Source organism: Protopterus annectens, chromosome 4.part0 (assembly GCF_019279795.1).
Source record: "Protopterus annectens isolate FY-2018-M chromosome 4.part0, PAN1.0, whole genome shotgun sequence".
Lineage (NCBI taxonomy): Eukaryota > Metazoa > Chordata > Ceratodontiformes > Protopteridae > Protopterus > Protopterus annectens.
The window spans coordinates 1580495020-1580639198 of NC_056733.1; positions in this window are offsets into that span (position 1 = coordinate 1580495020).

Sequence of the window (144179 nt, forward strand, 5' to 3'; positions counted from 1 at the left end):
CACTCGATTCACTAACTGTACCATCCCCCCTGTTGAGACATGACACTGCCCATGGCTCAACAAAGCTGCATATCTAAACAAATTAGACGGCAAAATCGGTTTTCCTTCTTTGGAGACGTACAGCCCTTTCTCAAGAATTGCTCCTCGTTTTATCCATTTCTGTTTTACTACTTTCATAGTAAGTGTCTGCATTGTTTTCAATATTTCTAAATCTAAAATCTCAGAAGGTTGTAATTCCTCACTCAAAAGAAATATTTCTGAAGCTGAAGCTGCCTGCTTTGCAGCTGTATCAGCTCTCGCATTACCTTTTGAAATCCTATCCTGTTGCTTGGTATGAGATACACATTTGCAAATAGCTACTTTCTGAGGTAACTGAATAGATTCTAACAAATCTGAAATAAACTGCGCATGATAAATCAGTTTACCAGTAGATGTTATCATTTCTCTATTCTTCCACAGTTGCGCAAAAACATGTACAGTAGAAAAAGCATACTGGCTGTCAGTAAAAATGTTTACACATTTACCCTTTGCCAAGGTACATGCCCTTGACAAGGCAATCAATTTTGCTGCTTGTGCAGATAAGTTGTGTGGTGAAGACTTTGCTTTTAAAATCTCAGTATCAGAAACTACTGCATACCCCACTATGTTCTGCCCTGTAGGACCCCTTTTGCATGAGCTGTCCACATAATATGCCACCTCGGCATCATCCAAGGGAACATCCGTTAGATCTTTTCTAGGCAGTGTCATTTGCTCGATCTCCTTCAGGCAGCTGTGTGGTGTGCCATCTGCAGGGGTCGGGAGCAAGGTAGATGGATTCAAAGTTGTACATCGTTCAATTGTCATATGAGGTTGGCTCAAGAGTATAGTCATACAGGAAAGATGTCTAGCAGGAGAAAGATATGCTACTTTTTCTTACAGTAAAATAATCACAACTGCATGAGGCACTCTCAATGTGAGAGGGTGAAATAACACTACTGAGGCCGAAGCCTGTACTGCCATTGCAGCTGCGATTACTGCTTGTACACAGTGGGGCAGGGATTGCGCCACTGGGTCCAGCTGTGATGAATAGTAAGCTATGGGGCGTTGCTTGTCCTCATATTGCTGTGTTAACACTGATGTCATATAACCCTGCTTACAATCTACAGTTTGGAAAAAACGTTTATGATAGTTTGGTAATCCTAAAACTAATGAGGATGCTATCAATTGTTTTAGTTTGCAGAAAGCTGATTCTGCTTCTGGTGTCCATTGTAATAAATCTTGTGCTGCCATAGGCTTCTTGTATATCAAGTTGGTCAGTGGAGCAGACTCCAAGGCATAGTTTGGAATCCAACTCCGACAGAAATTAGTCGTACCCAGGAAGGACATCATTTCCTTCTTGGTAGTCGGTTTGGGTGCTTGTAAAATTGCTATTTTCCTGTCTTCATCTAATGTTCTGCCTTCTTTGGATATTACATATCCCAGGTATTTAAACTGCTTTCTCCAAAGCTGCAACTTGTTTTTGTTTACTTTATGTCCTTGAGTGGCTAGAAATTGTAGTAATGCTATGGTAGCTTCTCTGCATTCTTGCTGGGTGAGGGCTGCCAGCAGGATGTCGTCTATATAAAGTAAAATCTGACTGCCTCTCAGTGGGCTAAATCCCGCCAAGTTGCTTGGCATCTCTTGTGCGAATATTATTGGGCTTTCACAATACCCCTGTGGTAGTTGCGTGTATGTATACCTTTTCCCCTGAAATGTGAATGCAAACCAATGTTGGCTGTCAGGGTGTATTGGTATCGAAAAAAAATGCATTGCTAATATCTACCACAGAAAAATACTTCTATTGAGGCTTCAAATCATTCAATAGGGTGTGTGGATCTGGCACCGTAGGTGATCTAGGTATTACTGCGTCATTTACAGCTTGTAAATCTTGGACCATATGCCATTCTCTGTTTGCTTTCCTGACAGGAAATAAGGGTATGTTACATGGTGAATCGGGAATTAAAGTTGCTGCTGGAGAATGAGAATAATCCTCTCCTAAAAGTTTTTTCTACAAATGTTGCTACAAATCTTGAATTACCTGAACAAATGGAATTGAGCCATGTGGAAGACTTTAATAAGAATTTGCTGTTGTTGGAGTGAAAAGTGGGTATATTTAAACGCTTGCAATGGCAGCGTTTTAGTTTTCTGGCTTATTTGGATAAAGGCATCATTCCTCGAGGGCTAAGAGTTCTGAAAATGCCCTCATATGGAAATACTTATCCAGAGCTGTTGAGAAAGTGGCAACAAATGAATATAAAACTCAGCTTGGACTACATGAACCTTATGAATGATTTTTTTCTGGATCATGAAAAACAGCTGAAGGAAGAAATCATTGTGTTAGAAGATAATATTCTTAACACTGTTTCACTTCATTAAATGGGTCTTACCAGCAGATGCTGGACCGAGTACAGTTGATGGAAGAACGAATACAAGCTACAAAAAAACGTAAGTTACTTCATGACTTGGGAGACTTTCAAAATAATAGCATCTTTTCTTGGCCAAGAGAACAGATTACATCAAGAAACTTTACTACTAGTTCTCAGAATAGACAGAAAGCCTCCTTAGACACATTGGATGATTTTCCTACTACACCTTTAAATGAAACTGCATCTTGCAGTTTACAAGCTGATAAAAGAGTAGAAATAACTAGTGACACGCCCACTTCAGCAAGCATTAGTGAAGTAGGTGCTTCAGTTGCAGTGAATGTTACTTGTGTCTCTCCCCTTTCAGATGGAATTACTAAACAGACTAATAAATTATCCAACAAAACAGTGGCAAGTATATTTCAAAAGCATTTTGTATTAGAGCAACCTGAAACAGTGAGGGGCCGGTCTACTTCGAGGTGAAGACAACCGACTAAGCAGTGGGTAAATGTGGGCAAACGCAAACATAATAGCCCACAGAAACAAGCAAAAATGTCACGCAAGTAGAGCACATTGATGCTCATGTTTTTTCTTTATCTAACTGTTTGGATTGTGTTAACACAGCAGATGCACATACTATAAGTAATGAAGTAAACTTGGCGTGTGTTCCAAGCTTGTTGGACAAAAATTGTACTGTGAAACAACTGGGAATTATACAAGGTACATTGAATTTAACTGACTTGTGCTTGGACAAAGCGCATTATTCCCTGTTACAAAAAGGATTTAGCTTCATTCCTTCTTCAAAGGACAATATTGTGGGAGCTTTGATTGAGCTGAAACAGTTTGTTAGGAATTTTAGCTTAAAACTTATGTTTAATAATGATTTTCATGATGTTGGTATCTGTAAAAGGCGTAGTACTTTTGTACCTGTGAACCTCCCAGTAGTAACTGCTTTTCATGATTTGTGTGAGAGGGACTTACGAATGCTGTATGAGAATAAAAATAATGCTGTTAGTAAAACATATAACTTAAGTTATGAGGAATACTCAGCCCTTATGAACCTGCAAAGTAATAATGATATTGTGATTAAACAGGCAGATAAGGGAGGGGCTATCGTAATTATGAACAGGGTAAATTATCAGAATGCAGTTTTGAAATTATTAGATGATGCTGATGTTTTTAAAACTATTGTGCACGCTGATGTGAAAAAATGTATAAGTATGGTCAACATGACAATTTATGACTTAAAACTTTCTAATGATATAACACTTGACTTATTTCATTTTTTTACTGTTCCTTGTCCAGTCGTCCCACAATTATATGGTTTACCCAAGATCCACAAGTCACTATCCCAACCACCGATGAGACCTATTGTTTCTGGGAAGGGGTGGTTGACTGAACCAATTTCGGTATATCTGCATAGAAGGCTGCAGCCTTTATTAGAGACATGTGATACCATCTTGAAAGATACACCAGATTTTATCAAAAAACTAAGAGTATGGTATAATAATATGGGCAAGGATGTAGTACAGAACAATTGGCTTTTATTGGTAACTTTAGATATAACGTCCTTGTTTACAGTTATACCTAATGAGTTTGGGATAGAATCAATTTGTGAGTTTTTAAATAACTCTTCTATGTTTGCAACAAGGGACATTGAAACGTTATGTTTATTATTAAACCTAGTTTTGAATAATAATATCTTTTTATTTGATAGTCAGTTTTATATGCAAAATACTGGCGTAGCTATGGGTACGCCCGTAGCTAATACGTATGCAAACTTGGTACTTTTCATATGGGAAAAGAAGTTTGTCATAAATGACACTAGTCCATATGTCAATAATATATTATTTTATCAGCGTTTTGTGGATGATTGCTTCCTCATATGGAAAGGTGATGTGGATGGTCTGTTACAGTTTGTAGACTTCTTGAATGAATCCACCACTTTCCTAAAGTTTAAAATCGAATTTTCTGATGTGTTCATTAATTTTTTAGACCTTAAAATAGGGATACAGGACAATGTAATGTATACTACAGTACATAAAAAAGTGGTAAATGCATGCAGGTGCGTCCATTATACTAGCATGCATGCATCACATGTATTTAATGGTATAGTTAAATCACAACTTAATAGAATATGTAGACTTAACACGAATGATAGTCTTTTCATGTTGCAGCTGGATGAAACCATTAAAGAGTTCAGAAATAGTGGATATCCAGACAGCATATTAGAAACAGCTAAAATGGATACTATCCCCGGGATTCATGAAGCTCGGCGCAAGGCCGGCGTAAGGGCTGCGCCGGCGGTGCAGTGAATAGCCGGCGTAGTAGCGCCATATGCATATTAATGAGAGTGCACCGCAACCACAGACACGTGCGTAGTGTACGTGAGCGAGCCCAAGTAGGATGCGTCCGGAGGCGTGGCCAAGCCGGCATGCGGTGAGCAACCTAATGTGCTGACTGCCACGGTCCGCCCATAATAGTAATGGCAGCAGCCAGGGCCCATGCAGAATGAAAGGCACGTAGAGTATGCAACATAGTACCCGTCCCAACTAAACGGAGAAGCAAATACAACCCACGAAGGCTTAAGTGTACCCGTCCAAGGAGCAAAGGATACGCATGAGACCGCATTCGGTCCGCAATGCACCGTCAGTGGTTATACGCAGAGAAGGTGTACAGCAGCATGTCAGCGCGCCGCACCGACATAGGAGTAGCGACTAAGGTCACCACCTGTCCCACTTTGGGGGCAGTCCTCTATGGGCAGTTGTGTCCCGAAAAAATATTAAAATGGCAAATGTGCTAAGATAGTAGGACATAATGATATCCCGTATTTAATGTAATGGTAGCATGAATTGGTTATTTCTGTAACTGAAGTACCTAAATGACACAAGAAACAGAATAAGCAACCAAACTGCCACAACAATAAGCTTTTATTTAGGCAAACAAGTGAAGTCCTATGCTATATAGTGACCGTGTGTATGTGTCGGTCTGTAAACTCAGATGTGAGTCCCGGAAATATCCCACCTTGGCAACTGGAAAAGGTGGCAACCCCAATACCGACATGGGCATGGTCTCCAGGCTTACCAGCTGTCGCATTGTCCCTTGGACAGTCCTCATTGGACAGTTGTGCCCCTGCAAAAATGGAAAAAATGGAAAATGACCTGAGATTCCTGCCAAAAATATTCCCGCAATATACATGTAATAGTAGCATAAAACATATAATTTGTATATGAAACACATACATGGCATAAGAAACTGAATAAGGAACCCAAATGCTAACAGAATAAGCATATATTATGGCAAACAAGTAAAGTCCTGTCAACTCCACTTACCGTGGGTATGTGTTGTCCTGCAAAATCCGATGTTCCCACAAAACATGTCCCACTATGGTCATTGGAAAAGGTGCCAACCATAATGGTCACAAGCAGTAGTGACAGTACATAGCCGGGTAGCTGTGTTGACATAACAACAGGAAGGAACCAAGATACCTTAAACACAGGCAAACATGTGCATAGCAGCATATCCCACACCCAGCAACGTCTCTGTCGCATACACTGGATGGCGTATGTTGAAGTGTAATATCCAGAAGCAGAACCCATGCATTCAGATGTAATACACAATAGCCTCATTGTAGCATGTAAGTCCCACCCATGTACACCTGTGCACCCAAACCTGCTAGCATCCGTGTGCAGCCCCCGTATACCCATCACGCATTCCCAAACGGACATATGGCACACAATTGCAGATGCATGACACAAACCCCAGGATGGGTGTCCTGAAGAGGAACATGCCAACCACACCTCCCACAGATGTAGCAATAAAAACACATGGCAAACACACAGAAACACTACCGCCCAACACACGACTGCAACGGAGCCTGGTCAGACACCATGAAGCATGCACAAAAGATCATCTCTACTTGACTCCAAGTAGACTTTCTATCTGTTAAACCTAGCACTTGTCCTACAGTAATTACCTTGATAGGCACACAGATAGCACCCAAAAGGCAAACATTTGCAACCCATGTAATCTCAGTTGTTTGTCTAGTCCTTCTAGCATGTCGAGGGATGTTGCTAGTGTCCTCTCCTGCTCAGCTGGTGAACTCCGAATATTGAGGCAACAGCACCTGTGTACAGGACAATCCTCCTCCCACAAACACAAATATTAGAGATGCAACTATGGCCAAACTGGAGGCTGAGCTCTCAATATAGGACTGGCAAGACCAGTCAGAGGAGAAGGTTCAATAATAACTATAGACCCAGTCTCATAGTACCATCACACAACCTCAAACATACACATAAACACACAAAGACATGTGTGCTCATCAAAAAATCTACCAAAACAGCAGTAGACACAAAGCAGACAAAACAACCAAAGAACACAACACTGCACACATATCTCACAGTGAGGTCACAGTCACAGCCCTTGGCCACACAATGAGCATGCTGGTGATATGTCAGGACACATGAGTACCTGAGACTGAGTAAGGATATACCCTAAGTCCTGTGGGTGCAGAATGCCACAGCAGGAAGCATCAGTTTCACAGCAGGACAGACAATGTATTGTACGCATGTAAAAGGCATGAACCATCCTGGACCAAGGGACAAAACATCTGTTGAAGTATCAAAATGAATATGAGGCCCTTCTCAGTATGGAGAACATCGATGTCTGTGCAGGAACAGAAACCCTGGTTCAAGGCTCCTAAAGGCACCCCAGCACTATTGTAGGTTTTTACCTCTTATCATGTGTCCGGGCCCAAAATCTGGACACACAATACAAGGAAAGGCAGGGTATCCATATTCATCAAGGACACGCACACCTCAGACTATGGTAGCCACGCACTTACGATGCACATTGGAGACCATCCAGGTCTTGCAATTAACTATAGAATAGCAAGACTGCTCTGCAAATTGTAGCATGTTAGGCCACCCTCACAAACTCAGGAGACCTCATGGCCTTCCTGAAAACACTAGAGGATAAATGTATCGCCAAACACCATCATACTAAGTGACTTCATTATTACCTAATATAGACTGGGAACACTACTCAAGCCCACAAACACTTAGCCCTAAAAGTTCCTGGAATTTAGTAAACTCAAATGCTATGGAACAACTAGTCACCATCCCCACAAGAGGAGAAAACATACTTGATCTCATCATCACGCACATGGGCACAATGTTCAACACCGGAAGTATACCCCTCACTGGTGAGATCAGATCTACCAAAACTAATCTAAGCTTGGCTGAGGTCCTCATCCCACCCACACCTGAAATAAAAAAGACCACAGTAAAGAACCTCAAGAAAGCAGACTTCACACTTTAAAGACTAGTGGTCACCTTTTAAGGCCCTGAGCTGGCGGAAAACAGTACTCAAGCCGCTGAATCACTTTACAAAATGCCTTCTACTACACCTGCAGGACTGCATGGATAAGGCAACTCCCAAGCAAAACAAAGACTCTTTGTACCAAAGGCAAGCCGTCCAGTCTGGGTGGACCCCAGCCATAAAACAAACTCTACAACAAAAGGAGGAAGCTACTACAAGATAGAGCAAAATCCTTAAAAGGTAAGAGACACCCTTGCTCACTATAAGTAAAAACTAAGAGCTCTCATAAAATCATCCAAAGCAAATTCTGAGAGAAACATAGCTAAAGACCTTAAAAGACAAATCATAAGGCCTCTTAGCTATATTTAGTTAGAAACCTGGGAGGAAACTCCAGATATGCTCAGAACTAGTTCAAAATGATGTGAAGAGATTACTGATCCTACAGACATTGCCAACATACTGGCTGACAGGTTCAGTAAACTTCCTCCCTCCCCCAAAGGAGAGATATTCATACCAAGCGATTGCAGCCCCCAAACATCTCCAACGCCCAAGTGAGAACTGCTCTCTCCAAAGCAAAAACACAGAACATCCATGGGACCTGATGGTGTCCCTCATTGTGTGCTCCACCTAACTCAACGAGAATTAAACCCACAGCTAGGGACAGCTGTTTAATCATAGTCTTACCCTCTGATATGTACTCAGGGAGTGTTGCACTGCAACTGTGGTCCCACTTCACAAAGGCGGTGCCTCCACCACCCTGGAAATCACCGCCCATTAGCTTGACAAAGCCTTATCTGCAAAGCCATGGAGAGGATCAATGGACCCCTACAAAAAGACATAGGAATTTGCAGACTTTTGGATCCATCCCAGTTTGGCTTTGTCAAAGGCAGATCATGCCTTCTAAACTTGGTTGACTTTTTTCAAACAGTCACCAAAGCCATTGATGAGGAAGGCAATCCATACAGCTCTACCACCTCGGTTCATGGCCTTCGATACAACCACCCACTCGGGTATCATTGAAAAACTCATCAGCTTAAATGTTAACCCTTACATCACAAGATGGGTTGCAAACTGGTTGAGGACAGAACCCACAGGGTCAGAGTTGCTGGCGCCATGTCAGACTCAAAGCCTGTCACAAGTGGTGTACCACAGGGCTCAGTCCTGGGCTCACTCTTGTTTGGCATCTACTTTCCTCAAGTACAAGCAAACACAGGAGGGTTATGGCTGACTAAGTTCGCAGATGACTGCAAACTGGGCGCCATAGTAGAAAAACACATCTGACACACATATCCTTCAGAAGGGTCTCACAGAAATGGATAACTGGTGCCAGAGCCATGTCGTAAAGTTAAATGCCAAAAAATGCATAGTCATACTCCTTCGGAAAAACAAGGTTACCCCTAGCTACCAAATAGGTGGCAATCCACTGAGCACAGAAGAAGTTATCAGGGACCTGGGGAACCAGGTTGATAGTAGTCTGTCATTCGACACCCATGTAGCTAAAGTAGTTAGGAAGACCTTCATTGCCCACTTTATCATGAAGGGATTCTCATCTAGATCAAGGGAGGTCATAGTCTCCCATACTCATCACTCATCAGACCAATGATTGAGTACAATGCCCCATTCGGAATGTATCTGACCCGACACTTGCAGCAGCTGGAGAGGCCACAAAAGTTCCTCACCAAAAGGATAAAGGGTCTCAAACATCTGTCCTGAGGCGTCGACTGAAAGAACTCCAGCTCTATTCAGTCGCTTACCGCTTGCTCAGAGGTGACCTTTGCCTAACATACAAGGCCATGTCAAACCCAGATTTGATGAATATGCTTCACCTCAAATAATCTAGATCCGTCAGAGCCACAAGGCGGGAGACTTAAACCTCAACAGGGCTATTAATAGGACATGCTGGAGGGATAGATTCATCACCCAAAGACTCCCTATGCTGTGGAATAAAATCCCGGTATATGTGAGGCACCTCGCTGGCCTTGTTCAAGAGAAATCTTGACCAATGGATGGGAGATCGCAGATATACCCCAGGGATTACCTCAGTGTCACTGCTCGACAGAGGCACAGCAAAATAATGGGTATAGTTCCCATACTAAAGGCATGAAGCCACAAAAACTATGGGCTAGACTTGTAAATGCCTCGGGCAGATAGCCTAGTATGAACCTATGAACCTATGAACCTATGAACATACAGGGACTTGTGTAATGTTTGCCTTAACACCCCCCCATAGGCCAAAGAAGAATAGAATGGACAGATGCATGTAATGTTGTGAAGGATGTGTGGTAGTCCTCAGTATCACAGTGTTAGGGACACAGATACACTGTCATCAACTGTGACGTATGTGCACTGTACACAGCATACCTGCATGTAATACAGAGGACAATCATGTGCCACAGAAATATACACTGGAGAAAGTATAGGGATAGACAAGTGTAAATGTGACAAACTATGAATATAGGTTCATACATCCATAGGTACAGGGTAGGCCATCGTCCCAGGTTCAGCCATAACACTACACCATAGTTAAGATGACTTTGCCAACCTTCTGTGCTTCAGATAAAATACTCATGATATTGCTGTACCTCTGTCAAGCAGTGATAATGATGTAATCCCTGGCCTATACCTGCAATTCTCCATCCAATGGACAATATACCCGCGAACAAGGCTAGGAAGGATCTCTGTCTCACATGTACCGTGATGTAGATCCACAGCATTGTGAGTGTCTGGGTGATATATGTGTCACTCAAACACATCCCATTAATGACCATGACAAGGTTCATGTCACCTGCCCTAGTGGTTCTGAGGGATGCAGATACAGTAGGTGAAGCATACACTTGATATATGGGTTGACATGGCCTTTAGTATGTCAGGCACAGGTCAACACTAAACAGCAGGTATGTGACTTAATGGGGCAGGGTCCTACAAGTGGGCAGCATTACACAAAATGATGTCATCCTGCATCTGTACGACAATTAACCATGAGGGCTTCCCAGCTGCTGTAGGTGTATGGTCAGATACAGTCTGAATGGGGCAATGTAGTAAATCATAGGTTAGCAACACGTAATGGGTACAAGGAGACAATGACCTAGCCTGATGTAGATGTGAATCCCTTGCACAAACAGGTGGGCAATGTAGAAGTCCCACAGAACCACGATAGCAACGTGTGTGTTGAATGAATGGTGACCGACAAACTCTGTCCCTGATCCCTGGTAATCACCCCTGTGCTGGTGGACAGCCACCTATATGCCGGACAGGGTGACCTAGTACTTCTCGACAGGTATGATGTTGCATTACTTAGCATTTAGCTGTGGGACATGTCCCTGACAGCAGATATGCATATCTGGGAGGCCCCTTCAAGGATATCTGTGTCAGATGTCCGTCCCACTATGGCACCTGTTTTGCAGTCATCTACAAACAATGTTGCCCATAACACCCTGTGTGTGCCTGTACCGTGGAAATGTAGATGTATGACAGGAGTGGACCCACGGAAGGGCCCCATGGGACACCACTTGCAACAGGCAGTAGGTCTGACATGCTGCCAGCAACTATGACCGTGTGGGTTGTGTCACATAGACAGTTTACAACACATTCTGTGATGTACGTGTTCACATCCCAGCCAATGGGTTTATCAACGATACCTGAGGGGGGTAATGTGATGAAGGCCTTGCCCAGGGCCACGTAGGCTGTATGGACTGCAACACCCCCATCAATGGCCCTCGTGACTGTCCCGAAAATGTCAACCATGCTTTAAAGGCATGAACCACCCTGAACAAGACAAACCGTGGTTGGATGCAAAGTATGTATGTCCCTATGCATTCATGTACGAGCCGCAGTATGATCCCTCCCCATGTCTTTGCAGATAGGTCTCCTCATGGTAATGGGACAGTAATAACCAGGCTCAGTGGAGGCATTGGCCCTGTGATGTGGGACTACAGTTGCCATGCGACACAACCTGGGTACCTTACCTGAGGTGAGGCTACAAAGAAATATCTGTCCTAACTGTGGGTCTAATTCCTCAATGAGATAGTGGAGTACACAGTGGGGTCACCAGCTGGTCTCATGGATGCTATGTCCACTACCCTGGAGAGAGCATGTCCCACCTGTGTGTCACAGAAAATTTGGTGACCACAAACCGCTGGTACAGACATCTCCTCATGTGTGGAGGGTGTGGAGATGTCCTCACTGGACTTGTCAGCCTGTATGTTGGCAATGTGTATGTTGAGTAAACTCCACCTCTTTGTGAACCCAGTCAGAGCATATGTGGGAGTGACCTCCAGGTGTTGAGCATAGCAACTGAAGGTGGTATGATTGTCAGCCAGGTCCATGTAGGTATATCTGTGGAATGTGCCCTGGACCATGGCATGACAGTGTGTAACTCTACACATATGATGACCAAGGGTGTCATACCTCACAAGGTGTCTGCTCCACCTTGTAGTAGCCACCTCCTCGTGTTGGACATCCTGTGTATGGCTGGGGTACACCACACTGGATGCTTGGCATTGGTACAATGAACCACAGTTGGGTAAGTGAATGCCTGGTTCATGCAGTCCTGTAGGTACTGGTAGATGGCAAATGTGATTGATGCAGTGGCTGCAGTACTGTCGACCACAGGCTCAGGGTCCTCAGTAGTGTGCAGAATTGTATAGTCTGCCTCTGAGCAAGCAATGTGTATGGTAACTGGAAACACTCACAGCAACGGATGCCAATAGCATAAGCCAATGTCCAAATAACATAGATTAACTTCTGCATGACAATATGTCTTATCATACATGTATTGACACGTGTCTGCTAATTACAATTGCAAATGGCCGGTAAGACTGGCCTAAGGTTCCCGTGATTTACACAGTCTGGAGGTGTTGTTCCGATAATAAAGTGGCAATACCTCCCAATCGTGGCCTCTGGGTATTAAAGTGGTTGTTAACCTGCAACATTGGATGTACACCATTGGGTTCTGGTGTCGGAAAACATGGTTCCTGTACCACTACACAGTATGGGCAGTCAAGCAGACATCCGCGATTGTTGAACACACAGCATCAGTGAAACCCACTGCTCACAAGGACACAGTCCGACAAGCTCTACACCTTACATATGCACAGTGGTGTCCATTGTAGGACCCAAAAATTGTCTAAAGACAAGAATGATGCCTTATTTCAATGCGTACCTGAACTCATTGTCGTCACAGGTACACATATGCACTGCAAGCGTGTTTAATGTTGATGATAGCTGTCCATGAAATGCAGCACAGATGCACGGAAATACCCAGGTGCAGGGTCCATAGAACTGCGTCCACATCACAGTCCATACATGAAGGATGTGTAATGGGTACTGTCGATTGTTGCAGTCAAGGGATTCTGGGTATGTAGACTCTGGGCTCGGTGTTGTTTCATGAGGCAATCCTTTGTCCCGCCCGTGGGAGGATGTGCATAGCACCTGCCTTACTCGCTAATAATGCAAACCATCCACCGGAGAATGCTAAATGCAGGTGTGAAATGTGTACAGCCCCATACTAGTGTCCAGTAGGCAATTGTCATGGATGGACAACCGTATGGCCAGGATGGCACCCACAACTGTAAACCAGGTGGAACTACACAGCCGCGGTAAGGCATAACACAGCAAATATACATAGGGACTACGGTTGACATTCACCATACAAAGTTTGACCGCCATGCAAACACCGGCGTACACAGCACTCAATCTGCCAGCAACACAATGGGGGAGCACTCGCTACCATACTGTGGAACAGATGGGCGACCTGCGCAACACAAAGTAATGGCACACCAACAACGTCAACTGGGATATGTAAACTATGGCGTTCCCACCTATGAAGAAAACATGCTTCAATGAAGACATAGGGGATCTACATGTTCCGGTGGTGTTATGTTGAAATTACAGTGACGGATATGTCCTATTGGGACGTCTGAGTTTTATTTGAAGCAGTTGCTAACCTGCATCTTTGGATGTACACCATCTGTTCACAGCTGTAAATCACCTGGTTATGTAGCACCACGAAGAATGGGTAGTCAAACAGACATCCGTGAGTGGGGAACATACAGCAGCAGTCAAAGGCACTGGCCAGTTGGACACAGTCCAGCAACATCTAACTTTACATATGCACATTGGTGTCCATTGAAGGACCCTAAAATACCTTTTCACATAACTCACTCCTAGGCGCTTCACTTAACAACAGACGATGCTATAGCCATGGCTACGGCACAGTTAGACATATGCACCACCAGCATGTTTAAGGTTGATGATAAGTGTTCATGAAACGCAGGACATATGAACAGAAATACCCAGATCGACGTGTCCATACATTTGCGTCCACATCCCAGTCCCGCACGCATGAAGGATGTGTAATGGGTACTGTCGAGTGTTGCAGCCATGGGATCTTGGGTATGCAGAAATGGGGCTTTGTGTTGTCTGGCAGATAATCCGTTGTCCTGCCCCATGGGAGGGATGTGTGCATAGTACCTGCCTTACTCACCACTACTAATGCAATGCATCCACCGTAGACTGCTAAATGCTGGTGTGAAATGTGTACAGCCCTATACCAGTGTCCAGTAGGCAATTCACATGGATGGACAAGCCGTGATGACCAAGATGGCACCCATAACTGCAAACCCGGTGGAATTACACTGCCGCAGTAAGGCATTACACAGGTAATACACATAGGGACTACACTTGACATTCCCCATACAAAAAACACAGACAACCAGCTGAAGAAGTCCAATGCAAAGACGAGGTACTGTAGACACCGTCAGCGACCACTCAGAGCCCACCAGGAATTAAATGCAGTCACCATAGTTTATTGCTCTTTTCGTCTGCTTCATAAGCAGACTTATTCAGAATACATACAATGCAGTCCAACCTACTACATTTAAAACCCTTAATTGGTCATTAAATTAGATGTGCTAAGTATTAATTAAATGCCTTAAAGGCAAACAAGCAAACAAACTTTACTTGGGTTACAGATTCCACACAGTGAGTACATCTGACATTGCTTCGAAAGGTACATTCTTCATAGAAAAAAAGAAATATATGTATATATATGAAAGAAGAACCAACATAATGTTTTCAAAATGATTGACTGTTTAAGCTACATATATATGTTCTACGGATTGTGCCAATATATTAAAAGAACTACAGACACCTAGTAATATAAATGAACCATAATATATAGAGATAAACCGTATGATTATGACTAATGTCAAATAGACCAACGAAATGTAAAGATTCACAATGTGGTAAAGTAAATATTCATTTAGAAGGTTAGTTAAAGAAATCAATTCAGACATCCTTGTCAAAATACTAACAGAAGGCCAGCGGGTGGTTGGCCTCACATGTACTGGGATGTTGTACCACAGCATAGTGAGTGTCTGGGTGATGAATCTGTCCCACCAGCACGTTCTATTAATGACACTGTGAAGGTGTACGTCACCTGCCCTTGTGGTTCTGAGGGATCTAAATTCTTTAGGTGAAGCATAGTCATCAGATCTGGGTTCGACATGGCCTTGTATGCCAGGCACAGGTCACCTCTGGGCAAGTGGTATGCGACTGTATACAGCTGGAATTCTTTCAGTCGGTCAGCATAACACATATTCCTGAGACCCTGCATCTGTCTGTCGATGAACTGTTGGGGCCTGTCCAGCTGCTGCAGGTGTCGGGTCAGATACATTCTGAACGGGGCATTGTACCCAATCATAGGTCTAATGTGTGATGAGTACAAGGGGACAATGACCTCCCCTGATCTAGATGTGAATCCTTCATGATGATGTGGGCAATGTTGAAGGTCTACCTAACTACGTTAGCGTGTGTGTCGAATCTAACGGTTAACAACAACACGGGTCCCCAGATCCCTGGTAACTCCCTCTGTGCTCAGTGGATTGCCACCTATATGGTAGCTAGGGGTAACCTTGTTCTTCCCGAAGGGTATGACTATGCATTTCCTGGCATTTAGCTGTAGGCCATGTCTCTGGCACCACTTATCCACATCTGTGAGGCCCTCCTGAACGATATCTGTGTCAGATGTGTGTCCGACTATAGCACCCAGTTTGCAGTAATCTGCAAACATTGTCAGCCATAACCCCTGTGTTTGCTTGTACTTTGGAAATGTAGATGCTGAAAATAGTGGACCCAGGACTGAGCCCCATGGGACACCACCTGTGACTGGCTGTGAGTATGACATGGCGCCAGCAACTATGACCGTGTGGGTTCCGTGACTTAGCGGTTTGCAACCCATATGGTGATGTATGGATTCACGCTCAAGATGATGGGTTTATCAATGATACCCGAGGGGGGTATTGTGTCGAAGGCCGTTGCCAGGTTGAGGTAGGCTGTATGGACTGCTTGACCCTCAGCAATGGCCTTGGTGACTGATCCTACAAAGTCAAACACGTGTAAAAGGCATGATCTGACTTTGACCAAGCCAAACTGGGTTGGCTCCAAAGTATGCATGTCCCCTATGTCTTTATCTATGGGTTCCATTATGATCCTTCTCCATGGCTTTGCAGATAGGGCTTGTCAAGCTAATGGGATGGTAATAACCAGGGTCAGTGGAGGCACCATCCTTGTGAAGTGTGACTACAGTCACCCTGTGCTACTACTTGGGTACGTATCCTGAGGTGAGGCTAAGATTAAACAGCTGTCCTAAGTGTGGGTTTAATTCCCCATAGAGTTCATGGAGTACACAGGTGGGACACCATCTGGTCCCATGGATGCTGTATTTACTGCCGTGGAGACAGCATTTCCCACCTGTGCGTTACAGATGTTCCAGGATCTACAATTCTCTGGTATAGATATCTCTCCATGTTGGAGGGGGGAAACGTTAGCACTGAACCTGTCAGCCAGTATGTTGGCAATGTGTGTAGGTTCAGTCATCTTCACATCATTCTGAACCCAGTCTGAGCATATCTGGGAGTGTCCTCCCAGGTGTCCAACATAGCTAAAGAAGGCCTTATGATTGTCTGTTGAGTCCTTGTTAGTTTCTCTGTTGAATTTCCCCTGGATGATTTCATGACAGCTTGTAGTTCTTCACATATAATGAGCAAGGGTGTGTAACCTTACAGGTATTCCGCTTTAACTTGTAGTAGCTACCTCCTGTCGTCGTAGAAGCTTGTTCATGGCTGGGGTCCACCAGACTGGATGCTTGTCTTTGGTACAAAGAGTCACAGTTTTGTATGGAATTGCCTGATCCATGCAGTCCTGAGGTGGTGGTGGATGGCAGAAGAACGTGATTCAGCGGTTTGAGTAATGTTCACCACTGGCTCAGGGGCCTTAAAGGAGACCACAGTAGTGTTCAGAAGTGTGAAATCGGCTTTTGAGAAAGGCATATGTATGGTAGCGGCACCACTGTACACATGGAACATCATAGCAATGAACCACGGCGGATGTGGTAATCGCGGGATATACCCACGGCAGGCGTGTGCGTTTCCCGATCCGATGCCGAGGGACCACACACATAGCCGCCTTTAGGCATAGGCCAAGTAGGCGGCCGTCTAGGGTGTTGCTCTACTCGGGGCACCTTTCCAGACTTTATTTGGTGTAGGTAGACCAGGAGGGTAGCGGGTGATGTGGCGGTGGCAACATGGAGTCCTTCTGCCTAGGGCACCACTTTACCTAAGGCCACTCTTCCGTGGGTAATACAGTACCCACACCCAGGCGTGGGTCATTGCTAGTATGCCATATCATCTATGGCAAGAAACCATATATTCCCAGACATAATGGCACAGCATAATGCCTGTCCGCGGCCCAAGCGCAGACATACGGCACCCAGGGCGTGGAGGGCGTACTGTGTGAGATGTCCGTTACCAATGTCGACACTGTCTCGCTTTGTGAAACAAACTCAACATAGCGATTCAATACTAAACAGCGACGGAGAGCCCGATGTCCCCGTGGCTGAGCTGTTCAACCTGTTCCGCCATGTTAGATGTGTGTATCAGAGCGGAACTGGCACAAACCAAGCAACGGACATGTCTGTGGCTCAGTGAAAGCCGTCACGTAATGGTAAACCCATGTAATATTGCGACACAGGTCATACATACCGAGGGTTAGTAATGGAAATAGGTCCGTTCGACCAGACCGTGTGCAATTAGTATAACAAGATCTACAACGGGTACACGGCCAATAAAGACACGGCTATGAATAATTGGTGGGGTGACATGGTATCATAGACACGGACAAACCATGCCCATGTGACTCATCTAACATTCAGACACGGTCAGGCAGTTCCATTACACTGGGCGGACAAGACCAAACCCAAAGCACCACAGGAACACCCTGACAATCGCAGGCCTGTATGCGTGGGGATATACAACTGTGATCTGAACATCCCCGCGGTCACGACATATGCATCCTGGGCCATGAGCGAGGGAATAAGGAATGTTTAACATGCAGTACCGCACCTTTCCCAGCAGGAGAATGGATGCCTGTGACGCGTGAGTGCGGGGGATATGTAAATGTAGCTAAGTACCATGGGTATGCATATTAATGACAATCGAACAGCTAACGTGTAGTGGTCACAGTAACCGCAAGCGTGAATGCAGTCACGCTTGAATTACGACTATAGAACATATAGATGTGAACGTACATAATGCGTCCATGCTGCAAAGACTGTTACATGTATAAAGTTGTAAGTCGTTCTGCACACGTCCGTCAACCGGATCAGAGACATGTTACGGAATGGTCACAACTAACACACACCACGTAACCACACAGACCCAGTAAACATATATAAACAGAATACGGATATGCATGTGCGCCTGCGGCGTAACCCACAATCAGGAAATGCGAGTGGCGTGTGCATGTGTGATCCACTCAAGCAGGGAAGGTTAAGGATGTCCTCCACTCATTTACATTCATAATTGTAAAATATATGCTTAAATTGTACTTATTGATTCCATGCTTTGGAATCGTAATGCTACAATTATACACATTGATATAAAATATCCTGATCAACACACTACATTCTAAGGTTTACTCACAACAATTATCAACTATGTTTCAATATACTGATTGTATTGACCAATATTGTATTTATATTAACACATCGTTGTCGTATTATTGTTTCCATTAAGTAATGTATGCAACACTGATTTGTATATGTCAATGCTATCATCAAGACTTGGAGCACTGTCCACTTAACTATGAGCAGGTTTATTGATTAATTGACTTTAAACTGACTCTGAAGGAAGTGTATATGGGGCGACTATGTAATGTATTTCAGTACCGATGATGCCCCATGTTAGTAGGTGAAAGAGCTCAGTATCATTTGACTGTAGAGTGTATCGCTTTTGTCATTGTCTGTTTTACGATATATGTTCAATAATGTCTTTTTATGAAGTTGGGCAGGACGCAGGTTTGCTGTATTTCCACTTACTGGCACGTGGATATAGATAGGCCAAGTAATACATAATATGGGTAGTCAAGCAGACATCCGCGATTGGGGAACATACAGCTGCAGTCAAAACCACTGGCCAGATGGTGATAGTCCAACACGTTCTACACTTGACATATGCACATCGGTGTCCATTGTAGGACTCCAAAAATCGTTCCGTTTACACCGTCAACCAGCTGTGATCGACTCAGACAGAGTGACAGCCGTGACTACGGCACAGCTAGACATATGCACCACCAGTGTGTTTAAGGTTGATGATAACTGTCCATGAAATGCAGGACATATGAACAGAAATCCCCAGATTGTCGTCCATAGATGTGCGCCCACATCCCAGTCCGCACACATGAAGGATGTGTAATGGGTACCGTGGGGTTGCAGGCATGGGATCCTGGGTATGCAAAATGGGGCTTGGTGTTGTTTGGCAGATAATCTGTCCCGCGGTGGAGGGCTGTGGGTATAGCACGGCCTTAGTCCCCACTAAGGATGCAAAGCATCCACTGGGTAATGCTAAAAGCATGTGTGAAATGTGTTCAGCCCTATATCAGTGTCCAGTAGGCAATTCCCATGGATGGACAAGTGTACGACCAAGATGGCACCTATAACTGGAAACCTGGTGGAATTACACAGCTGCGGTAAGGCATAACACAGGAAATACAGATAGGGACTACAGTAGACACTCCCCATACAAAGTCAGACCGCCATGCGAATACCGGCATACACAGCACTCGATCTGCCAGCAACAACATGAGGATCACTCGCATCCATACTGGAACAAATGGGACCTGTGGAACACTTACTAATGGCACGCTAACAACCTCTACTTGGTTGGTCTCACGATGTTTCAACACTTGCTGCTCCCGCATATAACGAACATCCTGCAATGAATAAATAGGGTATGCATGTTTTGGCTGTTTTATATTGACATTACAGTGGCGTATATGTCCTACTGGGCCTTCTGAGGATTACTTAAAGCAGTTGCCAACCTGCAGCATTACATCAATACCATTTGGGTTAATCGAGTAGAACATGGGTTTCAGAGCACAACATAAGATGTGTAGGCAAACACACATCCGCGATTGGGGAACATACAGCAGGGGTCACAACCACTGGCCAGATGGACACAGTCCAACATGTTCTACATTTTACATATGCACATTTGTGTCCATTGTAGGACCCAAAAATTGTCCTATTGCAACGCCAACCGGTGCGGCGGAAGACCAAGATGAACTACAGCCATGACTACGGCACAGCTACATATATGCACCGCCAGCGTGTTCAAGGTTGATGACAACTGTCCATGAAATGCGGGACATATGCACAGAAATCCACAGATTGTCGAGTCCACAGATGTCGCCCACATCCCATTCCAGCACACATGGAGGATTTGCTATGGGTACTGTCGAGGGTTGCAGCCATGGGATTGTGGGTATGCAGAAATGGGTGTTGGAGATGATTGGCAGATGATCCATTGTCCCGCCCCGTGGGAGGGATGTGGGTACAGAACATGCCTTACCACCCACCAATACTGACAATCATCCACCGGAGAATGCTACATGCAGCTGTGAAATGGGTATAGCCCTACACCAGTGTCCAGTAGGCATTTCCCAAGGATGGACAAACGTACGGACAAGATGGCACCCATAATAGCAAACCTGGTGGAATCACACAGCCGTAGTAAGGCATAGCGCAGGAAATACAGATGGAAACAACAGTAGACACACCCCATAGACATCCATCCTGCCGTCTTAATCCCGCGATACAGCAGCCAAGGTGCTAGCAAGTATGTGGGGATCACCCGCATCCACTCCGCGGAACATACGGGCGACCTGTGGAACACATATTAATGGCACACCAACAACGTCAACTAGGAAGGTCATACTATGGTTAAGCTATGGCGTTCCCACACATAAATAACATCCTTTCATGAATAAATAGGTTCTACATGTACCAGCTGTGTTATAATGACAATACAGTGGCGGATAGTTTACAATGGTACCTCTGAGGATTACTTAAAGCAGTTGCCAACCTGCAGTACTACAGTAACACCATATGGGTTAATTCTGGAAGGACACGGGTTCCGTAGCACTACATAATATGGGTAGGCAAATAGACATCCGGGACTGGGGAGCATACGGTGGCAGTCAAACCCACTGGCCGAATGGATACAGTCCAACATGTTCTACACTTTACATATGCACATCGGTGTCCATTGCAGGACCCAAAAGTTTCTCCTTAAGTGTTGGCAACAGGCTGCGATTGTGTGACCCAGAAGAGGTGACAGCCGTGACTACGGCACAGATAGATATATGCACCAATAGCGTCTTCAAGGGTGATGACAACCGTCCATGAAATGCAGGACATATGAATAGGACTCCCCAGGTTGCTGCGTCCATACACGTGCATTCACATCCCATTTCCGCACACATGTAGGGTGTGCAATGGGTACTGTCGAGGGTTGCAGACATGGGATCGTGGGTATGCAAAAACGGGTCTCGGTGTGGATTGGCAGATGATTCGTCCCGCCTGTGCGGACGTGGCCATGGCATATGCGCATTCGCACTAATAATGCCGATCATCCACCGGAAATGCAGAATGCAGCTGTGAAATGTGTACAGCCCTATACTAGTGTCCAGTAGGCAGTTCCCATGGATGGACAAACGTATGGCCAAGATGGCACCCATAGCTGCAAACCTGGGGGAATCCCACAGGTGTTGCAAGGCATAACCCAGGAAATACAGATAGGGACTACAGTAGACACTCCCCATACAAAGCCAGACCGCTGGGCAGATACCGGCGTAGACAGCACTCAATCTGCCAGCACATAAATGGGGATCACACGCTTCCATACAGTGGAACAGATGGGTGAGCTGTGTAAACATACCAATGGCACAATATCAACGTCGGCTGGGAAAGACATACGATGGTCAAACCATGGCGTTCCCACCAATGAATGACATCCTTCAGTGAATTAATAGGAATGATGTCAATTGACCATGGCAAACACCCAATGAACAGGAAAGACTTGCTGGCACCCTATGGCCACAAACCATGTCACACATAGGTAGATGGAACAGTCAACTGAAACATTTCGCCCACGACAGGTCGCGATATGGTATCCAAAGGTTCTTCATAGACATGTATGCGCTATCACCCGAGGCTGTGGAGACTTACATAACATGGAAGCATCCAGGCTTTAAATATCCACCCTTACACTTCCATTTGTCACTTTCTATGCGAACAATGAACATGTAGCCACAGCATAGAAAACACAGACGCACTGCTAACGAAACACACACATGTCAACATCTCAGAAAGCATCCTATGAACACACGTATTACATGATATTGTACTATGAAAACAAACAAACCAGCAACTTGCGGCAAGAATAGTCCCGTAGTTCGACACAACACAAGTCTTCTTAACATTTAAACAGTTTATTAAAATATGCAACGTTTTCATTGTTTCCACACTTCTGCAAGTACAATGTTTCACAATCAACACTGTGAGTCTTAACGGGTTTCACATTGTTGATTAGAACAGTTTAAGAATTTGCTTTTCCGGGCGTTGTGTGAAAGCAAACGGAAAACACACACACACACGGAAGGGACGTGAGACGAACCTACGCCCTATCTACCTGATCTCACCACAGTATGAAGCATTTACAGAACGCGCTATCGAAGCGACGAGCAGAGGCCTCAGGAGGCATACTTGGTAGGCTGGTGACATCCCCGCAAGACAATAGCTGGCAATAGCAAGGTATGTGTTGTGGCGTCTAAAAGCATGTTCATTCGCAGAGGCAGCTGGAAACACACACACACACAAACACACACACGGAAGGGACGGGAGACGAACCTACGCCTATCTACATGAACTCACTACAGTATGAAGCATTTACAGAACGCCACCGAGTTTACTGAGCAGAGCTGTCAGAGGCATACTTGTAGGCTGGTGACATCACCCGCAAGACAATAGTTGGCAATAGCCAAGGTATGTGTTGGCGCCGCCTAAAAGCATGTTCATTCGCAGAGGCAGCTGGAAACACACACACACACACACACACACGGAAGGGACGGGAGACGAACCTATGCCTATCTACATGAACTCACTACAGTATGAAGCATTTACAGAATGCGCTACCGAGTTTACTGAGCAGAGCGCTGTCAGAGGCATACTTGTAGGCTGGTGACATCACCTGAAGACAATAGCTGGCAATAGCCAAGGTATGTGTTGCGAAGCGCCTAAAAGCATGTTCATTCGCAGAGGCAGCTGGAAACACACACACACACACACACACACACACACACACACACACACACACACACGGAAGGGACGGGAGACGAACCTACGCCTATCTACATGAACTCACTACAGTATGAAGCATTTACAGAACGCGGTACCGAGTTTACTGAGCAGAGCGCTGTCAGAGGCATACTTGTAGGCTGGTGACATCACCCACAAGACAATAGTTGGCAATAGCCAAGGTATGTGTCATGGAAGCGTCTAAAAGCATGTTCATTCACAGAGGCAGCTGGAAACACACACACACACACACACACACACACACACACACACGGAAGGGATGGGAGACGAACCTACGCCTATCTACATGAACACACTACAGTATGAAGCATTTACAGAATGCTTACCGAGTTTACTGAGCAGAGCGCTGTCAGAAGGCATACCCTCGTGGGTGGTATCATTTGCAGAGGCAATGCGCCCAGTCGGGAATAGCAACACATGTGCTGCAGTCTAAAGCAACTGTGCATCACTGCTTACTGGGCATGCTCAGACACAGACACTCACACACACACAGACATGCATACATGGTGCAACAGCATGGGTGGCAGAATGTGGACCGTCGTGTGTGTCCAGCCACACAACAGCAACCGGCCATGCCACAGACATGGCCGCTGCAGCGGGAATATCTAGGTGCAATTAACCATGTGTAGAACTGGCCTACAGTTTGTTGCATGCTACAGACAACCCTCCCAAACACAGGATACCTGCACAGACGTCCTGAGGACACTGGTGAGTGTGCATGCTCACAACAGCACCGCACTGGGTGACATGAACCACCCATACATAGACTGGGAACATTACCCATGGCACAACACACTACGCCCGTGGGTCCCAGGTGTTCTCACACCTGGCCACTGTTAAACAGCCATGCACCATACACACTAGGGGGGGATGTCTGACAGTTCTGCCCATCACACATGGTGAGGATATGTCCCACACAGGATGTACAGCCCTCAATGGTGATGCCAGACCATATAGTGGATCCACTGGTCATCCACATCCTGCACCCATACCGGCATGGGGACCTAAGTGATGACCTCCACAACAAACCACACACATCATACGACCGGTGTGGTACCCTACAAGTCCTCCATGCCAGTGTTGAACACAGGCCAGACTGCCAACCGCCTAACAAATGCCTTCTCTGAGCACCCACATGCATGTCTGCAACAGGCAAACATGATAAGATCAGGACCTTGTCCACCACAGGTAGGCACATGGTGTGGTGGACCCCAGCCACTGACAAGCTGTACATCAACAGTTGGAGCTAATACATGACAGAGCAATGTCAGTACCAGGGAAACCATCTCCCATTCATCCCAGCGTCACCATACGGCCACACATACAATCATCCACGGCTTGGGAGTGGTACTGCAGAGGGCACATGAGACAACCATAGGGCCTCCCCTACCTGTGGTAAGGACATGGTTGGGGCACACAGACTTGGCTGAAATGGTCCAGAATGGTACAATGGTCACTGCACCCACAGACATTGTCTGCAAACCAGCGGACATGTTCCAAGCATACATCCACCCCCCCCCAAGAGGGGACATATCCATCCCACCAGAGTGTAGCCTCAAACATCTCATATGGCCTGGAGTGATCCCATATCTCTATGGCGGTTGACACAGCACCAATGGGCACCGATGGTGTCCCTGGCTGTGTGCTACCCATCCTCATTGAGGCCCTCGGCCCACACATGTGGCCACTGTGTCATGTTAGCCTTACTATGGGCTATGTCCCGATGGATGGCATATGGCATCTGTGGTCCCACTATGCCAGGGTAGTGCTCTTATGGACTGTAGACAGCCACACCCTATCAGCTTGACAAGCCTTGTCTGCAAAGCTGTAGGGAGGTCCATACAGGAGCCCATGGATACAGACAGCGGTGTACAGCCAATACCGGAACATACCCACAACAACATAGTCAAGGGCGGATCCTGCCTCCCGAACCTGCTCGTCCTGTCTGGAGTGGTCACCAAGGTCATTGATGGGGATACGCGGGTTTGCACACAATACCATGACCTGGTGGGAGCGTTCAGAGCACACTCCACATGGGACTCATGGAAAGGCTCGCCAGCATACATGTGGGGACATATGTCACCCGATGCTTCTCAGAGAGGTTGGAGGTCACACCACACAGGGTTGGTGGTGCTGGTGCCTTGTCACACTCATACCTGGTCTCCAGTGGAGGCCCACAGGGCTCAGTCCTGGGCCCCCTGCCATACGACATTCGACCTTCCAATGTGCATGCAATCATAGGGGGATTGTGGCAGACAAGGTATGCAGATGACTACACACCGGCCACCATACCCAACACCCCATGTGACACGGACATCCACCTAGGGCATCATAGACATGGATAACTGGTGCCAGAGCCATGGCCTGCTACTACATGCCAGAGAAGGTGCAGACCTACCCAGTGTGATGGACATGTTCGGCCCAATGTCACATGTAGGTGGTGAGCCATTCAAGATGGTGGACATGTTCATGGAAATGGCTACCACACCTGTCGGTAACCTCTGTCAACACACACAATGGCAATGTGGGTGTGAAGACATTCCACTGTGGCCTCCTGGTCTGGAAGGGATCACATCCACATCAGGGGTGTTCATTGTACCCCTGTACACATCACACACCTGAGCAATGACTGCGTACAATGGCACATCTGGCCTGTAGCTAACCTGACGCCTGCAGCACTTGGAAGGACCACAAACATTACACAAGGCGGGGATGACGGTGCTAGGACATGTGTCACAAGCTGCACAACCAAGGGGACTCTGGCTGTGAACCTTCCCAGCACATCTGCTCTGTGGTGATCTGTGCCTGGCATACACGGCCATGTCTGACCTGGGTGACATGGGCATATTCCACATCCTAGGCTCCAGGCAAACACGGGCACAGAAGCGACTGTCAGACACATCACCACACAGATGAGTGGGACGTGCTGGGGGAACAGGGTCAACGGACGGAGACCCCCTACAACACGTAGAGGAGTGCCAGCCCATGTGAAGGAACGGCCCTGACTGCCTTCGTGCAGGAGTGATAATGACGTGTGGATGTGTGAATATAGTTATGCGCCAGGCATCATCTGTGTGTCAGTGCTGGATGAGGGACTGGGGACTGATGGATGTGGCATCCCCATCCTGAGGGGTGTTAGCAGCCACACACAGTCATGCTAGGTCCACACATGACGTACGGCACATACCCTGTTATGTACATGTGCGCCTATGTACCTATGTAGGGGTCCATGCCGGTTGCGGGTACCTGTGCTATGCTGATGTTGCCAGACATGCCTGTGGGTACCCCACACGTGGGGAACTAATTACAGTGCTCCCAGTAGGCACATGCAAGTACACCATCATTGTCATACGGGTTAACCGAACCAACATGGTGCTACACATGTAACCACCACGCATACTGTGTACACAGATCAATGAATGCTGCACCTGTCCTGCATGGTATGTCTGCTGCATGATGTCAGTGCACAACCCACATCACATACACACCTGTCACCAGCCATACACACACACCACAACATACACATCACATACTATGCGGACACAGGTATCACATACACCTCTCACTATCTTGTCCACCCTGTGCATCAGAATATGTTTGCATAACCGTGCACTGATGGTGTAGCTCACAGTTATGCGGCAGAGACCTCATCATATGCAATAGGGTGATATGTGCCACAGGCATGGGCTGTACCAATGGATGACATCATGTGTGTGTAAGGGCCTGTGCATTGACTGGGCATGACTGTGTAGATTGCATGTGGGTGTGGTGGAGCCCTACAGTCGTGTTTGCTGTGTGTGGGTTTGTGTACACAGTTCAGTCATCTGTGATGCCTGCACGGGGTATGCTTGGCAGCCCCAGACTGTACAGTGCAGGTGTTACGGCTCACTGTGTCCGCCTGCGGCGACGTGACCCGTGCCTGCCTGGGGTCGCACGGGCACAACCGGGTGGAGGTACGGACTGTCCACTCTCCGATGTCACATGTCCGCTGGAAACGTGCCCACGCCAGGGCCATCCAGGGCCACGTCCATGTGGCCTGCTCTGTCCTGGTGTGGTTGGTGTAGTAGCAGCTGCACTGCTGCTGCTACCAGCACTGTGTGGGTGGGCATGGGAGGTGGCACGCACACGCCGACCTGCAGCAGGTGGTGTTGCTGGCCCACGCCCACGTGCCCTATGCCTCACCCCTACTTTCTGTTCCTGCACGGACAGCCCACGCTCAAGGATGGCCATGCCTCGGTCGAGGATACCAGCCATCTCACCCAATCTCCTATCCAGAACATCGGCAAGATGCTGTTGGGCATTCGCCAATGCCTGGATGTTGTCATTCAAGGAATGGATTGCAGACCTCTGCAGCCTCTGCCCTTCCTGGTTCTGCCGTTCGGCACGTGCCTGCGCCGCCATTACAGTCTGGAACATGCGTCTGGTTATACCAGCTGCTGCACCCTGTACGCCAGGTGTATGTCTAGCGGTGCTCCCCCTACGAGCAGCACCTGCCACATGCCTGCGTGGCACTGCACCAGTCATAACACTGGCAACATGGTGTGTACCCACACCTTCTGCAGCCACCACACATTCCTGCTCGGTGCCAACAGACGCTGACTGACCGTCATCTATGGGCAACGGTGTTGGGGTATGTGTCGGCATCTGAACTGTGTGCAGGGATGAAGGGGGCGTACGTGTGATGTTCTCCAATGGCACAGTCTCTGCCTGTGACGACCCTGCCTGTGCCTCATGCACATGGTCATCACCACTAGTATCTGTGGGGATACTAGCATCAAATGGACCGCAGGAGGAGAACTCACCTACAGCACCTGTCAATACAAAGACATACCATCGGTTACAATACAGACACACACACACACACACACACACACACACACACACACACACACACACACACACACACACACACACACACACACACACACACACATCATGCATGTGATAATGCAGGTGGCATGCAGCATTCACACACCACGGACCAGTGAATGTAGACCAGACATTCATAGTGGCAGTATGCACACTGCCCTGGTGGGAACAGTACAACAGGCAGGTGTCTTTTAGTAGACATGCAGTACACACATTCATGGTAGTTTGCATGCATCACCGTGATACACCGTGTGGCCACGGGCGAGTTGACAGTACACATGGCCGCCAACACTATGTCATGTACACCGCAAACATGTGTGGTATCATGTGGACATGTGACAATGGTGTCCCATCACATGCACCACATCACAACGGCTGTCACAGTGCAGTGTTATGTGTACAGTCTACAGATACAATGTATGGGTAACAGGGATGTCGGTGCAGGTGCGGTTGGTGTGAGCTGTGTACATAGCTGTGCAGTGTGGAGTGCGGGCACTGTGCCACTGCACAGTAGCAAGACACAGTTATGTTTCTGTGCGATGCGTGACCTGGACGCATTACATTGCCATGTCTGTAAGTCAGTTCAGCTGCTCAGCAGCACGTATATGGTGGACATTGGAGGCACCTGTAGTAGCTGTGGAGAGGCATTCCATGTCACTGGTGTACTACATCAGATGTCCAGGGGGTCCGCTACAGTGATGAGCCCACTATGTGTGTACAGGGTGCAACGGTGACTACCCACTGTGGATGTACTGTGTGGCAACATGCCTGTAGGTATCGACCATGGCCTTGTCTGTCTGGGTCATTGACAATTGTGTGTGGTGGACAACGTGCACACGGCCCTGTGGTGGCCCATGTGACATACAACCATACTAGTGTAAGGTGTCACATTCCCTACAGATATGCAGACAGTGTGGATGTCTGCTATGTCGTGCATAGGTCATGTCATGGTGTGAAAACGTTGCAGCCAGACATTCACAACGTGTGCACCCGATGCAGGGGCATAGCTCACATTGGTAACACCTGTGCTCTGGCAAGATCACAGCTCACTATGTGGTACTGTGTGCATACTGCAGAGGCATACCGATGCATACTACACATGCAGCCATTGTGGAACACCTGCACCATTGTATGCATAGCTGAATGCACGTAACACACCAATAGGTCGTGTGGTGTCATGCCACTCTACGCTAACGGTTGTATCTACTGTACATGGGTGGTGTGTGTGTCGGGTGGTGCAACCTGTATACCGTGACTGGGGCATACACAGGTGTGCATGTCATGCCTGGACACATGTGGAATATCTATACACCATATCATGCCTTTGACTAGCAACAGACTTACCTGCAACAGACCCTTGTGTTTGCGACACACCAGACGTACCTGTAAAGGGATGACACAAAGGTATACACATTATCCATTACTATCGCCACGGTCAGCACTGTGCATGTCACATCATGCATCTGTGTGTTAGCATGTGCTATGCACATGTCTGCTAACACAACATAGCATACTGTAGTATGCATCTTGTGTGGCCATATACCTGGCATGTATTGCTATATTATGTGTTGTAGTATGACACCCACCCCCACGTCACTCATCATACAAACATGCAACACTGACTTACCATGCAGCTCCAGGCTCATAGTTCGGGAGACACCCACCTCCACGATGGACGCATGGGTTTCTGCGTGTTGTTCCGTGGGTGTCCCCAGACTGGCCAGGAGCTCCTCCGTGGCTGTGAGTGGGGGCTGGGTGTGGCCCACCACCTGTCCCACGTTGTTGTCTGGCGATTGCAGCGGCACGCTGTCTTGCATGCCGGATCAGGTCTGTGCAGTGCCTGCGGATCTGCTGATAAGTGCGGTTGTATCCGCCCAGGCTGTTCACCCTCCTGCACATCTCCTCCCACATCTCCTGTCGTTCCTGTGCCTGCTGTGGCACATGACTGAATAAGAGGTCATGATTAGTATGGAGGTATGGGATGATCACCTCCTCCTCCTGTCGACTGAAAGCGGGAAGCCGGGAACGTGGCATTATCTGTACGACATAATGATGGTGGCAGGTCACATTTACACTGCTGTGCTGGCATACTGTTGGAAATACATTGCTATGACAAGTACGACATCTGCACAGTAATCTGTGAAAGGCATTGTGGCAGTGACACAGCTGATGTGTTGGCTTCACACCATTGAGCAGTGGGTGTCACATCATATCTGTGTGCCACCCCATCACACTGTACACGCACCATGTAGATGTTAGCCTGCTGTGGACATGTGTACCTGGCTGCACCTGTGTCCATATCACTTGGCATAGGTCCCCATGTGACGTCGATGCTACTGTTCACCTGGACGCTGTGTATATGTCAGTACACATCATGTCTGTAGCCATTGTGAACGTCAGCAGTGGCACTGTACACATACACATGGACACCTGCACATGCATGTGTTGTGCCATGTACATCCACACAGCACTGTACGGGTGTTGGACAACTTGCCACAGCTCACCTGTGTTGAACATGTGATAGACATAGGGCAATGTGTAACCATGACACATTAGCAGGAAAGGCCATGCATAGCATGTACACACACACATTGTCCAGAGCATCACACAGCACCTGTAACACCACAGGGTGCATCACCGCCACATTACTGCTGTGTATGGTTGATAGTGAGAGTGCCTTTTGTCCATTGCACCATGTAGGACTGTGATAGCTCATGCAGCCTTGCTGGGCAGGTCTGCATGGTATGGCAGGGTATGCCACATACATGGCACTGGGTTGTGATCCACCTGAGGGTTGATGATATTGGCAGGGTGGCTGTCCATTCCATATGTCATTGCTATGTGTATATGGACATTCAACATGTCTATCACCATGGTGTGGACACTGGCCTCAAGCGAGGTATGCTGCACGCTGCTTGCTGAGGGTGTGTCTGGTGCATGCAGGTATCAGACATCCATGCATACACTGTAACCCTGGCAGGTGCTATGTGCTGGGATATTGATCAACACAGTGCTGTATGTGGACACACACCGCTATCCTGTGCACATGGATGGTTGCCTGCACTGATGTGGGTACCACATATGTGTACATCCAGTGCCTGCTGCCACCCCCATGTCTGCTGCTGCACTACACACCGCCATCCCTCCCTCTGTGAATGTGGTGTTGGGCACAGCATAGGTATCCATGTATGGGGACAGGGATGTTCACATAGCAGGGTCACTGATGGTATCGTCGATCTGACCATACATGTATGACGCACCCCTCACACATACAACCCATTCATATTGTTGTTCACAATGGTGACACAGCTATATTGCTATGCCGGAGACATTCACAGCCATACATACACAGATGCATGCACATCCATCTGTGGCATGGCCTGGACTATTGGTGTGGTTCAGCACATAACATGTTTGACTGCAGCTGGCGCAGACCTACTGTGCACATGTCTACATGGTAAGCCTGTTCTACAGTAGGCATCTGTGATGTGCTGTGCACATCTCATATCTGCACATTTGGTTGGTGTCCATCGGTCCACGGGCCAGTGGTGGGACACACAGGGATGTTGCTGAACATATATGCATGCAACCCTGTACAGCTGTAACACTAGCCTCTCAGATGCTCATGTGTCGTGGACGTGAACACCATACACACACATGTGGTTGTGGGCTGCCGTCCATACCCATCTCCTCCTGTGGGTAGCTATCATCCCACACACTCCTTGTATTGTATGTTCAGGCTATGCACCTATGTGGGGCTTGTGGGCATGCAATAAGATACTATATGCCTTTGCACCCATCACAGACAATGTCACACAGGTACACCGGCAGCCGTACACGTCACAGCTTGTTGTCAGCACATCACATGTGGTACACACATAACACATCTCCTGTGGGACATGGTCAATTGTACGGGCATGTCCAGTGGTCACATGCCACAGCTACCCCTACATGACGGCTATGCAGGACATGTGTCTGTACAGCTACTGTCACATGTACATGAGCAATGCCCCCCTACATCACATGGTACTACCTGTGGGTATGTGCGTCTGCATCCATGCTATGGCCATAGATGACAATTGTACATCAATATGTGCAACATACCTCATTGGGGGTTGTCATGTGCACATGTTCCACGTGTCAATGCATTGTTTGTGTCTGTTGGGCGGTCATTGTTGTGCATGGTTTACATGGCTGCCATAGCGTACTGTGTGATTCCAGGTACTTCATTGGGCTACCAGCATTGTACATTTCCACAGCACATTCGGCCATCATGTAGCCATCTTAGATGACAGTGGGAGGTGTTCCGCCATGTGCACATATGTCACACAGTACGAGGGTGACTGACACACATTGTCAGGACTGGGTTCTGACTGCTGTGGATGTGTGTAATGGTGTTGACAACCATGACTGCGCCAGATGGTGTCATCTGGATGTGTAACATTCACAACACACACCTACATTCACATAGCAGCACATCGTCCACGACAATGGACATTCCTGCATGGACACTGTGTGCGGTATGTCTGTATGACCACTGCATATATCAGTGGTAGCCACCAGCATGGCTGCCTACAACAGCGGTGTGTATCCTGTGCAAACATGGGTTACACCTGTCACAACACACCTGTGTCAGATGGCCCTGTAGTGGGTGACATTGCAGTTCCATACATCATGTAACAGTATACATCCCAGTATATTGCAGACATGTGAACGGCTGTGCTACTCGACATATGCACACATGACACATCACCTGGTACACCGTGTCTGCCTTGCCATCTGCTATTGTGACCACCCTGTGATGACATTGTACGGCCCACATGGACTGGGACATGTGATGGCTCAATGGTGAATTAACCCTCCGGGTGTGTGTCTAGCCAGGTGTCCAGTAGCCAGTGGTCTGCACGCAGGAATACTGTACATTGGCCTACTCTGTCACTGGGACTGTTGACTATGGTCATACTGTACTTATGCAGGCATGTGGTGTTTGTCCAGTCTGATAGTCGTGTTCATCCACACTACCGTGGCACACATGACCTGTGGACATCTGCCTAAGGTGTGCAGCCCACATGTACATCTTCACATGCTATGCTGCCTGTGCAGCAGTGTCACATATCTGTCTCCAGCAGGGCTGTCACAGGTAGGCACAGCATGCAGTGATGTGTGACAATGCTTACACCCTCCACTGTGCTGTACACAAGCACTGCACACACAGTACAGCACGCATGTCATTTATCTGCAGTGCCTGGGACCTGCCTCCATGCCCTACACGGCACACCTGCCAGTCCAGATTGTACACAGATCATACCTCCCAGGCACATACCTGGACTGCAACACACACGGGTGGGTGGTTCCCACACCACACAGTGATTTACACACATACTGTATATTCCCGAGACACATTGCATCATAGGTAATCCATGTTCAGATACCCATGTTCGTGACCGCTATGCACATTGTGACACACAACGGTGGATACACTGTACACCACAGGTTACATGCTGGCCGTGTTGGCATACTATACATTGCACCTAGGACAGTTGCTACTGCTATGTATTGACAGCAACACGCACTTCCCTAGTATGGACTCCCATGTACCCACACATGCTTGGCCATGCAGTAGGCATAGCTGGGTGAGACATTACACGACGCATACCATACCTACACTACCCTCGGCATGCACCAAACCTCCATGTGTCTGTGTGCTATGCCTACACACATCCCCCCTCTGTTTGCTGAACATCCATGCTTCTCAGCCTGCTTGCCACACCCTAGACACACGACCATCGCAGCATGCATGGTACATACGCTCTACAGCCGGTACTACCGACATCCACTGACAGAGGTAGTTGATGGCATGGCACCCCGTACGATGGACAGTCTACATGACTATGCCGACACATATCACAGTGCACTTCCGCTACATTTACGCACTGGTAGGGACCATGCTATTCCACACAGAGACATGGTGGTACTGGCCTTTTCACAGATGCCACAGTGGTATTCCTGTTCCATGCACACGTGCTGTATGGGCACATGTGCAGGCTGTTGCACGGTAGTTATGTTCACATGTGTGTGGTGTGTCACCTGACAGTCATGGTGTGTCCTCATGGTGCATCACATACTCCACAGCTAGCTACCTACACATGACTGCCATACATTGCAGTGTGGGCCCTCACGCAATGTGCTGGTATGTCTCTGCTGTTTGGCTACATCCACATTCAATGCAGCATACAACACTCATGCAGGCATTGCCGACACAGATGTTGCTGGCATCATGTCTGCCAATGGGGTACCTACCAACAATACACACTCTCACTCACTACAGGGTTCCAATCCATGGCTGGACATTGTATTAACCCTGTGGACACATACATAGTACTGCCATGCACACGTTATGTCCAAGAACACGGTCCCAATGTCACCTCCGTTCTCCGTAGTTGTTGTATCCCGCCAACCTGGCTGTTACATGTCTCTGCAGCAGCACACTGCATTGACTGCTAGCCCATTCATGTACGTTGTGTACCCTGACCACCACACTACCACATCTATCACACTACACATGGGTGGTACTGCATTGCACGTATGGGGCTGCATTTGTACACCCATGACTGGGCCATTCAGTATGGCACTGGGCCACATCCTCACATACATGCTTCACACACTCATTGACGACCCCATGCCTTTACTGGCACCCTTGTTGGGCTTCTGTGCACCGCAGCACACCACATCCACATGCTGGCCACCTGTCATACCATTGCATGGGTGGTTGGTGTGGTACAGAGGGTATCAACTCAGACATTATCCACTCTTTGCCCTTCAGCGCCATTCCACTTTATGGTATTGCCAATGTACACATCCAGCATCACATCGTACCCTATGTCTCAGGATGTTACGCCATGTGCCTCCTGTACAGGTCACACAGTGGTGCAGGCATATCATGCTAACTACAACGAGTCAGGTACGTGTGACATTGCACAGTCATCAGTCATGTGGCCCCTCATGCTCACTATTTGCTTACATACACTACATGCTGTCACAGAGTATTGTCCATGCCTACATATACCACATCTACATACCTGGCAGCATTCTAGCTCATCCTACTCATATTGCTAACAACCATACAGGTGTCAGTGTGGCAGATATATCATGTAGATATCATTGCATCAGTTACATCACACATAGTACATACACATCACCTTTGCATAGTGACAGTCATGCAGTGTGTATCACATGGATACTGTCCCTATACATGCATATCACATTGTACATGGTTGCTGTACACACACATGCCCCACATGGTGCTGTGGTTGCCATATACCACTATGGCGTGGGTACACATGTGCAGGGCCGGGCATTTCTGGACCGTATGTCTAGCTGATACATTGGGTGCCCTTGTACCTATGCCATACACACATGTACACGCAGGCAGTGTTACAATAACACATAGGTGGTGTACCTTACACAATGGATACAACTTTACATGTCTCAGTATAGTCATGCCGTGATGTCTACCCAGCTCAGACAGTTTACATATGCAAATGACAGTCATGAAACACATCTGTACTCACCTGCATACCACTAACACAGGGGTGTCATCTACTCTGCCATGGGCCATGTTCTCCGCATTACTGATGCATGTAGTACTCCTACATGGCATTTGCAGTGGGCAGGGTGGGAGGAGCACTCCTGCATGTGTGCACACATGCCACATTGCTCAGCCTGGGCGTCTGTGTGACCTCCACAGACTGGACACACACCGTGCTGTGGGACATAGGTCCTGTGCACATCCCACAGGGACACACTGTGTCACTAGTCATGTGATAGCTCCCTTGCTGGTAGGGTGACACAGACCCATGGTACCACCACAGCGGAAGTACTGTATAGACATACAGTTGACATCCACCTCTGCCGTTCAGTGGACACTACCATGGGGGGGGGTGACACTACTGTGTACATTGCACATGTGTTTACACACGGCCCTGCCGGACATCATTGTTGCACACATTGCACCTGCTATGGAACGTTTGGACATGGTTACTTGCTGTTCCCTCCATTTCGGGTACCTATTCTGCTACTACTCTGTCCCATATGTGCAGGCCATACATATCCTGTTTATGTACATTACATTAGGCCATCCCTCCATCATGCATGCTATGCCTGTGATACTGTCTATGATTTCTGAACATATCCATCATGACAGCTTTGCATTACACATAATTGACATAGTCACCCCTACTGCGAGGGATACGTGCATGTCGTGCGCACATTCCATATGACATCGACGGTATATGCCCATGCACATGTGTGCTGTGACACTATACATACATGTCCTATCCCCTGCTGTGGCACTTCATTGTTCGATATCCACTGACAGCATCAGCGTGGGTGGTGGCATTGTTCTGTGTTTGGAATCCCTATGGCGAACCTTGGGTTATCACAGCCATGTACATGTTGTCCCACTGCTGTGCACACGTTGTCCACAGTCGTTGGTATGCTCCGCGGCTTATCATTACATAACCACCTTTCACCACTTTCTGCCTGATGGACAGGTATCTTTACTTACACACATCGTTCACATACAGTGCAGATTAGTCATACGTATCATGCGTTACACACCAGTACATCTCGTGGGTTCGACTTACCTTTCCGGCCTTTGCTTCTGTATTCGTCAATATTCTCCTCTAACTCCTTGCTTTCAATGCAGTTTGTGTTCGGTATGAACATACGATTTGAATATCCAGGGAGTCTTCCTTTTATTCGTCGTCACCTGAGGCATGTGGGTTCATCACGCCAATAGCTGTTCCTCGGTGTGTAGTTATGCGCATATCACTGGTGATCCTCCTCCATTAAACGTTACCCGCGAAACTAGGCCATGGTTCATTCCTCGTGTGGCCGTTGGTTATTTGCACTACCTTCGTGGGGATGGTATGTATTGTATCATGTTTGTGTGACTGCATACGCTATGTGTGGTGTCAGGTACATTACGCTGTGGTGTTAGCCGTGGATTGTGTGTGTTCGGTATGGTATTCTGTTCGACATGTGGGTGTCCGTGTCCTGGCGGCGTCTGTCGATGGCGTTGTGCATTCAGATGTGTAACATAGCTGTTATATTCCTGTACACAACAGATGCAAGGATGCATCGGCTGCTGCTAGTGTTACCCACGTGGCTTGTTGCGGGTATGTCGCTGTCATTGACTGCCTGTATGATTCTGCTACGGTTTTGGCTGTTATCCCTTTGATATGTGCGATGGGGTATATCTGCGGATGTGGGTGACGGGTACGGGGTGTGGGTCTTGCATTTATACATACAAGATATGCTTGTGTGTGTGCTCCATCCCTGCTTGGGGAGCTGCAGGTTACCTGTCTGTTGTTCTGGGAATGTTTGTTTTGTTGATGTCGTGGTGTCGGTATCGCCTGCATGTGTGCTTCCTGCACGTATTCCTCCTTCACATCGGTTATATATCTGCGGATGTTTGTCCGTGCCTACTATCCATTGGCATTTTGTCACTGATAGTTACGGTGATTGTGGTCCTGTACTTGGGACGGCCTGTATGCTACCGGTAGCCTCCTATTCATGTGGCGCTTGCTTACTTAACGGTCGTGAAACACACAGCGGTATTTACGGGACCGTAAGTGTCCACGATCGGTGCCGGGATAGCACATTCGTATTTTCGCCGTACATGCCTGATGCTGTGTAACGCGTCGACCTATCGTGTTGAGTCTACCATATGGCCGCCATACATACGGTCATGGTTTGTACATGCGTCCTTTGCATCTCCTGTTGGCTATGGTCCTGTGGTACATTCTGGGACATTTCCGCTTTGCATCGTTTTACGTCGCCACGCCTAGCCACTGAGGAGATGTCAGTACTACTTTGTGGGTACTGCTGTACATACGCCTATGGTTCCCGTACTGTATGCCCACGCATGTTATTACACTCCGCCTGTGACATGTCACCTACATACACATTTTACAGTGGCACACACATTACACACACACAGCGGAACACACGACAACCTCACCTCACACATACACATATTGCCGCCAGAGCTCTCAACCTTCCATTTCCAAAATGAGGAACACACACATTCATAATGTGGAACAAATGGGCAAACTGTGGAACACATACCAATGGCTTACTAACAACTTCAGCTACGAAGGTCATAGGATGGTTAAAATATGCTAATTTACTTACAAAGAAGAACCTTTAATGAATTACTATGATTAATTTCTATTTACCAGGATTTCATTTAAATACATTCCTAACAATGAATGTGTGACTGACTATTTCAATGTGGAACTTTGAGGAACTGCGAGGAACATGAACTGTTTTAGACCCCAAATGAGGTATGTTCCTCATAATGACGTACACTTGACAGGTATGATTGCCGCTTTCGCACCGACGGTTGCACACAGTACCTACGTTGGCCGCATCGCCGGCGGCGGTGTGTACCTCCGCACTCATATCCTATAGATATGACACGCACATATCCCGTTACTGTACCGTGGCCTGGCGATCATCCCGACCCGCGGATATGTATTGATGCAGGTTGACATTTCCATGGCTGGCGTTCCCTGCTCTGCCCACCCTCCCAGATGATCGGGTTGTCGTTCACTATATTTACTATGTGGGGATTTCGCGTTTACTTATCTGTAAACTTGCATCCCTGGGTTCCATATAAACCTGTTGTACTTTATATCTGTGTATGTGTACATATATTTCTACGTGTGTACTGATATCTATTTCCGTATCTGTGTATGCACATAAGTACATATGTAGTCGACTTGCGGCGACAGTGGCAGCATACGGCTACGCCGTCTGCTGTAGGACCGGCGTGCGGTTGAGGTGTTGGCGTTCCATGCTCTGCTGGCTATTGAGTGTGCAGTGTTTGGGTGGTGCCTTTGTTGGAGTCACACATAGGTCCGCCCATATGGTACACATTACGGGCGGACATGTTTGTGTGGCGTCCATTTCACTGTGTGTGCAGGTAAGGAGGTGTCAGTCCATGGGGCCTACGCTGTCAAAGTATGTGCTATGCGTTCCCTCTTTGCCAGGGCGTAGGCATATTGGGTACGCCTACGTCTACCTACTGGGGCTGGCACAGTGTGTTCATGGCGCTGAATGCCCTGTGCCTGTGCTTGCCTTGGCAGTTGTGGCGGGCTTGGTGGCCCTAGACCATTATGTCCCTGCAGCAGCTGTTTCCGCAGAATCATATTGTGTAGCATACAACATACTATGAATATGTGGGCACATGTGCCTGGAGAGTACTGCAAGGCTCCACCGGATGTATCCAAGCACCGGAACCGTGATTTCAACATCCCAAACACACGCTCTATGATTATTCTGGTTTGTGCGTGTGCCTCATTATGGCATTCTTGCATGTGTGTGTGTGCATTTCTGATGGGTGTCATCATCCACGGCTCCAGTGCATAGCCAGCATCCCCACAAGGTGACCTTGTGTGATGTCCCCTGGCGAATACCTGATACAGCTGTGAGGCATGCCAGATATGGGAGTCGTGGTAGCTTCCAGGGCTGCCAGCACACACATCCATGATAATGCCCTGCGCATTGCACATGACCTGGCAATTGATTGAGGGTATCCCTTGCGGTTTATGTAGCGTCTACCCTGCTCCTGGGCGGTGACTTGATTTCTATGTACGTACAGTCTATCGCACCCAGTACCTCCGGTATTGTGCCACACGGTGGAAGTGGCGCATATTGCTAGCCAACTCCTCCTGAGATCTGGGGAAGTATATATACTCATGGGCATAAACGTAACATGGCATCCAGGAACTGGTGTAGTACCCTGGATGCTGATGCCTGTGAGATACCCATTATATCCCGGTTGGCCTTTGAAAGGTACCTGTAGCCAGTATTCGCAAGCTCACACATACCTTTGTGTCCACTGGGATGGGCTCCCTCTGTTGTCTCTTGTTCTCAGGCATGGCGGCACAGCTCCACTATTTGCTGTAATGTGTCCCTGTCCACCCTGTAGCGCTCTATCTCCAGGTCTTGCAGCCCCTGGTAGGTCACCCTTGGTCTGAACACTCTCCTTCTCCTATGAGGCCTACGGTAGTTGTCGGCACCCTCCTCCGCAACTCCGTCTGTCTCTGACACATACCTATGCATCACGGCCACGGCGGCACCCAACATATACATATTAAAAGTTCCCCGTGTGTTTACACCCTACGGTGCGGCGTTTGGAAATCGCGCTGTGTGTTGTGTGCATTCACACTTTATACTGTTGTGCTGTATACCCGGTGATGTCATTGGGTGTGTCTGTGCAGCCATATCTGTGGATTATCTTCGGTGTTTTACCGTTGCAACTGCAATGGTATTGCCTGTAGTGTTACATTACAGTTGCCTGCATTGGCTTAGCTTTGCATCTTACATTACTGTTTCTGCACATTGCACCTACTATTGCCTGCAGTGCATCCTGCAGGAACATGGCATATGATGCATTTTGTCTGCCGCCGCCATTATGCTACCTCTGTACTTGGCTGTGCTATTTCGGTTCTTTGCTCTTTGCATTTCTACTACATCCCCTACTATCTTTGCATTCCTATGCCTCCCCTTTCCCGTTATGCAGGAGTCTGCATGCAGAGTTGTCAGCTGCCGTTTGCCCTTCCTGGATTGATTGGTGTTGATTGCTCATTACGGCTCCAATTACACTGCTTCCGCATTTCCTCATATTCTCTGCATTACCTTCCTATATCCATGGTTGTTGACGGGGAGGCCGTCACATGACTGGGTTGGGGAACGTAGTCATCCTCGTGCACATGCATCTATGCGGGCATTATGTACTCTCAGCGCATCTATTTCCTCACACGCCAATCCTGCTGCTGTGATGTGCATTGTACAGCCCATGTTTGCTGGCCTCCAATGTGCTTCCTCCTACAGTGGCACACCCCTCTGCGATTGACATGTATCCCGTGTAGGCCACTCCTCGGTGTACTACCGCTGCACCGTTTGCTCCATCCTTACACTGGCGCCGGTTTTGCGATTCACTATTATCTGCCTCATTTGCATGGCATTGACTGCTAATACATGGTTACGGCGCCGAACACTGCCGCCACTCCTTGACAACCCTTGCGCTGGGGTTGAGGCTTTCCATACATACTATGGTGTGTGGTGGCTGTGCATCTGATGTGTATTATACTGCTCTTTTAGGACATTCTCATATTATTTAATTGTTTTGCACCTTCTGTGCATATATCCGGGGGTTCTGCTGTGGTTTCTGCGTACATAACATTTATGTCATTATTTACAGTTTGGGCATGTTTTCTTTGGACATTCTCGGTGCCTTTCGCCATTGGCATATTGCACCTGTATGATACCTGACGTTGACAGCCTTCCATTACTCCTTGGTCATGTTTGGCTAAATGTAAACCGTTTTTTTTGGTTTACATTGCTGTACCCTTACGCTACGCCTGCCCAGCTTCGTGGATCACTATTTGCCTTCATTTGCATGGTGCAATACCGCACACAGTGTGATTAGCATACCTACGCTGGGGGCGGCGCAGGTCCGGCGCACGCCGGTAGTGCACGTGGGATTGATTCATACCTGAATCGCTCGGTGGCCATATTTGGCTTTATAACGCCGACGCTATGCGGGCGCCTGGCGCAAGGTTCATGAATCCCGGGGTATAACTAATAGACATTTAGGTTTAAAACCTTTATTTCTTATGGATGAACACCAGAATGAAAATATTGTAGCACATGGAAATGGTGATATCCTAAGATTTGTTACAACTTTTAATTGTATGACTAAGTTTGTAAGAAATATCATAAAGAAAAATTGGGTTGTTTTATTGGCATCCAGTGAAATGAAATCCATTATTGGTGATAGACCATTTTTTCTCTTATAAGAACATGGCAAATTTTAAATGTAAGCTTGGTTACAAGGATTTTAAAAATTTAACTGAAGTGAATAATACTAATACATATGGAACTTTAAAATGTCTCAACTGTAGTTGCTGCCCTGATATAATAGATAAAGAAAATAGCTTAGACTTTAAGCATCCGGTAAGTGGGATTATTTATAAGTTTAACCTCATGGCGACATGCACTTCAACTAATGTGATATATTTCGCTACGTGCACGTCTTGCCATTGTTTTTATGTAGGTAAGACCACAAGAAGATTAAAGGACCATATTATTGAGCATAAGTCTGAGATACGGAGAAGGAATGATAGGAATGCCTTATATAGGCATATATCCTTATGTGGCAATCAACACAAATTTAGATTTCGTGTCATTGATAGAGTGTGTGTATCCATGAGGGGGGGGGTGACCTTAACAATTTATTAGATTTAAAAGTATTTGAATGGATTTTAAGACTTTCAGCTGACAAGATGCCTGGCTTGAATATTACTGTTACACTGAAGCCTATTTTGGTGAAATTACAACATTCAGCATTGAAATAATTGCATTTTAAAGTTTATGTACATATATATATATTTTTTTTTAAACACAAATTTTCATCACATGATCTTTGGCTGCTGGTCATGTGCTTTGTTGGCTTCTATTTAAATGTTTGATTTTATTTGTGACCTGTATGAGTATTGATAAAGGGTTTGTACCTGAAAGCTTTGCTATTAAACGGGTGTGTTTCAGCGTATTCTAGTGTTTGCTTATTTGAATCGTGAGATTCAACAAGTACTCCTTCCTTAAGTAAAGCTGCTATTATAGGTTTGATTCCTACTTCTGCATCTTTCCTTAAGGGATACTGTCTCTTTTGTGGTCTAAATGCTGATTTTGGTGTAATAGTAACTGGTCCCGCTGTACGAATTAGTCCTACATCTGATTTCCCTGTTGACCAGAGAGTTTCTGGTATGCTCCGTAAGGCATTTTTTTCCTCTACTAGTAAGAGTGCTAATCATCTGTCCTCGCTAGATTGCAAGTGTACAGCTGGGTGTGTCTGTGTTATCCAATTTAACTTCTGCTTCTGTACTCCCTGTTCTGACAATTCTAACTCCGTCTGTTTTTCCCACTTTGTGACTTTTTCTCCTAGGTCTGCCCATTTCACATTCTTGTCCTTAGTCAAACTAACATGGTAATTGATTAGATTTATAGAGTGCAAAGAATTCCTGGGGCAATGAACAGCTAACTACACTGTTCCCTTCTGTGTCCCAGTATATATTACGTAACACTAATCTGTTTGCATGGTTTTTAAACAGTTCTTGCTCATATTTCTTATCAGGTCCTGGTGTGCTACAATAATACAGAGTGCAGTGCAACAAATGCTGTTTATCAGTGTCAAGGGAGGGGGACATACTGATGGCTATGTTTATCAGCTCTTCAGTTACTGCCTCTGGACCAGTCGTAACCAAGTCCTGGCTGTACCAATAAAATGTTTTGCCCTCCGGTCGCACCACAAAAGTATCCATTTGTCGCTGTGCTTCCATACTCTGCATAGTCGGAACTACTGCTATGCCAAATATCTGCATAAGATCTCTGCCCAAAAGGTTTACTGGGCATTTTGCAGAAACAGCAATTTTGCTTTTCTGGGTCATCCCTGAAACAGGGTCAAGTTATTGCTATGTTATGGGAGAGTGGCTCCCGATACAGCTGTCCATTAGCTGCTTTCACTAATATGTAATCAAGTGATTCTGAATTTTCTGGTTGTTTGGAAGGATGTATCAGGGTCCGTGATGCCCCTGAGTCACACAGGAATTTTACCTCTCTCCTCTCTACCAGAAGTGGTAACTTCTGGTTTTGTGTCTGCTAAATAGAGCTCTAGGCTCAATAATGCTAAGTCTAAAATTTCACTTTCTTCACCATCTGCAATTTCTTCCACTTCCTCTATTTCTTTTATCACATTCTCTACTCCTTCTATCACATTTGCATTTGTCTTTTCTCGGTTACTCCCTTCTAGTGATTCTTGACTATCATATAGTCAGTCCTCACCCTCCTTATCTTCCATGGCTACCTTCTTGTTTTGCTTGCAATCCCTTGCTAAATGTCCCTTTTTTCCGCATTTAAAACATTCACCCCTTTTCTTTCTCTCTTCAAACTCCTCTGATCACTTATCAGATTGTTTGTTTCCTTGGGCAGTTTTCTTGCCCTTTTTCCCGGACTGTACTACATAAACTTCTGTTCCATCTTCTACAGAAAATACTTGGGCTTTCTTTTTACTGTTAAAATGCCTTTTGGCATGTCTAGCATATTCAAGTAGTGACTGTAATCTACTTGTATGATGGTCTACCATGTGCTTTGTAATAAAGCTGCTTATAGGCAAAATATTGCCTTTCAAAAATGCATTCTTTAGCTGCTGCTCATATGGGGAATCATGTGTTTGGTCTTCAGGTACCTGCATTCCACAATGGTTATTAAAATATTCTAATAATCTAGCATAATATCTGTCAACAGTTTCACCTTCTTGTTGGATGCATTGATTAATGCAAATCCAGTCTGCCCTAGGCTTCCACTTCTCAGAGATTTGGTATGTTAGACCTTTCACTCTGTTATCCAGTTCTGCATTGCTATGTGGGAGTGGCTTGTGTTTTGCGTCACGGGGATTCCAGTTGCCACTGATCATGTGCCAATCTGGACCTGCAATTTGTCTAACTACTTTTTTTACTTCTTCTCCATTTAAATGATAACTTAACCACATACCCTGTAAGTCTTCTAAGAATTTTCTAAAATTAGCTTTTGGATGGGGAATTCCCTCTGTGGCTTTCCGGATGTCTTCCGGTGTCCACGGTCTATATACTAGTAGAGTCGGGTCCTGCCCTTCCTGTCCTGCCTGAGGATTTGGTACTTTTATGAGTGGACATATTTCTTTTTCACTCATAGCTCGTGAATTTTTGTTCATTTGATATAACTCAGTATCCCCTCTTAAGTTACGTGTCTTGACGGGATTTCTGACAAATGGCCTTGGCATCGCGGAGACAGCTGGGTATAGCGGAGGTGGACCAGCTTGTCCACTCACTTCATATTCTGGTATGGGAAGCGCAGGGGGGGTGGAGGGGCTGATGCTATTACCAAATTATTATCTTCTTTATCTAGAAACATAGCTTTTGAATTATTACTTTTTTGTTCCCTACGGTTTGCTTCCTCAGTCCACCTGTGTGCCTGAGGAATGCCTAATTGACGTTGCTTTTTTACCTGACCTTTTGCATCAGTTTTAAGCTGTTTGACAAGTTTAATAAGCGAGGATTTTTCTAATTTGCCATCAAATTCATATCTATTAACCCATTTTGTATAGTACCTAACATTGTCGGCACGCTGTAATTGCATATATTTTGCATCTTCAGTTAACAGTGGATCTTGGGAACTTTTTGTGCACTTATTTCCCATATTGTTCTGACTGTTAAAAATGCTACATAACCCTTCTTATTTTCACATGGTACCACGATTTTTCTTTTTCACAGCTTATCTAGAATAACTGCCTTACCTATTCTGTTTCCCTGATCTATGACAAGACTGCAGTCTTCCTGTCCCTGACATGTACTAGACAAATCTTCTGATAGATGATACAAATCAAGTCCCTGATCTAAAACAGAAAAAAAGGTAAATCTCACCTTACCTGAGCCTCCGTGCTTGATCGCCTGGTTCGATGGAAAACTGTTAACTCGTCCTCCAGTCGCAGATCAGAAAAGTGGCTGGCCTCTTTTGAACGACAATTCAGTCGGAGGTCTTTCAGAGCAGAAGAACTGATGTGGTCTCTTCCCCGTATGGTTTCATGCCACCTGGCCCATCTGACCTGAGGCAAAGTGAGAGTTTCCGGTCCGAAGGACCAATCTGTCAAAGGAAAAACAACTTCAAAAAGATCAACACACGGCAGGTTCAGGTTAAGGCACTTTAATCTTGCAGCAAGGAGACAAAAACGTGTTAATACAAAGTTTGTCTAACTAGAATTAGGAAGTGAAGCCATTTTTATACATTTCTTACAAGACATTGCCTACTAAGCTGACGTAATAAATCACAAGTTCTTTCAATATTATTTCATAGCAGCTGTTTGTCCATGATTTTCTGCTGGCATATCAAGTTTACAAAAAAAAACTTCCTAAGAAAAACTACGTGGCCTTGATGACCACCGGTCAGATACAACTTTTCACTATGCAATGTTACCATTCAAGGTACTATGGCTAATTCGAGCACAAAGCAAGTACAGATTATAGTTCATTTCTTCAAGCAGTCTTTGTTCAACTGTATCTATCTTTTCTGCAGCTGTGCATGTTCTCATAACACGAACAGAGCTGATTGTTCAAGTTCAATAACATTATAGAAAACAGTATTGTTCTATTCATTATTTTCCTGACCTAGCAGATAATCACCTGCTTCTCAGTAAATTTCCAAAAGGCATAAACATGAATTTTGCTGTGCTAGCAAATACTAGGTCAGAGAGCATCTTGCAGTTTCAGAAAGCATATTGCAGTTTGAAAAACATCTTGTAGTTTCATACAAAACTAAGCTGTACATAAAATAGAATGAAATGTGTTAACCCTTTTAGCTTCTAATAAGCATTAAACATATACATTAATACATATTTTTCTAACAGAAACATACTGAAAGACAGGTAGGTTTGTGCAAAAAGGGTGTAGGAAAGGACCATAGCTTTTCATTTCTTGTACAGCAACAGCTGAGCAGGTTTTACAGGATTTGGAATTTGGAGCCTCACATCCCAGAGAGAGGGCTTAGAGCAACATAAATGTGTTGATTAAGTAATGTAATAATTAGTTGTGTCCAGTGGGCATGTGAACAAAATGTAGAGCTACGTATGGGGCAATTTTTTTTGTGGGACAGGTGTCCTTTTTTTTTTTTTTTTTTTTAAGGAGAGAGTGGAATGTTGGGGAGGGGATATAGGTATGTGTGGGAGGTAAGTTGGGTAGGAGAGGTAGCATTTGCAGACAGACAAGACAGCATACAGGGGCATTGTGTGACACATGAGGGGGCAAACAACTTGGATGGGGAGGGTGTTGTGAAATAAGAGGTGCATGTGCCTCCAGATGGCAGCACCATAACTGAGATCCCCACCCATGGGCAGTCAACACTGCTACCTCACTGCCCCGAAGGTGGCTGTGCTATAGGTTGGCATCGGGACCATCAAGCCACACCAGGTTGTCCAGTCTGCCCTCAATCCAGTGCAGGCATTGATCATAACTCCTATGGACAATCCTGCTCACCATGGCTGCTAGCTGATCCTGGGTGATAACCACACCTCCGCACCTGTTCCTAGGGGGGTCCCATCCCCTGAGATGGTTCCACCCAAAGGAGGTGCAGGGCCAGCAGAGGGGGCACCACTGGCATGGGTTCCAGATGAGCTGGTACCCAGTGCTATGGCCAGCTGAGGTAGGGTAGGTGGATCACCAGGAACTGGTCTATCCAAATGTGCTGTGCGTATGGAGGTAGAGCAATCAACATAGTTGAGTTATGAACAAAACCATTGTTACTAATAACAGCATACCAGAACATCGTACATAACCCCATTACAGTTAAATGGATATTATATGAAATACAACAATAAATAACAGAACAGTCAGTATATTAACAACATGCCAATCACAGTTACGACATAAGGCCAACAGAATAGGTAATGCAACAAGATATAAACCAAAAAACTTGGAGGCACTGCTTGAGACCAGCTAACCAAAATAACCACAGCATCGAAATTTAGCTCTTTCATTCCTTTTTATTTCACATCACAGAACTTTATCAGAAAACAGTATATTTTTCAGTCACTCTTTATTTATACTCATTCCTCTAATCTGTGCTGCCCAATAGCACAACATAATTAATTAATCAATAAACTTTGTCATTAAGTAAAAATGCCATTGAAGTGAGGCTAACTAACATCTTATCAATGTGTTCTATTGATGTCTCATTTAATGTGATGAAAATATCTTAATACACCGATATTTGTAATAAATATGTAAATATAATAAATATAAAATATTTATAAAGCACAATAGAACTACTCTACAAAGCATATAAAATGTACAGTATATAGAATATAAGATATAAAACACACATATTAGTGATTCAAAAGGATTCAGATACAAAACTCTAATGAAACTGCAGTTTTTATATAGCTCTTCAGTTAACATTCAGTACCGCACCCTCTTTTCTTTAGTGCAGGTCTTAAAGGTATAATTGATTAATGAGACAGAGTTGAAAGAAACTAAATGGATCATTGAGCTATCAGCATACAAAACCGAGGTTATACCTTTAAGACCTGCAGTTTCCTAGAAAAATTAATTTGTCTTATTTGATGAAAGAGATGGAAAGTATTAAGCATTTATTGGTTAAGCCTTCTAGTTTTAATTCTTTATTAAATCATACCTTGAAAACTTTTGAGTCCGCTTGTGAGTATGACTTTAGAAAAATTTTAGGTAGTGACAAATTATGCATGACCAAGGACAATCTAAGTGGTAAACTTAGACTTGCCATGATGGAATTATGTCATAATACTTCTATACTTATTATGAAAAGTGACAAAGGGGATTCAAGTAATAATGGATCAGAGAGATTATGTTTATAAAATGGAAAACATGCTTAGTAATGAACATGAGTATAAGAAAGCAAACAATGTTGAAATTAGTAAATGTTTTCGATTTTTTGTATGACAGCCTATTGGCAGGTGACATGAACATGCATGTTCATAATTTTTGCAATATTGAAAATCCTAAGGTGGGGGTGTTATTCGTCATTCTGAAGACACATAAGTATTTGAGAGAACCCCCCCCTTTTAGACCCATTATTTCTGCACCTCATTATGTTACTGAGGGCATTTCTTTACTGATTGATTCATTTTTACAACCTTATGTTCAAAGTATGGAATCATTTTTAAAGGATTCATGGAATTTTTTAGAAACTTTTAGAAGGTTCAATGAACAGACTATGTTTGATCCTGATGTACATACCATATTCACTTTAGATGTGACTTCCTTGTACAAGTGTATACCCCACGATGTTGGGGTTGAATATATAAGATCGTATTTGAACAAGTTTGCGAATAATGAAAATAATGTTATTAAGTATTATTGCAATTTACTTGACATCATTTTAAACAATCATTATTTTTGTTCAATGGCTGTTATTATAAACAGATGCAAGGTATAGCTATGGGGTCAGCAGTTGCTCCTGCTTTTGCTAACATTGTGATGGGGTGGTGGGAATATGAATTTTTAAAACCATGTTTTATTCAGTTTAAAGTAATATATTACAAGAGATTTATAGACAATTTGTTTTTTGTAATTGAGGGGACTATCAAGTCTGTACATGCTTTATTAACAACAATCAATTCCAGTTAATCTTTTCTTAAATTTGTGTTGGGAGACCACGGCACTTCCCTTAATTTTTTGGATGTTCACTTGGAATGGGATTATTCAACTAGTAAATGTAATAGCATTCATAGAAAAACTACTTTTACAAATAGTTACTTACACCTTTCCAGTCAACATCCTATTCATGTGAAAAAGAACATTCCGAAGGGACAGTTTATTCATGCCAGCAGAACGACCAGTGATGACAAATGTTTGCATAATGAATTTTTATATATTAAAAAGTTGTTTTTAGAATGTGGTTATGATGAGAAAATGTTGGATGACCAAAATTAAATATGTTTGGAATGGTAGAAAAGATTTGGCTAAAGCATTAGCAGTCATTCCAAGAAAGACATCATGTAATGATATGTATTTAAGTTACAATATACCTATAACTAGTGGGGCTTCAAGTATTAAAAAGATTTTAATTGACAATTGGAATATTGTTAGAGGTAATCGTGAATTATGCAATGATCTGGGTGAGAATCCTAGATTCTTTTATAAAAAAGATTTTAATTTAAAAAGCTTCTTGGAAAATAGGGAGGGACAAATGTGTGTTTGATACAAAGATTTTTAGTGTCAACAAAGGAATGCACAAATGTCTCACATGTAACATGTGTAGATATATTTTGGAAGGACCATTTATTAATTGAGAACACATACCACACATGTTAAAGAGTTAGAGCAGTTAAAATAAACAGACAGTAGTTACATTGGATTACATAGCAATTAACAATTTAACATAGCAACTAATTACAAACATATTTACAGATGAAGAACATAGTACATCAGTAGACAACTAGAATCTTTATCTGTGAAGTACATAACAGACATTAACAAATGTTACAATATTAAGATCCTGCTGTATAATAAGTACTAGGCTTATGAGTATCTGCTCTTGCTATAATCAAGGTAGTTATTGGGGTGGAAAGAAAGGTAGTGGTTGGATGGGGTGGGTGATATTAGAGTGGGATTTGCAAGGGCATAGCCAGCATGTTTTTAGGTGCGCTTTTAGTAAAGTTTTGAAGTGGGTGCATGATGGTACAGAGGTAATTGTGGGTGGGAGGGAGTTCCATAATTTGGCTATGGCACAAGAGAATAGTGCTTCACCAGCAGAGTTATTGGCTTTAGTGATCTGCAAGTGATTTTTGTTGCTGGATCTTAGTGGTCAGGTGGTGCAATAGGGTTGGAGTAGATCTTTCATTCCTTTTTATTTCACATCACAGAACTTTATCAGAAAACAGTATATTTTTCAGTCACTCTTTATTTATACTCATTCCTCTAATCTGTGCTGCCCAATAGCACAACATAATTAATTAATCAATAAACTTGGTCATTAAGTAAAAATGCCATTGAAGTGAGGCTAACTAACATCTTATCAATGTGTTCTATTGATGTCTCATTTAATGTGATGAAAATATCTTAATACACCGATATTTGTAATAAATATGTAAATATAATAAATATAAAATATTTATAAAGCACAATAGAACTACTCTACAAAGCATATAAAATGTACAGTATATAGAATATAAGATATAAAACACACATATTAGTGATTCAAAAGGATTCAGATACAAAACTCTAATGAAACTGCAGTTTTTATATAGCTCTTCAGTTAACATTCAGTACCGCACCCTCTTTTTCTTTAGTGCAGGTCTTAAAGGTATAATTGATTAATGAGACAGAGTTGAAAGAAACTAAATGGATCATTGAGCTATCAGCATACAAAACCCGAGGTTATACCTTTAAGACCTGCAGTTTCCTAGAAAAATTAATTTGTCTTATTTGATGAAAGAGATGGAAAGTATTAAGCATTTATTGGTTAAGCCTTCTAGTTTTAATTCTTTATTAAATCATACCTTGAAAACTTTTGAGTCCGCTTGTGAGTATGACTTTAGAAAAATTTTAGGTAGTGACAAATTATGCATGACCAAGGACAATCTAAGTGGTAAACTTAGACTTGCCATGATGGAATTATGTCATAATACTTCTATACTTATTATGAAAAGTGACAAAGGGGGATTCAAGTAATAATGGATCAGAGAGATTATGTTTATAAAATGGAAAACATGCTTAGTAATGAACATGAGTATAAGAAAGCAAACAATGTTGAAATTAGTAAATGTTTTCGATTTTTTGTATGACAGCCTATTGGCAGGTGACATGAACATGCATGTTCATAATTTTTGCAATATTGAAAATCCTAAGGTGGGGGTGTTATTCGTCATTCTGAAGACACATAAGTATTTGAGAGAACCCCCCCCTTTTAGACCCATTATTTCTGCACCTCATTATGTTACTGAGGGCATTTCTTTACTGGTTGATTCATTTTTACAACCTTATGTTCAAAGTATGGAATCATTTTTAAAGGATTCATGGAATTTTTTAGAAACTTTTAGAAGGTTCAATGAACAGACTATGTTTGATCCTGATGTACATACCATATTCACTTTAGATGTGACTTCCTTGTACAAGTGTCTACCCCACGATGTTGGGGTTGAATATATAAGATCGTATTTGAACAAGTTTGCGAATAATGAAAATAATGTTATTAAGTATTATTGCAATTTACTTGACATCATATACCCCAGGGATTACCTCAGTGTCACTGCTCAACAGAGGCACAGCAAAATAATGGGTATAGTTCCCCATACTAAAGGGGTGGCGTAAGCCACAAAACTATGGGCTAGGCTTGTAAATGCCCTCGGGCAGATAGCCTAGTATGAACCTATGAACCTATGAACCTAATCATTTTAAACAATCATTATTTTTGTTCAATGGCTGTTATTATAAACAGATGCAAGGTATAGCTATGGGGTCAGCAGTTGCTCCTGCTTTTGCTAACATTGTGATGGGGTGGTGGGAATATGAATTTTTAAAACCATGTTTTATTCAGTTTAAAGTAATATATTACAAGAGATTTATAGACAATTTGTTTTTTGTAATTGAGGGGACTATCAAGTCTGTACATGCTTTATTAACAACAATCAATTCCAGTTAATCTTTTCTTAAATTTGTGTTGGGAGACCACGGCACTTCCCTTAATTTTTTGGATGTTCACTTGGAATGGGATTATTCAACTAGTAAATGTAATAGCATTCATAGAAAAACTACTTTTACAAATAGTTACTTACACCTTTCCAGTCAACATCCTATTCATGTGAAAAAGAACATTCCGAAGGGACAGTTTATTCATGCCAGCAGAACGGCCAGTGATGACAAATGTTTGCATAATGAATTTTTATATATTAAAAAGTTGTTTTTAGAATGTGGTTATGATGAGAAAATGTTGGATGACCAAAATTAAATATGTTTGGAATGGTAGAAAAGATTTGGCTAAAGCATTAGCAGTCATTCCAAGAAAGACATCATGTAATGATATGTATTTAAGTTACAATATACCTATAACTAGTGGGGCTTCAAGTATTAAAAAGATTTTAATTGACAATTGGAATATTGTTAGAGGTAATCGTGAATTATGCAATGATCTGGGTGAGAATCCTAGATTCTTTTATAAAAAAGATTTTAATTTAAAAAGCTTCTTGGAAAATAGGGAGGGACAAATGTGTGTTTGATACAAAGATTTTTAGTGTCAACAAAGGAATGCACAAATGTCTCACATGTAACATGTGTAGATATATTTTGGAAGGACCATTTATTAATTGAGAACACATACCACACATGTTAAAGAGTTAGAGCAGTTAAAATAAACAGACAGTAGTTACATTGGATTACATAGCGATTAACAATTTAACATAGCAACTAATTACAAACATATTTACAGATGAAGAACATAGTACATCAGTAGACAACTAGAATCTTTATCTGTGAAGTACATAACAGACATTAACAAATGTTACAATATTAAGATCCTGCTGTATAATAAGTACTAGGCTTATGAGTATCTGCTCTTGCTATAATCAAGGTAGTTATTGGGGTGGAAAGAAAGGTAGTGGTTGGATGGGGTGGGTGATATTAGAGTGGGATTTGCAAGGGCATAGCCAGCATGTTTTTAGGTGCGCTTTTAGTAAAGTTTTGAAGTGGGTGCATGATGGTACAGAGGTAATTGTGGGTGGGAGGGAGTTCCATAATTTGGCTATGGCACAAGAGAATAGTGCTTCACCAGCAGAGTTATTGGCTTTAGTGATCTGCAAGTGATTTTTGTTGCTGGATCTTAGTGGTCAGGTGGTGCAATAGGGTTGGAGTAGATCTTGGAGGGATGGGACATTTAGTGGATGTTTTACTAGTTTGTGGGCGAGTGATAGTTGATACCATTGAAGGAGGTGAGGGAGTTCAAGCCAGCCCAGTTCAGCAAGTGAGAGACAGTGGTGACTATGGTAGGATGCCCCTGTGGCAAATTAGGTGATTTTGTTGTAGCAGGTCTCTAGCTTGTTTAGATTGCATTGCCTTAGGTTGGTATATATTGGAGAGGCATAAAGTAGGGTGGAGATAAGGTGGAAATTTGCTATTGAAATCTTTGCTGCTTTGTTGAGAAGTTGCTTATTTCTGTATAACACCCATAGTTTTTTGTGGACTTTTTTATGGTCATGTATATGTGAATATCAAATTTTAGTTTATTGTCTATTTCCACGCCTAGCAATTTGGTGTGTTCAGTTGGGTATATAGTGGTGTTGTCTTTTGCTGTGATGTTAAAGTGAGAGTTGTTTTGAATATGTTTGGTGGGTTGGAAGATGAGTAGTTTAGTTTTGTTTGGGTTGAGTATTAATTGGGCATTGGATAACCAAGTTTCAAAAGAGGAAAAGGCTTCCTGTGTGACTTTTTGCAGTTTGTGTAGGGAGTGGGCTGAGCAGATGATGGTTGAGTCATCTGCATATTGTATGAGTGTGCCATGTTTGGTGGCAGAGGCTACATTATTGGTGAAAACAGAGAAGAGTAGGGGTCCAAGGATGGATCCTTGGGGATCCCCTATGGAGACAGGTAGTTGGGGAGATATGTCATTCTGCCATACAAAGGATTGTTGGTGGTCAGACAGGTAACTCTGAAACCAGTTGGTGACTGATTGAGAGAAGGATAGGTTATTGAGGACAGAGATGAGATGTTTGTGTGGGACCATGTCAAATGCTTTAGATATGTCTAGGAAAGTAGCAGAGGAGAGATAGCCATTGTTTTTATGCTGAAGGATAGTGTTAATAAAGGAGAGTAAGGCTATGGTTTGGTCAGAAACCATGCTGAGTATTGGAAAGGAGGTTGTTAGTAAGGAGGTAGTCTGAGACCTGAGAATGTATGCATCTCTCTAGTATTTTGGAGAATGGAGGGAGAATAGCTATGGGATGGTAACTGGTTAGTTCTGTGAAGGGGCCACTTTTGTAGAGGCAATTATATGTGATACATTCCACAGTGTGGGAACATAACTTTATGACAGAGATTGCACAGCTTCTATTTAAAATTATGGCATCCAGGTCCAGGGATGCAATAATTCCACTGCATTTGGCTTTCATCAAGCCAAACCATTGAATAGAATGTCCCATTCAGAATATACCTGTCCAAACACTTGCCACAATTGGAGTAACCACAATGCGTTCTCACTAAAAATAATCAAGGACCTGAATCACAATAACTGTGCAGTTTTTTTCAAAGCTGTATCACATTTCTCAGTATTACACAGGCTACTAACAGGCAACCTCTGCCTCGTATGTAGATCCTTAGCAGACCCTCTCCTGTCAAACGTAGTATGCATTCACAAGTTCAATGATAACATGAAAACCTGCTCAAAGGATCTCAATCTCTTTTGCAACATAAATAGAATATGCCTGAGGGATAGGTATGTATCACACAGAATATCTCTTGTATGGAACTGTCTTCCACTCCACATAAAGCAAAGTACTAATCTTACTGTATTCAAATTTAATTTGGATGACTGGATGGGAAACCACAAATTCATTCTCGGTTTTGCATCCATGTCTCTGATGGATAGGAGCAAGAAGTAAATGAGCTTATTAAGATCCTTGCAGATCAATAGCCTAGTAAATGCCTATGAGCCTGATAAACCTTCCATCATAGCACAACAAACCCAGGATAACCTGAAGGTATTCTTGCTCAATGTCAGGATCCTAAACAAAAACAAAAATCACTATCTGCAAGCTCTCATTACTTCACCCTGGAGAATGCAGATGCCTGTTTAGTTATGGAGACATAGTTTAAAGTTGCAGAGAGCACCCTGCAGTAATAGCCTATAATGCCTTCCAAACATTTTGATCAACTACTGCACAGAAATGGACAAAAGGTGTATCTGTTTTAATATTAATCAAAAACAGACGCACATCAAGACTGGTCAAGCTGTAGGACTCTCTTGAGCTACTCTATGTCTATCCTACAATAAGCAAGAGCTACTCAATATCCATCCTACAATAAGCAAAGTCCCATACCATATCATTGCAAGTTAATGGTCCCCCTCCATGACCCATGACACTCATACTACATACCTAAATGTACTGGAGTCTCTCTGTACTGAACCCAAGAATATAGTCCTGGATGACTTCAATTAATCCACTGTAAACTGGGAAATATAAACAAATACCAAAACTCAGGCACAGACATTCCTGGAATTTGTCAATACAAATGCTTTGGACTAGCTAATCCATACACCCACTAGAGGTACCATCAGCCTTGATCTGATTCTCAACAACATGGGGCACTTTGCACCCACCCATGTGCAATGTCTTCATTTGTCATGTCAAACCATAAAGCTGTCTCCTTTGAAATCAAACTAAAACCAGTTACCACATCTAAACCTTGTATGTTTAGAAATTATTCCCTAGCAAACCTCCTACTACTGAACATTAACCTGCCAAAATTTCAAGACCCCCCCCCCCCAAATTATGTGAACTCTGTTGTCTATGTGGACATGTTCACAGAAATCCTTTACAGTCATGTAAGTGCCTGCATTGAGGCACCTCTAACCATTTGTATTAAGTACAGGAATAACACAAAGAACAAACCATCATGGTGGAATCCCACTATCAACAAGTTATATAACTAAAGGAAGAAAATCATGGCCAAAACTATGTACAATTCCCAACATGGCAAGAAATCCTTCATCAAACTAAATAGGCAACTAGAAATACCCTGCACCATTCCACCACCAATTTTCACCAAAAACAGGTTGCCATTGTGCCCTCTAAAGCTAAAAACACAGCTTCAGTGGGGCCTGACGATATACCAGGTTGCCTCTTAAACAGCTGAAATTAGGACTTATCAGTCCCATTAGAATCTCTGTTTAACCACAGCCTCCAGACTGGCTTTGTCCTGAAAGACTGGAAGACAGCAACAACCATCCCTCTGCATAAAGGGAGGCCATCTACTGACCCAGGAAATTACAGAACCATAGGTTTGACTAGTCTTACATTTAAGGCCATGGAAAGAATAATCATGGATCTGGTAAATAATGGCATAGGAAACCTCCAAACACTGGATCTGACCCAATTCAGCTTTATCAAGGGCGGGTCATGCCTAATGAATCTGGTGGATTTCTTTGAAAAAGTCACTAAGGTTATGGATGAGGTTAAAACAGTACATACCACCAACCTCGACCTGGCCAAGGCATTTGACACAATTCACTGGTCAAGTATTATAAATAAACTAAATCCCTACATCACCAGATGGATAACCAATTAGCACATGGACAGGACACATGTTTAAAGTGGGTGAATCCAAATCTAGCAAGAGGCCAGTTAATAGTGGTATGCCCCAAGGTTCAGTGCTGGGACAATTCCTATTTGGAATATACTTCTCTGAAGTCAAGGCTAATATGGAAGGCCCCTGGATAACAATGTTTGCTGGTGACTGCAAGCTGGGAGCAATCACAGAATCCCCCAGTAATGTAGATATCCTTCAGGAGGGTCTAGATCAGACAAATGATTGGTGCCAGAACCATGGCCTAAAATTAAATGCAAAAAAATGCATTATCATACCTTTTGGGAAGTCAAATACCCCTGAAAATTACAACATTAATAGCACACCCCTAAGAGTCAACTCACAGGTGAGAGATCTAGGTATATAGATATATAGTATTCTGAACTTTGACCACCATGTCTCCACAGTGGTGAGGAAGTCCTTCTATGTGGCATAATTTATACAACTTATAAGTAAAGGTATGGCATCCAGATCCAAGAAATGTATAGTCCCGCTGTACTCAGCCCTCTTTAGTTCAATAATCAAGTACAATGAGCCCTTTGTCATGTACTTGACTAGGCACTTACAGCAGCTGGAATGACCTTACAGGTTCCTCACAAAGAAGGTGCAGTATGTAAACAACATGTCCTATGGAGACAGACTAAAAGCCTTATCCATTTACTCTGTCTCCTACTGACTGTTAAAGGGTGACCTATGACTCTTCAATAAGGCCCTCACAAATGCAGTCCTGATGGAGCTGCTACACATCCACAAGTCAAGCAGCATGAAGTCAAACTTCGTCAACGACTCAAACAAAACATGCTGGAGAGACAGATATGTGTCTCAGATTAGGTTCATATGTTCATAGATTAGTACTAAGCTAACTGCCCTTGGGAGCCATTTTAAGCTTAGCCAATTATCCCTTGTGAGACTCAGACACTGCACCTTGTGTTTGTAAGGCAAACACCTTAACCATTAGGCCACCCTCCCACCTCTTCTTTGGAACAGCCTTCCTACTCACATTAAGCAGAGCTCTTCCCTGGCCCTCTTTAAATGCAATTTGGATCAATGGATGGGGAATTACAAATTCACACCTGGGATAGTGCCTATGTCCCTTATGGACATGGACAGTCTCTAAGATACTCATTAAATAGGTACAAATCCATGCCATCCTTTTGTCCCTTGGGGGGCATATATTGTGTAAAATCTGGTTATATTGGGTAGTCTTGTAAGGGCTCTTAAACCATTAACCTATTAATCTCATATGAACCTATGAACTCGGGATACTTATCAATTCCACCAAAACCAAATCTTAAGGTAAAGATAGCCTTGCAAGGGATAGTTCCAATATACAACATGACCAGCAATGCAGGCTCTACAGTAATGAGGAATGTAACTTGTTCATTGCAGAGGAATATCTTTGATGTTGACATTTCATAGCATGATAATGTTATCATTAAATTTAATTCACTCTTTTGTGTGCTGATATCCTGGTATTTTTAAAGTGAAATATATGTCCAAATTTCATAGATGAAAAAAACAAAACCTATCAGCTCATGCAAAAGCCCAAGACTTTGTTAAGTACCTTCATTCCAGTAACTTTTTTAGGGAGCATCTTAGTAATACATTACACAAAAACAAACAACCATATTAAACATCTTCATAGATAGACCACGTGTCCATCTATAATCAGTCCCAACATCTGGCTATCAATTACAAAAGATAAAGACTTAAAAACATTACATCTTAAAGAGGTATTAGTAAATCATTCTACATTAAATACAGTTCAAAAACATTTCAAAAAACATATCTATCCACCACTTCTTCCATTTCATCAAGGGAATATACAAAATACATTAAAAAAATCTCCATTCAAAGTATTTTAAGTTTTTCATTCTGTAATTTAAGGATGCTAATTATAGAAATTGTGTTGTTCAAACCTGGGGTGTGAGTTGCATCTAATAATAACTGCCAATGCAACTCTCTAGCTTCAAGTTTAGCACTCCAGTTACCATCTTGTATGCTTCTTGGCAGTTTTTCAACTATAAAAAATAAAAAAGTTTTCAAATTAACACATACATTCGAGTCTTTAACTAACCCATATTAATATCACCTATTTTATTGCATACATATGTTGATATATACTTCTTTTTAATGCCTTTTCTGTTTCCATATATAGAAAGCAGAACAATAAAGGCATGTAACTATATACACAACTCCCCTCTTGTGTTACAATCAGACATCCCATTTGGTGTGATAACCCTAGGAAAATTCTTAATAAGTATATTAAATTCTTCTATTACATATCTACATTGTGAGCAAGCCGCCCACTTTATCATCTTGCCTGCATTATGCAGACACATATAACTGCTTCACTATTGCTTTTAAAATATGACTTCAAATATCGTCCTTTCTTAAAAGCAAAATGAGGGTCTTCTCCTAATTTCCTAATTAATTGAAATGTCCCAGAATAATAGTTCAGTTTTTATTAAATATAAACCTCACATCTCCTACTCTATTTCTGTAACTCCAAATCATTGCTTTTGAACAATCCTTCAATCCTCTACTATTTTTGTATCATACTTGGATGTCTAATCAGAGGTGGTAAATTCATCTATCTTTTACTTAATATTTAAATCCAAACATCCAAGATTAAATCATCAGGGTTACCCCTATGCTTAAACATATTACTTAATATTTCCAGTTCAAATACAAATTGTTCATCATTAGAGACAAGGTGGGATGATCTCAGCATCAGTCCCTCTATAATATTTGTCTTCTGGTAAAATGTGTCTTAGCTCTTAAAATGCAACATACTATCTGAATATGTTTTCTTCCTATAAATATTAAATTCATACACACCCTTACCAGTACCCTTAGAAACAGTCACATCAAAAAAAAATCTTATCTGGATTGATTTCCTAAACAAAATGAAGGAGTGTGATGGTATTAATGTATTTTAAGAACCAATAAAGTTCTGACTCAGTCCTATTCCACAATATATAAATGCATCATCCAAATAACTGTGTAACTCACTATAAACTGCACATAACGGGACACCATTACATAGCTGTTCTCCCACCGCTACAAACTATATTTGCAAATACTGCGGCAGCTGCAAATCCCATGGCCAAATTTCGTACTCTACCTACATTATATTAGGCAAGATGTATGTTATTAGATCATGGGTTTCAAAAAACTGTGGCAAAAGCTATGTATTAATCCTACAGTCTTTTGTAGGGCATTTAAAATCCTGTTCTTGTACTAAATCTGGCAAGTATTCAAAAATAATTAACAACTGCAGAATGTACTAATGCAGCACTCTATCATTACTACCAAGATTTATCTCTACCATTGGTTCTGCATACCTAACTTATTTCTCATGCGCTGAAGTTTAATTATTTTGTAGTCAGTGTTTTGCTTCTCAACCCCACTCCATGATCCATAATACAACACAAGTTCTGAAACTGTGAGATGAGACCATTTATTCAGACTTTATCGATCAAAATCGATCATAGCATAATAATAGCAGTAGGAATGTCCCGTTGGAGAATTCTATGTATATACCAAATTTTTGTCAGAACATCACACACACAGATATTAAGTCCCCAAGCACTACTACAAAACAATGACAGCTACAAAACTCAACTAATATGAACATTGAAGCAAGCATGTTTTACAGGAGTAGCAAACCTCAGTGCCCTCCCCCCAATTTAGTGGGGCTTCATCATATACCACTTTACTTAAATATACTCAATCACAATAGCACAATTACAGAAAAAGGTAAATATCATGATGTAGAAAACCTGTTCATATACCATATCTGTAGCATTCATCTGCAAATTAAAACATGTTCAAATGCACCTGATGTTCAATAAAGCAGAATTTCATATTCCTTCCTCTGCATCCTCACTAGAAATCGTCAAAAACTATTATTCATGTCAAATACCATGATTAATGGACATACAGCACAAAAAATTCAGCAACTCAGCAATGAAGAATTATGTTAATGCTTTGGTAATCATGTTACTAATATATGTATAGTCCATTATCCAAACACCTCCTTGCTAAACAATTCTAACTAGAGAGTATCTCATAAAAATGATCTGAATTGGATTACAGAAATAACTCAATGCATCTCAGAACAGAATAATGTCAACTTAATAGTGATATGTTCATTGAATTACTTTATAGTCTCAAGCAGTGTAGAATTGGAGGAGTACAGAGAACATTTAGAAATATTACCTGTAGCATTTGATGGCCTGACACATGGAAGGTGAACAGACATGGCCAACTTTGTATACCAGGACTGAAAATTAACAGCACATGGAATCCTGAGCTAGATGAGTTATTCAAAATTATTCCTTTTTAAACTAGAAAATGTGAAAAAAAATAGGATAAATGCTTTAGGAAGAAGCCAATAATACTTATTTTAGAAACATTTACTGTGGGATTCAATAAACTCCAGGTAGGTTCTGCGCAGAGCCTACATGGAGTGTTTTCACATACACAATCCTGCTCATTGCGCAGCATCACACCATGAATATTAATGATGTGTGACATGTGTAAGCAAGGTTTTGGGGGTCGCACCAGTATTGCTGGTCGTGAAACCTATAGACTGAATATGGATCATACCACCCAAGCTTTTAGTGCAAGAAATCTGGTCAAACACAATACTAATGGGGGGACAAAGGGCCAAAAATAGGCACAGGTATACGTTGTGTTAGCATGCATTTTCTGAAGGATATGAAGTGCAAAAAAAAATGTATGTCTTTATCTACTGACTTCAGTCTTCAGTGATTTCCCAGTAAACCACACATTTTACAAGGAACAGCCCAAAAATATGATGCAAACATCTGGACATTCTGCAAAACTCTGGACAGCCTCCCTTTTGTGCTTTAATTTTTTATTTATTTATTTTTTATGAGGCCAGTGTTTGTGAGATGCGCCGCTTGGCACAAATGTATTTAGCTGTGCTCACCTGGTTTGCACAAAGAGGAATGAACCACCCAGGTTGTATACAGGACCCAGACAGCCACAAACATAAACCAGATGCATTCAATTAATAATATTGCCTATTATGCAAACATATTTAACAGTTAGAACTTTACAATAACTATTAAGATAGGGCATATCATGTCACTAATCCCATGACAGGTGGTTTTAAGTGTAGGCGTGGAGCGTAGATGGTTCAGGGTTCTAGTACAGGGTGTGTAAATTTTGTTTTGTTGTTGTGAGATTATAGATTATAGCAATGAAGTGCAACATACACAACTGTTTTCTCAACCTTCTTGTGGCAACAGCTGTAAGTGTAAGAGAATTGTAGACATGGTTCATTTCACTAGCACATTCACACAAGTGCCTGTATACCAAATAATCTCACAATTGCATTGCTTGCTACTGTTATGCATAGCTTAACATCACACAAGCATGGTGCCTGGCAGGGCACATCCGCACCTACTGTGTTTCTGTTATGCTAAGTGACGCAAGACATTTTCAAATGTTGCAAAACCAAAATGCACACACTGTCAGTAAGCACCAGATGTGCAATACACAGGAAAACCTTAGCATATAAAATGCAATTGGTGGGAAATGCTCATTCTGCATTGAGCTCAAGCTATGGCAGGCATGTCAGGAGCTGTTGGTGAGAGTATACCCTTTCAGGTACAGAGGTTGGGTGTCCAGGAGTCCAAAGTGATTGTTGGACTCCTAGTTAAGGAGCATTGGCCCTGGTTACTGCAGTGGGGCTATTCAGTCTCAGAATACAAGTCTGAAACCTGGAACAGTATTGCCAGGGCTTTGGCCAGTGCTACAGGTATTCCCCAGACTGATGAGCAATGCAGACATAACTTTGATGACCTCTAGAGGAGGAAGCGGGATATCCACGACCATTGGATTGGGGACTTTAGAACAGGGCATACCCCACAGATGTATAAGTATCAATTTCACTAAGTACTTGTAAGAGTTAAAAGCTGAAAATAGTCAAGACTAGTATTCATAATGATGTTCTGTTCTGTTTTTTTCCACAGCTGCTATGGAGTGAGCCTCGAATGTCAGGTCCCATGCTATGTGTTTGTTAAGGATGTGAGAAGCATGTGGTATGTATGTATCAGAGAAGAATTGTCTAAATACTATTTTATTAATAATTTGCATAGTAATGTAGCAGTATTAAAAGTTAAGGACCACTTATATGGTATTTAATACAGTTGCATCAAATTGAGCATGCATATCTCAACTGTAAAAGAAACTATGCATGGCTTAGTCTGTAGCACAAAACAATGGTGCCATATTCTCAAATAACAGTGAGCATGCATCTCAAAACTGTAAAAGGAAAGTATGCATGCAGTAGTCTGTAGGACAAAATAACAGTACAGTATTAGAGAGTAGTCATCGGTTATGGGCTCAAAAACCACACTACCCAAATATACAATACTGTTAGGTTTTCATCATTATTGCAATGTAACTTCATGCTTCTAAACCAGTGACACAAACAGCCTTCTGTCAACTGTAATCAGTATAACTGGAACATGCATGTGTGCAATATATGCACACATCAGGGATTGCTTGCTGCAATCTGTAGTATATTGTGCATCTGTTAGGATGTGTTACTTCTCGCTAGTAAGGATTGTTGTATACACTCTTCTTGGATTATTCTACTGAAATGCTGCTTTATTTAAACTGTTTTTTTTTTTGCTGTTGTGATTGTGATTTTCTGCACTTTGAATTTCTACTACTTCTGCATTTAATAGCATAGGCTTGATTCAGGCTTGCTGAATCTAAACTGTATGGTATCATTTGAGCAATAAAACCAACCCTCTCACATTATGATGGCCCCCCTGCACCCTTGTGGCAGAAGTGTGCTGCTAAGGACCCATCTGATTTGGGGGATTGCTAAAATAAGGCTCAGTCTTTGCCTTTCCCTTTGTTTACTTTTTTTAAATTGTTTAACTTTGCTTGTATTCCAGCATTGTGTTTGGCTGGGTTTCCACTCAGTTTACCGGAGCTGTTCAGCACTTGCACTGCTGCCCTGCAAGCAACTCAGTTGTGCATTGTGAAGCATTGATACATTTTTGTACTCCTGGCCCTCCATAGAATAGACACTTTTTCTATTAGTCTTAGTGCAAAACCTGGTCCATCTAGCCCACACCATACTAGTTACTACAGTATATACCTTCCATCATGGACAGACAGTTTCCCACCATTTTTCCAGGCAGGTAGCCTGATTGACGTGGGCATCCTGAGGCAATGTCACAATTGACTCATGTATACCGACAACTAGTTACTGCTAAAACAAACTAATACATGTGAGAGCTATATCTATACTATGAATTTGGAATCAATTCTTTCACATAAAAACAAGGCAGATATCAAACATGTTGTCAGCACACACACTTCACCTCTTATACACAACAAGCTCACAACACATAAACCGACATACATGGAGGTACTCCGTAGAAACCCACCTAAAGATCAGAGACTTCCCAAGGCAAAGCTACTGCACACACTGCAAACCCAACAGAATCCACTACACATAATACAATACACACAAGAGTGTCTCAGCCAATAAACCCCTAAGGCAAAACACCTCAAAACCAAATGTCTTGGTCATAAGTGAATTCATAGAGAGAGACACAGATGTCCCCCTCACCTGTCTAGACAAGGAGAAGGTCACGGTCAGCTGCCTGTCAGGTGCCAGTATCCATCAGATCACGCATGCACTCGAGTTTCTCAACAAGTGCTGTTATGACTCTGTCATAGTCCATGTTGCAGTGAATGACTGGAAATGAACCTCACTGTACTATATGAAGGTAGACATGACTGAGCTCTCAGATTATCTGTCCCAGGAAGGTATGCGCCCATCTCTAAGCAGCACTCCACCTTCACCCAGGATGATGCTTCAGTATAAACAAAACATGATTGACTTCAACAATTGGCTTAGCTTCTGTTGTCAGTCCAGGGGGATCCAACATCTCTCAGCCTGGGAATATATCGTCAATAGATCATGCTGCTTTGCCAGAGATGGTCTTTCCCTGTCGCCTCTTGGCTTTCGGTTACTTGTAAAGGTACTTGCCTCCTCCAAAGTGGCCTTTATAGGCAATGTCAGAACAACTAAATTCCCTATGTAAAAACATCCACTAAAGACAAACTTAAGGTTATGCTGCTTAATGCAATGAGTGTAAATGAGAAAATGCACAGACTGGAAGCACTCCTTACCTTGGAAGATGCCTATGTCTGTGCATTCACAGAGTCATGGTTCAAGGCCACAGACAGCACTCTGGCGATGCAAAGCTACAATGCCTTTCACACTTTCAGACATCAAAATTGGCATGAAAGAACCAAAAGCAGAGGTGTAAACATCTTCATTAAAGACAAATACACCTCAAGAGCGGTCAAACTGCATGACTCTATAGCACTACTCCAAGTCCAACAAAATGTAGGTAAAACCCCCCTTCCATATCATTGTTAGCTATAGGTCCCCCACCATGAACTATTAGAACCACTCTACCTACATGGACCTACTTGCGTCACTCACTGTACAGCCAAACACCTTGGTCATGTGTGATATCAACTATCCTTCCATTGATTGGGAGTCATATATGAGCACAAACATGCTCACCCTAAGGTTCCCAGACTTTCTTAATAAAAATGGTCTGTAACAGATAGTCTGCACTCCCACAAGGAGCTTGAATGTCCTAGACGTAGAACTCAGCAACATAGGGGATCTCTGCATTAACCCCAGTGTGTTGCTCTCCCTGGCCAAGTTGGATCAGAATTCAGTCTCGTTCAAATTACAGATCGTACCTGACACCCCCTCAAGAGCAGAAAGGATGAAACATTTCTCCAAAGCAAACTATAGCCTCCTAAGTGATGCCATAGTTGAAAAATGCCCTGCTATCACTGTGAACAATGACTGCTATACAAAGGTGTACACAAATGGCCTGTATAAGCAGCTGAACAAATGTATAGTCAGCTGAACCTGAACAGAACAAAACAAGGTCTTCACAAAAAAAAAAAATTAAAAAATTAAAAAAAATAAAATGCCACCCTGGCATAAATAGTTTATACAAGAAGTGGAAGAAAGTACTGTATAAGAACAAGAGGGAACTTACTCAGCAGAGGAAGGACACCCTCCAATGCTTGAACAAGCAAATTAGCTATCTTGTAAAGTCTTCTAAAGCCAAGTATGAAGCTAAATTAATATCCATACCTAAAGATAATTAGGATCATTGGATCATAGGAGGTTACTGGGCCATCGACCCGAAGGACATTTCAAGCCTAGTCATTTCATCCCAGTGTAATACCATAGATACTCTAGTCAATACCTAGGACTGTATTTAGCAATGACTGCCCATGTCCAGGAGGGCTGTGAGCACTATCCCCGGTAAAACTTTATGGTGCCCAATCCATTCATACAGGTTTCTTTGGAAACAGTGTCATAGAGGTGCTGTGCTTCACATGAACTGGCAGCCTATTCCAAAGATACAGCAGTCACAGAGAGACAAATCTGTCCCTCAAGCACATCTTTTTCAAGTCACAGGCTATATTTAGGTCCCTGGAAATGGTACCTCTAGTCCCGTTTGATTTACAAATGTGCAGAAAATTCATTAGGTTTGGGTTTCAGATTATTCTTTAAGCCAGGCATAAGTGTCCCCTAAGAAGTCTATATGATACTGAGTATAGTGACAGGGACTTTAGTCAGTCTGTGTAAGGCACGTGTTGGAGTCTCTTCATCTTCTTAGTTAGAAACCTCAGAGGTCTCTCTCCAATTGCTGCAGGTGCTTTGTACAGTACATGCCAAAAGGGGCATTATACTCAATTATGGACCTGATTAGTGATGAGTATAGAGGAGTTAATGAAGCCAAATTGTGTTGGATCTTCAAACTCTTGATTCAACACAATTTGGCTTCATTAAGCCATAGATCATGCTTTTTAAACCTGGTGGACTTCTTTGAGTATGTCACCAGAGCCCTGGATGAAGGCAAAACACTACATACAGCCTATCTTGACTTAACCAAGGCTTTTAACACAATCACCCACTCAGGCATCACTCTGACAGAACACATACAGTCAAAGTTGGAGATGCCTTTGCTAATCATGTATGCTATGTAGAAAGCCTTCCTTACTATAGTAGACACATGGCGGGAAAAGTTAAGGTTGCAGTCTACTTGTGATCACAGATCTCTTACTACTTCATAAGTACATAGGGTATTGTTGCTAATTTGATACTGTGAAGGGACATTGTTTTTACCAAAGGGAATGGTGATTCATTTCTTTGCATTCAGTTTAAGACCATGACTAAGACACCAGTCATTGGTCTGCGTAAGCCCATCGTGAAGTAAACTGACATCATTTGGAGAATTCAGTAATCGCATCCAGTTTGCAGGCATCCATAAACTTGGTCAGCCACAGCCCCTTAGTTTTAGCCTGAACTTCTGAGAAGTATATGCCAAAAACTAAGGGGACCAGCACTGACCCTTGTGGCACCCCACTGGTGACAGGTCTGCTAGTTGATGTGGAGTCACCCACTTTGATACAGTATGACTGGTTTGTGAGCCAGTTGACAACCCATCTTACAACAAATGGGCTTACATTCAGTTTGCTAAGATTAAATGCTTTAGTGTGTGATTGTGTCAAATGCCTTTGCCAAGTTGAGGTATGCTGTGTGCACAGATTTGCCCTCATCAATGGCCCTGGTCACATTTTTGAAGACATTCACCAGGTTTAACAGGCAGGATCTGCCCTAAAAGCAGCTGAATTAGGAGGCATTATTTAGCTATGTCAGAAATCTAAAAGACAAGTGCCAGCTTTGTGCCGAACTAGTAGTGGATGGTACCACTCATACCGACCCTGAGGTCATTGCCAACCTGCTATCAGACAGATTTAGGGCAACCTTTACCCCAACTGTCCCCACCAGACATAACCTAAAACATACCTGTCACCAGCCTGTACCTAGTATCTCCAAAGATCAGTTCATAAGCGCACTCTCCATGACCAAAAACACAGCTTCTATGGGACCGGATAACATCCTAGGCTGCCTACTAAATAGTCTGAAACAGGAACTAGCAGAACCAGTTGGCACTCTCTTCAACCACTGTGTAAGTACTGGCTTTGTCCCAGCAGAGTGGAAAACAGCTACAGTAATTCCCCTGCACAAAAGGGGCCCATCAACCAACCCTGGGAATTATAGACCCATAAGTCTAACCAGCCTTATCTACAAGGCCATGGAGAGAATAATCATGGACCTTATCAACAAAGACATAGGTGATCTTCAAACTCTTGATCCGACACAATTTGGCTTCATTAAGCCATAGATCATGGTTTTTAAACCTGGTGGACTTCTTGGACATCTTTGAGTATGTCACCAGAGCCCTGGATTAAGGCAAAACAGTACATACAGCCTATCTTGATTTAACCAAGGCTTTTGACACAATCCCCCACTCAGGTATCACTCTGACAGAACACATACAGTCAAAGTTGGGGATTGCACCTCTAGCAGCAGACCAGTTATGACTGGTGTACCACAAGTATCTGTGCTAGTCCCCCTAATGTTTGGAATATATTTCTCAGAAGTCCAGGGGGAAAATAGATGGCCTGTAGCTTACCATGCTACCAATGACTGCAAACTGGGAACAATCACTGAGTCCCCAATGATGTTGACAAACTACAAAAAGGGCTTACACAGACAAATAATTGGTGCCAAAGCCACAGAGTCAAAGTAAACTTAAAATAATGTGTTATCATCCCTTTTGGCAAAGGGAAAGTCCCTTCACATTACAATATGTATAATTTTTAGAGTAATATTTTTAGAGTTGATAACCTGAGTATTATATTTTTTACCAATGCTTTCACTTTATGTGATTTTACATGCCTTTCTATATATGTTTAACATTGTCACTATTCATGTTTGGAGCTTTTCTCCCCGGGCCTCTACTGAAAATGGGCATATATCCAGTTAGACTAGCCCGATCAACAAATGTAAAATAAAATAAAATGTAAAATAAATAAATAAATTAACAGTACCCCCTTAACTGAAACATCATGGCAGGTCCCTATTAAATTGCCGAATGTTTCAAAGTTTGAATGTCATATGGTCAACACCATACGGTCGAACTCTGAAAAGTTGAAAGGTGAAAGGCAACATCTCCATACGCACAGAATGGGACAATTTCCCTTTTCTGGACTGAAGTGCAGTCTCGGAGTTGGTATATTTAAGTAGCGGGGGTGTGGGGGGTGCAGGGGGGTTTGCTCCCTGCTCAGTGTGTTAAAGTAAGTTTTTTTTTTTTTTTACTTTTTTATTATATATTTGAGGTTTCAAGTTTCACTCATATGTTGTTGAACATATGAGGTTCGAAATTTTGAAACTTCAAATATATAATATAGACCCCCTTGTGGAGATACATTTGGGAACACAAGTTGATAGCAACCTTAACTTTGATCACCATGAGTCCACAGTAGTAAGGAAGACCTTCTATGTTGCTCATAAGTAAGGTCATCACATCCAGAGCTAAGGATGTTATAACTGCTCTGTACTCATCCCTCATCAGACCACTTATAGACTACAATGCCTCCTTCTGCATGTACCTCACCAGACACTTGCAGCAGCTGAGGAGACGTCAGAGGTTTCAAACCAATAAAATTCAGGGCTGCAACACATGACCTCCATAGACAGACTGAAGGCCCTGTCACTGTACTCTGTATCTTATAGGCTACTGAGAGGTGACTTGTGCCTGGACTACAGAGGCATCTCAGACCCTGCCCTAATGGATATGCTGCACATCCACAAGTCACACTGGACAAGATTCACTCATTCTAGGGACCATAACCTAGCCTGTGACATTAACAGTACATGCTGAAGAGACAGATATGTCTGTCAGAGATTGCCACTCCTCTAGAACAAACTCCCAATTCATGCAAAACAGAGCTCTTAAATGACCCTATTTAAGCTTAACTTAGACAACTAGATGGGAGACCTTAAATTTACCCCAGGTGTGTCAGCCATGTCCCTCTTGGATAAGGGCAGTTGGTGCTGATCATACACTTGCACTGCAGATATAGAATACACAACCTGGTCAATAAGGGAACAAGATAACATGGCTAGGCTTATGAAGGCTCTAGGGCCAAAAGGGTAGTAGCCTCTTATAAACCTAAGGTGATGTCTGCCTAGGCTCTGGGCCATTGTCCAATCCTGCCCTGGTGGGATGGCTGCATGTGCAATAATTTGATATAGCTCTTTTTATCAGCATTGTCTGTTGAGAATATGATGATAAGTGTCCCACATGTGCGGTTGTAAAATGCTGGCTGTAATGTCAAGTAACAGCTCACACACACCAAAATTGACTGCAGTGAGAATAGAACTCTACCTAAGTACACAGACTACAGTACTCTACACAAGCGCCACTGCACATGCCTGACTTTTACATGTCTGCAGGTTGCTTATAGCGGATGACATCAGCAGTGCATGTTAGAGAGAAGAAAGTGGGAGGCCTGCCTGAAATGGATATGTAGGCAGGTGCAGGTATCAAAATACTGGCAATCTATGCCATTGTAGTGGTAACTGTAGGACAGCATGTCTACTCTGCTGAGTAGACACACACACACACACACACACACACACACACACACACACACACACAAACTCTCACACACACACACACACACACACACACACACACACACACACACACACACACACACACTAAGCGCATGTTGGAGAGAAGAAGGTGGGAGGCCTGTCTGAAATGGATATGTAGGCAGGTGCAGGTATCAAAATACTAGGAAGTCATGCCATTGGAGAGGTTCCTGTAGGACAACATGTCTACTCTGCTGAGTAGAGACACACACACAAACACACACACACACACACACACACACACACACACACACACAAACACAGTTGACTGCATCGAGAACAGAATCCCTACTTAAGTACACAGACTACAGAACTCGGTACTTTATGCAAGTGCCACAGCACAAATCTGACTTTTACATGGCTGCAGGTGAACTCATGGTAGGTGACATCAGTAGGCCATGTGGGGGACAAAAGGTTGGGAGGCCTGCATAGGTTCATATGAGGCCAGTAGCCCACCTGTAGAGTATGGCCTATGTGTGTAGATGCCTAGCTGTGTAAAAACACAAATAGCCTTATTGAGCATAGTTGGATGTTTGAGATTAGCAGAACAAGCTTGTCAGCACCACCCATTGGTCTTGTCCATGAGGGAGCACACAACATTAAATATTACAGTTTGTAGTGTGGTTGATATATGTGTGTAACAAATACTGAGCCTCCAGGTTGTCTTGCTTGGGGGGACAACACATGTATGTATTGTGAATATATGACATATACTTAGAATGTGCCCTGAATTTACAATGCTTCCACAAGTAGTTTTATGCCATACAAAGGAAATGGACAATAAACACCAATAAGAAAGCATTATATATACAGTTCCATAGTACAGTCAGCAGCAGATTTGCACGATAGTTAACAAAGTGTATGCACATGAGAGTTACACTTGTTTGCATATAGGTAAGTGGTGCACAAATGCGAGTTACATTGCTAACATCAGTAAAAATAATACCATATGGAATATAGTGAATTCAAACTTGGGACCATTGTATAGCAGTCTTGCACTTACACCTGTTGCCACAAGAATGTTGATGAAACAGTTGTCTATGTTGAATTTCATTGCTGTAAACTACAATGTCACAACAGTAAAACAAAGGTTGTACACTCTGTACTAGAACACAGTACCATCTGTACTTCAGGCCAGGTTTTCACAATGGCCAAGAGCATTCATTGAATGTATCTGGTTACTATTTTGACCCCCTGCTTCGTAGGTCATCTGCCTCAATTTATGCAAACCAAATAAACATAGCCATTACCTGCTAATGCTGTTTGCACTATGTGGCACATCACACAAAAAGTGCAATGGAATAGCAGAGGAGTAGGAAAGAAAACCTTAGTACTGGACACATATAAGTAAAATAAGTGTCTCCTGTCACATGTTAAGGTGCTTGTTGTACAAATCCACCACTATTTACTTCATTACTGCACCAAGTTAAAATATAGAAGGATATGCCATAATATTATTAAAGAATGTATTATAGGTTCAGGACTTACCTTGCAAATTCAGCTGTTGAGACAGTTTTATTTCAGGCCTAGAATTTCCTTGTCTCTACTCCCATGGTATTGAAATATGCATGAAAAAACTACATGTTTTCTTTTAGAAAAGTGATAAGGTTAACACTACCAACATAAAAATTTCAGCAAAGGGCAAATTAAAGGTCATGCTGTTAAACGCTAGGAGTCTAAACAAAGCTACACTCATTGCAAGCATTCTTAACCCTGGAAAATGCTGACATCTAAGCAGTCACAGAAACCTGGTTCAAAGCTATGGAGAGCACCCCAGCATTACCTTGTTACTCATCCTATCATACATTCAGACCCCAAACTTTGGGCAGTAAAGCCAAAGGAGGTGGATCATTAGCAGACCGGAGTTCCGCTGTGGTAACCCCTAACCAGGAAAAGCTGAAAGAAGAACAACAATTAAAGACATACACACCTCCAGGCTGGTCAAAGAGTATGATGCATAGGAGACACTCCAGGTGCAGCTAATCATTGACAACCCCTCTATACAAATCATAGCTACCTACCGGCACCCAAACCTGACACAAGATGCCAAATCCACTTATCTGGACCTATTCGAATCTATCAAGATTCAACATTTTACCCTGATCCTGGGTGACTTTAACTACCCAAACATAGACTGGAAGAACTATTCATGCCAGAGCACAAATGTCCAGAGATTCCTTGATTTTGTCAATGCAAATGATTTGGAACAGCTAGTCTATACTCCCACAAGAGGTGATAATGTCTTGGACTTGGTATGAGTAACCACTGAGGCATCCCTGCAGTATCATCCTCCAACCATAAAGCGGTCACATTCAAAGTCACCATCTTCCTCGACCCCCTTCTAGCTAGAGTCAAACAAAAAAACTTCTCCAAAGTTGATTATAGCCTCCTGAGGGTGGTATAAACAGCTTCACTGCTCCTTCCTCCTTTCTAGGAACTGGCACCAGTATCTAAAATTAAACCAAAGCAATATATGAGCATTTATGTAGATGTATGTAATCAGGAATACCTGCTAAGACTAAATCATCCTCCACAAGGAAGAGTAAACCTGTCTGGTGGACATCTGCAATAAATAAACTCTATAACAAAATGAAAAAAATTGCTGTCCAGGACCAAGAAGGTGCAGGTGCCCAATTGGAAGCAATCTCTCCTTAGCATGAACAAGCAAATAAGAGCACTAGTGAAATCCTCCAAAGCAAACTTTGAGCACAAATTGACCACATCTACTAGAGACAATCATAAGGCCTTCTTCACGTCTGTCCGCAGTCTCAAAGGAAGCACCCAGATCTGTTCAGAACTGTTTGTTAAGGACACCACATATACAAATGACATAGAGATAGCAAACTTGCTGGCTAACAGATTCAGCAAAAATGTCACCCCTCTGTCCCACCCTGTCAATAAATCAGGACATTCCCAGTACCTGCCCCCTTCCCCTTGTATATACAGAACAGGTCACCACTGCTTTCTCAAAGGCAGAAAATGCAGCCTCCATGGGACCCAATAACATCCCAAGCTGCATCCTACATGAAGTCAGGCAGGAACTTGCAGTACCATTAGGCACCCTATTCAACCAAAGCCTGAGTACTGGTTTTGTCTCAGCTGAGTGGAGGACAGACAATGTCATCCCTTTGCACAAATGTGGAGCGTCCACAAATCTGTGAAATTATAGACACATCAGCCTAACTAGCCTAATCTGCAAGACCATGGAATGGATTACCATGGACCTCATTAACAAGGACATTGTCAACCTCCATACACTCGATCCCACACAAATTGGCTTCATCAAGGGGAAGTTGTGTCTGTTAAATTTGGTCTACTTCTTTGAGACAGTCACCAAAGCCATGGATGAGGGGAAGATGGTGCACACTGCCTCTCTTGACCTGGCCAAAGTCTTCAACACTATTCCCCACTCGGGCATAATACATAAACTCTTTCATCTAGGCATCAATCCATATGTTACCAGATGGGCAGCTAACTGACAGACTTGATAGAACCCATCTAGTCAAAATAGGGGAAGCCACCTCAAGCAGTAGACCCTTAATGAGCATCATACCCCAGGGTTCAGTCTTGGGGTGTCTGTTATTTGGGATATATTTTTCTGAGGTGCAGGTTAAAACCAGTGGGCTATGGCTGACCAAGTTTGCAGATGACTGCAAGTTGGGAGCTGTCATTAATTCCCCTATTGATGTGGACATCCTCCAAGAGGGTCTCAGCCAAACAAATGACTGGTGCCAGAAACATGGCCTCAAGTTGAATACCAAAAAATGCATCATCATCCCCTTTGGAGAGAGTGATGTCCCCATAAATTATCACATTAATAACAATGTCCTAAACAAGCAATCAGTTGTGAGAGATTTGGGCACCCAGGTTGACAGCAACCTGACTTTTGACCACCATGTTGCTTCTGTTGTACGGAAAGCCTTCTGCATGGCCCACCTCATAAGTAAGGGTATCTCACCCAGGGTCATAACATCCCTGTATTCTTCCCTTATAAGGCCCATTATTGAGTACAAAACTGTTTTCAGCATGTACTTTGCAAAGCACATGCAGCAGCTGGAGAGACCACAGAGGTTCCTCACCAGGAGAATCCAGGGTCTCAAAAATCTACCATACACAGATAGGCTAAAAGCCCTATCCCTCTACTCAGTTTCATACAGACTCCTCAAAGGTGACCTCTCTCTGACATACAAGGTGATCTTGGACTCCACCTTGATGGGACTGCTGCATATCCACAAGTCAAGCTCCACTTGAGTAACCCTCATGCGTGGCCTCAACCTGGTCTGTGACATCAATAGGACTTGTTGGCAGGACAGATTTGTGTCCCAGTGACTCCCCCATCTGTGGAATAGACTCCCTCTCCACATTCAGCCGAGAACTTCCTTACCCCTTTTTAAGAGCAACCTGGATAACTGGATGGGAAACAGAAAATACATCCCTGGGATTGCACTGGTGTCCCTGCTGGACAGGGGCATCAGGCGCTGACTTGTCTAAATATGAACTAAACTCATGACTAGGCTTATAAAGGTCTCAAGGTCAATAGCCTAGTAGCTTCCTATGATCCTTTGATCATATATAGGCTACATGGATGCTTTATAGCTTGTTGAATAGCTCCATCATACTGAAAATCACCTGCATATGGTATAATAAGCACCTATGAAAAATATCTGCTACTTTACTGAATATATCAACTCTGTTGGTGTCCATTAGTGCATGATGTGCACCTATGCTCTTCTGCATGCACTGACACTGGGCACACTAACTCTAAAATAAGGTGAACACAGGGCATTTTATTACTGTTGTCCGTGCCTCTGATATCGTGCAGACTTGCAGTTCAAAAATTGGAGGGAAGGTTACAGACCCTGTAGTAAAACCCAGGACATTCTATACTCTAGCCCTACACATACATGTGCTGCTACAGGAATAGTTATGTAACAAGCACTGAAAAACCTGCCATTCATTGCTCTATTACCCGTGGTTGCTCTAAGCACCTCATCTTGCAAAGAAAGACAAAAATTAAAAAATAAAATTTAACAATGCGGACAGATATGATACATTTTTGCAAATAATATAGAGGATGACACAGAACCTGAGGAATGTGCACTGCTTACATGCACTTTTACACTTCACAGACCAACATGTACACCTCTGTAAGTGTAACCTGAAACACATCCCTGATGTCATCATTCACTGTTGCCATGCATTCAACACAAACACTGTGGAAGTGTTTACACAAAGTGAACATCCCTACATGGTTACAAGTTTTTGGGATTCAGCAATTCTAATGAGGTTTGACCTTCACCATGCTGGCAGTCCTGAATCTACATGATTGGTACCCATGTAGGCAGGGAAACTGAAGGGGAATGCAGTGTTGTACAGTCAAGGGAGTGTATTACTGAGGTATATATATCTGCACAGAGGAATGCAAGTTTTGGATTTTATGTTTCATGGGGTTTACACTTTTAGCTGTCTACATTAGTTATTAGTACATTGTTCATTTGGGGGTGAAGGTGCAAAGCTGCATTTCAGTCAAGGCAGTTACAAAAGAATTGTTGCTATTGCTAATATAATTTTGTACCATCAAACATGTTTGCTAATGTCATAATGTGTGTGTGGTTACATGTTAGGGTCTGTTCTGTACAGATGCATGGACATTTACTTACTCTTGTTTCTGTGTAGAGTCCTTTGCATGGCTGTATTCGGAAAACTTTCGAATACATGACCAATACGAGCACAGAGTCCACACAGTTGCTTTACAACTTGTTGAATCACTTCACTATTTTGATTTGCCTCATTACATACAATTCAGCTACTTATGCTGTAATTTGCATGCCAAGGAAGTTTCTGTGTTTACGCGTGAGTGCACACCGCTGCACAGAGTTTACTGAATCTAAAATTATTTGCACCCATGTGTGCATCACGCCGTGATACACACATGGTCAAAAATGATCATGTAGGCTTCATTGAATCCCCTCTTAGTCTGCTTAAACTAAACAAAATGACAAAAATGATATACAGTGGAGAAAACATACTTGTAAACTACTTCATTTTTATCCTTTTGAAGTTTAGGTTAAACACCGTAGTTAATAATGAAATGTGGTTAAACATGTGCTCATCATGGTAGTAACTGTAAAAGCAAGGATGTTATTTAGGCATTGTTTAAAGGTGCTCTTGAACAAAATTGATTTTTCCAGCCCCGAGGATCTAATTTACACACTTTACAATCCTAGTACTTGTTTACGCAACATAGAGTATGAAAATGATTTTCAAAATTTTCTTTTGAAATGTACACATGCAAACTTTGATCAAGTGAAATTATTTTTTCTGTTTTTTTCTTCTTTGCTGACTGGGTTTGTTCCACTAGGCTAGCATCCTTTTTTCAGGGGAGACCCAAGGTTGTATTTACAGTAAATGGGGGAAATTTGGCAAGGGCACAGGGAAGTTTGGTCTTGATAAATACCCGCGGTAGTGGTGCTGCGGTAGCGTTGTCACCTCACAGCAAGACGTTGTCCCATTCGATTCTCAGCTAGAGTGTCTTCTGTGTGGAGGCATACGTGAATGGGCGTGCCTTCGTTGAAGGTTGTGTGTCAGAGCTGGTAACTTGGCATGTAAAAATCCACTACCATACATTAGCGGACCAGAGTTCCGCTGTTGCAACCCTTAACTGGGATAAGCCGAAAGACACAACAAGACACAACATTTGATCTTGATAAATGTGTAAAAGCAACATTTAAAGCAGGAAAACTGCAGCACCAACAAAACATCAGTTTAGGACAGGAATGTGATATAAAAGAACTTGAGCAGGAGGGTGTGTATAAATATATGGGAACTGATGAAGGATCAATGATAAAACATGAACAAATGTGAATAAAACTTAGTAAAGGATATTTTAGAAGACTACAATTAATACTGAAAACAGTGCTGACATCTAGGAACAAAGTCCAAGCTATAAACCAATTTGCTCTTCCTGTCCTGGCTTACACTTTTGGAGTAATTTACGGGCCCAAAAGGTATTGGATTGGTTGAACAGGAAAACAAGAAGGATGCTTAATGTTTATCAAATGATTTATAAAAATCAGTATATAACAAGACTATAAATTCCTCATTCTGATGCCGGTATGGGCCTTCTCGAAATTGATTGCATGTATAGATGTGCCATCATAGGAGTGCACACATATCTGCTGACCTCACAAAACCCAAATGCAGTGAAAGTTTTAAAACATGAGAATAGGTCTAAGATGATTTCCCTGCTTAGTTTAGCAGAATTAAATCGGTGTCAAGTGGAAATGGAAATCAAACCAGAACTAGATAAAAATCAAGCAGCAACTGTATGTGCCAAAAAACAAAAGAAAGAATATAGGATGAAGGCTCAGATGAGAAGACAAGAAATGTGGAAAATGCATAAATATAGTTGCAAGTATAGAAAACTCTTGGAACAACCTCGTGTTGATTAGGATCAAAAGCAGAAATGGTTAAGGAGAGGTAAATTTAAACCAAAAGGGTTAATATTGACAGCCCAAGACAGTGGACTATGTACACATTGGTTTACAAAGTCCATTGAACATGTAGGATAAACAGACAAATGTAGGTTTTGTAAAACAGAACTGGAAACAGTCACACATCTTGTTGCGGGTTGTGATATAGTAATGGCAGAAGGACTGTATACTGAAAGGTATAATAATGTGGCAATACTGTTGCACTGAGGATTGTGCAAACATTATAATACAGAAGTAGCTGAAAAACATTGGAAACATGAGCCACAAACCATTATAGAAAATGATGAAGTTTATATCACATGGGATCACCCATTACCGCCAGTTCAAAAAATAGATGTGAGTGTGGACTACCTACTATTTTATTGTTTTGTAGTATGTATTTTAAATTTTGATTTTTATTAGTGAACTAGGTGCATAACATACTTCAAGGAATGAACTGCACACCCTTCACACTGTGAAGTTTCTGCTTGGTTTATAAAAGAGAATTTACAATCATACTTAGATATGTTACAGATACATGTTAACTCCATATGAATTGCAGAATGAGTCAATTCTGGGCACATTGCGTATGCTGTGAAGAGCACTTCTGGCTAACATCAAAGACTGAAACAATACTAATTTCAGGAACTTTAATCACACTTTGACAAACTGCATATTTAACAACAATTCATTCTCCTGTCCACAATTTGTATGTGTGTGTGTGTGTGTGTGTGTGTGTGTGTGTGTGTGTGTGTGTGTGTGTGTGTGTGTGTGTGTGTGTGTGTGTGTGTGTGTGCGCACGTGTGCGTCTGTATGTGTGTGTGCTCATGTGTGTGCACTCAGTCTCCACCAAACATTACTCTTCTATAACATAGCTGAAGACATTAGTTACACAGTATTCAGAGTGCTTAACAGCTGCATTATAAATATTACAGAATTTCAGCCATAATTGCATGATAATGTAGTGAAAGCTGAAAAGAAATAGTTTTAAAGCTGGTGTTACTGTAAAGCATAAAAATGTGCTGAATATTTTTAAGGAACAGATACCAAACACAATGAAACACTGGAAATACAGTGAAAGCACAAGAGGGCATTCAGAGTATATGTGAAAACGAACTCCTTTAACCAATCTAAAGTAGTCTTACCCTTTTAAGGAATGAGGTGACTAACGGCATTGTTGTGTGTGTGTGTGTGTGTGTGTGTGTGTGTGTGTGTGTGTGTGTGTGTGTGTGTGTGTGTGTGTGTGTGGTAATGAGAGGACAAAACAGTGCTGAACAAATAAGCAGTGAAAAATAAATCAGCAAGCAAAATTCTAAAAGCCTTATCAATTAAAAACTAAATGAAGCATTGCAGAGAATCTGAGATTTGAGTAAGCAAGTAAACAATAATGTCTGATAGGGTGGGCAATATTGAAGAAATAACTGACCACCCAGAACTGCTGTGAAGCCTGATACCCATACTGGAGATCATTATTTCTCATAGATAATGTGCTCTTTGATAAATTGTGACAATGGATTTTGAAGAAAAGCTTTCTGTTCTATATTTACATCTTTCTCAGAATTCTTGACCAAATAAATAGAGAATAATGTATTCTCTTACCGTTTTTATAACTTGCTCACTATCTCTCTCACATGCATATACACACACATGCACACTCATACACATGCACACGTGCACACACACACACACACACACACACACACACACACACACACACACACACACACACACACACATAATTGCGTTACTTTTTTTTATTTTTTCACCTCACTAAACTCAGGTTTTTTTATACAGTAATTAGTCTTAAGAATTAAAATAGCCTGTAATTTTAACTGCTGCTATAGTTATTTTTGCTAGTCAAGTTTCCTTTTAATGTATTTTTTTATTTACTTACTAAACAGCAAAGCAATACTTAGTGAGCATAAAAAATGGTGGCAATTTGCTTTTTCTCATGTCATAATTCTCTGCAATGTAATATGCTGCCATGAAGCAGTGGGCTTGTTTTCTGCTGGACAATATCTGTACATTATAAATAACCTATTTGAAAATGTTCGTTCTCCATTTGGGTGTCGACGTATAGTTGGGCCATTATCTAAAATCATTTGTTCACTTGTTCATACACTTTTTAGCAGCTTACTCCACCCGCAGTGGACTGATGCTACAGTGCATTGCAGCTGCACTCTGCAGACTTGATTATTCTCAAGACTTCTAAGAGATCTTATGTCTCAGAGTTTGTGTACCCCAATAATTACAGTAGCATCAAATCTTTTATCAGAATGACACGTCCTGCAGAATTTTATCCAAAATCTACATTAAGATTGAAAACTTGTAAACTCGTCCTTACTTATAATATACTTCCCACAGTTTTTGTAGACACGAGATGAATGGTAAAGTAAATTAAATTCTTACAGCTGCATCAAAGCTTGTGGAAAAATGTATTGGCAGATTTTTTTTGTTTTCTCTTGAGGTGAGATGTTAGCTTCTGTATCAAGTATAATATTTCATTTTTATGATAAAGGGTACCATCATTCATATATCAGCCAGCTTAATCCTTTATCTCCTAATTTTCTTTCTGAGCTATCAAAATGTGAATGCTGAGATGTTGCTATTCTTACCTCCTTCTAACTCTCTCTCTCTCTCTTTCAATGACATAAATAAAGATATAGAAGAAACATATTATCTAGTTTCCTTATGTGTGTCCATCTTAGAAAAACATAATGAGGTGGGCAGTTTTATGTGATATACACCTTTGGGTATATGCAACTGTTAATGGAATTTTTTTGGTTCTGCCACAAGCTGTCACATTAGTCACTTGGGCTTAGAGTGCATGCAAAACATAATTCTGCAGGCTTTCACTCAATTTATTTTAAGCTCTTAAAAAAGATCAATCTTTCTGAGCTTTGCTTCCCAGCTGTTTCAAGCTGTACTCCTCCAAAAGAAGTGACAAACCCAAAGGCAATAAGATGATTCAAGCCCATTTACAATAAATTATTAACTAAGTGTCCATGAAGAATGAGAAAATAATACCGCCAGAAGACAGTACTCAAGCTAGGCACTGCAAGGTCAGGATAATGCAGGCTCATTTCTCTACCTATGTTGCATTATCAGCCATCTGCCCACTGTTGCCTTTTTTTGTAACTTTTTCGTTCTAAATGAAAATCTAAATGTGATTTAGTAAAAATTTCACATGATGGTCTGTATCTAATGCTGTGACATTGTAGCAGCTGTGCCAGATAATGTCCAGTGTAAAATGGAGCAGAAAATATGAAATATGAATGGACCTGATGTATAAGCTCAGTATTCAAAACAACACTCCTATATAGAAAAATCTCATTTAGCAAGCTATTTAACTTATGAATCAAGTCAAATTGAAGTACTCTAAGTAACATTTGCCATTTAAATTATAAATAACCAATCAATGCAATATTTATAAATGTTGAAAGTAATTGCCTAGATAATGGCACATATTTGACATATACGTCTGAATAAAATAGATGTACTTAGATTACTTGCGTTAAAGGAGGAAAGTATCAGTTTTACTTTAATAGCACTTTGTTTCTTAATTATGTTTGCAGTTTGAGAATTTTGATTTGCATCAGGTAGCCACTTCAGTTTTACAGGAGATACTGGAAAATAAGAACAAAGACTTGGAATTGAAACAAGCAGATAATGGAAAAAGAGAAATAACTAAAAAGAAAAAAAATATGCAAGAGATAAACTAAAAATGTAATGAAGTTCTGCAGTATATTGCTATTTAAAGTAAATCAAGTCTCAAAACATCTAGAATTGCTTGTTTGCATGTTGATATATAATGTCATTTAGACCAAAAATAATTAATCATTGAGTAAACCAGTGTATTTTTAAATTCATACTGCCTAAAGTATTAATACTGAGCAAAGGTTTATACCAAACTTATAATCATTCACAGTACAAGACTGCATATGTCAATGTTTAAAAGTTAATACTCGGAATAATAAAGAAATAAGATTTTTTGATCATTTACTGTGCCAGGCAAAACACCCATATTATTCATCAGATCTTTAAGCTTTATCAAAGTTATATTTTTTCTTCATAATTTGCACATAAAAGCTGTTGTAGTTTATTATTTATTATAACAGTTTTTTATTTAAATTATAAATAACCAAGTGATGCAATATTTATAAATGTTAAAAATAATTAGCTAGATAATGAATCTAATCTCAATGAATTATTTTTAGGCCAGCCTGAATTATATATATATATATATATATATATATATATATATATATATATATATATATATATATATGTGTGTGTGTGTGTGTGTGTGTGTGTGTCTGTGTGTGTGTGTGTGTGTGTGTGTGTGTGTGTGTGTGTGTGTGTGTGTGTGTATCACTAGCTGAACTAAGTAAACAAATAATGTATACAAACCATGAACACTGATGCATATAATGTGTACAAAGTATAAACAATGAAATACAAAATAAATTTCTTAATTCTGTAATCTCAGAATTATTTATTTTGTATAAACACTGAAACACAAAATAAATAATTGGGTCTACATTTCGAAGGCTAACTATAATTAGCTTACAACACTTACAGCTTTTCCCTGAAAAAGTAAAGTATAAGATTGTATTGTAATGTGAACATTTCCCTAATCTTTATTTTAGTACTGAACCATAATTTTTGAGGATTCTGTAGGAATTTATTCCAGTCCATATTTTATGTTTCATTTTTTGTTGTAGTACACTTCTGAGATTTGTATGGTATATAAAATCTTCTGACTTTAGTTCAGCTGCTATGGCAAACTCATGATGACCCTTTGAGTGGGATGCCTTTGTTTTTCTAGAAATGTATTCTCCTTATCCTTTGTATTTGCATATGCTGTACACCTAGGCCATTCTTAAATTCAGAAATATTTCAAGAGCAGCCAGTTAAATTTGCAAAATTTTTTTAACCTGCACTTTAAAATGTCTCTTCTTTACTGGAAAATAATATATTCCTTAAGTTTGTTGTTTGTGCTTATGTCATTTGGTCAACTGGTGTAGTACTTGTCAATGACTCATGTTAAGACTGGGGATTGTGTTTGGTTACTGTCAGAGATAGGTTTAAGGCTCAAGTTAGCTTTAGAATTCTGTTTAAATATAAGATTGGATGATATTTTAATTTAGGGTCAGGGATATTTGTTGTTTACTCTATGTGGGTATAGTGAGTTTGCTTCTTGCAAGAAATACCATGGAGAGTTTTGTGTATGGTTGTTTTGTGCACTTTTGATCAGTGTGCGTTTTCAGTGAATTTCAGTGAAAGGGTTTCCAAAGTGTTTCAACTGTTTGGACAACTTAAGTTTCTTTTACTGAGTGTGATTTCATACAGATGTCCTAGACCCACTAGTATGCCTTTGGCACCCATTTACTACCTTTACTATGAAGAATACACAAACTGTTGATGGAACTGTAAAGACTTCTAATGGTGAGCCACAGCATGCTGGAAAAAAAGGAATGATAACCCATGAGAGCAACAAATGTTGAGCATTACTTTTCTTCTTTAAACTTGTTTCTTTTCCCCCCATTGAGACATGCCCAGCTGCACCCCAATGTTGGGGTCAAGCCTCACACCCACCCTGAGCTTATATATTCTAAATATGAGATCACCGCACCTTGGAAAATGGATAATAGTCTGAGAAATGGAAATCTTGGACTAAGTATATGGAAGTCCACATTTTCAGTCATTCAGTCTCAATATTCTGGGACTCACAATAATAAGCCTCAGCTTTTCAAAAAAATTATCAAATATAAATCCATATATTCCTTATCCTACCATTACTTGACCTAAGAAACTACTCTGTCATTTTTTGTTGCCCTACTTTGAACCTTTTCTAGCTGTTGGTCTTAAGAAAAATATATGAGCAGCATGGTGGTTCATGGTAAGATCTCTCCATCACAACTCCAGGGACATTCTTCACTTCTGGTCACTATCTGCATGAAGTTTGCAAGCCATTCACATCCATCCATCCATCCATCCATACATACACAGCCCCTTTTTCCCATTTTGCAAATTGAGGTTGGGGTGTCACTTCAACAGTGACAATAACCTATAGCCAATTTTCACACCAGTGGGTGACTAGCCCTGCCAAATATTTGCATGGAATTTCTCTGGGTTCTCTGTTTTAGTCCCTAATCATACTATAAGCCAAATGATTTTCTACATGAAAATGTCAAAATGAATTATGTTTACCCTTGCCTTCTGAAGTCATGGCAGAAGGAAAATCAATGAGCTAGCTTGCTTCCCTATTTAAAATTAAATGATAAACAAACAAATAAAGAAAGAATTTTTCCTAAACTGCACACAGTATAAAGGGGTATAAGGAATCTACTTTAACTTCTAGAATCCCTGTGGCTTGCAGACCACAACAGTCCAAGCAGTAATGCATCAGGCAGCCTGCATGGACTACCACTAATACTCATACCCGGCTATGTGTTCAAGCAAGGTGCAGTAGCAGTGGGGGGAGTTGCACCTGCTGCTTGAACATGTAGCCTATTTCAAGCAAGATAAGTGATGTCATGATAGGGAGGGAGTGCAAAGGAATGGGATTTTAGAAGTAAGATTTCAGAAGTGGATGGGTGATTTAGGATTAGATTTAAGGAGTGAAGCTTGGGATAAGCGTAAGGGAGCAGCAGGGGAACTATGGTTTGGAGGATAGGGATGGAAATTAGGTTTAGGGATCAAATCAGAGTTTTAAGGTTAGGGATAGGAAGTGTAGTTTAGGATTAGTGTTAGTACATGAGACAGAGTTTTAGAGTTAGGGAATTACTGAGGAATTTAGGTTTAGGAAGAGGTTGAGGAAGATAAGAATAGAAAGCACTCAGTAAATTTAAGTTTAGGGTATAGTATTTGTAATTAGGGTTGGGAAGCAACAAGAAGTTTTAGAGTTAGGAAGTGAGGTTTGAGGTTAGGGTTAAGGGCCAGGTTTTAGGGTTAGAGTTAGGCTTCTGGTTGGACTTTGTACAGGATTTATAAGACTAAGATAGTGGGAGGTCAGGCATTTGCCATTTCAAGCAAATGGCAGTGAGCAGACCAATGGCAAGTTAGTGGCATTAGACCACATGTAGAAAAGATGCATGCTATATCTTGCTCTGTTCCCCAGCACATATCTTGATCCAGGGTTTGTGTTTGTGTTTTTTATATGTTATCTTGGTTCTCTTTGCACTGTATTTTATTTGCACTCTGAAAACACTGTAATCACCCTTCAGGCATTTGCTATTTCACATGCATCCTCAAGTACAGCCAGTCTGCTATAGAACATCATGATAACAGCAAATCCAGAAATATAGCTTAAAGACAAATAAAAGACAAAACTGCAGTTTGAAGAGTAAAAGTTAATTAGAGGTCCATAGTAAGATGTTACTGTCCACAAATTTCAAGATGAAAAACAGAAGAAATAAGAAAATGGGTTTAACAAAGTCTGTATGCTAAGAAATGACAGCTATTAGGAGTCCTGAGCCATTTTCCGTTGATATAATTATCCTTTTAAACATCCATAGAGGAAATTGAAGAATAATACATTCTGAGTATATAAGTCTGAAAATCACATCTGTTGCTCACTCCTTTTTTAGTTGTATAACAAAGAACCTTTGTTACTATGATTTTATCTGTAAATATTTATTTATTTTATTTTTTATTTTACATTTCATTACCTGGAACGTCCGACTGGACACATCCTTTTTCAGCGGAGGCCCGGGGAGAAAAGCTCCACATAGTTCATACAATTTAACACATTTGATTAGACTAGACAATATAGTGTGAATACAGTACATGTTAACAGAGTTTATACACTCAAGAAATGTATATGTTTGGGGCAGACCCTAGATGGCCAACTGAGAGCAGTGAATTTTGAGAGCTCCATAAACTAGTATAATAATATAGGAACATTTTATTATTTTCAAGTTTAAATGTCAGAAATCTATAGATAAACTACTAAACGACATAAATGTCAATTTTGGTGGAGATAAACAAAATGTTCCTGTCAAGTAACTTGGAGATATATTGAGTCACTGAATATGAACAACTCAAGGAATTCTAATCCAGATGCTCCACCTAGATCCATAGTTAAAAAATGTCTTTCATTTCTGGACAACGAACTAATATTAAAATCTGCTTGGAGAAAACCACCCTTAAAATACAATCAAACCCTGATACGATACGGTTTGACAATGATTATTCTTCCAGAATACAAGAACAAAGGAAAAAAATCCGACCAATAATAAAACTGCTGAAACAAAACAACATTAAAGCACAGCTGGCCTTTCCAGCCAAGATAAAAATTTTATTTGCCAATGAGATGAGAACCTTTAATGACTTAGAAGAAGCTACTATATTAATCAAAACATAAACATAGTGTCTATCCCAGGATAAATGGAATGGATGGCCCCTACTCTTAAAAGAATAAAAGAAACAAATCCTTGGACTGATGCTAGAAAGAAGAAACAAAAAACTGATTCCAAGATAGCTGTCTGAAAAAAAATAACTCTTACAACTACATCTCTCAAAGTATCAACTGATATGATACATCACTTGTCATCTGTTTTTAATTAAAAAAAGGAGGGCTTCTTAAACAACTGAGAAACTTGTGTATTAGGAAGAGATATTTGGTGATTTATTCAGAATTTTCAAAGAGTCAACTCATTCTTCACAAACAAAGGTAGGTCAAGATTGCTTACTATTTACATTATATATAAGCCAAACAAAGCAACATATAATACAAACATAGAAGTTTCTATTCCCCTACTTGAACTCAATGAATACTTATCTTGTTCACTTTTCATTGATTTTACTTATAATAATTTAAGTAATTAATTAACTAATTCAACAAGGTACCATTCATAACAGTTCAGACTCAAATGTAACAAATTAGCATCATATATAATAGCAGTAACAGTAGAGTGTTTTGAAAATAAAATGCTGTCATGGAGACTAATGCCTTCTTCAGTTAAAGTATGATTTAGAAATGTCATGTATATCCTGGTTAAATAATAGCAGCAAGCTCTTAGTACAAATATCACTATTCTGTCTAAATATAGTTAATGTCAATTATGGCAGGCATCACAGCTACAAGTGCTGTTTGATCAATCCTGACATGGTGTGTGTGGATGCAGCTGTGTCTGAAAGCTGTTGCATGTTGCCATTTTCATCTCCAGGAAGCTGTGGGTTGTGGCTTGTGATTGAGGTTTACTGATGCTTGTGTATTAGGAAGAGATATTTGGTGTTTTAGCCTGGATCCAGGGGAAGGAGGTGGATAAAGCTGTGATTTGGGATACTTTGGCAGCGAATAGTTGTTTATACATCTGCTGAGTGAGAGGTGGGAAGGCTGGAAGAAAGTGTTATCTCTTTTTGTGTTTTTTTTTTTTTTTTTATCTGTTTGCTCTCCGTTCTATTCCTGGTTGCTGCCTCGTTGAAAGGGAGGGAATTTAGACTTGAAATTACAGTGAAGTGAAGCTTTGCATCAGGTGCAACACGAGCCTCTGGTATGCAGTACATAGACACACTAACAGAAACAGACGCTCCCATGTTGCTATGGTAACGGAGACAGAGTGACGATAATGCTTAATGGCTCTGAGGAGCCTCTGAGATGATTCTTGGCAATGAAGTTTTTGGTTTTAAAAAATATATATATAATAAAAGGGCTGTTTTAAACCACATGTACACATTGATGGTCTCCCAACACTTCGTTTAGCTCATTAATTTGATTCTTGATAAAAAATAAATAAATAATAATAAGTGCAATTTTATTTTTTAAATGTATTTTGGTCCAAACACATTAAGGACTTACATAAGAGTGGAAGTCAGAGTTATTGTGAAAGATTAAGAGTACTAGGTCTTGTGCAGTACCCTTTGCAGTGGTCTGGGAGGTGAGCTTGCTCGGACGTGTTGGGAATAGGGGGATAGCTTATTCTAGGGGTGTTTGGGGTTGCTAGGAAGTGCTACAGAGTCATCAGATTTCCTTCATGGAAATAATGTTGAGTGGTTCACTAGCAGAGTGGCCACTGTATGGAACAGGCTAGTAAAATGGAACAGGACAAATATTGGTTTGGATATTTTAAGAACAGCCTGGAAACACACCACGTGAACTAGTGAATGGTATTATGGCAAAACTGGAGAGATATTATTGCCCATGCTTGAAGTACTGATATGTCTGTATGTAAGGATGGAAATATACCTATAACAAATAGGAAACTAGAAGGGTCTCATAATTTAAAGTCTATGGACTGTATAAACATGCTTGGAAAGAGCTAATAATAAGACTAAGCATTACAGCTTGTGGTCTCTCAACTAAGCAATAGCCAAAATAAAACACACAATAGTTATGCAATGTATGATTTTAGTAAATCTAGACATAAGATATATAATTGTCATACAATATGAAGTAGTCTGCTAAATTTAGATATTAAAGACAGGATTTAATAACATGGGCTTGTGTATAATAACACTACTGTCTTAACTTGTCATAAATGACATACACTACAGTGAACATCAAGGGGAAGCATGATGATTTTCTTATATAAGTAAATATACATAACAAGTCATGTAATTGCTTTAACTTGAATTGTAGTTTTTGTAACCCATCTTGACCATACATAATACTTAAGCGGTTACCAAGGTAACTAATGTTTTATACATGACATCAAACTGACAAGTTGTTCAAGAGAAACAATAGAAGGTTGAACTTGAAATGTCACAGAATGTAACAATCATATTCTGAACAAATAGTATTAAATTGACAATAGACATTCAGTTTAATAACATGGGCTTGTGTATAATAACACTACTGCTTTAACTTGTCATAAATGACATACACTATATTGAACATCAAGGGGGAGCATGATGATTTTTTCATATAAGTAAATGTGCATAACAAGTCATATAATTGCTTTAACTTAAATTATGGTTTTGTAACCCATCTTGACCATACATAATACTTAAGCTGTTACCAAGGTAACTAATGTTTTATACATGACAAAAGTGACAAAGTTGTTCACGGGGAACTATAGAAGCCTGAACTAGGAATGTCACAGAATGTAACAATCACATTCTGAACAAATAGTATTAAATTGACAATAATTACTCAGTTTAACCTTTGCTGATTATACAAAATAGAATGTTGCCATTTAAATCTAAAAACTTTCAGTATATGCCATAAAATGGCAATTTATGAATATGGAAAGGGAACTTGTAATCATTAATAAAAATAAGTAAATTTGTTGTTTTTAACCTATAATTTTACTCATTTTATAATAAGAAATGACAGATATGAAAATCCTTATGTGTAGGAAATAGGGGGAAGAGGGATGCATTGCTAATTAAAATGCACTAACTTTCATCAATGTTCACATAAAACAAACTTGATGCTTTAAGTAAGTTAGCAACAAAGTGATTACTTAAATGCTGGCAAACAATGAAATATAACTTGTGATATATCCAGTAAAATGCATTGTATTATAAACATTAGGCATAAATATTATTACCATCTATTTATATTAAGTAATACGTTTTGAAAGACTTCATCAATAAGGGTGAATATGTTAAATAACTGTGTGCTATAATCTTTTACTGAGGTTTTTTATATGATACATCCTACTTTACTATGATTGAATTGTTTGTCATCTATCTTTCATGCAAATATTAATTGCTTATACAATAAGTAGACATTTATATTGTATTAGAATTCTGTCCAATCTACAATAGTACTATATCCATTCAAAATAACATAAATATTTCTTATTCCTATTACAAATATTCTCCATTTGATAATTCAAGTTATGGAGCTCAGATGTTCTGGATTGTCAAGGTGTGATAATCTGATGGATTTAGGTTTATCCATCAGATTAGGAATGATTTTCATTCCAAGGCTAGTGCGGATCTTAGTTTTGTTAACATTTATTAATTTAAATTTATTTCAAATAAACATTTTTAGTATGCCTGACCAAAACATTACTTTATTGGTAAACACTCAAAATATAAAACTGATAATTTCCTCAAACATATACTTTATAGTTATCAGAGGAAAATGTTTAATAGTCACAATAAAACAAAAAATACATAGCCAAAATAACCTAAGATGGATTTAACTTCATTATCTTTAAATACCAATGGCATAAACAATCCTAGCAAGAGATCGAATCTACCAAAATATTTAAAACTGAACAAAGCACAAATTGTCTTCCTTCAAGAAACTCATTTCAAAACAAATGACAATTTTAAATGAAATCTTAAGGAATCTATGATACTGGTGTGCAATCAACATAAGACAAAGACAAAAAGGGGTAACAATTTTATGGAAACAAATGTGATTAACCCTGAAATCATTTATAAGTATGAAGATAAAGATGGCCTTATGGCATTAGTAATAGTTAAATATAATAACAGAATATGGACCCTAGCCAATCTCTACTGGTTCCCAGGAATTGGAACAGGAACTGTTAAAAAACACTTGGATTTAATTTCCAATAATTATAAAGGCAACTTAATAGTAGGAGATTTTAACTGTATATTTGATATTTCTGAAACTACAAATAAAAGACCGCTGTGTACATCTGCTGTATCAAAAGATTTAAACAAGTGGTTAAAATCATTTCATTCTGTAGATACTTTCAAATTTAAAGAAGATAAATCTTTATTGTTTTCCCATTAAGATCACAGATTTGGTACCCAAACTAGAATAGATAGAATATTTGCTGCCCATGACTTACACTCTAAAATCATTAATTTCTCAATCACTCCCTTCCCCTTTTCAGACCACAATTCATTGATACTAAAACTTCAAAATGGGTACAAACCATTAATCTTTAACTCCAGAATTCCAGCATATATAAATAAAATTAAAGAGTTCAAACCCTGGTTATTTTCTGAATTGCAGTTCTTCTTAGATATTAATTACACCACAGAGATAAATAAAATAATGATATGTGAGTCATTAAAAGCTTACATATATGGTAAAACCCTAACTTGGTATAAAGAAATCAGAGAATGGGATTCTGAATTATTAGATCTACAATCCAAACTTTTTTAAGTAAAAGCTGAAAAAAATCAAAATCATTTGGAGATAAAAAAGAAGTATTAATCAATAAATACAATGAAATTCTAACACATAAACCTAGTTTAGCTTTAGAAAAACTAAAAATTAATACCTTGGTCGCTTCTCCCAAATATCTACATAATTTATCCACAAGAATCAAAATACAGTCAAAAGCTAATAACATTAAAAGTATCTTCCATGAAAAGAAAGGGGAAATATCTCAGATATAGGTGACATTCTTGATGCCTACAGAAATCACTATATGAAACATTTCCAAAAAGAAAATATACATATTGATCAATTAAATCTAGATGAAAAATGTTCTAATGTAAAAAAACAGAAAAATTATAACAAGATCTGCAAGCACCCATATCCTACAAAGAAATTGCAGATACAATAGAAGAGGGTAAAAATAATAAAGCTCCAGGTATGGATAGCATAATTATGAAAATATGTAAACTTTTTCCTTCAAAGATACTATCCCTCTTCCATAAAACTCTATTAGAAATTCAGTCACAAGCTTTAATACTACCCTCTTGGAGATATTCCTTAGTCACACCAATACTAAAGGGAAACAAATCCCCAAACCTCTGTACCTCATATTAAATAATGACTATGAGATATGCATGACAATATTAACTAGCAGAATGAAAATACCACTATCCAAAACAATAAATAATAATCAAACTGGATTTATATATCATAGACAGACACATGACAATATTAAAAGGATAATTTTTCTTATAGATTATGTTAATAAAGAAAAAGAAACACTCATAATTGGCTTAGATATAGAGAAAGTCTTTGATTCCCTAAATTGGTACTATTTATTCAAAATCCTAATGCTATTTGAATTTCCTGCATCCTTTGTTCATCTCCTGAAGAATATATATATATATATATATATATATATATATATATATATATATATATATATATATATATATATATATATATATATAAAATTTAGCATATGTCAAGTTAGGTCCTTTTACCGCTGAATCTATTTATCTAACAAAAGGCACGAAACAAGGATATTCCATGTCACTGATTCTATTTGCTCTGGCTATTGAAATATTGGCAGATTTAATTTGTAACAATATAAAAATCAAAGGCATGGATATTTACGAACAATACAATTCTAAAGTAATGCTATTTGCTGATGACATATTACTAACATTAATACAAAAGAGACTTTAGAAGAATTAGATATATTAATTGACAAATTTCACATAACTTCTGAACTCCCTTTCAATAAATCAAAATCAACATTTTTATTTAAAAAAAAGAAGAACTGCAGACTAAGGAGGATCACATCATAAAGAAACAAGAGGGTCTATATCAGAATCGAGAATGTTCACAATGTCGAATCCGACATTGTAGACACATAAACAGCAAAACCGCAGAACATTGAAGAGATAAACAGAAATCTCGGTAAAGGGAGAGTTCCAATTACTTCAATGTAGTGCAGTCTCGGAGTGGGGATATTTAAGTAGCGTGGGGTGTGGGGGGGCAGGGGGGCTTCCCTCCCCTGCTTTAAGCAAGTAGGTCCATTTTTTTACTTTTTGTGATGTTTTTATTAGGTGTTCGATGTTACTGGACTTTGCAATATGGTGTCAATCATATCGTATTTGAAATTCAGTAACTTCGAGCATCTAATATAAACCCAAACAAGAATCTATCATAAAATATCTAGGAATTGAGTTATGCAAGGATAATAATGAATTATTATTCACGCTAAAGGATAATGCTGCCCAAGATGCAGAATCCTTTACAAAAGCATTCTATGAGCACCTACAAGGATGCATGGATCGTGCCATCCCTAGCAAAACCAAGACTCACTCCCCTAAGAGAAGGAAACCAGTCTGGTGGACCCCTGCCATAAACAGGTTATACAATAAAAGGAGGAAACTAGTTCAGAAAAAAAGCAAATCCCAAGAAGGAAAGACATCCCTGATCAGTATCAGTAAGAAACTAAGGTCCCTCATAAAATCATCCAAGGCTACCTTCGAAAGAAAAATAGCCAAGGATTCAAAAGATAACCACAAAGATTTATTTAGCTATGTCAAGAATCTAAGTGGCAACTCACAGATATGCTTTGAGCTAGTGCAAAATAGCACAAAATATACTGGACCTACTGATATTGCCAACATCCTGGCAGATAGATTCAGTGCAAACTTCACCCCCTCTCACCTCCAAAATGGCCCACAACAATGCTGGAAAGTGTAGTGTCCTGGAAATCACAGATGCACAGGTGAAAACAGCCCTTTCAAAAGCCAAAAACACAGCGTCTGTGGGGCCAGATGGTGTCCCAGGATGCATCTTGCATGAACTGCAGAATGGACTAACCCCCCACCTAAACATGCTGTTCAACCTCAGCCTCTCCACAGGCTACATACCCATAAAATGGTGCACAGCAACAGTTATTCCGCTCCACAAAGGAGGGGCCACAACTGACCCTGGTAACTATTGCCCCATAAGCCTGACTTGCCTGGTCTGCAAGGCTATGGAGCACATCATCATGGAACTCATTAACAAAGACATTGGAAACCTCCAAACACTTGACCTGACCCAGTTAAGCTTTGTTAAGGTCAGATCATGCCTACTATACCTGGTTGACTTCTTTAAGACGGTCACCAAGGCCATAGACGAGGGAAAGGTGGTTCACACAGCCTACCTTGACCTCGCCAAGGCATTCGATACCATTCCTCACTCAGGTATTATAGAAAAACTCACCAGCCTGAACATAAACCCCTATGTCACAAGATGGGTTGCCAACTGGCTTACAGACAGAACTCACATGATAAGAATAGCAGGCTCCAGGTCCGACTCTAAACCAGTCACAAGTGGCATCCCACAAGACTCGGTCCTGGGATCCCTACTGTTCAGCATATACTTCTCAGAAGTGCAGGCAAACACAGGAGGACTATGGCTAACCTAGTTCGCTGATGACTACAAACTGGGAGCCATAATTGATTCTCCGGCTGACACGGGCATCCACCAAAAAGGCCTTACTGAGACGGACACCTGGCGTCAAAGTCATGGCCTCAAGCTAAATGCCAAAAAATGCATAGTCATCCCATTTGGGAAAAACAAAACACCCACAAATTACCACATAGGTGGCAGACCCCTTAATACAGAAGAAGTAATAAGGGATCTGGGGACCCAGGTAGATAGTAATCTCTCCTTTGACAATCATATTGCCAAAGTAGTTAGGAAATCCTTCTATGTGGCCCATCTAATTACTAAAGGGTTTGCATCTAGAAATAAAGAGTTTATAGTGCCCCTCTACTCGTCACTCATCAGACCCATCATAGAGTACAATGCCCCATTTGGGATGTACCTCACAAGACACTTCCAACAGCTGGAAAGACCACAAAAGTACCTCAACAAGAGGATTACTGGCCTCAAACATATGTCCTATGCAGACTGACTGAAAAAACTATAGTGTGGCATATTGCTTACTCAGAGGTGATCTCTGCCTGACTTACAAAGCCATGTCCAACTCAGAATTGATGGACATGCTCCACCTAAAGAAATCCAAGTCACTACGAGCCACGCACTCTAGTGAGCTAAACCTCGCCACAACAATAAATAAAACATGCTGGAAGGATATATTCCTGTCACAGAGACTCCCCATGCTTTTGAACAAAATTCCTATCTACATTAGGCAGAGCCCTTCACTAACACTCTTCAAGAGAAACATTGACAAGTGGATGGGTAACAGAAAATACACCCCTGGGATCACTTCATTGGCTCTGCTTGACAGAGGCTCAGTTAATTAATCAATGGAGTGGCAAAAGGCTTATAAATGCCATCGGGCAGATAGCCTAGTATCTACCTATGAACCTATGAACCTATGAACTATTCTCAAAAAACTACAATAATATCATCAATACAATTAAAATCTCTGGAAAAATGGAACAAAATAATATTAACATTTGAAGATAGACTACAGTTAATAAAAATGGTTTTACTGCCCAAGATCCTATATATAGCCTTGGCAATACAACTGTTACCTGAAAGGAATATAAGTAAAGAAATAAATTCATGTCTAATAAAATGTTTATGGTTTCCCAAAAGAAACAGAATAGCTTTAATACATCATATCAGACCATGGAAACAGGGAGGATTAAACTTTTCTGATATAGAAACATATATAAAAGCATCAATATCTAAAACAAACTCAGATTGGATAAGTCCAAACTACTCTGCAAATTGGAAAGAATTACTAACTGTAATATCAATAAATGAATTTGATTTACAAAAGAAATTTCAAATAACAGATAAAAACAATTTGCCATGGCACATATTATGTATTAGTATGCAATATAACATAACTAAACCCACTAAAACTCGTATGATTCCTTATTACATTGACTCATTTAGGAAAATTATTAATGCAAATATAGATTTCAAAATCTGGTTTGATCTTTTAACACCATTTACAGTCACAAAGAACTTTCCACATAAAATATATAGAGAAATTATTAATTCCTGGGAACAGAAATGATTTGTTTGTTGGCTCCAATGTATCAAAGAACTAAAAGTTTTAGATATGCAAGTACTAAAAACAACATACAAAATTCCACAACAGGACTGGCTAACTTTACAGAGTATTCTGTCATATTAGTAAAATTTAAGTAGAATAATTAACAATTCTTCATTTAAAGAAATACCTAAATTTACAAAATACATATATGAAATCATATATAATGACTTTGACATGGGAAACAGTATTTCAAAATTTTACAAAATATTGATAAACTGTAAAACAACACCGAAAACCTCATATTGGAAATATATAACAAAAGGACACTCAATACAGTTAACTGAAGATATTAAAAACAAATATCTTATTATCGATAAAATAAACATCCTTTACACAATGCTGGAACATTTTTAACAGAAATGCTTCCACAGAGCATTTTTAACCCCAGACAGAATCAGTAAAATTAGTTCTTCCATAAAAGGAATATGTTGATGTGAGCAAGTACACAATGCAGATTGGAATCACATTTTCTTTGATTGTGTTAAAATTAAGCCATTTTGGAATGGTATTAATAACTTTCTACAAGCTTTATTTAATGAATTATTTTATTTAACTAAAGCTCTTGTATTATTAAATGTGAGTGAAGGTCCTTATTTGAATAGGTCAAACATGTACCTAGTATGGACTATACTTGCAATTTCAAGGAAGTGTATAACAAGAAGATGGAATACAAACACATTACCAACTTTGGAAGACTTTTACAGCCTACTGAAGACTACAGCATTATTGGAAATTAAAATTAAAGAACTAAGAATTTATCCAAAGCCATTTATCAACAACCCTTTGGGAAAAGTTTTATCATTGATTGACGCTATACAATAATTGATCAGACACTCTGCTAATGGATTGGACATATACATTAAAAATCTGTTATAGTGTCAGGCTAATGTCAATAGTGTACATAGTTATTTAAGATGCTATGTATAAATACTATGGAATTAATTCAAATATATTTGAAAAATAAAAAAATTTTGAGAAAAGAAATGTATATGTTCACTAGAGAAATCAGTTATGATACAAAGTCATAGGATAGTGAAACAGAGGTTATACAACATGACATCTTAAACACTTTCTATAAAGAATCAGAGGATAAACGTAAGTTGCAAGAAGACAAAGAATAGAGAAATGAGAAATATCTGCAACATTATGCAATTTTGTGTTCAATGAACTAGAGGTTTTAGTATCATCTGAACAAGACAGTTTAGTCCAGGGCAGTGCAAGGGCACAACCTCTTGTTGGATAAGTAAGTTTTTAGCTTTCTTTTAAAATGAGACAAGGCTGGAGTAGATATAATGTCAGGTATTAGAGCATTCCAGATTTTGCCTATGTAGCTTGAGAAAAAGGATTCCCTAGCTATCTTTAGCTCTGTTAATCTTTTTAAGGGGTTTGTTGGTGGAGTGAAGGGTTTTGGCACTGGAATATGGCTGAAGAAATGTTTGCAGGGCAGGTGTTTTCTCAGGTTGGTAGAAGACTATTATATCTGGTTAAAGAGAAAGAGTTGGGGGAGCTCCAACCAGTTGAGTTGTCTGAGTGCTGTGCAGTGGTGAGATCTAAAGGGGGAGTTAGTAGCATATCTGCCAATTTTATTGTAACAGGATTCAAGTTTTGCTAAGTCAGATACTTCTTGAAATTCATTGTGTCATCCCCTCAATCTACAGTTTTAAACTTTTCACAAATGTCTCCTGTACTGTTTAACAAAGATCACAAAAATCCTCTTATAATCTTGTTACTTCATATATTGCTTATTACTGCAAGAATCACACATTTGTATATAAAAGTGGGAGTGTCTAAAATAAACAAAACTCAGTAACTGTTTTATGGATTTTTTATAAAAAGATGTTAATTTTTTCTCTCTGCATTTTTATTATTCTGAGCATGTTGTTTAATATTGTTGTGGAAAAACAGCTTAGGTTAGACCCAATATCTCTGTCTTTAATTTTCATTATATTTAGCAAGCCCAGTGGGTGTCTGGCTTATAACAGATAAAATGGTGTGAACCCAGCTGAGGTTTGGAATGCTCCTCCAACAGGAAAAAGAAGATAGAAAAGCAGTCACTCCACTTTTTCTATCCTTTTCCATAGCTTTCTTTAAAATGTACATTAAGGTTTTGTTAAAGCATTCAAAGAACAACTAGCACATCTGTTTGGGGGTGGTATACAAAGGTCATGAGCTGTTACATTAGATCTTGTCCGTAGGCATTTTTTGAGTAGTCATTCCTAGTGAAAAAAAAAACAGTCCTATTTGTTGAATAACTTTTTCATTTACTCACTGCAAGGGTATAGTTTCAAAAGGTTTGGCTATATAATCACTGATGACGGTATATATTTGTGACTCCTACTGAACTTTACAAGTAACCCTATTATGTCCATTTATGTCCATTATTATTCAAATGAAGGGGATTGCTGTTATAGGTAGGGGCATCAGATATTTGCTAAAGCCTGGTACAGGTGCTGCTTTCTGACATTTCACATAGCTGGTACAAAATTTTCTACTTCCCTCATAATGCCATACCAATAACCCTATCCATGGTCTCAGCCATCCCCTGTTGTCCTTGTAGCATGGGGCTGTTTGCCAAATTCACTACAAGAATGCCTCCCAACCATACCGAATTATTCAGTTTTTACCGAGTTTTGGGGTCCAAATAATGAGGTGCCACAATTCCTGAGTGGCACCCCTTCATTTCCAAATTTTTCCCAGCTTTTTTATTTTTTAACTTATTTTTCACTCTTTGAGCTGATGTCACCATGTGCATGATGACGTCAGCTCCATCGGGGCTACCAGTCTGTCAGAATTGAGCTCAAGGGCTCACGTGCACACATTTCTGGCAGACTGTTCAAATGATCCATGAGCGGGAACTGGCTGGCTGTTCAAATTGACTCTAGTCTCTAGCACTTTCGAGAAAAGATTGTATATTTTCTGGCTGCTGCACTACTTGCGAGTGGGATGTCCTGGCTGGGTACTGCAGAGTGAACGGAAAGGATCCATTCCTAGCTGCACTCGAGTAGGAAACATATTTTATATATTTGTATTCTGGCTGCAGTTGCGAGTGAAACAGTGTGTGTGTGTGTGTGTGTGTGTGTGTGTGTGTGTGTGTGTGTGTGTGTGTGTGTGCAGCTTAACACAATTCCATTTGCAATAGAAGTTACCCAAATACAAGCTACAGGAGGTAAACAGATTTACCCAACATTATTTTCTTTGTTTAATTGGGTGTATGATGGTTTGCTTTTGTTTTTATTCTACATGCACTGGTAAAAAATATTTTTTCAGCCATCACAACAGACAGGCTCCTTTTCAAATGGTTGAGGTGGAATTTGTTGAGTGTCAGTAGCCAGAAGAAGAAGAAGGAGGAGTAAAAGACAAAAAAAAACATAACATTGATTGTGGTTTCCCATGATATGACCCAAAATGTGGGACATTCAACAGAATGAAAGACAGCTGAAAGCTATGCCTAGAATGGGAAAGACAGAGAGACAATGTGAGAATGAGAGAGAGAGAGAAGGGCAGAGAGAGACAAAGAGAGAGTATTGCTAATCTGTTGTTCTTTAAATTCAGACAGTACTGGTGGCATTGTCAGCCCCAAAGGTATACTATGTTAGCCACTGTAAATGTCTGTTTCATTAATGACATCATAACATTATGTAGTTTTTGTAGCAGGCAATATGGATGCACTGAACCAGCGATATTTGTCTCATTTTGTTTTTGTAAGCATGTTTGCTGTACATTTAGTTACTCCTCCATGCCGTGCAGTAAACAAAGAAACTATATCGGATTTTTTATTTTCTGTGTGGGTGAAGTGCATCAGGAACTCAACACATCTCATAACCCTAACTTCTACAGTACCTTTGTGGCATATACACACTACACCAAAAGCACAATTCCTTCATACACAAACAGATACACTGCTTGCACAGGGTATCATTCGAGTTTCTGCTCAAAATACCGTGACTGAAAATAAGCTTCTGTAACAACTGGATACAACAAAGTGACAGAGGACAGATGCCAATAGTAATGTTGAGAACTTTCATTTTATTTTCTGGAGTAAAAAGCAGAAAATAAAAACAATTATGAATGTTGAGGCATATATTGATTCTGTACCTATTTAACAGAAAGTGTAAGCTGCAACTGAAAACGTTTACAAGAATGTATGTATCTGTTTATTTTTGTGTGTATATGTGGGTGCATATATTTTTGTAAGTGCACATATGATTATGTGCATTTGCTAGAGACAGTGTTGGTGTTTGTGTGTGTGTGTGTGTGTGTGTGTGTGTGTGTGTGTGTGTGTGTGTGTGTGTCTGTGTGTATACACATATGTTTATGTATATCTGCTAGTGTGTGTGTGTGTGTGTGTGTGTGTGTGTGTGTGTGTGTGTGTGAGAGAGACAGAGAGTGCATATATACATGTCTATATAAGTTTCCAGACATGAATCCCCAATGTGCACAACAAAGATGTTCTAGTAAACTGACAAGTGAGACTACTTGAAAGCAGGTGTGAACTCTTCTGTCACTGTTCTTTTCCTAATTATAGGTAATGTTTTTCCAGGGAGGGTCATTATGTAGCCAGCTTACTCCAACTTACTTCATTTTATGTTGAATTTGTATTACCCGACGTACAGTCTGCTGTGAAATATAATGTGTTGTTGAAATCAATTGAGTAGAATGCTCATTTTTTTCTGAATGAAATATCTTTGCTATTTAGTTAATTTTACTAGATGCATTTTTGACAAATTGCTCCAGTAAATTTGCCTTTACACAACAGAAGTGTACCACTGAGGGCAGTAAAATTTTGCAGGTCTGATGCAACATTCATAATGATTCCAGAATGGTGCAGAGCAGAAACTGTGCCTCTACCTTTCACATTACTTAAAACAAGCACATTGAGTAACATCCCAGTAACACTGTACAGGTATACTGGTGGTGTCCAAGATATTAGTGTTTGTACATTGTGCTATAAGATGTAAAAATAAAATCCAAATAATCATCGTAGAAGTAAAGCAGTATGCACACATTAATGTTTGTGGTAACTGGAACGAACTAGTCAGGTAATGGGACATTGGAATGGCTGCAGGGGGACTCCGGTGCCATATTTTTGTTGTCTGTTCTTCAGTTTGTGTTTGAAATTTGATATCCCACAATTCCATTGGAGTGGGTGGGGTTACATAATTATGTATGCAAACTTTATGTTAATCAGTGTACAGATTTGTACCTATTTTTCATGGGCCTTGTCCGGATTTTTGATGTTTCTAGGTTGAGAGGTATGACTATAAGTGTTGTGAAAGGCTTTGGCATTAACAACTGCCTTAGTATGTGTTCTTTAATTTTCTCATTCTGGACTGCAAATAATATCTTGATTTAAAGTAAGAATATGAAAGAGGCTGTTTGGTCAGTGGATTACCCTTCCACTCATGATATATACTTTCATTTTTAACTTAACAGTGACTATTGCTTCTGATGTAATAAAAGTTGGTCATTTCAATTAAGTATGTAGCTGCAACAGTTTTTATTAGAACCTTAAGCATTTCTTCCATTTTGGATGTCATCAAAGACTGTGGTAATATCACAGAGTTTAGTCACAGAACCTATACAGTTTATACAAACATAAAGGTCATTCCTCACTAACAACCATTTTCTAATCATGATAAACCTTTTAGCTGGTACAAATATTCATATCACTATAAGGGTTTAGACTTTCACCAGAAGATTTCCTCCTGTGAGTACCTACCCATACTGGTATATAGTTGCAATAATGGACCCACTGAAGTAAAAAATAAAAAGCTTAGGCATCGGTTCTCCCAAATAGCAGTACCCAAATTTAGGAGTAATACATTTCCTGGTGGGGGAATCAGTCAGAATGCAGGCAACTGGGACTCTTCTACAGAGTACAGTTTGTAGAAAAAAAAACTGTTCTTTCTACACACTGAACCACCAATGTGACAAATGTAGACTGGAATTATCAATGAAAACAGTCCCTGGGGCAAATTTGTAAGGTTAAAATTTAGCTTATTTTTCAAAATCAGTAGAAACAAAGACATTCTCTACCTTTAGATATGGGAAAGAGAAACCACATTCACTCTAACTTTGTTTCAAAGCTCAAGTTTGTTCCAGAGCACAGTTCAGATGAACAAAAAGGTGCTTAACAAAAAGTTAAAAAGTTTTACAGGATAATAGTGCAACATGTTTCCAGTATAGCAAACATGTACATTGTAGAAACATTTCCTTCCAGTGTTTCAGTGTTAATGGTGACAACAGGCTTCTGTCTGTAGATCAAAATATTTGTTCCCCAGACTCCCTAAGGTAAAACAGCCAACCACCAAGCCTCCTTCCTGATTCTAGAATGCATATTTTGATTTCCAGAGTTACACTTCTCCACCCAGGCTTCTTGGCTCACACTCTAGCTCAGTCCATGGGAGTTTTGAATCTGACTCTTTGCGCTCCTTAACTTTTTATGAAACTCAAAGCAGAATGCTGCTAATTAGTTATCCAAGTTACCTGCCTCCCTCTGAGATTGCCTTTCTGCAGGGAATGCTCTGTATTTTGCTTCAGTAACCTGTTATCTGGGAAACATCCCACTGTTTGTGCATGTAGAAAATAATATCCCTAGAAGAAGTAAAAACAGCACTAAGGAAAATGAAGTCAGAGAAACTCAGGGAAAGCAGCATGCTCAGATGAGGTCATGACAAATATGATCAAGATGTCTGGTTAATTAGTGGAAAAATGGCTCCAGAGGGTACTCATAGCAGTGTGGAGAAAAAGGCATATCCAAAATGGCTGGTGAATAAGCATACTCGTCCCAGTTATCAGGAACAAAGGGAACATTCACAACTGTTGGCAGTAAAGAGATATCAAACTCCTGTCACATTACATGAAAGTTCTGGAAAAAGTGATTTACAAATGAATATGCAGGGCAGTAGAAAGTAAGATGGGAGATGAGCAATCTGGATTCAGTTCAGGATGCAGCAGAACCATTCTGATGTTTGCAGTGAGACAGATAGCTGAGAATAAGCCAGAGATGAGAAAAGAGTCCAACTGGTCATTCCTAGAGTTGGAGAAAGCATATGATAAGAGCTCAAGAAAGCTGATTTGGGTAGGCATGTGATCATTTAAAGTCATAGAACCATTGGTAGAATTAGTGCAGGCTATGTACTCAGGCCCAACAACCAAGTATGATCAGAGAATGGACTCACAAAGGGGTTCCCAGTGGGAGTGGGCATACATCAAGGTTCAGCTCTGATCCCACACTTGTTCATCCTTGTGATGAACTACATTAACAAACAGGTCAGAGAGGACAGATCAAGAAACCTGCTGTATGCAAAAGATGTGGCATTACAAACAGACTCTGAAGAAGAACTTCAACAAATGATAAGGGACTGGAATGCAAAACTGAAGGCACACAGGATGAAACTTAATACAGATAAGACAGCTGTAATAGCAGCAAACAGGGAAAATCAGAAGCTGAGAATTGAGATAGAAAGGAAAATAGTGGAACAGGTTAACAGTTTCGAGTATCTGGCAGGGGTGGTTGAGGAGAAGGGAAGTCTGAATGAAGAGAACAAAGCTAGAGTCAGAGGGGCTGCAGCCAACTAGCACAGATTGTCAGGGGAAGTATGTGACAGAAGAATGCTAAAGAAGCTGAAAAACAAGGTGTGCAAAACAGTGGTGCAACAACTACAAACATGGGCAGTGAAGTCAGACCAGTTGAAGAAGCTAGATATCATGGAAGGAGATGAAGTACCTGAGATGGGTGGTAGAATGCATACTGTGGGAATATGAGAAAATGAGGACATCAGAGCAGACAGCCAAATAGCTCCAACTGCAGAGAAGGGCAAGTAAAACAGATTATGGTGTTTCATGCATGTGCAAGAAAACAGAAGACAATCTAGTGAAGAAGATTTGGGACAAGCAAGAAGAAGGTAAGAGAAAATGTAGGCATCCAGCAGAGAAGTAGATAGATTGTGCGAGATAATACCTGTGACAGCAAGGCATAGCTATTGAAGAAGGCAGAAAAGCGGCACTGAATCAAGAGAGATGGCAATAGTTGATGCAACACCCCAACCCCATGTAGAAAAAGGTGATTGATGATGATGATGATGATAATGATAGTTATACCCATGTACAGTCAGCATACTGCAATATGCTTCTCCATCTATGTCACTTTTGTGTTTTGCACCATTAGGTGAGTGGAAGTTGTAGGAGGAAAAAGAACAATGGCTTTTGAGTAACTGTACTGTTGGCAACTCCAGCATAAAGTATTAACTTCATATGAGATTCATTGACTCAGGTCCACTGAACATATCAAAGTAGCAAATGCAGAATTATTGGAGAAGTAGGTCATTTTATTTGTTGTAGTACGTTTAAATGTGTCGAATAATTCAATGATCTATAAATAAACTCTTTCTTGCTGACGTATATTTGATTTCCCCATTTTCCACATGATACAGATAAGACAGCTGTAATAGCAGCAAACAGGGAAAATCAGAAGCTGAGAATTGAGATAGAAAGGAAAATAGTGGAACAGGTTAACAGTTTCGAGTATCTGGCAGGGGTGGTTGAGGAGAATGGAAGTCTGAGCAAATCGGTTAACTGAATCAGCACTCCTGGTTTAGCTCAGAAAAATCTGCACCTGTTCTCTGTTGTGTCCTGTGAGCTGAAAATAAAATAAAAAATAAAAATAAAGATAAATAAAATCTATCAATATTTCTCTAGTACTTAGGATTAGAGGATCATAGGTACTGCAAGACAAGTAAGTTAAGGCTATACCTATCCTTATGATGAATCTCCCACTTCTAGAAGAGAAGAGAAGGTCAGTCCAGGAATGAATTATCAAATACTGATCCAGTTATAAGTGATCCACTTGATCAATGTGAGGCTGCCACAGTGTTTTACATGTTAAGGCCATTCAGTGATCACCTTCAAGCATGTGAGGAAGTCACACCTGCATGTTTTATTTCTGTGTTGATGAATATTTAAATCCCTAGTTCTAGTGTATGTGGAGCGGTTTCCCTTGTGGAGATGAAGGAAATCAAGAGAGTTAATTTCATAATGCTTGGAATGCAAGAAACAGAGATCCATGTAGGAGTCAATAAATGACTATTTACAGGGATAGGATTTCAAACCTGTCTTGGTAGCCCAGGATCTTTAGAAAGAAACTTTTAGGTTCTTTAAAGCTGTCTGATGTGTCTGGATAGGTACATGTCAAAATAGGCATTGTACTCTATAATTTGCCTATTCAGAACTGTGTTCAGTAGAAAAATAACTTGTTTTGGCCAGGACAAGATATCTTTGTATATCAGTTATGCTATACAGATTGATTTCCTGACTGCTGATGCAACATGGTGGTTTAATAAGAGAGAGTTGTCAACCAAAGTGACAAGATCCACGACTAAAGTATCTGTCTGTAGTATGGTATTGGCTATGCTGTAACCTGTAGATTTAATATGTTTACCAAATGTGATAATGCTCCCGCGGTGGTGGTGCTGCGGTAGCATTGTTGCCTCACAGTAAGACACTGTCCGGTTTGATTCTCAGCTAGAGTGTCTTCTGTGTGGAGCATGCATGAATGGGTGTACCTTCGTTGACGGTTGTGCATCAGAGCTGGTAACTCAGCATGTAAAAATCAACTACCAATCATTAGCGGACCGGAGTTCTGCTGTGGCGACCCCTAACTGGGAAAAGCCGAAAGACACAACAACAACACCAAATGTGATAATGCTGCACATTTCTGCATTTAAGTTTAACATATTTTCAGTACACCATTAGTTTATAAGGATTAATTCTTGCAGTAGCGGTTCCCTTTCCATGTGTGATCATGCAATGATACCCAGCTAGTTGCCTTCTTACTTTCTGGGGTGGCATCTGTCACTCAAACTGTATAGTGTCTATCTTTCAGCCAGTCTGCTATCTGTCTTACCATAATATGTTCTACATTTTGGCTGCTTATCTTTTTTACAATACGTGCATGGGGGGTGGTGCTGACTGACTTGGCCAACTCGAAATTGGCTTTGTGGACTGAAACACTGCTAGTCACACCTTCAATGAAGTTAACTAAATTAAGTAGACATGACCTTCTCTTGGCAAAAGCAAACTGCTGAGAATGTAGTTTTTTGATGCAGTAGGTAATGAAGTTAGATGTGATGTTTTCTATGTTGTTGCAATTAGAGTATTTAGGCTGATGACTCTATAGTTCCTAGGATCTGTTTTATGGCCTGTCTTATGAAGTGGTATTGGAATAGCCAATATCCATACTTCAGGGGCATATACTGTGGCTAAACATATGTTGAACAAGTTCAGGGGGGGAGATTCCACAAGGGCACATTTGGTGACAACCAGGTAAATTGTTTGTTCCAATGGAAATGGTATTTTTAATTTTTGATAGAGCACTTAAGAAATGCTAGAGAGAGAGAGAGAGATAGTAACAGCTGATATGAAATCCTGACCCCATGTAGAAAATGGGAAAAAAGGGGGCCACTTATGATGATGATGATGATAATGATAATGATGATGATGATGAATTAAGAAATGCTCCTTGATAGTCTTGGGAGGGCCTAAGGGACTCAGGGATTTGCAGAATTTTGAAGACAGTTTCTGGAGTAATGTTGGCAGTAAATTTAACTGCTGGTATTTTAGCTATGTCGCATCTGCTATTGTGTGTTATACTATTTCAGATTTCTTCAGAACACTGCTTGGTGTTATACCTTTATTTTCTAATGTGTTAAGGAAGAGTTTATAATATTCCTTGACTACAGATGCTACTTTCATTTCATATTTTATTTTGATCTTCCTGAAGGTCAATTTTAGTTCTTTTCTGATCTTTTTGAGAGATTCTTTAAAGTGGATAGATTGAGATTTGTTACAGAACTTTATAAATTATTTTCTTTTCTTATAGAATGTATGTAGTAGAGTACCCATGGTTTGTTTTTAAATGTCTCTTTATATTTGTTCTAGTGCAGACTGGCAGGTCTATATACTGTTATGTGGCTGTAGAACATCTTTGTATTATGTAGCAACTGAGACTGCATGGGAACCAATAATAGTACAAGTAAGTTTCAAAATTTCATCCTAGAATTTGAGTAGGTTTCCCCATCTGATGTTAGGGTTTGGTGTAATGGTTAGAGTTTTTTTTCCTTACAGACACAAGATACAGGGTTTTATTCTCACCTTTGGAAGGGAAATTGGTTAGGCATAAAATGGCCCACAAGGGCAGCTAGCCTAAACTTTGCCTATAATCTTGAATTCCTCTAATTCAGAATTCTTTATTGAGGTTTTAAAACTGAAGGCCACTAATTTGGTGCCAGATTTGACCAAGAATAGAAATAATACAGGAATGTTACATGTGGGGCTATGTTGGTAAGAATGAGGACTAGAATGTTTTACCCTGTAGTGGACTGAATTATGTTTTTTTTCTAAGAAATTTTCATTTTTTATTAAGTCCAGGAATCTTGAGTCATACTGAACTTTTCAGGTATTGGCTGTACTAGCTTATATGTAGATCAATGAAATCACCAATTATAAAAGTACTTTTGTTATATGTAGATCAGTGGGCATATTTAGGAATCTTTTATGGTCATCTAGGGACATAGGCGGTGTCATGCATCAAGCTATAATTTGATAATTTGTTTTGTTTAGTTTAAGATGGAACTCATTGAGTTTAGGTTGGGGGTCTTGAGGACTCTGCCTAGAGGAGATATGGCCCTTTTGCAAATATAGAATGCCTCCAAATTTTCTCTCAAGTCTAAATGCATGGTAAGTGCTAAACGCAGGTTAGAAAGGAGTGCAATGTTTTCAACAAAAAAGTCTCAGTAAAACTATGTTCAATTTTCAGGAGACTTCTGACATTGACTAGATTAGCACAGATACAGTCATAATCAGAGTTTATCAGAATTATATCTTCTATAATGGGATGTTCATTTAATGGAATCTGTCTAAAAAAGGTACTATGAGGGCAGCAAGAGCTCTGGCCAGCCATAGAATGAGAGGTGCAGGCAGTCCCTTGCAAACCAAATTGATCTCTTTTCCGTGTCATCCGAGGCTGATATATCTTGGGCCTCCTAGAATGATACCAACAACATAGTTGTTTGATCAGCACAATAATATTATCTTTGTATTTAGGCATCACTCTGGGTGAAACTCAGAAACAGAGTCTGTCCTACATTTGACATGTGTATAGTGAGATCCAGCATGTCTCTTTGTATGTCCATTAGGATTAAACATTGCAAGTCATTCACAACTACTTAGGCTACTACTAGATCATGGTCATATTAGTCTTGTGTGAGGGACTGAAGAGCCCTCATAAAATCTCTGATCCTAGAGCTAGAGACAGCTGTAACCCTGTCCTTGCCCTGCCTCATAAGCATGGAGTCAGTGTATCTAACAATGGAGTCACCAGTTACTAAGATATTTCTTCTTGTACTCATAGACTTAGTGGTAGTGGATAGTTTATAGTCAGCAGTTTGGTGACTGCTTAGTATGTGTGAGGATGGTTATGGTGTCTTAGTAGATTTCTGAAGACATTTTATCTTTCTTGTTTTATGATACATGGGATTTGACTATTTGAAATACTTAACATATATTAATTTGGTTATGTTCGGCAGTTTCTGTCTTACATTAGTCACTGGGACTAAAGAGATGGTTGTACAGGCAATGGAGTTGTGTCTGTGGAAGTGGAGTGTAATATGCCTGCCATGGTACCCATGCCTAACAGTACAAAGAGAAGACAGACTGCCAGACTGCCAAGTGATTGGTTGCCATTATTGTCATGCTCAGATGTTTCCCTAACATCAAGCATAGTGATATTCACTGTGGAGGATCCATATACTGAATCACATGTAAAAGTATTCAGAAACAACCCAGAATATCAGTGCTACACAGTGACAATACCAGACTCCAGAGTTGCAACAACCATAAAATAATATGGCTCGCAAAGAATAAAAGCCTACATACCTTGTGCAAACTACATAGCAGCTGAATCTGTGACATGACTGTAGGATGATATAACTATATTCACTATCAGCCTGGTTCTGACTCTGGCACTATATATCATATGGTGCATATGTAAGGGAATACCCACTTGGGGCATCACCCATAGACTCTGGTGATGGTGAATGAATTTCCATTCCAATGTCTAGTCCTCCAGTTAATATGATTGACCAGTATATTACCCCAAGCAGAGATGCCAGGAGCTGTTCTATGTTCATGAATGATGTTTGTGTAGGTGGACCCCTATCCACAGCCAACCTGTTCTGTGCAAGATTGGTGCAAGCATGATGGAACATGTCAGTGACCCTAGCCTCATAGGAAAGCTCTCAGCTAGATGAATAAAATGCTGCTGACAGTATGTGTGTAACTTGAGTGGTTGCTGGGATATTGTACCAATCTATTATGGCTACTTACAGCATTTATATCTGCAACAAGGTCTCATCATACATAGACAAAAAAGCCTTGTCAGTCTTGTTAATTAGGTGGACCCATCAGTTATGTTCAGAGAGGGCCTGTAGCAGGATGTCACTATCTGCCTGGGAGAATTTCTCTATTCTTGTCCTCTCTTTTGAAACTGTCTTGGTTTGTAAATGTTAAGAGGTACATATGGTAAGCAACTGGTCACTGATATCTGCCACAAACTCAATACAGTCCCCTACCTCACAGTCCACAGTGAGGACAGGCTGTGCCACATCTAATCCACCCAGAGACACAGTTCTCCTCAATAGTTGAGACAATCGGACAGCTGCTTGTAGCTGGTCACAGGTGTGTCCACACCACACTGTCCAGTATTTGCCAGTAAAACCTGCTTTGGCATTATATATGGATGATACTTCATCTGTACATGTGGCCCATTCATTATTTCTCCATGCCATCACTTGTTTTTCCTACACCACACTTGTGTGTGGCTACAGCTGTCTGCATTTGTACCTTGTCTGCCCCCCTTCATGGTGGACTACAGCATGAGTTATGTATGTATGTTTTGCCATTGGATTTCCCTAAAAGAAAATGTGCATCAAACAAAGGACAGGTATGGAAGCAGCATGGTCATTGTCCAGTGGTGTGTGCTCTCTGGCCTTTGTAGGTGTTTAGTTCAACAGGGGGGAGAGCCCACGGCAAGTCATCCCCAAGTGTGTCACATGCAGGCTATGTGATGGCCTCCATGTTACCTGGGGCCACCACATGCAGGTTATCTCATTATATCTGAGTGATGCCACCAGGTGCATCTGCAGTTAACTCCTACTGATACCTCTAGGCATCAGATATTGCTTGTTCATATTTGTATCAATAATTCCAAAACAATGCTATATGCAAAGTTTTAAACAATTTCATTTTAAAGTGTACACAATGGCAAACTCAGCTGCATTAATATTTGACCTCTGTCCAGTGCAGGTAAATATATATCAACTGTTGTTTTTATTATATTAATTTATACAGATATCATTTTCATATTTTTTCTAAATATCTCAACAATCAAGTAACACAGACAGGACTCCTTAGCCTCGTATGAAAGCTCTCAGCTAGATGAATTAAATGCTGCTGACAGTATGTGTGTAACTTGAGTTGTTGCTGAGATATTGTAAATTGTTTATAAAATATTACAAATTTAACAGTTACTGGGCCAGATTCACAAAGGCTTGCATGGAGTCTAAGAGTAGGGTAAGACTCCATGCAGCCAACATGTCTTCCGAGTGATCCAGGAACAGCTGGCAGGGGCGTGCAAGAGAGCTCCTAAAACTCCTCTTACATGGACAGGGCTAGGATATGCAAATTACCTCATTTGGTGCTGAAAGGCATGCAAATGAGGTAAAATTGTGGTTCAGGAAACCCTAACCTGTCCAAGTAAGAGTAGTGTTATTTGCAGAAATGTACTCCGTTGACAACTGAGTACGGTTCTGCAAATAGCAAAACGGAGCCGTGACAGCATGAAAAAAAGGATGCATCCAGTCAAGGAAGCATGCCAATGGCCAAAAATACGGCCATTGGCAATGTCCACCGATGCAAAAATAAAATAAAATTAATTAATTTTTTCCCGATCGACGATGTTTAAGCATAACGCAGTGCCGTACAAACGCGGTGCGCTCTAAAAAACAGAAAAACAATAATTAAAATGCATACATGTTGATTTTACAGTAATCCCTAATATACAATGCAAGGGAATGGCAGTCCAAAGACAACATGGCTACCGAGTAGAGGTTGCTAAGGGGGAAGCTCAGTCTAAGAGTTGTAACCAAGCATTAGTAGGCAATCCTATGCAAATGAGGGTAAGGATAGTGAATCACAAGTTTACATAGCAAAAGAGCACAGTCAGTGTAGTGTAGAAGTAGGATAAGGGGTGTAACAGAGTAGAAGATAGGTGACATCATAAGGGGGGTATGTCTGAGAGAAGTGATGCTCATTGGAGTAGAGTGGCATGTGTCTGCTGTCAGATACTAATCACTGGAAGAGGTGTGTCAATAGGTACCCTAGCTAAAAGCAAGAAATTGAAGGTGTATGCCATGAACAACACCAAAGTTTCTTGTAGAAATGCCTGCAACGTGCATGCGCGCGTCTGCGTGCCTGTAAAATTGAGTAAGCGTGTGTGCGTGAGTGCACACCTGTGTGCGCACGTTTAAGCCGGAGTAAGCAAGTGTAAGGATGTTGAAACCCATGTAAGCACGTTTGCACCTGTGTGCACATGTGTTAGCAAGAATAAGCAAGTTGTAGCCCATGTAAGCATGTGTGCGTGCGTGTGAGCTGGTGTGTGCATGTTTGCGCTTGTTTGCGCGGCGCTGCCCCCTGAGAAAATAGAAAGAGAAAAGGAAGCACAACAAATAGTAGGAAGTTAACCAGGAAGTACTAGCAGAGCTAGCAGGTGAAAACAATCAGAATCAGGCAATTACACAGGCAGTACACTAGCCCAGCCCAGCCCAGCACTTAAAACTCAGCAAACAACTTTCCACTATGTTTTTCTCAGAGACACTGCAACACTGCAGTAAGCTAATAGAAGTGAAAACTGAAAAAGCTTTACTGAGACAAAGAAATGTTAGGGGCTGCCATTGCTGTTATAAGGCGACATATGCAACATGCTGAGGGAGGTGACAAATTGAATGCTGCTGAGCAACGCACAGTGAGGAGATGGAGAAGAGTGTACAGGCCTAGGGTAACCTACCAGGTGCTACATGAGCTGAAGATAGTGGAGCGCTATAGAGTGGACAGAGACCTCATGCAGCAAATTGTTGAGCTGTGCAGGCCACACCTCACACACAGAACCAACAGAGGGGAACCCATCCCAGTAGAAACCAAGGTATGTGTTGGCCTAAGAATACTAGCAACAGGTACCTTCCAGAGACCAACTGGTGATATGATGGGGATTTCACAGGCATCAGCATCCAGGGTACTGCACCAGTTCCTGAATGCCATGTCAGCACATGTCGGTGATCATGTATATTTCCCCAATTCCCATGAGGTATTGGCCAGCAATATGCATCTCTTCCAGCAAATAGCGGAATACCCTAAGGTAGTGGGTGCAATAGACTGCACACACATTCACATCAAAGCACCAGCTGGTGAGCGGGGTAGGGTCTACTATAACCGCAAGGGTTATCCCTCCATCAACTGCCAGGTTGTGTGTGATGCCCAGGGCATAATAATGAATGCGTGTGCTGGCTGCCCTGGAAGCTACCATGACTCCCATATCTGGCATTTGACACAGCTGTACCAGACATTTGCCAATGGGGACATCCCTCATGGTCACCTAGTGGGGGATGCTGGATATGCACTTGAGCCGTGGCTGATGACACCCATCAGAAATGCACACACATCTGAACAGGAATGCCATAATGAGGCACACGCACAAACACGAAATGTAATCGAGCGTGTGTTTGTTCTACTGAAGTCACGGTTCCGGTGCCTGGACACATCTGGTGGAGCCTTGCAGTACTCACCAACTACATGTACCCAAATAATCATGGTATGTGCTATGCTACACAATATGATCCTGCAAAAACAGCTGCAGCAGGAGCAGCATAGAGCCGGGCACAACAGCCCCCCACCATTGCCAAGGCCATCACAGGCAGAGCGTGACTCGGAGGAGGAACAACCTGAACCTGCCCCAGTAGGCAGAAGGAGGTGTGCCCAGTATGCTTTGGCCTTGGCAAAGAGGCAACACATAGCATATACACTGGTTCAGTAGGAACCCTGGAAGTGATACCTCTCTCTGACTCGCACATATAGTAAAAGTGATGCCTAACTTGACACTACCTGTTAACAAACATGTATAGGGAGTGTAAAATGTGCATCCAACATAGGCAGCCCTGCAGCACCACCTGAGGCATGATTGCTATGTGTTAAGCAATATAAAGCAGTACTAAACAGCTCTCACCACTCTTTAGTATATGTAAACAAAATTGCACACACTTAGTAGCGCAACTACAGGCAATGTTGAGCAATATTGGGCACTGTTCAGCAATGGTGGTCAACATTGAGCAATGTTGTGCAAGTCTGGTCAAATCTGGGCATAGTTCAGCAAAAGCAGGTAAACATGTTCATATTTGCTTCACTTTCCTTGAAGCAGTCTGTTCTGCCATGTATGAAAATATGAAGCAGTGACAGTCCTTGAACCCAGGATACAGTGCACTATAGTCATAGTACAGAACCACTAAACCATGACAGTATGTCAATGGTCAGCTTGTATGAAAAAATGTTGATAAGTCTATGCAAAGTATCTCATGGAAACCTTGCAGGCATAGCATAATCCCTGTCGAGTTAAGACACAAAGGTGAGGCCTGAAGTAAGAATAGAACCTGATATTCAACACACATATAGTATAAATGTTAATATTTGTAATGTTCACACACATCAACAAATGTAGTGGACATCAGACAGCAACATACTGCAAGGTCACACTGGGCATGCTCACACACTTGAATAAATGAGACAAATGTCAGGCAACAAAACACTGAAAATCTGAACTGGGCATGCTCACACACTTAGGGCATGTCTGAGTACAGCAGTGGGCCACACATATCCGTCAGTTGCATGTGTCAACCCAGGAACATCGCACTATTCACCAATCCGCCATGTGCACACAGTGATATGACAACAGACACATATATAATATAGTGAAACCCTGTCATAATCAAATATGTTATGCAGATACTTAGGTTGTTCATAGAAAGTGGGAAAGCAAAGAAGAAACAAAACCTGCAATCAGTACGATCACTGAACAATGTGCATCCCGAACATTAGCATAGGTTCAGAGGTTGACACTAGGCTATCTGCCCTAGGGCATGTATAAGCCTAGCCACAGTGTGTTTGGCTTTTGCAACCCTGCTATATTAGTAGACTGTGCCTGTGAATAGTAGGTCACACAAGATATCCCACATATGTTCATTTTATTCTGCCTCTGTCTAGCAGGGACCCAGAACATTTCCCAGGGCTAAACATATGATCACCCATCCACCTGTCAAGATGTCACCTGTAGGTGGTCAGTGTGGGTCTCTGTGTATGTGGGACTGGGATCTCATTCCCGAGTGAGTGGAGCCTTTGGGATGGGAATCTGCCACTCCAGCATGTCCTATTAACATCAGTGCTGATGTTCCCGTCCCTGGAGCGTGTAGCTGTAAGGGACTTTGATATCCTGATGTGGAGCCTGTCCATCAATGCTGTGATAGACATGGCTTCAAACAACAGGCACAGATTGCATCCAAGTAGGCAGTAAGCAACTGAGGAGTGCTGGGGTCACCATAGCCAAACTGCGCATACCATCTGTGTGAGTCCCTAGATCCACTTGGTTAGGTACATTTGTGGACATTACAGTTGCTGCAGGTGTTGGGTAAGGTACATCTGAAATGGGGCATTGTATCCAAGCATGGGCTTGATGAGTATAGGGGCACAATGACCCCACCTGATCTAGATGTAAAACCCTATGGGATAAGGTGGGCTATATAGAAGGTGTGTCCAACAACATTGGCAACGTGAATGTCAAAGGCGAGAGTACTAGCTATTCATGTCCCCAAATCACAAATCACACACACCGTACATGATGTATCATCACCTATGTGGTAATGTGTGGGCACGTTGTTATTACCAAAGTTGATGACTATGTATCTAAAGGCAGGTAGTTGTAGGCCATGGCTCTGGCACCAGTTATCCATCTGTGTGAGACCCTTTTTGAGGATGCTTGTGCCAGCTGGGGAGTCAATTATGGCACACAGTTTGCAGTCATCTGCAAACATGGTCAGCCATATTCCTCCTGTGTTAGCCAGTACGTCTCAGAAATATATATGGAACAAGAGAGGTACCAGGACTGAGCCCTTTGGGATGCCATGTGTAACTGGTGTATAGTCAGACACGGCACCTGCAATACTGACCATGTGGGTATTATCCATGATCCAGTTAGCAATCCATCTTGTGACATATGTGTAGCTATTGAAGCCGGTGAGCTTATGTATAATGGCTGAGTGGGGTATTGTGTTGAACTGTTGTGCAAGCTCCAGGTAGGCTGTGTGGACAACCCTCTGTATGTCTACGGACCTTTTAACTGTTTAAAGACATCAAACAGGTGCACGACACAAGATCTGCCCACAACAAAGCCAAATTGTGTAGGATCCAGTCTATGTGTATGTGTTCCATGACGATACGCTCCATAGCTTAGCAGACCAGGATAGTTAGGCATATAGTGCGATATTGTCCAGGGTCCCTTGGGCACCACCACTGTGGAGCGGGAACACTGTTGCTGTATGCCATTCCTTGGGTACATATCCTGTAGTAACTCTGATATTGAACAGTGACATAATGTGAGTGTGAAGTTCGTCATGAATCTCGTGTAAGCTGCAGTCCGGGACACCGTCTGGTCCCATTGATGCTGTGTTGTCTGCTATGGAGAGGGCAGCATTCAAATGTTCATCTGTGATGTCAGGGAGGCTACACCCTGTTGGGATGGACATGTTCACTGGAGGGGGGATGGTGAGGAAACATTTCCACTGAACCTGTTTGCCAGGATGTTTGCAATGTCAGTGGGTTCACTGAATGTTTTGTCACTATGCAGTAACTCACAGCATATCTGTGAGTTCCCACCCAGGTCCCTGACAAAACTAAAGAAGGCCTTGTGATTGTCCATAGTGTCTGTTGAAAGTGTCCGTTAGAAGTGGCCCTTAGATGAATCAACAAGTGATTGTAGCTATTCCATAGTACTAATCAGAGATGCCTTCCTGATTGGGATTGTGCTCTATCATGTAGTAGCCTCCTCCTGTCCTTGTATCACTCATTAATGGCTGTGGTCCACCAGACAGGTCCCCTGCCTTTGGAGGAGTGAGTCTTGTAGTTATCTGGGATAGCACGATCCATGCATTCCAGTAGTTGTCCATAGAATGGGTTTGTAAAGGATTAAGTGGTCTGAGCCGTAATTAACACTGTCCCAGGATCTTTGACGGATACCACCTCGGTTTGTATAAGTGTGACATTTGCTCATGAGAAGTACTTCACTGAGATCACCTAGGATGTGTGTGCGTATGGGATATGTATGTCCAGTGAGATGAATGTATGTTCTGACCTTAACAATAAGGGGTATACCTCTGGTGTGGAACATAGAGTCCCCATGTTGGTGATGATCAGGTCCCACATGTTTTAACCCCCTGTGGTTGTGGTGACCAGTTCTGCCATAGCATTTGAGTCTAAAAATCCTAGCAACTGTTGTGCGAGGGTGTCGGTGCTTGAGTAGTATTCCCAGTCAATGTTTGTGTATTTGAAGTCACACAATATAATGGTGTTTGGAGAGACCTTCACATTCCCCAGTGTTCCCAGGAATACCGAGTGTTGTTCCTGAGTTTGGGAGTGTGGTCTGTAGCAGTCTACAAACTGAAATGCAGTTTGGCTCACTGTCAGTTGCACATGTATGTTCTCCGATGCTTTGTGCAGTGCTACCAACCTGGAGGTGTGTGTATGTATGATGTATATGGATACCCCCCTATTGCTGTTGTCTGGTCCGAGTCTTGTGTCCGAAAAGCATGGTATGAAGTAAAACCTGGTAGTGCTGGTGTGCTTTTGGGAGCCTGAACCAGGTGTCTGTTACTGCACATATATCGACAGTCTCCATACTGATGTGAGTCCTGAGTGCATGCATTCTGAGGGTTAGACATCTGTTGTTGAGCAGCATTACTCTCCTTTTCCTTTACCCTGTAACATCTATGGAGGTGGTTTTGTCTTCTGAGCCTCGCTTCAAACAGCCACTATGGGTGTGGCAAGAGCCTAAGCCAGTCTGTGAAAGCCGAGGGGTGACAGGTGCATGACGTCCATAGCGAATCTACGTGGCATGTCGAGCATGTAATCCCAGGCTGACAGACACTGGATCCCCTTTGAATGACACCAATATGTTAGCCAACTGTTAAAAGTGATCGATTTGTCTGTATACTGTGACATACTTCTTGGTGAGTGTAAGATGCTACACAAGGTCAGGGTCATACTGGCCTGGGCTACATGATCAGAGAGCTCCTCTATGTCTCTTGTCATGTAGTCCAGGGAGGAACGTCTGAGGGTTTACAAGCCAGCATGGCCAATGATGGAGCCATATCTGTACTTGCAGTGGACTGACAAGAGTGCATGTGTCATGTGGCAGATCCTGGCACCCGACAGACAGCACAAAGTGACCTTCTCCTTGTTCAGCCTGGTGAGTGGGATGTCAGTGTGACCGACAATTACAGTCACCTATTACAAGTGTATAGGTGTGTTGTGTAGGCCTAAGGGCAGTGACTGTGTGGCACACTGACTTTGTGAACTATGTGATATGTGTGTATGGTTGTGGGATAGCAGTTGTTTGTGTGTCTGCTTTGGATGTCTCTGCTGCTTAGGCAGAGTATATTTAGAGGCTCCGAGTATGTCTTTGTGTGGTAATGTATTTGGTTTGCTGTCATCATAGGTCCATGTGAGACTGGATTTGTGGTGTGTGTGGTTACCTTCACCACCTGATAGACTGTGCCAGTCATGGCTTGGGAGAGCTCAGCCTCCTGTCTGTCTATACAGTTGCATCTCTCACATATATCTGAGTTTGTTGGTAGGAGGACAGGGTTGTCTGCATACATAAGGCAGTTGTAACAATGCATCAAAATTCCAATATGCACGAGCTGGACTGGAGAGTACACACAAAACCGACCTTTGGACATGCCAGGATATAATGATGACATACACTGTTGACTGATCACAAAGGATCAGTAGTGTGTTAAGTGTGTAAAAGAGTATAACAGGGGTTTAATGTTCAGGTTTGTCGTTGCTTTGGAAAGATTATCTGCGAAGGAGCACAGACAGAAACATTACACTTCCTTCAGCTATGTCAGAAATAGCAATGTACAGTCTTATATGTCCTGAGTCAGGGTCAACTATACCTGACTGACAATGTCGACATCCTGTCAGACAGGCCCATACATACATACCCACATCACAGTGACAAAAGTCACTATCATCATACCAGGAGATATCACATGTAGAATGTGTAAACTGCTCCTCCCAAAGCCAAATGAATCCCATCACGTGGATAACATTGTTTCCCCATATGTGTCATAACAAACAGACCCTGCACCTGAACAGTCTGTTGAGCCTCACACTCTCTACAGGATCTTACACTGTTTAATGTGTCACAGCAACATGTGGCACACCCCACAAATGTTGGTGCACAACAGACCATGGGAACTATAGTCCTATAAGCCTATGAAGTCCGAACTGCTAGGCCATAGAGTCCATCATGATTGCAGTCAGGAACAGAGCTATTGTAGTCCGACAAACACACAACCCAAATGTCTGTGGTATGTTAATGAGCAGATCATGTTCCCCAAACCTGATAGATTGTTTTCAAGGCAGCCACCCAGGACATACATCACTGAAAGCAGCAACACAGGTCCCACATAGACTTTGAATAGCCCTTTATCAACATCACAGACACATGTTGTATCCACAAAACCAACAATCTGTGCATAAATATGTATTGTCATATGAAGGAATGGCAATTTGTCCACAGATAGATCACACAAGCTATGAATTGTGGATTCCTGTTCAAGCTGTTCACACCTGCTGACCCACAAGGTGCATTCCTGGGATTGCATAACACTAAGTGCACACACATTACCATGTCCAGTCTGATGATGTCAGCATCCTACAAATATAGCAGGAGAATCAAAAGCACACAGTAAAGCATATAGTGTGTCATGTTAATGCGTATCTCTCTAGTATCATAACCTAGTTAGGTAGGGGTTTGAATCCTGCAATTGCTATGTGTGTGTGTGGTTCCCTTTGGGAGGAGTGGCCTTTTTGTAGACTTTCACAACACATTAAAAGAAGTGAACACCTCTTTGCCAAGTCTGATGATGTCAGTATCCCACAAATACAGCAGTGGAGATTAAAACACCCAGTAAAGCATATAGTGCATCGTGTTAATGCGTATCTTACTAGTATCATAACATAGTCAGGTAAGGGTTTGAATCCTGCAGTTGCTGAGTGTGTGTGTGTGTGATTCCCTTTGAGAGGAGTGGCCTTTTTGGAGACTGTGAAAACACATTAGAAGAGGTGAATTCCTCTTTGCCAAGTGTGATGATGTCAGTATCCCACAAATACAGCTTTGGAAATGAATGCACCCAGTAAAGCATATGGCGCATCGTGTTAATGTGTATCTCCCTAGTATGATGACATAGTTAAGTAGGTGTTTGAATCCTGTGAATGTGTGTGTATAAGATTCCCTTTGAGAGGCGTGGCCTTTTTGGAGACTGTGAAAACACATTAGAAGAGGTGAATTCCTTTTTGCCAAGTGTGAGGATGTCAGTATCCCACAAATACAGCTTTGGAAATGAATACTCCCAGTAAAGCATACAGCGCATCATGTTAATGTGTATCTCCCTAGTGTCATAACATAGTTAGGTAGGGGTTTCAATCCTGTGTGTGTGTGAGAGATTCCCTTGGAGAGCAGTGGCCTTTTTGGAGACTGTGAAAACACATTAGAAGAGGTGAATTCATCTTTGCCAAGTGTGATGATGTCAGTATCCCACAAATGCAGCTTTGGAAATGAATACTCCCAGTAAAGCATATAGCGCATCATGTTAATGTGTCTCTCCCTAGTGTCATAACATAGTTAGGTAGGGGTTTGAATTCTGTGAATGTGTGCATGTGAGATTCCCTTTGAGAGGAGTGGCCTTTTTGGAGACTGTGAAAATACATTAGAATAGGCGAATTCCTCTTTGCCAAGTGTGATGATGTCAGTATCCCACAAATACAGCTTTGGAAATAAATACTCCCATTAAAGCATATAGCATGTCGTGTTAATGCGTATCTCCCTAGTGTCATAACATAGTTAGGTAGGGGTTTAAATCCTGTGAATGTGTGTGTGTGTGTGTGGGGGGGTGTGTGCCTAATCCTATGAGAGGAGTGGCCTTTTTGGAGACTGTGAAAATGCATTGAAAGAGGTGAATTCCCCTTTGGCCGGTTTAATGATGTCAGTATCCCACAAATACAGCAGTGGAAATGAAAACTCCCAATAAAGCATATGGCGCATCATGGCAAACCATATCTGTCTAGTATCATGACCATAGCTAGGTAGGGGTTTGAATCCTGCAATTGTTGAGTGTGTGTGTGTGTGTGTGTGTGTGTGTGTGTGTGTGTGTGTGTGTGTGTGTGTGTGTGTGCGTGTGTGTGTGTGTGTGACACTGTTGAACAATGTGTTGTGGGTTTTGATTTTACTACTGTATGACATATCAGTAAAACAACAGTATGTGCATTGCACACTGCAGGTATCTGTCTGGTAAATACACATATGTACATGTGACCTAAATTGGTAACTGTGTGGCCAAGACATATATGTACATGTGACCTCATTCACTTCATAGGTGTGAAGCCTGCTGTCAACAGGACTACATCTGTTACCATTGACAGTTGTTGCTGCTGCTTCTTGGACCGTAGCTCACATATGTATGTATGTGACAAGTCCAGCCACTGTAGTGAGTTGTGCCCTAGGTCATCTGTGTCACACACACACGACAGTTGTTATAGAATAGTGTGACTGTGGGTGTATGCCTGTGGCATATGACAGACATGTTCAAACACAACACAGTCTGTCAATAATGGCCATTCAATGTAGATATACAACAACTCCGTGTATATGCATTCAGACCCTTTATTGCTTATGTGATACACTGAGGGACATCAGCATAGCTTTGGGAATGTGGATATCAAAGGACAGATGAAATCACATGTGGCTGTTTGTACACATTGGTACCCCTGCTACATGTTGTGTGCTACTACCAATGTGGTACTATCAGGATACTATGTGTAGTAAATGTGGATGACTATGCTATTATTGGCTCATAGCTTCACAACATGGGTTTGTCAACAGGTATGTGTCTGTATGATACCCTTGTGGAGGATAAGTGTCTAATCCTGGGAATGCTTTGTAGGCCACTGTATGCATCACCAGATGTGGATGTACATATCCCTAGTGTGTCTCTTGTACCTAGGATGGACACATGCCAAACAAGAGTGGCCACGGGAATGTGTGGTGGTCATTACCAATGGTAACTGGTATAGTACAATACCGGAAAGATTCTAATGCTACTGTGTATCCTACAGCTGTGTGTCAGTTGTCAAGACATCATCTAATGATTGGTTAAAATCAGGCTGTTGAGGTTATGTACACTACCAGAAAGCTAACCAATGACCGGTATCAACAGTATCACCCACAGCATAGTGTCATACAATGTCATACACACATATGTACCCAAGTTGTGACATATGCGTAGTGACATGCATATTGGACACCAATAGGAAATATGAAGTATTAACACTGTGTAATACAGGGCATGTCACCCTTCCCATGTGCCCACCATGCACATACATGCCAACAGTGCACCTCCACCATGTTCACAAATGTACACCTTGAAATCTGTACTGCACACATCACACACGTAACATCCACTCAATGACACATGCTGCCAGTACCACACACATCAGCCAACTGGCACATGTGTGGACAATCCATGTTTGGAATTAACACTGGTGTAAACAATACTAAATTGATAATCAGTGCTGTGATGCATCATGCCTGCTCAGATACACCTACAAGGATATCATTACACTTTACTGTTCACAACATGCTAACATTGCTACACTGCTAGTAGGTCACCCTGTGCATCAGCACCATGTTATCCTGTTCCTGCATCAATGTCACAGATGACAGGAGGTGGCACAGTTTCATCATATGCACAGGGTATGTGATTGTTTTTCCAGAGCCTGACAATGACCCATCCAATCAACATGTATGTGTGTGTGTGTGTGTGTGTGTGTGTGTGTGTGTGTGTGTGTGTGTGTGTGTGTGTGTGTGTGTGTGTGTGTGAGGGACAACAGTACAGTATGGGTCAGCGTTGATGTGATGTGTGTGTATGTGTTAGCCCTACATGTTGGTAGTATGTGTGTGTGTCTGCATGCACACAGTACCCCCTTGTGGCTGCCAAATACGGGAGTTTGTGGGACAGCCACAGACTGTACCTGCCAGGCTGTACAGATCACTGTCTCCGGCCACGGACACAGTACCTGTGCCTGGCAGGGGTGACACGGACAGTATTGGGTACTAAGCCAGACTGAGTACTATCGTCAGAGGCAGAGGGATGTTGACTGGACCCATGTCCCTGCTGCGACTGGCCAGAGCCATGTGCACGTGGTCATCTCGGACGGTCTACCAACAGCCCAGCCACAACATTGCTGGGGCTGGTACTGGCACTACGGGAGCGTCTGGCACCATGGGCGTCATCCGCGATGGCTGCCAGCTGATGATGTTGCTGGCATACGTCCATGTCAAAGGGCCAGCCATCCTACACTGTCCTGGCACATGGACATAACATTGCGGAGGACATCTAGTGTCTCCCCCCAACATCTATCAGTGACATCGGTGTAATTGCAGATGGCACCGGCAAGGTCACGGATACTGTCATTGATCACAGTGTTATGAGCCCTCTGCACCCTTAGTCCTTACCTGGTGTACCGTTCCATATGTGCCTGTGCTTGAATCACAGCCCGGAACATACCTGAGGTTGTGAGACCTGTGCGGGCACGCCTGCCAGGGGCATTATGGCCAGAAATGCTCCCAAGAGAACCCCTGGACATATGCCTATGTGGTACCATTCTGGGTGTCTGGGCATGGCTGCTGTGTGGGGTTGCATGTGCCATAGATACCACACTTTCCTGGTCAATGCCTACCATATGCTGTTCCTCACCTACGGTCATTGGTGTTGAGGGATGTAATGGCAGTACGTATGTGTGCATAGATGGGGTGGAAAGCTGTGTACTGTTGATTGTTGGACCACCGACAGACCCTGTCAAACATGCCTGTGCCACTACACATGTATCATCATGGTCACTATTTGTGGCAGTGACCTCAGGTTCCCTGCTGCACCCATCCAACAATACCTCAGCACCTGTGAGAGGGAGACAGGAAGCACACTTTACCATCTGTACAGGATGTTCGCACACATGCACACATGCACACATGAACACATAAACACATGCACACATGAACACATGCACACATGAACACATGCACACATGCACACATGAACACATGAACACATGCACATATGCACGCATGCACACATGCACACATGAACACATGAACACATACACACATGCACACATGCACACTAATACACTACACATTCAAGTTGACACACACACAACAACAGCAATATGGAACATAGTCGTTAGTGGTTGATGATGGAGTACAGTATCACAAGACAAAGAGTCCTATCACACGTGTCAACATGCAGGATGTGTGTTGCTCAACAGCATGCAGTGCGAGTGTAGAGAGTCCTTGTTGATAACAGTATACATGTCATTGATGCATGTGTGTTGTTCAATGATTGGCCTCACCCTGGTACACAATGTGTACATGGACACAACATTGCACTGCAAGTCTGAAACACTTTCCAATGTCCTGTGCACCATCACTCATAGGTATACAAACCATGGCCGGATGCACACAACTGTCAGGTGTATAACAATGAATGCTATGTGTAGTACTGCAGGTACTGTAACTGGATGTAGTGTAGTACCATGAGCCATCATCAGGCAGCATCATGTGGCCACTCAAGGCCAGTGATGCATGTCACACTAGCAACTATCTTGCTGTACCTGACCTGCACCACTTAGGCTACATTTAACAGTTCAAATGAACAAAAACCAAACAAAAAAATCCAACCACAGAAGTTGAAGCAATCCAAACACTTGGACCCACACAATGACAATTAATCCCTTTTGGTGAATAATTCAACTTTATTACAAATAATGACACGTTTACCTAGGTTTCGTCTCACATTAAAAGACTTCATCAGAACAATGCATTACTAACCACACTCCCTTTAAATATACCCCTGATCTAAAGAAACCTAATTAACCAATTATGCACAATCACATTTAAAAGAAACATACACCCCAGCTATGTAGACCACAAATAAAAAATACATATTCAAATTCAATAAATAACATCAATCTGAATTTTGTAAAACTTAGAAAATAATTTAGTTACATTAAATGCCATTTTAAATGCTTTCATCCTTATATATATATATATATATATATATATATATATATATATATATATATATATATATAAAATGTTAAAATGTTAAAAATGTTAAAAATAACCCGGTTGTTGCAGCAAAAAATGGGCTAAGTAAACACAAGTGTTTCTACCCTATCAACCCAAAAGAACATTTTATTGTGATTTGAACTAAACTGCAGTGTGCCTACATCTATCATTATTATTGAACCACGTATTGAAAATATATATTGAAATTGTTAAAATTGAAAATTTATTGACCTAACATGTGTCTCAATTTTAAAAGAGGGGCAATACTTATATTGTCATTAATGGCCGGGAAGGTAGTGGCGTCTAACTTTAACTGCCATTTCATTTCACAAATATCCAAATGAACATCCAGGACACTACCTTGACAATCTTTAATAATTTGCTGAATAACACAAAATTTGAAATCGTGTCCTGGATGTTGTCTTATATGTCTAACCAGGGCATTAATATTTTTCATATGCCTAATATCTAACACATGTTCACTAATTCTTTCTCTTAAAGCTCGACAAGTTTTCCCTATATAAAATGCCGACCACTGATTGCACTTAGCTAGATACACTTCATTTTTACTAAAACAATTAAAATGCCCCCTAATGTATATTATTTCATTAACTACTACAATTTTATTTTCTGTGGTAAAGATGTACTTACTTAAGCTACATCTACCACATTTAAAATTTCCCATTGGTCTACATGAATTAAAACTGTTTTTAAAGGATTTGTCCTTTCTATATACATTTTTTGGGGGAATTTTCATTCTAATGAAAACATTTTCATCCAATTTCAATAACCCTCAATTTCTCTGTATAACTTTAACCAGGAATTCTGTATCATGGGTAAACGTAGTAATAAAATATAAGGATTCCCTTTCAACTCTTCTATCTATTCCTGCATTATTAAGCTGTAATTTATTGCCCCTAACCTCCTGTACCCCTGTTCTCAAAATAGCCTGATAAAATCCTTTATTCCTTTTACATATAATTTCATCTTTGATAGAATTACATAAAGTAACAGGGTACCCTCCTCTTACAAACATTCCCATTATAAACTCCAATTCATTTACAAACTCCTGATAATTATTCACCATTCTGGCAGCCCTAACCATCTGACCCTTAACCATAGCCTTTTTCTGGTGATTAGGGCGCCAGCTTTGGTAATTTAAATAGGAATTTGAAAAAGTGGCCTTTCTATGAATTCCAGATGCAAAGTTACCTTTATCATGATCCATAATTAGGTTAACATTCAAATAACATATTTCCGTAGTACTATATTCATAAGTAAATTTGAGAAAACCAACAGTACTGTTAATAAAATACACAAATGCCTCTAAATTATCAAGACCACCATCCCAAATGATAAAAATATCGTCCAGAAAGCACGTATATTGCTGAATATACTGGTTATACTCACTCTGAAAAACATACTCTTGCTCCCAAAATGACATAACGTAATTGGCATAAATGGGGGCGCAAGCCGCCCCCATCGCTACCTCAGTTACTTGTTTATAATAACTACCTTGAAAGGGCAGAAAATTATTTGTTTAAACAATTTCCATGAGTGTTATAAAAACATTAATCTGATCCTGCTCATACAATTCTGTTTTTACCAATTGACTTTCCAGCCATTCCAAACCAATGTCGTTCGGTATGACTGAGTACAAATTACAAACATCTATAGTAAGAAGTATGGTAGAATGGTAGAATGGTCAGTTTTAACCTCATTTAACTTATGCAGAAAATGCCATGAGTCTCTAGTAATATATTCAAATTTTGCTAACCCCCCTTGCAAATGATACAGGAGTATGTTTTTCAGAGTGAGTATAAATACATTTTGTGTTATTCAGCAAATTATTAAAGATTGTCAAGGTAGTGTCCTGGATGTTCATTTGGATATTTGTGAAATTAAATGGCAGTTAAAGTTAGACGTCACTACCTTCCCGGGCATTAATGACAATATAAGTATTGCCCCTCTTTTAAAATTGAGACACATGTTGGGTCAATAAATTTTCAATTTTAACAATTTCAATATATATTTTCAATATGTGGTTCAATAATAATGATAGATGTAGGCACACTGCACTTTAGTTCAAATCACAATAAAATGTTCTTTAGGTTTGATAGGGTAGAAACATTTGTGTTTACTAAGCCCATTTTTTGCTGCAACAACTGGGTTATTTTTAACATTTTTAACATTTTAACATTTTATATAACATCATATATATATATATATATATATATATATATATATATATATATATGGATGAAAGCATTTAAAATGGCATTTAATGTAACTAAATTATTTTCTAAGTTTTACAAAATTCAGATTGATGTTATTTATTGAATTTGAATATGTATTTTTTATTCGTGGTCTACATAGTTGGGGTGTATGTTTCTTTTAAATGTGATTTTGCATAATTGGTTAATTAGGTTTCTTCAGATCAGGGGTATATATAAAGGGAGTGTGGTTAGTAATGCATTGTTCTGATTAAGTCTTTTAATGTGAGACGAAACCAAGGTAAACTTGTCATTATTTGTAATAAAGTCGAAGTATTCACCAAAAGGGACTAATTGTCATCGTGTGGGTCCAAGTGTTTGGATTGCTTCAACTTCCGTGGTTGGATTTTTTTACATTTAAGAGTTCACAGACAGTCGTTATATGGGCATGTCAGGTGTTCAATAGGGAGCATTGCCTAACATGACTGTGTTGTGTGTTGACGTGTGTCATACTGCCCCATGATAGGCCTCTACCCCCAGGTATAGTATGTGTGCTGTGTTGATGACATATGGGATACTGGAGTATGACCTTACAGCAGGTGTCTACATACGCCATGTGTATCATATTAACACATACTGCATATGACAAAGTGGTGTATGTTGTGTACATGTTTATTGACTCTGCCTATACAGTGTCCACTACAGTGTACCCCACTTGTTTGTGATGCTCTGTGTGTTGCATGTGTATGAGTCAGCTACTCACGTCACTGAGAAGTGCATAGTCACACAGAGAACATGCAGAGCATGCACTATGTGTAGGTGTTTAACATGTCTATATTGCCTACAACTCTCCTATGACATGCACATGTTATATGTTATATTGACTGTAGCCCACTCACCAGCATGGGTCTGCTGTCTTGCTATCACACCAGAGGGACCTGCAGGGATATGAGACAGTATGTCAGTGTCAACAACTATGGCATTGCTGCTGTGAGTATGCAATTATACAGTAGTACATGGGGTGACAGTCACAGACATACAGATAATGTCCCAAATTATCAGTATTGCGTGACACCAGGCTCCACATATTCTGCATATACAGTACACATCTGATTTATGCATATTATAACACTTGGGATAACAGTGGTCTATGGATATGCCTTGTTACCTGTACACTCGTTATCGCTGTGCTGGGTAACTCCGGCCTCCATGATGACACAGGTGTGTTGTACTGGTTGGCCAGGAGCCACCACACTGAGTAGCAGCTCTTCCACTCTGGTGAGGGGGGGTGTGTAGCAGCACCACCACCTGTGGCAAGCTGTTGTCTGTGGACATCGGAGGCATGCTGCCGGACATGTCTGATTAAATCACTGCAGTGATGGCGTACCTGCTCATAAGTCTGGTTATGCATGCCTACATCATTCACCCGATGGACAACATCCTGCCACAGTGCAGTGCGACCATGCTGGTCCTGGCAGGATCTTGAGAACAGAAGGTTATAATGTTGGATGAGTGCATCTGAGATAACTTCCTCCTCCTCAGGGGAATAGGCTGGCTTTCTGTTGTTTGCCATAGGTTAGTACTAGACTAACTGCCCTCATGGGCCATTTAAGCCTAGCCAATTACCCCATGTCAGAATCAAACCCTGTACCTTGTGTTTCTATGGTAAGCACCTTAACCATTATGCCAACCTCCCACCCCCATTCCATAACCCTGGAAGACAATTAAACAGTAATTGTGAGCAAGTCATGTGGCACACACAACATTCTAATATACAGACATCAGTGAAATGCCATATATAGCAACCTATTGTCTGTCAGTAGATACACACTTTTAATACCACATATGACTGCTAAGCCCACAACTGCCTGACAGTGCCTGGCACATACTATATACCAAACCATGTTCTGCCCAGCCACAAAATGAAACCAGTATGTAAGACTATACAACAGTACATGGCACACTGTATGTGACACAATGCAACACCTAGCCACAGGAGGTGTATATGAAGCTAATGCATACAGACATTTGTCATCCATTGAAATCAATGTACAGTATGGTTACAGTACTACCAGTACACCACACTACTTGTTGATAGCAAACCCCTCAGTATCATATGTGCACATTCATCACTATAGGTGGCATACTGCTGTACTACACTATACATGTTGCTACATACGCACCTATATCCTGTGACACACATACCACCAAGGCCATGTTACAGGCATACTCACACACACATCAGACATACCTACAAGACACAAAGGTATGGCAACCCAGATTACATTTACCTGTGTACCATAGACTACTGTGTGTCAGCACCTACACAACCTCATGCCTGAGGTATGGAATGTGTCAGGACTACGGGTAATAAACAAAAGTGTGTTACCAAGCCATGTGGATATAAACCATACTGTGCAGTTGAGGCATACAGCTTCAGGTAGTACTACAGTCCATACGTGACTTGTATTCACTAGTGTTAACAATCAATAAGCATACATGTACTGCTTTAGCCTACAAAGGCACACTCCAGTTGACACCATGTGACTACATCACAACGTATGCCATACTGCTTTTCCTGCCTGGCAATAGCATACGGACCTTTTGATGGGATTAGAGCTACAACACTACATACCATGGTATACACAGATTCCCACTATGCTATCACACATATACACATCATTGACACATTCACATACACATTTTCCATCACACACAGTCAGCCTCACATAGCATGTGATGCAACAGGTACATGCGTGTGTGTATCGTGTCCTAGGTAGCTGATAGGCTGTTATCCATAGGGCCTATGAAAGCCTAGACATATGGTACCCTGCACTACAACACCCATGTAATGTAGGTTCATGTGCCCCTGTCGTGCAGAGCCACAGGGGTGATTACCGGATTGCGTTTCCTATCTCACATGCAATCATCATGGTTATTCATGGCAACTGCTAATGAGGACCTTCATATGCTGTTGATAGGTAGTTGGTTCCACAGTATGGTATGTGTCTGTGATGATAATGTGCCAGTCGAGCATGTTCTGCTTTTTACATTACAAGGTGTAGATCAGTAGAGTGTGTATCTTGTCTTGTGTTCCATCTGTTTACATGGAGCACCTCCAACACCTGTGGGTTTGCCATAGCTTTGTATGTTAGGCAGGGGTAGCCTCTGGGCAGGCGGTATGCGACACAGTGTAGCTGTGGTTTTGTAAGACAGTCAGCATAGGGCATCTGTTGGAGTCTGGTAATACTCTTTGTGAGGTATATGTCTTGCATCTACTGTTGCTGTGGATGTCTTCTGAGGTACATACCAACAGGGACATTGTACTCTATGATGGGTGTTATGACTGATGAGTGGAGTGGAACACTGACCTCTGTTTCCATGGATGATACACATTTACTGACAACATGTGGACTGTACTAGGTTTACATGACTAGTGTGGCACAGTGATCATCATTAGGGACACTACTGTCCACCTGTGTCCCGTAATCTCTTATCACACCTTCGGTGTTGAGTACACTACCACCTATGTGTTAGTTCATGGGTACAGGGCTTTTAACAACAGGGATGGCAATACATGTACAACATTTAGCTGGAGCGTACATTTGAACATCCACTGGTGTACACATAGATATGCATATCAGCACATATATAGTCCACTTTCATGGTGGGAATATCAATTATGCAAAGGTTGAGGAGGATACAGTTATGTAATGATATTGCACAGTCTTGTGCAGAATGCATGGAAGGTGCTCTCAGCCCATATATGTTTAGCAGGACACCCTATCTGGAAGACTATATACCTAACAAATCATACCCACGGCATTTGAACAACACGTCATATGCCAGCACTGCATGCTGTCTTGTTTGACACACACTACAACCTATATATATATATATATATATATATATATATATATATATATATATATATATATATGCACATAACAGCCTGCACCAACATATAAATGTCTGCCCTTCACAAACAGTTGCAGTATGTCCCTTGCTCTATGCACATGTTCAGATGCTTATAAATCAGACACACATGTATCTCGACATATGTGTGTGCCATACAGACACAAGGTCCACACTGTTGTAAGTCCATAAACCTCACGGATGACCTATTGGGTCTTGCTACAACATGGACAGTTGTCACATGTGTGCATACAGTAATAGTACAAGGGTATACATAGTTGCAAATGATACATTACTATGCTAGCCTGCTACAGTGGTTGCCAATGCTAAGCTACACATTATGTGACTATCATGCATGTCTTACTCTGTGACATCCAAGTTTATATAGGTGTTTGCAGTACTCCCCCAAACTGCCATTAAATGCAGTACTGTACAGACCATAGATAACATGTTCAGATGTTTGACATGTGCTGCTGAGCTACAAATGTCACACTTATGTCCCACTGCACACAGCTACACAACAATTTCTCCATGGCAATACTTATGCATGGCATCAGTGCATACATACCTACTGCTGCCACATATGCATGTTTCAGAGGATCTACAGTACTAACCATAACCATCTACTACTTGCCGGTAACTACAAACTGTTACATACCTGTATGTCCCTTTCAGGTCTGTCTGTGCATGCTTTGATGTTTTTGTTTTTATTAAGTACCAAAACATGCTTGGCGTGGTCCTAACAAAGCTATTTGCAGAGTGTGTAACAGCAGTATAACCTATATGCCTGTGTGTTTGTGCCTCTGCCTGGCCTATGGAACACTCAGATACATCTTTGCATGGAGTCAGGGATAGGTAGTTGAAAGTGAGGTACACCTTACACATAATAGGGACAGTAGGTGTATACTTCAGTGAAGCAGTGTATATGGATTAGTACTCCTTTCATGACATACAAACGGTGTCTACTGTTATTATTGTCAGTACTGATTGTGTAATAGCCCACCTTTCTGACTGACGTCAGTACTTTTCTGAGGGATTCTGAGGGACACAGCTAAAATATGTTTCACAATCAGGGACATCCCTGGAAAGTTGACTGAGTTAGGAGGTATGGCCTCTGCCCTCCTCAGATATGCCACTGTTTGTCCTGCTATGATACTGTGTGGGGGTTGTAAAGTGCCTCTGTAACATTATTTTCTGCTTGATTGGCTGCTTCTCACATCACACTCATGTAATGCAATCCCACAACAATTGCTGGTAAAGATCCACAGAACAAGCTTTGTGTTATGGCCTTCATATTTTTCCTTTACATTCACTCATTGTAATGCATGATATATTTTTTGCAGCACCAAGTTATTGTATATCTGTTGTGGCTTAGTAGTACTTCATGCAGTCTAATGTGTCCAAGGTCTGGGGATCGAGACTGACAGAGGTATTTTATTTTGCTGCTGAGCAGAACAAGGGCCCTGACACAGAGTGACTAAGGCACTTTAAGCAGTTGTAAGTGGGTTTGCGTGGGTTTGTGCAACTCTTAGCGATGCTTAGCTAAGCGCACACATGCGCACACTCGCTTAAACCCACTTACTACTGCTTAAAAGTGCTTACTCCCGCTAACCCCCGCGCTAATTTATTTGAAAGAAAAGAAAATGGGGAGATAGGAAAGTGGTGAAAAAGGGGTCACAAAGGGGGAAAGGCAGTAGGTACACAAGCTCGGGATGTCCAGGACGGGTGTAGGGAAGGTCCATAGCTGCCCATTTCTTTACCAGCAACAGCTGTGCATATGTAGCAAATTTGGAGGGAAATTTGAAACCTTCCACCCCTGAGAGAGGGTTGAGGACAACAAAGTATGTTGTACCGCCAATTATAATTATCAGTTTACATGTCCAGTGGACATGAGTGCAAAATGGGCAGCTATGTATGGGGCGTAATTTTTTTGCAGGTACAGATTGCCCTTTGTTTTGTTTTTTTTCAGGGGAGAGTGGAAAGTGAGGTAGTCAGTAGGTATATTTGGGGAGGTAGGTTGGGTAGGTAAACAGACAAGACAAACGAGATGCATACAGGGGCGGAGTCTGACACATGGGGTGGGTGAACACAATTGACGGGGACGGATGTTTGGAAATCGCAAGCCCATGAGCCCACAGATGGTAACAGTGGGACTGAGATCCCCACCCATGGGCAGTCACCACTGAACCTTCACAGACCCGAGGGTCGCTGTGCTGGGGGCTGCGTAGGAGGGGCAGGCTCACCCGTGAGTCATGCCACTCTCACCTCGAGCTGGCATAGGGGATCAGCGACTAAACGCTGGATCTCCCTATGCACCACAACCCGGACCCTTCAGAGGGTGACAGGAGGCCCTTCTCTGCCCACACTTGTGGGGGGGGGCCCATCCCCTGCAGTGCTTCCACCCGAAGGTGGCACAGGACCAATGGAGGAGGGTAGCCCGGGCTGGGCACCAGACCTGCTGGTGCCAGGTGCAACTGCCAGCTGAGGAGGGACAGGTGGGTCCCCTGGGACCAGCCTTCCCATACATTCTGTGATTAGGTGTGTTTAATTACAACATAGACAACAGCATTCCAAGTTAGTTGTAACAGCATGCAGTAATATTCCCATTAACCCAACACACCAGGGTTACAACAGTTGAACAGCAAGCATAACACATGCATGTATTGAACAACAGTAGACATTACAACAGCATGCAGGGATGATTGGTGGCAACAGGCCACCAAGATTGTGGTGTTTTAACAGGGGACATGCATCAAAGTAAATGCAGATGTTATATAACAATAGGACATATGTCCCAACAAATGTTATGAGATTAGACACACCCATTGAGGTGTGGTATTGCATTGTTTATGCACATGGAGTAGGGTGTGAAAAGAAACCTCCATTAACATCTTATTAGTACTTTAACTATACACTACATTCCTATTGACTGCAGGTGTATATCCCCTACATGTATTATTACACTAGGCAATATGCATTTGATTGCGTTATGGGTTTGGTTACTTCATTATATACCTGACCTATATCTGACATAGTAACTGTCCAAGATGCAGATATTACTACTACATACTTGTATTTTATTTACATTTTTATGTATCTGCACATCTGGATGTGTTCACGTGACTTTTTCAGTTGATTTTCTACACAACCCTACTTTTCAGGTAGTACACTAACATTTCTGGGGAACACCTTGACAGGCTACTCGTGTGCCAGATTTACCTATGCATGTCAGCCATTTAACAACTCTTGAGGACTGTTACATGCTTCACAGCTACTGGCACTTCCTTCATCCACTTTATATGGGACTGCACTACTGGGGGTTGACAGCACCTAATACAACAGTACTATTTATTTAATGCAAGGGTACAATAACATTTCAAAGTAAGTGACACAGACACACTCCAAGTTTTATACCTTTATTAATTACATTGAACACTCTTTTCTGCAGGCTCTTTCCTTTCCTTGTTATTACAGTGCATACGGAAGACATATTCAGGACATATTATACCTTTCTTGATAGGTTACAACACTCTTTTTCAGGTCTGGTCACTTATATGTTATGACAGTACATGCAGAGATAGTATTCCACAGTTATTTTACCTTGATTGCTGGGTTAGTACACTCTATTTCTGGCTCACTGACATTTGTTATATAACAGTACGTGTAGAGGATTTATTCAGGACATTTTATTGCTGTATTATTGGGCTAAAACACTTTTGTCATGCTCACTCACATACATCATATAACAATACATGCAGAATATTTACTAACCTGCCTGGTGGCGCAGCCTTAGCAGCCTATCTACATAGGCTTGCTGATTCATAGCACGAACACCTGCAGCTGTGGAGTAAATGAAGGGATATTGAGACATACCTATCCATTATTTAGACTATATTAGCTTGTCTTACATACTGCATTCCATGGCTACCTACTTAGTAGTGGGGCATCATGCATATGACGGGCTTCCTGGATCCACTGGTTCAGAAGGTCCTGCTTCCATCTCTTCAGGTCTGCATGGTGGTGATGGACCTGCTCACCAGTCCGAGGGACGCCTGTGGCACTGGTCAGTTCATGAGCCAACTGGTTCCAAGTCTCTGCCTTATACTCCGTTCCTTGGAACTGGCCCTGCAGGAGTCAAGTCTCAAGCTGATGGACTAGGAGCCAAACCATGTATCTTGACTCCTCGATGTCCCAGCATTGCACTCTAAAGCATGTACCCTCTCCAGCACCAGACATTCTAACTGCTGATGGGAGCTACAATCAGTTATGGTGAGTATTCTCGCCTATGCAGCTTAAATATGCCGCATTTCCCACACTTTTCTGTGATTGGCCATTTTTGAATATTCTCAGCTGACTGCAGACCTGCTTAGCAATGGTTAATCTAACATTTATTACTATATATATGTTAACAGTGGATGTTTATCCTAAGCTGTTGCGGCTTAGTGGTTCAGTGCTTTGATTATGGTGCACAGCGTCCTGGGTTCAACCCTTATCATTGCTTTTTATTTTACTATTGTCCAGACAGGTTAGGGGGCATGGCTGTGTTTAAGCATCTTTGCTCTACGTTGCTCCACGTTGCCCAACGGTGCGCTGGTTGGCGCAGTGCACACCTCCGCTCAAACCGATTGTGCTGGTTAAAGCGCTATTTAGCTATGGGCAACTAAATTGCACTGGGTAAAGCACGATTTAGCTATGGGCAAATACATTGCGATGGGTAAAGCGTGATTTAGCTATTGGCATCTACATTGCGCTGGGTAAAGTGCTGCTTAACTGCGGACAATTATATGTCAGGTTCCTTTATAGCTTTACATTTTGTTCACTGATACATAGGCCATTTCAATGCTTTTTAGTAAAAGTTTTATCATATCTGTCAGGACTTATTTCATATACTCATTTTGAACATAAAATAGGAAGGGGAGTGGTGGGACTCGAACCGTGAATGCCTCCTCTTTGTGCGAATACTCACCACTATGCTATTACTATTTGGCGTAATTTGCATACACATTCCTTATAATGCTCTTCCATGTCGAGATTGCTAACTGCAGCTAAGCAATGGGCATGCACACATGTGCAAATACGGGCAGCTATATCGGGAATTAGAAAAAAAAAATAATGTTTTACTTTTTATAACTGTGGGGTTTACAATGTCAGGGAGTGTGGTGCTGGGTACATGGACATTTGAGCAGACTTGCTCTTGTGTGTTGATATTTTGCATTTCACACACTTGCAGGGGCGTGGACCTTTACACTGCTTGGCAGTCGGACATGCTCCGTACTTGCTTGTACGGTCCGTGTTAGAGTTGGGGTTGAGTCAGCGTGCCCTCATGAATATTCATGGCACGCTGACATCATACCGTTCAACTGCAGCCTCCGAGTAAGACTTATTTAGTCTTACACGGAGGATTTGTGAATCCGGGGGACTGTGTTTACTGTGACTTATAAAATTTGGTTTAAGACCTAGAATCTAAAGAATACTATCACTATAAAAATAGTTTGTGCCTTTAAGTTTGCAATTTATGCTTCTTTCATAACCCCTAGGGTTCCACAGATATGAACATTTGTTTGAAATGTGAGAACTTAATTTGATTCTTTCAAAAGGCTTAGGCTCTGCCCATTGGAAGTTACAATGCAAATGTCCTAAGCTCCATTGGAGTGAATGAGCTATGTGTGGTGGCCATCAAGTAACATGGTTCACATTGATGTCAGTAAGAGAGTCCCCAACCCACCACAGTATATTGTACATGGAGTACTGATTAGTTCATATAATTGCCTTTGATGGCTCTTTTCAACATACAGACACATTATGAAGTCAATGCCTTCTGACACATATGGCCTGAGGGGCCTACTTTGACCAATCAAATTTAGGTATCACTAGTCTGGTTTTACGAAAGTGCATTTCTCCGGAAATACACTTTCACAAAACTACAGTTCACCAAGGTTGTTGTTGGGGATCACGGTACAGTAGGGATAAGGGAATTTTCTCTTTTCCCCACTGTAGTGTGATCCTGGAGGTGGTATATGTTATTAGTGGTGGTGCACGGGGGCTTGACCCCTGCATTATTTAGTGTAGTATATGTGTGTTTTTATTTCTTCGGTGAACTGTACTTTTGCGAAAGTGCATTTCCGGAGAACTGCACTTTCACAAAATCGGACTGGCAAAACTGAGTTTTGTTGAAAAGTTAATTTGATGGGTCAAAGTAGACCTGGCCTGAGTCTTCTGCCTCCATGAAAGATACTTTATGCTGTCATCCATAGCCGGCCTTAGGCATAGGCCAACTAGGTGGCCGCCTAGGGTGCCGCTCTAGCAGGGGCACTTTTCCAGTATTTATTTGGTGTAGGTAGACCAGGATGGGGGCACCAAGTGGTGTGGTGGGGGGTGCCGTGGAGCCCTTTTGCCTAGGGCACCATTTGACCTAAGGCCGCTCCTGCTGTCATCTGTAAAGCACTGTAAAATAGTCTGTAATGACAAGCCCTCCTGTGGCCCAACTCCTCTCAGCAGTTAGATGTTGACCAACCCCCACTCCCATAACAACTGTGCAAACAGAAAAAACAATGGTGATGTTACTCACACAGTCTCCCCACATATCACTGTCCTTCAGAGACTGATAGTATGGGCATCCTGTAGAAGTATGTTTTTCAGTCTCTAATTCCTTTTCTATTGCAGCTGTAATTATGTTGGAGTTTTGAGGCTTGTAGCATGGCAATTATACTACTGAGACAATTACAGTTAACTGTTTCTGAGTTGCACTTTTTACTAAATACACACAGGACCAAGGCTGCACAATGAGGCTTGTACCTGAAAGTGAATATTCACACAACACTTTCAAACCCACTGCACTAGATGAAGGCACTAAATGTGGTGGTTTCTCCATATTGTGTGGAATTCCACAGAGTCCAGCTTACCATTAACAAGACCCTTTATCATAACATGGTTAACTATAGGACCCTGTCTGTGTCCCCTCAGCCCATAACTCCTACCTAACTAGTATGATTCCCAATGCATTAAGCCAGACCCCATTCTCATATGAGACTTCAACTACCCCTTCATTAACTGGAAGATGTATACATCCTGTAACATGTATGACAGTGATTTCTGGACTTCATCAATATAAACTTTCTGAACCAGGTAGTCCGCTCCACAGCTGGGGGCAATAAAATTCTGGACTTGGTCCTCACCAATAAAGGACAGCTCTGTTCCCTGCAAATTATAACTCCTTCCCTCCTCAAATTGGACCACAAGTCAGTCATTAACCTTAAGAATGAAGCAAGAAGGATCCACTAATATGGGACTATATTACATGATTGAATGTTTAGTTATTCGAATAACTAAACGTTGATCACTAAACATCGAAGACCCAAAACCGCAAATGGCAGTTTCCACTCAGGGAAACAAGTCATTTGACTGTTACATGGATTTTGCCCTTTTTTCAATGTGGAGCGATCTCGGAGTTGGTATATTTAGTTAGGTGGGGGGGTGACCCCCCCCACTTCATTTGTGTTTATTTTTATTTATTTATTTATTTTAAGTAGGACACCGGCATTGTTTCCCTGAGTGGAAACTGCGGTTCACGGTTTTGGGTCTTCGACATTTAGTGATCGATGTTTAGTTATTCGATTAAATGTTCGATCACATAATATAGACCCCCACCAATACCTCAGCATTCAAAGATTATGCCAAGACTAATCTACTGAAACTGAGTGATGTCCTGGTTAAATTCATCTTCTCATTCCAACTCAGTGACTCCACTGTGCAATTCTTCATTGCCAAATTCTATGCACAGGTGAATAGCTGAGTAGATGCATCTGCCCTCCTGTTTTTTAGTAAATGCAATTTCAAATTCAAAAGTAAACCATTATGGTGGAACCCAAATATAAACAGGCTCTATCATAACAGAAAAAACTCATTGCGCATAAAATAAATGTAACTCTCAAAATGGAAAAAAAAAATCTTGCTAAAACTAACATGGAACTCTGGACCCAGATTAAAACATGCCATGCATGATACAACCAAAAATCCTTATTTAACCATGTTAGAAATTTTAGAAAAGAACTTTTATAAAATAATATTCAATTCAGGAATCCCACATTTTATATTAAAAAAAAAAAACACACCCTATCTCAGCACAAAGGAGGAAATTCAAGAGACAACAATAACTTTAGACCTATATGGTGGAACCCAAATATAATTCCAATGCAACACAAGAAAACAAACTGCAAAATCCCAAAGAATAAGGCACCAAGCCTGGAACAACAAATTATTTTATTATAAAGTGCTTTTCATCCACACCAAATAGTCAAACTTTATCAGATACAAGTACTTCATTCACAATAGGTTACATGACAGCCGACAAAAGAAGCCCAACAAATAGAGGTAAACAACTCATCAGAAATGAATGACATCACTTATGGAAGTAATCCTTTTGTTATAAAAATACTTTTGGTGACTTTTACACTTACAACTATTCCACATTTGATGTGACTGTTGAACTTGCTAACATTTTGGCTAAGGGGCTGACCTTCCCTCGAGCGGAATGGACATTGCCATATGTATTTTAGACCTGAAACTTTTTGTAAGAAAATTAAATTTAAAAGCTCTTCTAGGTAATACTAGTTTAGAGGACCAACAGTTTAGGATAGCCAGCTTGTGTAATCCACCACTGCATAACCTTTTGCATACTTTTGAACAAGTTTGTGAACTTGATTTCAGGATGTTACAGTCCACCAATAAAAGGTTTGCAGGTAACTATAACTTGAGTAAGGATGAGCAAGCCTGGCTTAATATGTTAAGGTCAACTAATGTCAGAGTCAAGAAACCAGATAAGGGTGGGAGGCAGCTTATTACTAAGGGTATAGCAACAACTCCAGGAATGTGATCATTCCACTGTATTCTGGACTCATCAGGCAAATTATTGCATGCAATGCCCCATTCAGTATGTACCTATCCTAATATTGACATAAGGCAAGCATCCACAATACTTTATTACTTGAGAAATCAAGAATCTAAATCATAAAACCTCTGAAAATCATCTCAAAGCCTTTTCCCCTCTTTTCAATGTTATACAGGCTACTGAGGGGAGATCTGTCTCGCATACAGAACCTCAACAGATTCAATCTTGTCAGACCTAGTGCACATTCACAAGTTGAATGGTAGAATAAACACCTGTTCAAAGGATTTAAATCTTTTTTGCAATGTAAATAAAGCACGTTTGAGCAATAAATATGTATCACAGAGGGGTCGCTATCATAATTCTGAAAACTCATAACACTGAAACCCATAAGATCGAACCCATTTCTCTGAAAACACATAACACCAAAAAACTGAAAACTCATAACAGTGAAAAGTGTACAGCTGCATAGACTTGTGTAGAATGTATGCGATAGTGTCATTTCTTATTGTAGGAGTTATTGGGGAAGTGAGTCTGGTACAGTACGTGTAAATTGTGATGGTCAGCATCATGTTATACGTTGTATGTAGTGTTTTTTTTTTCTTTTCTCCACGGTTGTGTGATCATGGAGTAAGTATATATAAGTAAAAGGGGTGTGGGGGTGCAGCAAAAACATGTTTTTAGGATATATTTCTTGGGATATATTTCTTGTGAAGAATGTTTTCAGTGTTATGAGTTTTCGGAGTTATGACTTTTCAGTGATATGGGTTCAACCGTATGAGTTTCAGTGTTATGAGCTATCAACTTTATGATATAGACCCATCACAGAGAATACAAATTCCTTGGAATCATCTTCCTCTCCACATAAAGCAAAGTACTTTTCTTACACTTTTCAAATGTAATTTGGGCAAAGTGTATAGATATCTATGAACTTACCCTTAGTTTTACACACTTCACCTACATGGATAGGGCAATGTGTAAATGTTCTGCTCATCTCCTAAGTTATTTGTACTTAAACTATAAGAGCTAAAAACTTCATGGGAATGTATGGCTAGGTTCCTAAAGATTCTCACAGATTAGTAACCTAGTAAGTACCTATAAACCTATGAATGACTGTCAAGTGCATTGTACATGCATGAGTGGATCACTAACTTCTGCAAGGGTACATTTGTGATAAGCCATATCTCAGCCCCTAGAGGTGATATAACCCCATCATAGAGTGAGATATGGCTTATGTGGACTGTTTGCAATCAAGTCATAATGTCATGCACACCCCAAACACCACCATGGCAACCCAATCATTTATGCACCACAATATGATGGCATCAAACACTCTCATACTGGCTTATTGCCCATCAATGCATGCCACATACTTGCAAGAAATGTGATGCAAATGTGCTACCAGTTTCGTCAAAATTGTAATATGTGAAGGGGTCTGACTCAGCTCTGTTAGAAATGCTTTATCTAAAGAAATCCCAATCCATCCGCACCACATACTCCAAAGACCTCAAACTCATTACCACAATCAACAGAACATGCTGGAGGGACTGGTTCCTCACCCAGAGAATGCCCATGCTGTGGAACAGGCTTCCCATACATGTCAAGCAGAGAACCTTGCTGTCCATCTTCAAGAGAAATCTTGATGAGTGGATGGGTAATAGAAAGTTCACCCAGAGGATCACTCCAGTGAATCTACTTAATAGAGGCACTGGGAACTAATGTCGGGTGGCACAATGCCAGGGTACTTCTATGGGCTAGGCTTGTAAAGGCTCCAGGGCCATTAGCCTATTACACACCTATGAACCTATGGACCTATGGTTATAGCTTACGAGGGTGCTGGTTGTGCATGAAAAAAAATCTCAGAACTTTCTTTATTTCATCCACAGAGTTCACCTGAAGTGCCTGCTGGAAATTTCTTATGAAGGTCTGCAGCACAATTCAGATATCCAACACTGTCTTGCCAGGGTTGAGAGTGCAAGCATCATTACAGTTACCTGTTGCATTATACTACAATTTAGGTTTAACTACCAAGCCAAATGCAGGACATTTGATTCATAAACAATAACCTTTTCTGTAATGTTTCCATCTGCTGGAGAAATTGAGGATAACAGGCTGAACTTCAGAGAGAATGGAAAGACTCTCCAGATGCAAGGGTACATAAACTATGAAACCTTCATCTCCTGCTTTCAGAACTCTTCATTCTACTTTTCTTACGAGAGCTGATGACAAAATTGCTAAACTACTTAATTATATTGTCAGCCTCTCGTGACTTCCAGAATATTCTCAGCAGTCGTCAAGCATAATGACATAATTCCATCCCCCAAATATTCTTCTCCAAACACCCTCCAGGATTTTCATCATATCTTAAATCTTTGGTCACCAACACAAATATTGGACAAATCATTTATAAATAACTTTTCAAACATATTAATACCTATGACCTTCTTACAGATAAAAAGCGTCTCATCAAAAATATGTTCAGTACCTCAACGATCCTACTCAGTGAAATTGATAGCATCTATAGAAACATCAGTGATGGACTCATTACTGTTGTCTTCTTCTTAGATATGACTAGAGCTTATGAAACAGTAAAGCAAGACCTGCTCATTTAAAAATAAAACTAAAATAAAAATAATCTTTGTCAACAATACCTAAAAGTGGTTCCAAAGCTATCTTAAAATAGAAATTTCCAAGTCCATAATGGTGTGTGTGTGTGTATGTAATATATATATATATATATATATATATATATATATATATATAAACGGTACAATGTCGAATCAGCTGAATGAATTCAGCAGATTTGAAATTGTTGCTGAACAGATGAAGTGATGTCCGTAGAGGAGCTCAGATAAAGGAAACTCCTGTACCTAACATCACATGGGGCGAGCCTCCCTGCACTCCCCATGTTAACTATATATTCCAACTCCGAGATCACACTACAGTGAGGAGAAGGATGAATTTCCTACACCGCACTGTACAGCGATCTCTGTACAGTACTTTGAATTTATATCAGTGAATGCACTGTGCATTCCCTGATTTAAATATTCACAGATGGGGATGTTCGGCAAGATGGAAATTCGAACATCCATGTTTAGAGCTTCCATCTGCGAACATTCCGCATCCCACCTTTTAATAGTAAACCATATGTGTATGCGTGTGTGTGTGTGTGTGTGTGTGTGTGTGTATATATATATATATATATATATATATATATATATATATATATATATATATATATATATATAAATGGGTCTACTTCCAAATTTTTAACTTTTACAAGTTCAAATTGCTTACGGTTAAGACCATAAGACTGAACTTGTGAAAGTTCAAAAATTTAAATAAAAAAGATAAAAACAACATTTTTTGTTTTTGCAGGGAGGCAAGCCCTCCTGCACCCCAAACACCCCCTGTTCATTAAATATTCCAACCCTGAGATCATACTACAGTGAAGATCTCCAGTTCAAACTTTTATATGTTTGATCTTATGGTCTCGACCATAACCAATTCAAACTTGTGAAACTTCAAAATTTAGAAGTAGACTTATATATATATATATATATATATATATATATATATATATATATATATATATTCACTACATAATCTCGAAAATTTTGAAATATAAAATTTCAGAATCTCAAGACTATGTAGCCGAAACCCCTAAATACCAAAAGAACAGAAGCGCGAAATTCAAAATCCCGATGTTCGGAGATGAAGTAGTGCTTCTGGTGTTGCGGTTTGTTGATGGATAGGTGGAAGTTCAGGTAAGTATCTATATGTAAGTGTGTTGGTTAGGGGCTTTAGTGTGTGTCAGTGTGTGTTGTGACTGTGATGTGTGTGTGTGTGTGTGAGAGACTGTAAAATGTGTGGGTGTGAGTTTCCCTTGTGTGTCTGTTTGTGTGATCTTGGAGTTAGTAAATTTAAGTAGGGGGGGTGTGGGGGTGCAGAGGTGCTTGCAACCCTCCTTATCTGTATTGTAGGATGATATGTTTGATTGTGGGGGGAAGTTGTGTGTATGTGTATTGTACGTTCGGTATTTTGAATTTCGCACTTCTGGTCTTTCGGTATTTAGGGGTTTCGGCTACATAGTCTCAAGATTTTGAAATTTGATATTTCAAAATTTTGAGATTATGTAGTGAACCCATGTATGTATATATATATATATATATATATATATATATATATATATATATATACACACACACACACACACACATATATATATATATATATATATATATATATATATATATATATACATATATATATATATATATATATATATATATAAAATATTTTTTTACTCCAGGTGACTCGGTATAATTCATTAATGTACACTGAGTAACAAAATTAAATGATCTTAATAGTACCTTTTCTGTATACAATACTTTTAAGGTGTTTTCCAACTCTAGTTCAATAAAAGGAAGCTACATACTGTGCAATTAATTGAAATACTGGTGTTATATACTTTCAATAGTACCACTTGTTATAGTAAGGAATGAGACTGAAATATATATGTTTTATCACAACAAGAGCAGTATCATTATGGTGTTTATAAATGCTTCATTGAAAAGGTTGTTCATTGTGTGTAGTGTAATAGTATCACTGTATCAGCACTAATATTTTTTCTGAGTAAATTTATCCACCACCCCTCCAAAAAAGTGCTCTATTTGAATTAAATATGATACGATATATTAGACTGGAAGTGTT